This window comes from Sarcophilus harrisii, chromosome 1 (genome assembly GCF_902635505.1).
Source record: "Sarcophilus harrisii chromosome 1, mSarHar1.11, whole genome shotgun sequence".
Classification (NCBI taxonomy): Eukaryota; Metazoa; Chordata; class Mammalia; order Dasyuromorphia; family Dasyuridae; genus Sarcophilus; species Sarcophilus harrisii.
Window position 1 is genome coordinate 84829094 of NC_045426.1, and position 144179 is coordinate 84973272.

Below are 144179 nucleotides of genomic sequence, written 5' to 3' on the forward strand. Positions count from 1 at the left end.
TAACTGGCCTTAGCCACTTATTAGTCGTGCGATTCTGTTCAAGTTATTTCACTTCTGTTTGACTCAGTTTCCTTCTCTGTGAAATGGGGGCAATGACAGCATCTATCTCCCCGGGTTATTGGGAGGATCAAATGAGATTTGTACAAAGTACTCTGTAAACCTTAAAGAGCTAGTGAAGGCTAGCTACTGTTGTCTTTCCTCTCAGAGAAGGGGCAGCCCCGGTGAAAAGGAACAAAGACAAAATTCCTGAATGTAGGGAGTTAAGTGGGTCAGATCCCCAGCCCTGCCGCCGGACAAGGCCCTTCCCTCTGGGCTTCGGTTTCTAGAAAATGACCAGGATTGCCCCGGGCGGCGTGGGAAGCGCAGCCCATCCCCAGTCCCAGTCCGGACGCTCCGGCTGTCTCCCTGGCTTTCCCCGGACTCCTCCGCCCGGGTCCAGCGGGCTTCCAGCCTCCGTTGCGGGGCCCCACCCTACCCTCCATCCTTCTCCATAGCGAGGTCTTTGGCGCCACCCCCTGGTGGGTCTCACGGCTTCCTTTCCTCTCCACCCTCCCCACCGTCACCCTTCCAGGCTCCTGACCAAGCTCATCTCCTTTAATGGATATATTATTGCCTAACGGAAGGAGAGAAAGCTACAGAGGGCCCACACTCACACCCAAACCTTCCCCTCCAGAGAGAGCGGGGAGAGAAAGTCCTCGGGATTCAGAGATGAGTGTCCAGGGCAGCATCTCTCCACCAAGCGCATCCCCCGGGAGCCTGGCCTTGTCACGGCTGCGAAAACCTGATGGAGAGGATTGAATTCTTCTTGGGGGGAGGTAGGAGACAGAGTGGAGCCAAGGAAATTGTTCTGGCTTAGGAGCTGGGGTCTAGTCTAGACACGGTGTGACATTGAATAAATCCCTTTCCTCAGTAACCTCAAGACTAGATGCTAAGAATTTGCAAAACATTATGCTGATGGTTTACCTTTCTTTGGATATGGAGGTCAGGGCTGAAAAGCAATGGGGAGGGGGACCCAGAGAATCACAGGATCAAATAAACAAGCAAAAAAAACCCCCAGAATTTATCCAGTCTCGTTTGTAATGAACTAGAAGTTCCCCCTGCAAAATCCCTAACAAATAAGCATTCAGCCTTAGCTTGAATATGTCCAGTGTAGAAATGGGAACATGTGCCTTCCCAAGGCAGCTCATTCTCTGAGTGTTTAGAAGTTTTTCTATAGGTAAAGAAAAAAGCTTTTAGATTCTAGATTGGAAGATTAGAGAGAGTCCAGTGCATTTATGCCCAAGGCTTAGACGGACAGTATCAACAACAACAAAAAACTGCCAATTTCAAAACACCCTAAAAAAGGAAATGGTAACAGGCCGGGCAAGTTCCAGTGAAAGAATGTGGATGATTAAAAAGGGGGTGGGGATGAGGTGGTGTGAGGACAGGCTACAGGGAAAGAGGAGCTGGGAGGATGGCAACTCAGAAAGCAATAGGAAGTTATGCTGAACAAGATCTGTCTTCCCCTACAGCTCCACAGATTTAAAAAGTTTCTTCAAGAGGATGTTTTTTGGGTCATCCATTTTCCTCTTTGTTTAGCTCCCATAGTTCTGATCTCCAGCACTTCCCAATTTTTTTTTTTTGGGGGGGGTTTGTAAATAAATAGAATTTAGTTTAATAAAGTGACATGGCAAATAATGCATCCCACAGGAACAGAAGTGCTAACATAAGTCCTTTTACATACATTTTCCAGGAAACAGACTAACAGAGCAAACTCTTTAAACAATATCCCACCCAAATTAATGCACAAATACTTTTTTAAACCATTAAAAAAGATTAACAGTACACATTTGGAGTGTAGTCCTTATAGTCAAATATCTTTAACAATAAATTCCAATAAGAGAATTTCAGTCTTGAACAAGTGGCTGCTAAAGTACCTCCATATTATTATTCTGATAAAAGCAATTAAGGCTTAAAGTGTTTTTCTCTTCATCCCCAGACTCCAAATGGAAGAAGACACAATAAGTAGCCAATATGCTTTGAATAAAGTCCTACATCTTTACAAGTCAGGCCCCTAGGAGTATATTTTAAGGCTTAGATTTGGGATTTTTCAAAATACTAGCAGCCTCCCTGTTTGGGAGATTTTTTTTTTTTTTTTACTTTGGAAGAAGGATGGGGAAAAGGAGGGAATTGTGTCATTTTCAAGACTTTCTGGTACTGCTCTTGTGGGTATGGCCCCTTGATAAAGCCTTCCTGACTGTAGCTGTGTCAGCAACATGAAGGGACCATGTGAATCCGCCAGCAGCCTGTTGTCCCAGAGATCCTTCAACAATCAACCTGAAAATACTAAAGAATATTTCTATGGTGGTGATCACCTACTAATCCTATTAGTCCTGCACCCTGAAAAAAAGCCATAATCCAATGTCGTAAACACAATATGACCCCTAAAGCCTTTAAAATAAAGTCTTGGTTTCAGTTATGTCTTGTAGAGTCGGGATTTTGGACGGTCACTGGGCACTTGTTTCCAAGGATTTGCTGATGCTTTAGCGTGCTGAAAGAGAACCAATAGTTGGTGAGGTTCGAGAGCACCACGTAGCACACACTGAGTGTTCCAGATATGGCCAGGGACACGAAACCCAAGCCACACAGTACACAGAGCAAGGTGAGGCTGCCCACAGATATAACGAATCCTTCCACTAATATAACTCCAACACAGGGTGCCAGAGACATCAAGACCACAAGCAACAGGAAGAATCCAACAGGAATGGAAGATACCATAATGAACATCAGCAAGGTTAAGGCAACAAAGGGACGTTTATCTAGGTATTGACCAACTGGAGAGTTCATAAAGGCAATCACCTTAGAGTTGCTCTGGATGGAATTGATCAATTAAACTAGCTTCCTCTGAAGCTCCTGCAAATCTTTGGACGTACTGGAGGTCTCCATTTTCACCATCTTGCTTTCTTCTCTGTTCAAGCTTTCTCACCGAGGTGGTAAACAGAATAAACCAACTCTGTATTTCACATGTCTCTGTTTACTTCTTGTCTTGTTCCTTCTTGAATCCCAAAGTCAATACTGCCTCAGTCTATCCTTCTCCAAGGGGCCAAACTGTCACCCCAACAACATTCTAATCTAGAGCTCAAAGCTGAGGCAGCTGAACTGGGGACGGGGTGAGAATGGGAACTTTCCAAAGAAGAAGAACCAGAGCCCCCTATTATACCTCTCTCTTCTTACAGCCTCAAATACTAATGTTTCCGCTTTCCCAAACCTCAGATTTGGCTCAGGGCCTCTGGTTCCCAAAAAGCTCCGAAAGTTAGGGAGCAGGAAAACACTAGGTTTCCGATAGGGCCACAAAGAGAGAGAAGGCACTTCCCAGTGTTGCAACACTGCCATGGGGTTAGTATCTTCAGCCAAGATTACTGATAGTCTCTCCTTACCATAAAATGTTCTATAGGCTGACCCAAGTCTCCTCTCATAAAAATGATTACATCGGATCAAAGACATTTCCCCCTCTTTGGAGGAAAGGTACCAATGGCTGATATTGGCTCTGAATGTCCATTTCCAGAAAGTTAAGGGCAGTGGGGCATTATTGGGAAGCAATAGAGATTAAGTGATTTGCACAGGTCTACACAGCTGGTAATTAAGTGTGAGAAATGCTGAAAAGTTGGGTTTCCACAGTGTCGTAAGCTTTAAGAGAATGTGGGAGAGGGGATATCGCTGACTAAAAGGTTTTCAGAATATGAGAGGTTAAGGAAGGTAAAGATTCCACAGAACAATTGGTGATCAATAGAAACCTTGAGCAAACAAGGAACTGGGGGGGGCTTGGAAGGTACTGGTGGATTTAGTCAATCAGAAAAAGCTTTATGGTTTTGTGAGAAAACCACAAACTTAAGATAATAGCCAATCCAGTCCAACCTAGTTGGTATGGATGACCTGACTTGACCAAATCACTACTGCCCGGCTTAATAGCTAATTGAATATTAAACAACACATCTCACGGGAGGAATTTTCCGCCATTTTTGAACATGGGATGTACGATGAGGGAAGGGGAACATGTTTATAGAAAGACTGTAACCCAGAAGAAATGGACCAATCTGTTCTCTGAAGGGAGGGGCTGCACCACACTAGCAAATATAAAGGTTCTCCCACTTCTGAGCTCAGTGTTCCCTCTTCCCAAAGTGGAGTGGGGCCCCCACTTCTAGCCAGAAACATTAAGATGATTCCTTAAGATTCTTCTTTTTATTTTCCTCTGAGAGAATTGGGGTTAAGTGACTTGTCCAAGGTCACACAGCTAGGAAGTGTTAAGTGTCTGACATCATATTTGAACTCAGGTCCTCCTGACTTCAGGGCTGGTGCTCTATCCACTGCACCATCTAACTGCCCCTAAGGAGGACTTTTTAAGGAGGAGAGAGACATGAGCACGTTTGTAGGTGACAGAAAAGTAGTCAGGACATAGGGCAAGTTTGTAGACAAGAAAGAAAGTGTGGGTGAAAATGAGAATAATTTGCTGGAGAAGACAGGGGAGAATGGGATGTAGAAGGGTGGACCAGAAGAAGTACCATCTGTGACCAGAGAAAGAACTATGGAGACTAAACGTGGATCAAAATATAGTATTTTCACCTTTATTTTTGCTGTTGTTTGTTAATTTTCTTTTTTTCTTTGTCATATTTTTCCCATTTGATCAGATTTTTCTGGCACAGCATAACAAATATAGAAATATATTTAGAAGAATTGTGGATGTTTAACCTTTATCATATTGCTTGCTATTTTGGGAGGTGGGGAGGGAGAAAAATTTGGAACACAAGGTTTTACAAAAGGGAATGTTGAAAACTATCATTTCATGTATTTGAAAAAATAAAATACTATTTAAAAAATATGGGAGTTGAGGGGCAGCTAGGTGATGCAGTGGATAGAACACATGCCCTGAAGTCAAGAGGACCAGAGTTCAAATCTAGCCTCAGACACTTAACATTTACTAGCTGTATGACCCTGGGCAAGTCATTTAACTCCAATTACCACAGGAAAAAAAAAGGGGGGGGCAGTTGGACTCCCTTTATAGTCTCCTGTTCTGTGTTGCTGACCACAATTAGAAAAATGTTATTGTTACCAACATCCATGCCTATCTACACACAATCAATGCACTGCCTATAGGATTTCTGGCTGAAGATAAGGAAATGTCCTTAATCTGATATAATAAATCTGGTTCTGGGAGACCCAATCTTTACCAGTTCCACATGTCTTACTCCACCCATACCAATGAGACCTTACCAACGTTTTTGGGACACTCATAAAACCTTCCAGAAGATTCTTGGCAATCTTAAATATCCTGAATCTTGAAAAAGTCTATAAAGAAGAGGTCAGAGGAGAGGTGGTCAAGATCAAAAGTCTTCCAGAAAGGAAGAATCAAGGTTGTATCCTCTGGCTCCATTTTTTTTTTTCTTATTTGTCTTTTATTTGTTTATTTTCAGGTTATACCTGTACATTTACCTTTGTACATATTTCCATATGAATTATGTTGGGAGAGAAAAATCAGAACCAAAAGGAAAAACCGAGAAAGAAAAAAAAAAAAAAAAGGTGAACCATTTTCTTTTCTTTTTAGTGGTATTTTCTTTTTCCAAATATATGCGAAGATAGTTTTCAACATTCACCTTCATTTTCTTTTTCTTTAGGAAGCTGGGATTAAGTGACTTGCCCACAACCACAGTTGATTAGTGATTGAGATCGAATTTGAACTCAAGTCCTCATAATTTGAGGGCTGGTGCTCTATCCATTGTACCACCAACCTGCCTCCCCTCGCTTTATTTTCACCAATCAATAAATATTTATTATATGTCAGGGACTGTTCCAGGTATACAGACAAAAAATGAAATGGCCCTTGCTTTCAAGGACCTTACAATTTATATGGGAGAGCCACATGTGCACATATAATCATATACAAAGCAATTATAAGAATATATAAAATAAATACAAGGAAATTTTTGGAGAGAGAAACTAACAGCTAAGGATATCAGGAAAAGCCTTATGTAGAGGGAATTGTTAAGTTAATCTTTGGGGAGAATTAAGAAATAGGTGATGATGAAGACCATTTTAGCTTGTGCAAAGGGAATAGGAGCAAGAAATGGAATATTGTATATGAGGAATGGCAAGAAAGCCTGTTTGACTAGATTCCAGACTTGATGAAGTGAAGATTTAATATATGATAAGCCTAGAATTGTTGATACCTTCAAACCAGGATGAGAAACCTTCAAAATATCAAACAGAGATATTGCATTTGATCTTAGACCCAATAAGGACTCATTAGAACTTTTGTGAGGGAGTGACATGCTCAAACCTGAACTTAAAGAAAATCACTGTAGCAGTTGTGTGGAGATTGCATGGAAGAAAGGAGAGGCTTGAAATTCAAGAAACCAATTAGATGTCTAAGGCAATAGTTTAGGCTAGAAGTAATTAGTGTCTCAACTAAGGTGGTGGCTATGTGAAAGGAGACATTGGAGGGGTAGTATCACAATACTTGGCAACTGATTGGATATATGAATGAAAGAAAGAAAAGCGTCTAAGATGACTCCAAGGCTGTGAACTTGGGTGACAGAAAAAATGGCAATGATCTCATCAGGCAGAGGGACCCATTATTATCTCTCTTCTTCAGGAATTATTTCATTTGAAGGAGAAAGAGATGCCCCACCTATTTTTACAAAAATATTTATATTTATGTTTATATATACACCACAAAAATATTTGTGGTGGCTAAGAAATAGAAATCAAAGGGATGCCTATCATCAATTGGGGAATGGCTACACAAGCTGTGGTATATGATTGTAATGGAATATTATTGTGCTGTAAAGAAATGATAAGCAGGATGATTTCTGAAAAAATTGGAAAGACTAACATGAATGGATGCATAGTGAAGTGAACAGAATTAGGAGAATGTCATATACCATAACAGCAATACTATTTGATGAAGGATTGTAAATGACTTGGCCATTCTCAGCAATACAATGATCCAAGACAATCCCAAAAGACAAATGATGAAGCATATTATCCGCTTCCAAAGAAATAACTGATATGGTTTGAACAGACTGAAGAATGCTATTTTTTGCTTGCTTGCTTTCATGTACAAAATAACTAGGATGGAAATGTTTTATATAACTCCACATGTATAACCCATTTCTGATTGCTTACCATCTCAGGGAAGGGATAGAGGAGGGAGGAAGGGAGGAATAGAATTTAAAACTCAAAACTTTAAAAAAATTAAAATTGTTTAAATATGTAATTGGAGGAAAATAAAATATATTTTTAAAAAGAAAGAAAAAGAAGAAGAAGGAAGGAAGGAAGGAAGGAAGGAAGGAAGGAAGGAAGGAAGGAAGGAAGGAAGGAAGGAAGGAAAGAGAGAGAGAGGCGGGGGGAGAAGGAGGGAGGGAGAGAGAGAAACCTATGTCCTATAATAACGATATCTTGAAATCCAAAAATTCCTTCTCCCCTTCTTTGTTCTTTCTATATTCTTTGTGACCCCTCTTCCAGTGCCATCTTGTCTGGTTCATGGTCATTTGAGTCATAAGAAAAGAACATTTGCTTTTGATCTTTTCAAGTTAAATGTTGCCTTATTTCTTTCCTACCTAGCCTTGATCACTGAATGGGTGTTGCCTCAATAAAACAGATCTGTTAAAGACCTTTGCTCAGAAGGGCCAAGGTCTTCCATTACACCCATGGCCATCTCCAGTCATCCTGCTCTGTATCTTGCTATGAGACCCAGATAGCTCTGGAAGGGAAAGTGAAGCAAGTGACCTTGCACAGTCCTGCCTCACTTAAATCCATTTTGCTTGTATGTCATGGCACTGACTCCCTGATGGCATGATCATCTTAGAGAAGGAAGGACAAACAATAACAACAATAACAACAACTTGGTTCATATAAACTCACTTACCTTGAGACAGTAGGGAGCTGAAAGACCAGATTTGAAGTCAAAGGACCTGAGTTTAAATTTTGAATCTCCTACAAAGGAGACAGTGAAGAAGTCCTTTCCCCTCTCCATATGCCAATTTTTCCATTTTTTGGAGGATTAGAGTAGGTGATTCTTAAAATTTCTTCCAACTCTAAATTCTATAATCCCGGTGACATTTATATTTTAAAAGGCATCGCCCTGACTAAGGGCAATGTTCAATCCTAGGGGAAAGTAGTTTTAATGGTAGATTTTTTGGACTTGTGACGAAGAGAGCCATCTGCACCCAGAGAGAGGCTGGGACTGAGTGTAGATCACAACATAATATTTTCACTTTTTTGTTGTTTGCTTGCTTTTTGTATTCTTTCTCATTTTTTTTCTTTTTGATCTGATTTTTCTTCTGCAACATAATTATGGAAATATATATAGAAAAATTGCATATATTTAACATATATTGGATTACTTGCCATCTAAGGGAGGGGATGGGGAGAAGGGAGAGAGAAAAAAATTGGAACACAAGGTTTTGCTAAGATTAATATTGAAAACTATGCATATATTTCGAAAATAAAAAGCTTTAAATCCAAATAAAACTTTTAAAATGATGGATTCTTTTTTTCTTTATGGGGAAGAAGGAAAAAGATTTTTTTTTTTTTTTTTTTTTTGGCAGAGATCCCTTAAGTTCCTACCACACAGGGGCAGATGATCAAGGCTGGCTTGGTCTGTAACAATCAATATGAGGCAACAAGCTCTAAGCGTTAAAGGCCATGCCTAAGTGAAGGGGCAGGTCAGTTCTCTGAGATCCTCCAGATCAGAACATCGGAAGGGGTTGCAGGGCAGCCTTTGCTGACACAGGTTTTGCTTGTGGACTGGGAATGAGATAAACTGGAGGCAGAGGGAAGAGGAGAGAGGTCAGACAACGCAGCTGCTTCTCAGTCTCCTTGTATCATCGTCATCCTCTCACATGAAGAGATCTATTCTCCAGGTCTGAGTTAGACCTCCAGCAGCCACTGGCAAGTGGCTCCCATATCCCAACATCTATCTAAGAGTCCAGCTACATCTGTTGGGTTAGAAGGAGGAGGAAGAAAACTAGCAAGTTCCTCAAACTTCAAGCCAAATAAATAGAAGAGCTTGGGATAGTAACAACCCCGTGGAAAAACCACAATCTCCCTTCTCTCTCAGTTCATGGCTGGGGGCCTCCTCTTTCAGGAAGCACTACTTTTTTTTAAATAGTTAACCACAAAACCCACTAAGTAAAGTCTCTGTGCCGAGCCCAGCCCCAGGGCCAACATAGCCGGACTGAAGTGTTTGCCTCTTTAACCTCAGTCAGTTCTCCAAGCCTATCTTCCCCATTAGATTGAGGCCTTCAGGACTTAAAAGACAACTACTCTCTCCCTACACTCACTTTCTCCAGGAAAGGGAATGGGTCCTTCAGGCAACTCCTGGGACCCGGAGCTAAGAGGACATTCTCTCTCAAGTCCCCCAGGTGGCGCCAACCTGCCATATTGTTAATCATTAAACTGGGAACCCAGAGGCAGAAGGGAGAGAAAAACAGGGCCAGCTGATTTGGAAGCCCCCAATGTACCTTTCCTGGACTGGACTAGGTCTATTGCTTCCCCAGCCCTTCAGATTTCCACTGGGTCTTAATATATTATCATTGATTCTCCGGGAGGCTGAAATTCACATGAGGAAGACAAGCATGAGTGGTTTCATACGAGATACATAATAAAGGCACTGTAGCTTTGGAGGAGAAGGCACTAGCAGGTGAGGAAGGGAAGACGGGGCTAGGAAGGAGCTCTTGCGAAAGGGAGTATTTGAGATTACCCTGACAGGAGCTCAGGGATTCCAAAAGGCCATGGTGAGGAAGGGAATCAGACAGCAAAGAAATGGGGATGGATGATGAAGTTTACATGAGGTAGACCAATGTGGCTGGACCATCGAAATATGGGTAATAGTACTGTACTTGTACTAGTGAACGCATATGACAAAAACACTAAGAAGTGGGGAAAGGGATAGATTTGGGAGTAGAATATGAAGTCTAAGATAATTAAGATAGATAGCACAAAAGATAGAGCGCTAAACCTGGAATCAGAAGAGATCTGAGTTGAAATCCAGTCTCAGATACTTCCTAGCTATATGGACTTCGGCGAGTCACTGTCTGCCTCACTTTCCTCATTTTAAAATGGAGATAAAGATATTAGTAATATCTACTCCCCAGGATTGTGGTAAAGATCAAATGAGATATTTTTAAAATGTTTTGCAAATCTAAAAGTACTATAAAAAGGGTAGCTTTTTATGGTGGGGGTATTGAGGAAGGGTGTGTTAACTTTTATTATAACTCTTATTGCCACTTTTTTACCTATATATACTTGAATAACTCACTTTCCCTCTCTTGGCCTTAATTTCCGCATCTATAAGCTGAGGAAGATTGAACTATAATATTCCTTGTAGCACTTTCTGTGGTACAAAGAATTGTAAACAAAGGAGATGCCCATTAAATGGGAGAATAAGAATATAATAGAATATTACAGTACAGTAAAAGGTGAAAAATATGAGGAATATAGGAGGATTGGAATGAATTTGTGAAAAGCAAAATTAAGAAGCCCAAGAACAATATATGTAACTATTATAATAAAAATGAAAAAATAATTCTAAAAGGAGCCAGAGCTCTAAAACAACTAAGAAATTAATAATGGTTTTGCTTACTTCATTCTGCCATCTGTTCAGATGAGTTTTTCCATGTCTTTTGGAAATCATCTATTCCCTTATTTTTTTATAGCAAATAGTATTTCATCACATTCATATACCACAACTTATTTAATTATTCCTCTATTGATGGATATTCCTTTAGTTTCTACTTTCTTGCCACCACAAATAGAGTTGCTGTAAATAGTTCTGTACATAAATACAGACTTAACAATGGTATAGTTTGGTCAAAGGGCATGTACTGTTTAGTACTTTTTGCATATAATTCTAAATTACTTTCTGCAATAGTTACAAACCCATTCACAAGTTCACCAGCAGTTCATCAATGTGCCTATTTTTTCACAGCCCTTTCAACATTTGTCATTTTCTTTTTTATCTTTTCTATTCTGATGGTTATAAGATGGAATATCAGAATTACATTGTTATATTTTTTAATTGTTAGGAATTTAGAGCATTTTTTCCCAAATATTTATAGATAAACTAAGTTTCTTCCCTTGAGAAGTGCCTGTTCACATACTTAAACCATTTATCAACTGGAGAATGGCACTTTTTCTTATAAATTTAAATCAGTACTTATTAGATACAAAAATATTAGATACAAAATATTTATAAGAGAAACTTGCTACAAATATTTCCCCCAGTAAGTTGTTTCCCTTTTAATCTTAGCTTTATTATATTTGTGGAAAAAAAAATTTTAATCTTATGTAATTAAAATTAATCCTCTTTATCTACTTATTCCTTGTTTGGTCATGAACTTTACACCTGTCCATAGATCTGATAAGTAATGTTTTTCATATTTCTCTAATTTGCTTATCATGCAATCTTTTATACTTAGATTGTATTTGGAGCTTATTTTTGTATAAGGGGTGAGATATTGGTCTAACTCTAATTTCTTCCATAATGCCGTTCAATTTTCCTAGCATTTTTGTCAAATAGCAAGTCCTTACCCAATAGCTAAGATTTTTGTGTCACCAAGACACTAGTATATTCTGATACAGAACAAGAAAAGCAATTTATGCCATATACATGAACACCAACATTATAAAAATAAATAATTTTGAAACTTTTATAAACTAATGGAGAATAGAATGAACAGAAAAAAGAGAACAATTTATACAGTAACAATGACATTATAAAAACAAGCAACCTTGAAAGTCATAAAAATCGTGATTGCTACAATGTATATTGATACACTGTATTATTACTGTATTAATACAATGACCATAATTACAAAGAATACCAATAATGACACATGCTATTTTCCATTTATGTGTATATGAATACAACTATTAAGGGAATTGGTTTTGCTTGGCTATGTATTAATATAAGAAATTTGGGTTTTCTTTTCTTTATTTTTCCCATTGGGGTTAGTGATGGAAGAGTAAGAAAATAAATGTGTTAATTTTTGAAAAGAGAGGTAGGAAAGATGCTACAGATATGAAATGCCACATGCATTCATTATCTTCTTTTTTAAAAAAAATTGTGAGGCAATTTTGGTTAAGTGATTTGTCTGGAGTCACACAGCTAGTGTTAAGTGTCTGGGGCCACATTTGAACTCAGGTCCTTTGGACTTCAGCATGATGCTATATCTACTGCACCATCTAGCTCTCCCTAAATGCACTTTAGATAAAATTAGTTTGATTTTGTTACTAGAGATCTCTTATTAAGTAGGAGTAATCTGTAAATGTCTGTAATATAAAAACAAAACACATGAACAAAACTTAAAAAAAAAAAAAAAAAACACCAACAAATATTCTAGAGAACAACAGATAAGGAAATGTATCTCCCGTCAGAGAGGTAAGAACCACAAAGAAAAAATTGTTGCCCACCAGGAATAGGTCAGACCTACCGTAATTTAGAATTGGAAAGGTCATCTAGTCCAACCTCATGATTTTATATTTGAAGAAAGTTCAAAGAGTAAATGGCAAAGTCAGGAATTGAACTTGGGGCCTTTAATTCCAGAATCACCCTTTCAACCAGACTAGCTAGCTGCCTCCCAGTTACTTTTGCTTAACTCCTTTTGTTAAAAAGAGTATTCAATTGGGGGGGGGGGGTAATTATGTGCAGAAATGACTGATATAAAAATAAAAGACATCAATACTTTTTTTTTTCAGTGAAGGAATTGGAATAGATGTTCTCAAGGGTCCCATTTGGATCTATGAGATTGAATAAAATACTTAATCTCCTTCCCATTCCTATGGCTTGTCTTCACCATAATGTAAATGCACCTAAACTATAGAACTAGAAAGATAGAGAAGATCATAAAATAAGACTATGGAAGTAAAAAGAACTAATGTTCCCTTGAGGGATTCTTCATCCCATCAAAACAATCTCACTCCAACCCCCTTCATTCTGACTTCTCTAAATGGGGCTTCCGATCCTCCGGCTCCAATAAACTCCCTCCTGGGAGCTAAGAAAAGGTTGCCCTGAAGACTTCCTGCCTCTTCTTCAAAGTTCTCTCAGAGACCTCTTTTCCTGGCTTTTTTTGGGGGCAGGCTAGAGAAAGGCACAAGGAAAAGGGAGTTGGGGGGGATTATTGAACTTTTGTAAATCAGATCCATGGACTATGTAAGGACTCAGATTGCTGTGTCCCATTCCCCAGCTGCACTTCCTCCCGTCCATTGTAATACAAAAAAGAGATTGCAAAATAAAGCACAGCAGGTCACATCCTGTCCTTTCACCTGTAGATAGATTGTGCTTCTACTTGTCCGAACCAGAGTAACTCATACTAAACAAAGCCTAATAATTATTCTATCCTCTCTCATCCCATACCCCCAACTCCAAGTCTATTTCTCAGGTCTTCCTACTTTGGCCTCAGGAGCTTAGCCTTTTCGGTGGTATCCTTCTGCCACGAGGGTCCCTAAGGAATAAGTCAACTAGAGGTGGGTGCACTGGATCACAAGCTCCCATGCAGCTCAGACTGAAGGGAGACAGAAGAGTAAAATGGGCAGACTAGAGCTGAGCTCAGTCCTCAGAAATGATAAATAGGAAGGGGCTTTTTGACATTCATCAAATACTATGTGGTTCCTTCCACCCTGTTCCATGTGAAGTGCCCCACACAATGAACTCACTAGGACTAAGGCCTGAGTTTGCTTCTCCAGTGTCCCTAAACTGAGCAGCCTGAGGATAAGATCCCTATTCGGTCTTGCTCTGACATCCTTCCCTGCTCACCCCATCCAAAGATACAAATAGTCTAGATCAACTCCCTCAGACTGTTAGCTAAACTGGGAAAAGAGGTGAGAGCAACATCTGAGGGAATGGGTATATATGGGAGAAAGGGGGTGGATAAAGGAGGATGACCCTATTAGCAACAGCCTTAGATAAGAATGGAAGACTAGAGGAAGGGTCTGGACTAATGATCTACAAAAGAAGGGAGCTTTAGAGATGGGAAATATCTTTGGACATGCTCATTTTGGTTCCATTCTCCCCATTTTGAAAACTTTTTTAGAGACGTTCTTACAGTTTCTTCTCACTCAAAGGGTTCTGACCATAGCTAATAAGTCAGAGAGATGGCCTAATTCTTCAGTGAGTGAATAATCTTTTATATAGGCCTGTAACTAGGCCGGGCTCCCAGAAATGAGCTCATTATCTCCATTTACTGTGATCATGGGAGTCACTTTCAGCAGTACCCAACTGGGCTTGTCCATCTACTCTGAAACAGCAAGGCCCTTTGGCACTGTTTGGGCCCAAAGTAAGGCTAAGAGCATTGAGCATGGAATGCTTTGGAAAAGAAACCCAGGGGCATTAGGAAGGGCAGTGATTATGCAACTGGGCCAATAGATGGAAGGAAGGCAAGCTAGAGAATGAACTTGTAAAATTATATATATAAGCAAATTCCTGCTGCCTGGTGCTGATACTACATAGCATCAAACACCCTCCAGATTTGCTCTTTCCAGGATTCAGTGACCTCTACTCCTCCTCCCCAAGCCTTCCTGCCAATGATTTTCCACCTAGTTCAATGGGGTCTCTATTGTCTATAAAAGCCTTTCTTTATCCAGTTTATGGGCCTAGCAACAATAGCCTCCATGCCTCAATCCACAGGATAAGTCTTAGAATGTCAGAGCTGGAAAGGACCTAAATGGTCAAAGACCATCCAATCTAGCCCCACCACTTTACAGAAGAATAAACTAAACAGAACAAAAGTAAGTTGTCTAAGATCAGTAAATAGCAGTCAGAACTCCAGGACTCTGCCTATCAAACACACTACACTGTTTCTTCTGATTCCTAAGGTCAAACAATTCTTCCTCAAGTCTGAATTTCAGAAAGACAGAAATCTTTCTCTTCTTCCTCCATAGCATTCTTCCTTATTATTCTCCAACTCCCATCAAATGCATCCTGTACTCAATGATTAGGGGTCTCTTGCCCTGAAGTGATGATTTTATAATGGATGAAGATGGTGGTTTATGCAGTGGAAGTGCAAGTGGAAGACCCCTCCCCCAAGCCAACCCATTCCTGGGAGATCAGGGCCCCCTAAATAGCTATTTCTTTTCCAGGAAAGGACCCACAAGCATATAACCGAGCATGGAAGTAGAGGACAGTATTGAGAAAGGGTCAACAATATCCTGAATCCCTGAGCAGTCAACATCTGAACCAGACCAAACAAGGCAGCAAATGAGAGTGCTAAAAGAAAGTTACTTATAGCAGCCTGTCATTAATCTGCCACCCAGCCCAACCCTGTACAGGAGGTAAATATAGCCAATTGCCAACCAAGAATAGCCCATGGAAGAACATGGTCCAGCAGGTCCAAGGTGCTTAGTGCTTTTCTAACTCCACTGAGCAGACTGTTAACTGCATTACTCCAGCAGAACTAATGATCTTGTGGATCATAAGAGGTTTTCCCAACAGTTTCAGGTTTTGTGTTAAGCAGTCTTGGAAACTATAGAATTGGACTTAGATATTCTCCACTTTGGAAAAAAGCTCAAATAATGCCACCTTCCTATTCCTGGTGATATGAACTGACTCTCTTCTCTTGTCAGGAAGTCCAACCAGCTATTATGAGATATAATCAATTCCTAGACTATCCTATTGTGATTGTAGGAACTCTTTTTCAACCCAGATTATCTATCTCCTAACCTCTGGGTATCTTTAAACAATCTTTTTAAAATACTCATTAGTGTATCTTTAGACAAGTCTGGGACATGGTTTGCCAGCATCAAACTTCACTTTGATTCTCCCCCCTCCCCAGCACCCCCCCTTCTTGATCCCTCCCTCTGAGTTCTCACCTTTATTTCCCTGGTCTCCCTGAGAAATCCCCAAATCGTACATCCCCTATAAAAGATATGCTTATGATGAAGAGTTTCATTAAGTTCTTTTCAGGACTGAGCCCACTATGAGGTTTCTTTCTCTCCCCTTAGTGTCTTCCCTGTACAAGCATCTTTCTCTTTACTCTAGCTAACTCTGGTTAGTCCCTTAAACTCTTCTATGTATCTAATCTTCCAGTCAATGGCACACCCAGGGCTCATGGCATATTCCTTTAACAGATTCCTCCAAATTCCTTTCCTTATTAAACCTATTGCTCTCCCAACTTTATTTCATATTTGCTACTCCTGGTGCTAATTTCACTTCTTATTTTTGTTATAACTTCTCCTAATAAATCTGCCTTTCCTCAAAGAGAATGGCCACTATGCTTGTCACATTTATTTCAAACTAAGAATTGCTTTCCCAACCTCATCATTGATACCTTAGATCTCTATTCCTGACCCTAATACATACACTGTCTCTCACAGAGCCTGGGGAAAAGTGGGGGAAAAAAAGGCTTAAATTCCCTTCTTTCCAAATTTAATGTACTAAAGGCCCCCAAATTATAGGATCAATATCATATCCACATCCTAACCCCTTCTTTAGGGATGAGGACTTCATTCCTGCCCTTACTTCAAGTTTTGTTCATATTAAAAGGTCATTATCTGTAAACTCTTAAAGTCAGACCTCCTTCCCCAGTTCTTACAACTTCTAATTCACAGAATCTCCCCTATATCTCTGAGAAGTGGTCATCCAGCCTTGATTTACAGTTATAAATTCAGTACCTTCTAAAAAGGCCCATTTTAGTTTTGAACCCTCTAAATGTTAGTTTTCTTTAAACCAAGCTGAAATCACCTTTCTGCATCTTGCATTTATAACTTCTAATTCTCTTTCTCCTGTGAGGCCAAATAACTAACTCCAAGCCTTATTTCCCATTACAACAAGTTCTTGAAAGTGGCTATCCTATTTCTCTTAAGCCTTCTCTTCCCTAAACTAAACAGCCCTGGTTCCTTCAACTGACCCTTGAGGACAGGGTTCTTCACCACCCTGGTAACTCTTCCCTGAACATAATCCAATATATTTCCTAAAATATAGTCCATAGAACTGAATTCCTAGGAAATCCATTAGTAGTATCTATCTTCTTCAAGCCCCCACTTATTCCCACCAGGAGAATGGCAACCAAAGTAGGAGCAAGTAAGGTAACAGAGTAATGAATGTTGTCCCACCGAGCTTCCTCATCACAGCTGCAAGTTATCTACTGAAAACCTAAAATTGAAAAAATTTTCAAAGTGACAAAAAAAACTACCCTGGGAGTCTGTGCCCTTCCTTAGTCCTAGACTAACACACTCCCTTCCTCCTTTCCCCACCAGCTGCATGGCCAGTTTCCACCATAGGTTAGATCTACTTTGTTAATGGACTGTCAACTACTCTTAACAGACTAGATGAAGAATCTTCAGAGAACAGGAAAACTCACCCTGCACCTACATCCAGGCTTACATAGGTGGGGACAGAGTAATTTTAGATATCATGTAAATACTCAAATACAGCTCTGCTGTATTGGGGAAGGACAAAGGGAACATGGCCTCCACCTTCATGGAAAGCCATCTAGCAAGTATGGACTTGCTTCCTGGGAGCCTTCTGTGTGAGGGGACATTTCCTAAACATGCCTCTGGTGACATATTCAATAATCAACCTTTTATTACAGCCTTTAAACGCTTCCCTTTAAGGCCACCTTTGCCTTTCCTTTTTGGGTGTTGTCACAAGTCCACAGGTCCTTAACTACTTTACTTATCCTGGAACTTCACTTAGACCCCATCAGTTGAACTTGTAAAATACCTACTGAGAGGTAAATCCAGTTATATCATAAGCTTCTTGAAGGTAGATAAAATGTACATATTTCTACAGCTTATTCAAAGCTGAATAAAGAGCCTTGGGCAGATCCTTTACTGTCTGTGGAATTCAACTGGATAAAATAAACATCCACAAATTCCAAAGCAGATCTGCTTTTAGAGTGCACAATTAAAAGTGATGGGGAAAAAATGCTACTTTTCAAAGTGGCAAAAACTCACTGGTTTCATATTTTACTTTAAACACTACCAGGATGACTGAAAAATTCATCATCTCTCAGCCTCAGGTGCCCCATCTGTAAAATAATTACTCTTATTCCCCATATCCTAGATAGTTGTAATGAAAACCCTTTGCAATTTCTTAGAGGTTATCAAGTATTTGGTAAGGCCAGAGATACTCCTGAGGGACACCTGAATCAAATATTTAACATTTAACATTAAATAATGTAATATTTAACAACATAAATGGAAATACAATAAACCAGAGATCAGTCTGTGGTTTTCTAAGTCATCAAGTACTTGTAGGGATTCTTACCTACAATCCCCTATTTGTTTTGTACCCCTTCTTTAAGAACTACAGAAATGAGCTACTAACTTCACTTTTATAACCACAAAGGTCTTTCTTGTCAGTTTTACCAATTCCATGAGGCAGACTGGGTTAGAAAATTCTTATTTTACACAAAGGGAAATTGAGGCTCAAAGATGTCTTTGCCCAGCCATGTAACCAGCAGAGAGGGCAGAAGCTCTGGTTAGTTTCTACTTTCATGGTTTTCTTCTTTTAGCTCCTATGCAAAATACAGTTCCATTAAATTACCTAAGACAGATCAGTGCTAAGTCTTCCCAGTAGTGAGTGTTCAGAGTATAGTAGTATTAAATCACTACAGCACTACATCCTTCTGATTTCTCTTACTCTGAACACCAACTTTTCTTTACACAACAGGGCACCAAGGGGGCTTGAACCACGGCTTGCTTATACTCATTCTCAGTCTCCTTACTCTAGTCCATCTTCATTCCAGTGTCAAATTGACTTTCCTAATACCATCTGACCATCCTACTCAATGACCTCCAGTGGTAACTCCAGTGATACCCTATCTCCTCCAGAATTTAAAAACACGTTTTTTTCCACCTGGCATCTCCTGGTAATTTGCTCACACTCCAATGCACTGTAACCCAGTGACTGGTTTGCTTGCTGATCCTCCACCTCCTCAGTGCTCCATATCCTCCTAGGTGTCTAGGACACCTCAGTTCCTTCAAATCTCAGCTCAAGTCCCTCTTCTCAAAGCTTTCCTCTTAAACTATCTCTAATTCAACCTGTACATATTTATGTGCTTATGGTTAGTTGCATGTTTTTCTTGTGGCTGGGGCCTTTTTTTTCTTTGCAACTCCAGCACTTAATGCTTTGCACACGGTAAGTACTTGTTTGTTGGTGACTAGCACTTCCAGTCTCTTTATGTATGTGTTCATGTTCTCCCTAATGGGCTGGATCCCTTGAAGGCAGGGTTCATGTCATTCATCAAAACTAGAATCCTGTGAACAATATACATTTTAACTTGTTGAATAAAAACAGAGGACAGGTGGCAGTTTTGACACTTCCAAAACTTCTGTTGAGCTGAATATGGGAACTCTTACCAATTACAAGTGAATATTTCCAACACTCAGATAAATTTTAAACTAAGTTTAAAAAAAAAAAAAACTACCAAATGTGAAAACAGCTTTCCTGATGGGATGATTTGCAACTAAACCCCAAATCAAATTTTCTACCTGAATGATCATGGACAGATCATTTTTCCTCTCCAAGAAAGAAGCTTCCTCATTTATAAAAGGAAGTGGTTAAAGCCATTCTCCAATTGATAAATGGTCAAAGGATATGAACAATTTTCAGATGATGAAACTGAAATTATTGCCACTCATATGAAAGTGTTCCAAATCATTATTAATCAGAGAAATGCAAATTAAGGCAACTCTGAGATACCACTACACACCTGTCAGATTGGCTAAGATGACAGGAAAAAATAATGATTGTTGGAGGGGATGCGGGAAAACTGGGACACTGATACATTGTTGGTGGAGTTGTGAACGAATCCAACCATTCTGGAGAGCAATCTGACACTGATACATTGTTGGTGGAGTTGTGAACGAATCCAACCATTCTGGAAAGCAATCTGGAATTATGCCCAAAAAGTTATCAAACTATGCATACCCTTTGATCCAGCAGTGTTTCTACTGGGCTTATACCCCAAGGAGATATTAAAGAAGGGAAAGGGACCAGTATGTGACAAAATGTTTGTGGCAGCCCTGTTTATAGTGGCTAGAAGCTGGAAAATGAATGGATGCCCATCAATTGGAGAATGGTTGGGTAAATTGTGATATATGAATGTTATGGAATATTATTGCTCTGTAAGAAACAACCAGCAGGATGAATACAGAGAGGCTTGGAGAGAATTACATGAACTGATGCTAAGTGAAATAAGCAGAACCAAGAGATCATTATATACATCAATGATACTGTATGAAGATGGAATCTAATGGAAGTGGATTTCTTTGACAAAGAGACCCAATTCAGTTTCAATTGATCAATGATGGACAGAAGCAGCTACACCCAAAGAAAAAACACTGGGAAATGAATGTAAACTGTTTGCATTTTGGTTTTTCTTCCTGGGTTATTTTTATCTTCTGAATCCAATTCTCCCCTGTGCAACAAGAAAACTGTTTGGATCTGCACACATACATTGTATCTAGGATATACTAGGACATATTCAACATGTATAGGACTGCTTGCCATCTAGGGGAGGGGGTGGAGGGTGGGAGGGAAAAATCGAAACAGAAGTGAGTGCAAGGGATAATGTAAAAAAAATTACTCTGGCATTGATTCTGTCAATAAAAAGTTACTATAATAATATTTAAAAAAAAAAAAAAAAAAAAAAAAAAAAGGAAGTGGTTAGATTAGTGGTCTGGACTTACTTTCAACTCTCAATCCTAAAAACTGATTAGCTATTTATTCATCATTTATTCAAGTCTCATCTACCTCTCCAGAGAAGTTGTTTCCTTTGGACTAAAAAAGCCCTAAAACAGTATGCTACAAGAATGCTAGCAACCCAGTTGGTCCTTAGAATGGACAGAACTTCTACCTCAACTTCTCATTAAAACAATAATGAAATATCACAATTTTTTTTCCTTTGTTTGCTTTTTCTATATTTTCTTTACCAAAGACAAGGAGAGAAATCCCCAAGAGGGCTCTCTGTCTTCAAGATTGAGAATTTGGGCTGCAGAGAATTTGGGCTGATCCCAACCACAGTAATATTTTTGCATACCCAAATTAAGTGCAAGCTGCTCTGGTTCCACTTTGTGCCTGCCATAGGATGAATTCTAGAAGAAAGCAGTAACATTAAAATTAACCCCTCCCTTTCCTCAGCTCCTGAGGTGCTGTAAAACTGCATGGGTGCTGGCCCACCCCATCAAACTGATGTGACTGATTAATCTTGGCGTTGCCTGCTTCTGCTGTTGAATGGAGAAAGAAGATCTGACAAGGCAAGGTGCCCAGATGGAACAGCTCAGGCCAGTAGGATTATAGTAAAGTACACTGTTTTTATTTAGTCTGATATGTTTCTATACAGAATGCAGAAAACACATCTTCTTAAAATCATATGTAAGGAAATAAACACACATCAGTTGTTGGTGAACACTTTTTAATAAGATCTGCTCTCCACGTTACAGTGCCTGATGGCCAACAAGAGGCAGCCCTGGTGCAAACGGGAAGGAGGTTGGCTGAAACGGCATTATTATTATTATTCTGTTCACTGCCCCTTTGCCTCCAGTTTCTATGGTGATAGGTATAGAGCTAGGCCTGCCCCATCTGCGCATGGCTGGGATGGAATGGTGGGGTTGCTGGGGCAACGGGGCTATTTGGAAGGCCTTTCACTCAAACAACTTGCTCTGGGGCTTTTGAAATGTTATTTATTTTTGCAAGGAGCCACATAAAAGTCTGCTGGAGTCCACAATGAGTTACTGGACCAAATCTGGCCCCTACATGTGTGCACCTGACTTATATGCTGGGAACCTCCCCAGCCCATAGGGCTTACTCAAGATATGACCCAACACTGGACAGAATGTGCCTTGGTCTACTGGGCTCCCTTCATGAAATTCTTTTCTTATCTCCCCAGGGCCAGGTAGCTAGACAGTCCCTTTTATCTTGTGAGGGGATTAAGGAACCAACCACATAGCTCTTACTGAGTTAAGTTGGTGAGAAGCACACATTAACATAAAATTAGGAACTGCCCAGATCAAACATAGATGTAACATCACTGGCTTCTAGTCAGAAAAATCTGTTTTGTTTCAAAAAGCACAGTAGAAAATGTCCCCTTGGCAAATGAAGTGGTGAAGGCCAATGACCCGCCCAGCCATTCTTCAGGGGCAGCCCACAAACATACTTTGCAAAACAGTCAATATGGCTTAAAAGTGTCTGTTGGGTGTGCAAAGTGAGCTGGAATCTGCGCACCCCCCCCATCAAGGAAGGGAAACATTATTGCAAAGGATTTTCCTCCCTAAAATGTACCAAAAATAGCTTTCAAATGGCCAAGAAGGTCATGCTTAAACAATTTAGTCCAAAGGAGAGAGAGAAAAAAAAAAAAAAAAAAAAAAGGGAACAGGCACCTCCAGAGTGCCTCAAGTCACAGGACAGAGACAAGTTCATCCTAAAAAGGCAAGAAACCCAGACGTGGTTCTAGAATCAAAACAATGACAGAAAAAAGTCAGAATGTGAAAAGCAATCAGTCCCATGGAATCAACCCTAAGAAGCTAAGCTCATACAAACTGCTGTAAGCATTACCATTTTTAATCTTTTTTTTTATAATAAAACAATTTGAGACTGTATCAAAAATTTAGTAAAAAAATTAGATTTGAGAGTCCACCGATTTTTTACTATGAACTATATTGCTGGCACTTTTCTTCCCAATCACCAGACAGCTTTCAGCATGTTGTAGTCCAGAAATCTGGGGATGGGAGGGCCAGAACAAAGGAATGAGATGCTGTCAGAACACAACTGCCAAGAATTTGAGAGTTAAGGAAATAGCATCACACTACATAAAAATATTGCATCTTCACCAAAACATCCCCCACTGAGTGTTTCAAAAACCACATTTTTCTTTAAAATAAAAAATAAAGAAAAAAAGAAACTAAAGGAAGAAAGAAATCAATGCAGTCTAAAACTCTACCTCATCACTTTCAAAAGTTGCCCTCCTTGCTGGTGGCTCATTTTTACCACCAGGCCCTCCAGAAGCACCAGGGTCACCAGGAACTGTGCACCTCTGTTGCTTCTCATAGTTACATTTCCAACCAACAACTAATGCCCTTTAAAGCTTGTCTAGAGCACATAAGGAGGATGTCTGGCCCCATAAAGTAACCTCTGACCATCCAGCACCAGTACCAGGGGAGAGTGAGAGGGCCAGGTCAGCAGGTCTGTGAGCTCACTCACATGAAGTGCCCAGAGTTCTTCCTACAATCCACAAAGATGCCCCAAATCAGTCTCTGGCTTAACCGAGGAACAAAGTTTACATTGTGTGAAAAAATAGGATTCCTTTGATAAAAAATACTGTCCCTTGGTCTTCTCTAACTAGTTTTGAAACACCCTGGGAGCTTATTTTTAGCAAAGCAGGGCCCCCTCCCCCCCACCCCACAACCCCACCCCAAAACTATACATACAAGTTTAGGTAAACAGCAGATTAAATGTAAAAATGTAACATTAACTTCTGAAAGTCCTTTGCTTTTAATCTTTAGGCTACTTTTTCCATGTTACATCCTGCAGCTAGACACACGTGAATAGAAAAAACAAATAAAACAAAAAAAAAAAACCCCAGTACAGTTAGTGTTAAAGGCAAACAGAGTACACCAGGGATGGAACGCCCAGCCCAGTGTCATCTGTGAGTCTGTCCATCCATTCATTCATTCATCCCATGCTGTGTGCATAGGTGCTTTCAGAAGCTGGCCATCAGAAATATTCAGCGGAGAATTCTCTATGAACAAACAAAAGCTGTTAGGCAAAAAAAAAAAAGAAAGAAAAGAAAGAAAAGAAAAGAAAAAAAGAAAAAAAAAAATTAAAAGTCCCCAAAGTTCACTAGGTCACTTTAGGGTAGTGTAAAAGAACCAGAGAGGGAGGGTTTTTTCAGGCCCTGTATGTGGGTGTGTGTTTGGGGTCAAGTGTTGACTTCTGGTTGGCAATGAATTGTGGGCCATCAATCCCTATCAACAATACTGGTATGGATCTTCAGGCCCCTTCCCTCAAAGCACAAGACTTGCTGTTAAGGGGGAACATAAGGAGGGGGTGACCTGTAAGGGGTCATGTTCTTCGGGCGTGAGCCTTTTCCCTCCATAGGGGCTGTGAAGGGTGGAGGGGGCTGATAGGGAGGTGCATTAGGGTCTTCATCCCTCAAGGGGGTGTATTCCCCAATGGTATCCTGGTTCAATGGCGTGGTCTCTGGCATGTTCTGGTTTGGATATTCTGGAGGGGGGAGAGGAGCCTTTTCCTCTTGTAGGATGAGAGGCATGCTAGAGGAAGGGGGTGGCTTGGAGTCATCCAGTTCATCAGCAAAGATGATTGGCACGCCTTTTTTGATGAAAGTTGCTTGGTCTTCGATTGTGAGCTTTCCTTTCCTTTTCTTCCGATAACAGATCATAGCAATGATCCCAGCAATAAGTAGGATAGCAGCCACCACCACAGCAGGAATGACTGTGTGTAGATAGACATCATCCTCACTGCTCTTCTCAGGATCTTTCTCGGTCACGACTGTGGGGGGAGCTTCTGAAGGGATCCTTCTGTCTGCTATGACAGGAATAAACTGTATGTGTCTACAGCTGCCTGATCCCGTCACAGAAATACTCACAGCTTTGAAATCAGGCTCCAAAGTATTGGAGAAAACAGGACGAGGTTTTCCATCATCCTCTGAGATTCTCCTGCTCAATCCTCGGATCTGTTCCTTTGGACAGGGATCCAGAGGGAGAGTATTATTTGTCCACTCTACCACAATGGAGCCCTTGGTGATGTTCTGCAAGGTGATGGTACTGCTATTGCGGTCCCCAAAGGCAAGAGCCAATTTTTTCACTAATGTGATTTTTCTATGAATGTCATTGACTACCGAAGCAGGGTCACCGGTGAATTTTGCTTTAAATTTGGCTGGAGACCTATCACCCTGTGGACGCTTGTGTACATGAATTTCAAAGGCATCCACTGCTGAGAGACCCCCTTTATCTGTGGCATGCATGAAGTATTCATGCTTGCCCAGGTGACTGCTATCAGGCAGCCCATACATCAGCTGACTATTGCTATTAAATTGGACCCAGGACTTCTCCCCTACCATCTGTTGCTCCCTGAGCTTCAGAGTCAGCTTCAGCTTATCTGTAGTTGTGTCCTCCTCATCATAGAAGGTGTCTAACGGGATTTTCACTTCAAAGTAAGTGCCTACCCACGCGTCCACCCTATCAATGTGGTTTTTGAGTGCAGGGGGCTTATTGGGCTCCCCGCCCCGAGTTGTGCCACTTGTGGTGGTTCGGGTTCGAGTTGGTTGGGAAGCCGTCTCCAGTCTGGTGAGAGGTGCTTTGGTTGTGACCCTGGGCACTGGCCTTGAAGTTCGTGGCTTTTTGGTGGGCCTTCGGGTAGTTGCTGTTGAGGAGTCTGTGGTTGAAGGCGTGGCTGGTTTCAAAGTAGTTATTCTTGGTTTCTTAGTGGTGGTGGTAGGAGGAGTGATGACAGCAGTGGGTTCTATGTACCCAGGAACCGTTGTTGGCCGAATCTGGCCAGGGACCGTAGTACCTGTGTCTGACACTCTGGTAGGCTGAATTGGTCCGAGAGTCGGGGTCTGGACTATGGCACCTCGTGTTCGAATAGTAACTGCTGGTTTTCCAGGGATAGGATCTCGTACTGGAGGAGCTGCAGTTTCTGTAGGAGGGGCAATGGCTGGAGAGGTGGGTGTAGGAACAATCCTAGATGGTGGCTCTTGAAGAGCGGTTGTAGGGGGTCCAATGGCAGTAACTGGTGTGGGTGTTGCATTAATCTGTCGCCTTATCCGTTTTGGAAAATGAGGTTTCTTATTAGCGATGTGCCAGCCTACAACAGGATAGCCAAGCTGAGCAGACATTGTACCTTCTTTAGCTGGAGTTTCCACATTGCTAATATTAGGGACACTATTTTGGTTTAAAGAACAACCTAGCTTCCATGACAGTAAAGCTCCATTTTCTACTACTTTTTTTGCATTTCCTGGGCCGGCCATGAAGGCAGACATGTCAAATAGTCTGTTATTTACAACTGGAACCAGTTTCATGTTATGCAGTTCAACTTCAGAGAAACTTTTCATCCTGTTTAAGAGCTCAACCCTCTGCTTTGGTGTCATTTTTGTGAGATCAGCATCCAAAATTACAGTCAGGATAGTCACTGGCTCATCAGCACCACATACAAATGGAGCAGCTTCATTAACATCTTGGGATGCTACTCTTACTGACTGTGGTTCACTGTGATCTTCAGGATATACTTCAATGGAGAAAACATTCATAGCTTGTGGCACATAACTTCCATTAGCTGCCAGGTGCATGGCATTGACAGAAATATAATGTACACCTTTGTCTGTATCAAGGGGAAGACCTTCTAGCATACGGCTCTCTGGATCCCAGTGCAGCCATGAGGGCAAAACTTCTTTCCCAGCTTCTGACATCTAGGAAAAAAGACAAGTAAACAAAGTTAATTTTGCCATTCTACTACATTAGTAAAGATTAAAAACAATTGAAAACATTTAAACCTAAGTTTAAACTCAAATATAACAGGCCTTTACACTACAGCAAACTCCAGTTGGGAAGGGAAATTCATCTCCCATGTAATTGAAGATTTATGAAGCTTTATTGTGGCTATATTCAAAATGTTCCATTCTAAGCTAAATAATGGAAGCTTCCATCTGGGGTATGTCAGAAGCTAGAAAAGGCACAGCACCAGTAATCTGTCTTGTTTTTACTTATTTATTTGTTTATTAAGACTTTGTTTAAAAAGCATATGCATGGATAATTTTTCCAATATTGCCTTTTGTTCCAAATTTTTCCCCTTCTTCTCCTCATCCCCCCTCTCTCCCTAGCTGGCAGGTAGTCCAATACATGTTAAATATGTGGAAATACATGTTAGATCCAATATATGTATCCATATTTATACAGTTATCTTGTTGCACAAGAAAAATCATATCAAGAAGAAAGAAAAGGAAAAACTGAGAGAAAACAAAATGCAAGTAAACAACAATAGAGAGATTAAGAATGCTATTGTGGTCCACACTCATTTCCCATGGTTCTCTCTCTGGGTGTAGATGGCTCTCTTTGTCACTGAACAAGAGCCACATCCATCACAATCTGTCTTGTTTAAGTCACAAGTGTATGAGCAGAGAGTACTTTCATTTTCTAAGTACTTTTAAATACATGGTCTAAGTATGAGGACATGACTAGGCATCTACAGAGGCTAAAAGTGTGGGCCCTGGGCCTTCTTTTCATAGGGCACTTGGAAAGATAACCCAAAATCAGGTGTATATTTTTGTCAAGCTATTTCTGTTCCTATTGGTGTACTGGTTTGCTTATGCAAACTCTGATTTTTTTAAGCATACACAATGTCCAGGTACGCATCCATTTAATAACTCATAGATCTGTGGCTTTTGTCAGCAGAGGTATTTTGCCCACACTGATCATAACCTGAGACTTAATAAGCTGTCCTTGAAAGTTGCTAGGGCAGAAAATGTCATCATTCTGTAGGTAAAACTCTAGGTGGTTTAATATAAAACACATGGAATTTAAACAGAATTAACTGACGGGCCAGCTGCTAAGACTCCAAGTGAGTTTTCTCATTTGTACATACTTAAGAACATTCCTGCAAGTTACCTGATACAGAATACAAAGCAAAAGTTCAGGTTTGTCCTGAATCTTAATCAAGCAAAAGATTGTCTCCTACTAACAGTCTGAAACATGGGAGTCTCTCAGAGTTTTCTCTTTCTTTAAAGCCCTAAAACTGAAAGGGGCCTCAGAAGCCAACAAGTTCAACCTGTGCTTGTACCAGAAGCTTCTTTGACAAGTAGTTAACAAGTTCACACCAAAAGACTTTTGGTTAAGGTCACTTACATTGTATACTCACACATGCCAATTTTAATAATGCCATTCAAAGGTAGTTCACTCCATTCCATTTTTAGACAACACTACACCTGCCATATGACCTACAGACCCTCTGCTCCTGGCTCTACTCTTACTCAGTAAGCATAACTCTGATTTCTTATAGTAGCCATTCAAAGACCTAAAGGCCAACTCTTATCTTCATCAAGTTACACTATATCAGACCCTTCAAAAGATATTTCTAGGTTTAATTTCAAAGCCATTTATCATCATGGCCATTCTCTTCTCAACAGTCTGTGTTCTAAAATGTGGCTCCAAGTGAAGCCAGTACAACAATATGTCACAGACAGGGCAGAGGACAAAACTTTCCTATCTTGGCCTAACTTCTTTGTTTATTGCATCAGAATGCTGACTTTTGAGCTTGCAGTCCATTACATCAATCAACAAGCTATTTTTAAGTTCTACACCAGGCTCTGTCCTAGGAGTTAGAGAGAAAAAGACAAAAATTAAACTGACTCTTTTTTTTGTTGTTGTTCAATTGTTTAGCAAAGATACTGTAGTTATTTGTCATTTCCTTCTCCAGCTTATTTTTCAGATGTTTTTCAAACAGGGTTAAGTGACTTTTTCAGGGTCTCACAGCTTTTAAGTATCTGAAGCCAGATTGGAACTAAAGAACATGAATCTTCTTGACTTCAGATCTCACACTTTATGCACTGTGCCATTTAACTGCCTCTCTATATATAAAAATTTGGGGGATGGAGGCACTAGCAACTGGGGGGAACCAGGAAATAGATGATGAAAGTTACTATTTTGAGCTGAACTCTAAAGGGAACTCCAAGCATCTAAGACTAAAATTTCCAAATCTTTTAAAAAGAACTGCTATTTAGCCATACCAAATTGTCCCCATTTTGCCAATACTGTACTTAGAAAGTTAACTTTAAAGTCCATTTTAAGTGTATTTATTCCTACTAACTTTTATTTTACATTTAACCCTAGTTATAGCTTCATGATGTATTTTTAGGATATCTGTCACCTATCTCCCTTCTGGCTTTGTGTCATCTTGCAAATGTGATATACATTTTAAGACTTTTTCAAAATATCAGAAAACAGACCAGGACTAAATATATGCTCCTGGGGTACTCTACCAGAAATCTACTTTGGTGTTTCGATTTACCTCAATGGTTATTATTTAGATATGATCATTCAATCAACTCTCAATTCACTTAATTATATCCCATTTCTCTCTACCTTATCTATAAGGACAGCATTTGAAATTTTGCCAAATGTTTTGTTAGGTAAATTAGATTTTAGTCAGCGACCACTCTCATTCAAAGGTCTTCATTACTTTTCCCCTCAATAGCAAAAGTATTCTAATTGGTCTCAATTCCAGTTTCTTCTCTACTCTAATTCCTCCTCTATTCAGCTGCCAAAATGAAATTCCTTAAAGTTGAATCAATGAGCATTTATTCAATGCACATAACATGACAAGTACCGTGCTAAAGTGTTGGAGCATAAGTCCTACCATGTTACCTTGCCTTACCCAATCAATCCAATGGTTTCCTTACAGCCTCTATAATCAGAAAGAACCTGATTCCTTCAAATCTTTTTCCTTTTTTTAAACATATTATTCTCCTCTATGTAGTCTAGTAATACTTACCTACCTCTTGTTCCTCACAAACCCTCATCTCCACATCTGTACCTGGAATACTAATGCTTTCTCTTATCACCTCTCTGAATGCCTGTTTTCCTTCAAGACTCAATCCACCTCTTCCAAAAGGTTTTTCCATCCTCCTTAGTTGCAAGCCCAGCTCATCTATCAAGGCTACCATCCACCTACACTTTGTTTGTTCATACTAATTTTTCTGTTTTCTTTCGTAATAGAATGTAAAAAGGGCAGAGATGGATTCCATTTCTTTATTTCCAGTGATTAGTCCAGTGTCTGATATATATATAATAGTTTTATATAATGGTTTTATCTAAAACAATTTCGCAGATCTCTAAATTAAGTTTTTGTTTTGTTGAGTTATGTCACCAATGTGTAAAAATTCTCAAAGTGCAAAAAAAAAGCTTTCTGTCAACCATGGTTCATGGATTCCAAGACCTTAAAATGCCATTCCCATGAGCACTTAAACAGTACATGTCAGAAGCTGAATTTGAACCTAGGTCTTCCTTACTCTACGATTAGTTGTCTTCATCTATTATGAAATACCATCTCTTTACCCTAGGTTTTTGTTTGTATTTTGTTTTTAATTAGTCTAGTAATCCTGTCAAAAAAGAAAATAAAGATAGACCATTATAACTTATCTATAGATGAGGCCATATTGACTTTGACATTACTATCTCTCCCTTTTTAAATGTTCACAAATGCTTAATAGTATATCATAGAATGTTGCCAATAATCCAAGTCAAGCTCTCTATCCAATAACTTGTAGATTCCTTCCATATTCTTCTATTTTTTGAAAACAAACATTTGTACTGTCTACTGTCAGACATCCTCAAACCAACATATACGCTATATATAGTAAAAGATATCAGCCTGAAGTATACATAGTTTTACTTACCATAAATATAAGTGGAATATGAAACTTTAGTCCTGGAAATTATAATATAGAAAATAATACTCAAATTAAAAATCAATAAATGTGAGTTATTACTTGCCTTATTTTCTAGGAAAAATAGTTTTGAAAAGCCTCTACTTAAAAAAGATATACTATCACCATCTCCTATTTCTACACTGTCTTAAGGTTTAACAATGAAGAACTAAACAGTGCTTGCTTTCATTTCCCCTACTTTAATAAATGCAGAAGTGGAGGGTTAAATACAAAATTGCTGGTTCATGGTCACACAGCTAGCTGTTAAATGGCTGAGCTGGGACTCAAACCCAGGCCTTCTGATTTCAAATTCTTCTTGTTTTGTTTTTTTCATTCTTTCAGACAGCCTTTAAGTCTCAGGATCAATATTCTTTCCAGCCTCAAACCTTTCCTGATCTTCCAATTATTAAAGCTCTCTTCCCAAAATCAATTTGTATTTATGTGTGTACAAGTCAATATTCCAGAAGAAAAGTTCATGAAAGCAAATGATTTATTTTTATTTTTATATCTCTAGGACCTTGCATGTTATATGCATCTAATAAATGCTTGTTGAACTAAATTGTTATGCCATTCTTCATCTAAATTGGTTAAGAATATTACTTTTTTTTTAAAAAACAGAAAAAAATTGTCACGTGCTTAGCAGAATATCAAGAATTCAAAATATATTAACAAGGTATTTCCATTTCAAGAAAGCATATATAATAGAAGAGATTATATTCAAGCATGTCCATCTTATGCTTCCTTGTAGGTTATTCTTTTGTTCTGATGTACACTTTTTACTTTATTCCTTTCCCCCCCGCTTTCATCCCGTTCCATGATCCCCAAACAGGTTACAGTTAAAGCACAGATGTATATTTATACATAACTACATATGTGTGTGTGTGTATATATATAGATCCATACCCATCCACACATAAACCTATATTCACACATACCTACATACATACCCACACACACTCAGACATATATATATACACACACACACATACACACGTCACCTATATGCAATTGTGCATCTAAAACAATATTAATATGCCTGACATATAATGTAGAGTTCTCCCTTGATTGAATTTTTAAGTTTGACTTTGTCTAAGATGATTAGTAGTCCTTTTTTTTTTCCTACTGAATTCTACTCCTGATCCTTGTAGCATTTGTATATATCTCTCATTTCCTTTATCTGCTAATTTTTCTACTTTAATTTGTGCTCCTTAATTTGCCTTGCTGTTACTTATCCTTCCCCTACCCTTGGATCCTTCTCTTATCTTCTCCTCCCATCTTTCCTTTCCTCTTCATCCCATTCTCATTAATCCACACACCTAGTGCCACTGTTATAAATCTACACATCCTTATATACCACATCATATTCTATTCCCTCTCTCATTTCTTTATAGATTTTGGAGCATGCTATGCTCTTCAGGGTATATAGACAGTGTTGCCTGTTTAACCCATTCCCAATATGAATAGCTTTTTAGAATTATGAGCCTCCCCCGCCCCCAATGCCTCTTCTTCCTCTACTGTTCCTCTGCATCTCATTTGTATAAGACAATTATTTTTACCTTTTCCTAAAAAGTTTTGCTATTTTCTCAACTCTGCCCCAATTTTTCTTTTGAGCTACCCAATTACTAATATCAATCTTAAATATATAATATACATTTCCATGTTAAAAAAACAATTTGTCCATGTTAAGTTTCTTGAAATTCATCTTTGATATTGGTTGAGACAGTCCCAAAAATCTCCAAGTTCATCATATGTCCATTTTTTTTTGGTTCAATATTATGGCCTAGTTCTTGATTGTTGATACATATATGATTCCAGGATCTGTGGTCTTTTATTGTGACTACTGACAAATCCTATAAAATTTTAATTGTACTTCTAGTATATTTAAATTCTTTTTCTTATTTCTTGCAAAATTTTCTCTTTGACCTAGGGTTTTCAAAATTTGGCAGTAATATTCCTACATATTTCCCACAAAAAAAAAAAAATCTCTTTAAATGGTGATCAGTGGATTTTTTTTTCTATGTCTACTTCTATCATTCCAAGACAATTTTCTTGGATTATTTCTTATATCATTGTGCCAAGATTTGTTTTTATGGTCACAGCTTTCAGGTAGTAGTTCAATTATTATGTTTTGAGATTTCACTTTCTATTCTATTTTTTCATTCTTTATATTTTGTTTTGTTATTTCTTGGTCTCGTATAACTTCACTGGCTTCCCCTTGCCCAATTGTAATTTTCAAAGAATTATATTCTTCTATAAGACACAGTACCTCCTTTTCTAGTTGGTTAACTTTTTCTTCTTAATCTTAATTTTCTTGGATGGTTATTTCATTTTTTAAAAAAAGTTTTTCTTCAATCTCTCTCTCACTTGATTTTTAAAGTCTTTTTTGAGTTGTATAAATTCTGGGCAAGGAAATTTTAACATTATTATTTGAGGTAGAAGAGGCTTTTTTTACTTCACCATCCTTCTCTGAAGATAAACCCGGTCTTCTTTATTCCCATACTAAGTTTATATGGTTTGGTTCTTTCTTCTTTGCTGTTGTTTTTTAATGACAAGTATTAGTTTGAAGCATCTCTAATGCTGTGGGGTAAAGGAGGATGGTGCCTCTGCCTTCACTTGAGCTTTTCCCTCTGACCTAAAACCCCAAACCAAAAGCTTCATCATCTTACAAGTGCCCACAGCCAGCAGCACCCCTGTGTCTCACTGTTTCTACACTCATTGGGTGTGCTGGGTCCTTCTCACCCAGGGTTACATCTCAGTAGCACAGCTGGGCCTGGCATTCCTTATCAACCCAGGTTCTTTCAGTCTTCCTGGGCTAAGATTACTCCTTCCCCCTCATCCCACTCATCCAGGAGGTCAAAGTTTCTATGGTTCCAGCTGCTCAATCAAGGCTCCGGTCAAACTTAGCTAGAACCAAGGCTCCTTGCTGGCTATTTCTGCAAAGCTAGCTTAAAGTTGTTTGCACTTTCACACTGGTTAAACCCCAAGCCTGGGGTCTTTCTTTTTCAGGTTGTTCCAGGAAGACCCCTGTTCTTTGCATTTCACCAGGTTATGTTCCCTCAAGGTGCAAATTTGTTCTGTTTCTGGGAGAAATCTGGAGAGCTTTATGTTTTCTCACCTACTTTGCCATCTTCCTAGAATCCTCCACCAACTTTAATTTTTAAGTTTTAAATTAAGAATTCAAAACAATATAAGGTAAGGACAGATCCCTAAGATATTCCACTAGAAACAAAGTGAGGGAACTTAAGAAGTACCATTTGGACAAAAGCAGTGTGGTACAGTGGATCTTGGAGGTGACCTTGGAACAACCTGGGTTCAAGTTTCTGGCTTGAGATATATGAATCATAAGTGCACATAAAGTACACATGCACACACACACAAAAGTATCATGAGGCAGAAATAAAAATACTCTTATAAGGATGCTAAAGATGAAAGAACAAGTTGATATGTCGACATAAATATTTGTGTAGCACCACCTCTCAGATACTCCACCATGAATCTGCAGATTGAGTGCCCAGAGACAAGATGATTACACTTCAATTGTAGAGGTAATCCTATGAAGCTCTATTTCTCTTATTCTTCCTATTATTACTACTCTTAAACACAGATCAATAGCCTCCTCCAGTGAGTGTTTTCTTAATTAACAACCAGTAAACATAATTAACTCTCCAAAAAGAAAGGCCTGTAAAAGAGGACATAGGGCAAAAATTATAAAATATTCTTCTCATAAAGAGGAGTGCATTTTATCCAAATATATATTGTATCTATGAAAGGGTGATCACAAACTTAAAATATAATAGTAGGGAGGCAGATGTGTAAACTACATGGGTCAAGACAATTCAACACCTGGTATTTCAGAGCTTTAAGAAGCCTCTTCTCTTCAGGATTCTGATGCAGTTTCCCCTGCTACAGAATGTGCTTTTCAGTTTTCTTCACTGAATACTTAGGTTCTGTTCCTCTCCACTTCCTCTCTTTTCTGCTTCCAGAGTCACAGTTCTTGAAGCTGCTTCCTTCCTTCCAGTGACTATCTCTGTATCTGTCTCTCTGCTCTCCTCTAGATATTGTTTCCTAATGGTTAAGTAGCTTCTCTTCAAAGCCATATGAGCAAAGTAAATCTAACATCTGCTAAAATTCATCCTCAAGTTTAGCTATTTTAAAACCCCAGACATGGCTAATTTATTTGCTCTGTCAATGGCATTTTCCCTTCTTGACCGGAAATATTTGTTCCTCAAATAGATCAGGAGATCAGGGCTAGACACATCTTTTATAGTTAGTTTAGCATTTTGTTATCACCTTGTAATTATAGTCAAGGCCTTCAATGATTACATCAATTGAGATGAGGGAATCAAAGGATCATGGATTTAGAGTTGGAAGGGACTTTGGCTTAGAGGCCCTAGTCCAACCTCTTCATTTTACATATAGGATATTGGTGCAGAGAAATTAAGCAATTTGCCCCCCCCCCCAAAACTATCTAAGACAAAATTTGAACCTCTGGTTTTCCTGACTACAAATCTAGCCCTCTACCCAATGGGGGTAAAGTGTGTGTGTGTGGGGGGGGGAGATGGAGTGTGGTAAGGGTGTGCCCCTCCCTTATACCTGCTTTCTTGACCAAATTTTGGTGCACTCTAAAGCAAATAGCATCTCTCTCCTCCTCTTCAGGGAACTTACAGAAAAGGCAAAAAAAAAAAAAAAAATCTTTCTCAATACTGAGAAAACTTAATAATATTGCTCCTTAATACACTTTGACTTTGTAATCTTGGACTTCCTATTGCTGTAAAACTCACGTAAAGTTTCTACAGATATTGACAAGGAAGTGGGTTTCAATAATCTAATACAAGTTTTTCTCAATTAAGCTTTTCTGAATAAGAGCATACAGCTTCATTTCTCTTTAGCTCTGCAAAGCTCCTAAGAATTTCTTAAGCAAGGCATATAAAATCTTACTAGATAGTCTTATAATAAAAACTAATTTCTGATAATGGACTTTAACATTCTGGGATTCTTCATGACTTCTGAGAAAGATAAATTACTATAGTTCAGAGAGTTATAGTGACCAAACTGAAAATTAGAGCCCATAAAGTTCTTCTTTCTACTCTAGTGTTCTCCCTCAGTCCAAGTTGTCTGTTTGTACAAGAATTGAATGTACTAGAAAGAAGGCTGAATTTCTGCAGGACAGAAGGCTACCCTGCACAAGTGAAAATTTCTAGACAGTAGGCATTGTAAAACTGTAATTTAATTCCTACCTTAAACCCGAATTCTTCTCTGTAGCCAACAGTTTTATAAAGAGGTTTCAAGGAAGTTCTGATAGGTGCATATATAATAAATTTTGAAGCCCCCAATTTTGAAATTAAGACTTTTTTCAAAAAAAAAAAAAAAGACTTTTTTCAGCTTTCAAAGAACAAAAAGAAGAAAACAATTAGCATGTTACCAGATGGCACCCTGAAATTTCTGTTATAAAATAGATTGACTGCCCACTACAGTGAATAAGGAATTCACTCAAAAACCCAAAAATACAATGGCTCCAAACATCAGTTGTTCTGCATCTTTCTCAACAAATTCAAAATGCAAGGATAATTGCATCCAATCACTATCTTGTCCATGAGAGTGATTCAATAGATTTACAATTGAGATGACTAACACCAAAAGTGACAAGTGATCCTTGGCTAGGTGAACCATATATAGATAGGGTGTAATGGGTAGGATAGTTTGGTTTGCCATGGATAACACAAATCAAGCCCATTTATGTCAATCTAATCCATTAATCTCACTTGGCATTTAGTTACTACACTGGGCTCTTTAACAAATAAAAGATTCAAATACAACTGCCAAACCAAACCTTTTTTGTTCTTTATTCTTCAAAATTATTCATTTACTTCCTTTCTTTCATCTAAAGACAATTGTCTCCTTCATGTCCAAACACTATCCAAATCCTCCTTGATGAATGTCTCATCTTTCCCAATCAAATTTCTTTTACATGAGTAAAATGCACCTAGCCAATATCTAATTTTGTGGTTTATGATCTTGTGACAATAAACAATCCACTACCATACATATGAAGATGACAGATTTCAGTTCTCTACCTTGGCTCCTTGGGGACTCTGCTAAGTGATCAAATAAATGACTTTCATTGTGACTCAACTCCTAACAAAACAGAATAGATTCCCTATCTAACCAATCTGTAATCTTCTCCTCTCTACCCCCATACCCTCATCCCGACCCCCCACCCTTTGGAGGAGAGGAATGGCTAGAAGACAAGGATTGTTTCAGGTGAAGAGCCTTTCAATATAAACAGAAAAGAACAGTTAGTAAACTGAGATATTTAAAAAGTATCTGTCCTAAAGTCCCAACATCTGGAATTTCAAATCCAGGGCAGCACTTTGTAGAATGAATGGTTTGTCTTACAGAGAGAGGCCACAGGAAATGAAATAAAAACCAATTTCATTAAGAAGAAACCAGGCCAAACCACAAGTTTGAGGACAAATATCTCTAGATTTTTAAACTTTGAAGACGACCAACTGCACTTTCTTTTTCTTTTCTTTCTTTCTTTTTTTTTTTTTTTTTGCTGAGGCAATTGGGGTTAAGTGACTTACCCATGGTCACACAGCTAGGAAGTGTTAAGTGTCTGAGGCCACATTTGAACTCAAGTCCCCTGCACTACCTAGCTGCCCCACAACTGCACTTTCTAAAGTGATAGCTCCTGGCAGTCAATATACTTCACTGAAGAAATGCATTTCCCCATACCCTTTATGGGTACACAAAAAAACCAATCAAAGATTCACAAATGGTTCACTCAGAAATGAGTATTTCGTGGATCAACATCTAATGCATTGTCTATCAACCCTTCAAATTGCACCAGTACACTTCCTCCACTCACACACTTCCAAGCCCTAAAATCACTTCAAGACTTTAGAAAAACTCTTTTCTCCTATTGCACACAGGCAGATGGAAAAGGATCCCAGGTGGTAAAGCCTAAAATGCATTAATGTAATTAAGCAATTCTAACATAGGTGAATTCCAAGATGGGTGAACTGTTTTCCTACTTCACTCAAGACCCCAAAATGAATCATTATTCAAATCTGAGGAGAAAATCCAGGTGAATCTTAGACTTAAAGTTAGAAGGAGCATTAAAAGACACTTAATTCAATTCTCCCGTTAAAGGAAGATTGAGGAACAATAAAGATAAATGCCCAGTTATGCAAACAGGAAGTGGCACAATTGGATTCATACTTTGATCCTCTGACTCCAAATCTAACAACTATTCCACTACTCTAAAATCATCTAACCCAAGATCCACATTTTAACAGATGAAGACACTGAGGACCAGTTACAAAAGTGACCAATTTAATGGCCTCTGATTCCAAATGAAGATTATCCCCACCCTAATCCTGGTTAGTGTTAAAGAAGAGTCACCTCCATTTGCATTTTGACGTACCCCTTCCCTGGACAGCTAGTACTGAGATCTTCCTTTTACAAACTATAAAAAGTATAGAAGTCAAGTTGTCTTGCCCAGAAATTACACTGGAAGTTAATAAAAGAACTAGAACTAAAATTCTTTGTGAGTTTTCAGTCTAGTACTTCTCCATTCTATCTGCTTCCCACACTGGGACCTGTGATATTCTAGCAAGAGCTATAGAATTCAATGTTTGCTAGGTTTTGTAGCCCTTAAATCTAGAGAATTCCATAATATTCACCAAAAAACCACGGCAGAATAATATCCCTACCTAGCAAGGTAGGGATTTTAAAAAGTTCAATCAAAGTCTACTCCTACCAACAGTAATAAGAAAAATTTACTAGTTTTTTTATCCAAAAATATTTTTATTGAGAGCTACTGGTGAAAGATAATTAATAAAACATTTAGTAAACACCTACTGTGTGCGAGGCACTGAACATAATTGCTGCCAAAGGATGACTCCAACACTTTTTAATTCTGGCTTTGCTGATTTACAGTATCTAGTATGTGGTATATGATGAGGTAGGCACCAAATAAAGTGGAGGTAGCAATTCCTAGTTCAACTACAAGCTGCACGGTGCAAAGCACATGCAAAAACTCATAGTGGTGTTCTCTTTGCCAAATGAGGTCTTTATGAGAAGCGGTTACAGACAAAACAAAAATAAGATAGCAGGAGAGGTAAATATGAAATAGATTTGAGAGAGCATACATGTATAGCAAGGAGATAAGTTTTAACAATTAGCAAGGAGAAAGACAAATTAACCAGTTAAAAGGGAATATGCCATGAGACGGGAATATGCTATTAACTCGCAAACTAAATCCAGATAAGTTTAACTCCAAAAAAGGTTAGTAAGGGGAGGAGATTACAACTATTGATTGGCAGGCTAACACTAAAAGAGATTTAGCACCCTAAAAAAGTCAGCTATAACAAGGAGAAAAACACCATAAAGCATGGGGGAAGAGGGAAAGAGGGGAAAAGAAAGACACCATGAGCAGAGAAAGCTGAGCTGGGTTAACCCCAAAAGGGATTCAGCAAAGATGGCATTGGCCTAGATAGATTTATTGGGGGGGGGGGGGGGGGGGGGGCGAGGAGAGAATTTAACCTCGGGGTTTTCACATCATAACTTGGCTTTCTGATTGGATACAGTAAGGTGGGGTTTTCCCCAAGACCTCCCCATCGATGGGGCTGTAAGATTGTCATTGCTCGTTTGGAACTATGCTCAAAAAGTTATCAAACTGTGCATACCCTTTGAACCAGCAGTGTTTCTGCTGGGCTTATACCCAAAGAGATACTAAAGAAGGGAAAGGGACCTGTATGTGTCAAAATGTTTGTGGCAGCCCTGTTTGTAGTGGCTAGAAACTGGAAAATGAATGAATGCCCATCAATTAGAGAATGGTTGGGCAAATTGTGGTATATGAATGTTATGGTATATTACTGTTCTGTAAGAAATGACCAGCAGGATGAATACAGAGAGGCTTGGAGAGACTTACATGAAGTGATGCTAAGTGAAATGAACAGAACCAGGAGATCATTATATACCTCAACAGCGCTACTGTATGATGATGTAATCTGATGGAAGTGGATTTCTTTGACAAAGAGAAGATCTAACTCAGTTTCAATTATCAAGGATGGACAGAAGCAGCTACACCCAAAGAAAGAACACTGGGAAATGAATGTAAAGTGTTGGCATTTTTGTTTTTCTTCCCAGGTTATTTTTTACCTTCTGAATCCAATTCTTCCCGTGCAACAGAGAACGGTTTGGTTTTGCACACATATATCATATCTAGGATATACTGTGACATATTCAACAGGTATAGGACTGCTTGCCATGTGGGGGAGAGGGTAAAGGGAGGGAGGGGAAAAGTCAGAACAGAGGTGAGTGCAAGGGATAATGTAAAAAAAAATTACCCAGGCATGTGTTTTGTCAATAAAATTTATAATAATAATAATAATAATAATAGACTGTCGTTGCTCTTCTCTATAATCTATAAAATCTACACACCAAAGAACTTGAAAACAGAATTTTTTAAGTTGCTGAAAAATTTTCCAAATGAATGGTTTTGAGTGGTGGTGAACTTACTAGCTAAAAATAAGAAAAGGTAACACATTTTGATTTATTTGAAAAAATTGGGGACAGTTAGGTGGTACAGTGGATAGAGCGCCAGCCCTGAACTAAGGAGGACCTGAATTCAAATCTGATCTCAGACACTTAACACTTCCTAAGCTGTGTAACCCTGAGCAAGTCACTTAATCCCTACTGCCTCAGCAAAACAGAGGGAAAAAAAACACTAATTGAACTAATTGATGTGGGAGAAGACAGACTTCTGAAAAAGGAAAATGAAACAATGGAGGGACCATGGGGAAAAAAAGGCATGCTAGTTCAGTTGCTACCTGGTCCAACTGTTCTAGAAAGCATGCCCAGAAAGTTACCAAACTATGCTTACTTTCTGGCCCTGCTATACAACTCATTACTAGATGTATTCTTCTAAAGAGGAAAAGGATATGTATGTTCCCCAAAAAAAGGATGCATATGTACATTTACATGGCAGTTCTTTTCACAGAAGTCAAAAATGGAAATAAGGTATCTCATTGGGGAATGACTAAACAAATTGCAGCATATGAATGTAATGGGATATTACTGTTACCATAAGAAATACAGAAATGGACAATTTCAAAGGAAACAGAAAAGACTTATGAATTGATACAGAGCAAGGTAAGCAGAATAATATTATAGTAGAAAATATTTGTGAATGACTTTAGAACTCTGATCAATATAATGATAAACCATGAATAAAAACTATGAACCATGAGATAAAATGAAATTTAAAAAAAAAGTGTGGGGGGGTGTCCTGTTCCCTTCATTTTGCTCAATGGGAAAAAGAGGTAGTGAAAGGGATAGATTAATAGAGGAAAAACCACCTTGTTACTTGAAAAATAAAAATAAGAAAAAAATTTTAAAAGATAAGAATTTTTGCTGCATTAATAAAGATATCAAGATATTTCAAAAACAATTAAGAAAGTTCATTGTATTGATCTCACTAAAACATTAATAACTTTATTCAGAACAAAAGGATTTTTATCATTAAAGTTACCTTTCTATTCCACCATTACTCTAATAACTTTCTGCCTTTGGAATATCTTATTTCATCAATTACCAACCCCTCCCCCATGTTTCACCCCAAAAATCTACCAATTTTCTTTGGACTTCTTTCTTTAGCAGCACACTATATACTGCCTCTTCATTCCTGCCAAGGAGAATTTCAAGGTAAGGATGTGGTTGTATGAGTGTGAATGGGTAGGAATGATGATGAACAATGATTAAATTGAGAATTTTATATTAGATTTTCATTTATTTGGATTTGAGTAATGGCTAGGATGCTTAGTGACAAAATAATACAAAGAGTTTCAAAAATGGGTCAGTATGTCTTCTGTAGCTCATTAGAGCCAGCAAACTATAAAAACACAACACGTAGTCACTCATCGTTTTATTTAGTAAGGATTTATAATAATCTTAAAGTTAAGACTAAAAAACAGCACTTACATATAATTTGCTTGGGTAATGCTCACTTTCGCTGTTTTTCCCATCATCCACATTAGCCACACAGCACCATCTGACAGAGTATCATAGATCAAACACCAATTGGGATAACTGCTTAATTTTACAGAGGTCAAAGCTGAGGCCCAGGGAATTAAGTAACTGGTCTAGATTACAGAGCTATTAAGCAATGGTCAAACTCTGATTTCTGATCAGTTAAATACTCTTTCTCCCTCATGTTTCTCACTCTTATCTCCAGAATGTTGCAATTAATGGTGCATAGAAGGAGATCCCTTTCCTAAAATACCGACAGAGAAATTCCTGAGCATTTACCATTCATCTATTTCTAGGTCCTACTTACATAAAGATTTCTGTTTCTATTGCTGAAAACACTCAGTCCCAACTCATCCTTCCCCCTTTATAGCAACTCCTTTTTGTTTTTTTTCCCCAATGAGAATATAAGTTCCTGAGATCAAAAACTATCTTGTTTTCTTGAATTTGTATATATAACACTTAGCATAGTAAGTTTTCATAAATGTCTTGCTGATAATTGTATTGGATTTAACATGTATTTTAACAGATTTAACAAGTATTGGACTACATCTAGGGGAAGGGGTGGGGGAAAGGAGGGGAAAATTAGGAACAGAAGGTTTCGCAAGAGTCAATGTTGAAAAAATTACCCATGCATATGTTTTCTAAATAAAAAGCTATGATAAAAAAATTTAAAAGAAAAAAATTGTCTTACCTCTCTATTCTTCTCTTCTTTACTATTCTGCCTGGTTAAGGCCCTGATTTGGACATTTATGAAAGATTTAACAATATTTCTCTGAGTTTCCAAGACCCTGTGGGAATCTGCACCATCTTTTCTTATATTCTGCTCAATTATTTCAGACTGTTCATTTACTTTCCTTTGGTGCTCATAATCTAGCTATAATCCAATGGCTCAGCCAATTTCTTTTAATTGACTAGCAATAGACGTGAAACATCAGAAGAGCTTTAATCCTAGTAGAATGTTTTAACTTCTTTGCTCCATGAACTTTTCCACAAAGGAAACTGGGGCATCTGAGACTTGGAATAAACTCTCCAGTACAAAAGAAAGGGCCCAGCTGTTCAATATGGAAAACTTTCTCCTGAAAAATTGTGGCTATGGGATGCAGGACCAAGAATTGTCCTAGGGGATCTTTCAGCACCAGTCAAGGTGGCTAATAAATCAAGACAATCTCTACATTCTACTCTAGCCCAACCTTTTTGTTTGTTTGTTTGTTTGAATTATCTCCTTTTATTTTGCTTTCATTTTCCATAGCATCTTTCCTATCCAAAAACCCATCCTTTTTAATAAAATAGTACAAGTTAAACAAAAAAGAAATCAATACACTGACCAGGTCTGATAGCAGCTTCATTAAATGCCCACAGTCCATACATCAGTACTGAGTAGAGAAGTATGTTTTAGCCTTCTAGAGTCAAGATTATAATCAAATAAATTTCCCAAGTTCAGGTCTATTATCAAATTTCTATCAAGACTCACAAATGAAAAACATTTGGCTTAAATGGTCTGGAATGTATAAATCCACAGAAAACAAGGTAGAAGGAATAAGATGATGGAGCTAGTTAGATACATAAATATGAAAAATACTTTATTGATGGACTATAACATATCCCTATTGTATCTATGAACAAGAAATAAAATCAAGATAACTATGATTGTTTATGGAGATAGAAGCTTAATTACTAAGTAGTTTAAATTTCTACATAATTGGAACATTTATCAAAAATGAGTCAGTCTCTAATCACATTCTCACATTTACTCTAATAAGAATTCTTATCCAATTCTTATCCAATTTTAACTTGATTCTCACCATCAAGTTACATTCATAAAGTTTCATATTCATTAAGTGTCAAATTATAGTCTACTTCTTTTTGTGCCATAAGCAAAAAAAAAAAAAAAAAAAAAAAAAAAAGAATATGCAGGGAAAACAGCACAAAACTATTTTTCATAAGCCAAACTTTTAAGTTTTGGAACAGTTGAACCCAAGCAAATGCCTTTCTGACAAACCATCACCCACAAGGAGATGCCTTTCATTTCAAACCCTTGTTTCCAGATGTGCTTATGTTTACAAGGGATCTATTCAGAATCCAAAGGGATACCCACTCAAGGCAGGAGGAAACTACAGTTCATTTCACTTAGAGGGAAGGCACTATAAAATTCCCTGAGTAGCAAAAGAAATACTCCTTTCATTTGCTCCTGCTCCAAGACTGAAAAGGATCCTCATTGTTCTCACTAGAACAATCTGTGTGCCTGTGGAAGTGGCCAAGCTCCCAGCCCGAAAGCTGTTCTCAACCCCACCAAGGGTGCTTATTTCATGCACAGGCAAAGTTCTGACAAACAGCTTTTATGAAGAGAAATGTGTCCTGTTTCCAGACAGAAAGAACATTCTGACAAGGAAGAGAAAAATGAAAAAGCATAGACTCTCAAGCTTTACCCAAGACAGATACCTGAAGTTTTAATACTAAAAGAATGACTAAAGTTTTCTCCAAAAGGAGGTAACAAAAAAGCCAATTATTTTTCAAGAGTAAAACAAAGACCAAATCAATTTGCCTTGAGTCTTCCAAAAGCCAGACAACTAAGTTCACCAAAATCTCCAGGCCTTCAAGATTCTGAGAAACCTTTTCTAGGTAAGATAGTCCTGACCCAAATCTCCAGAAGCAAACATTTATTTTCCTCTGACAGCCACTCCTTTGGGAATTTCTCTACCAGCTAGGCAAAGCTCTCTCTTCAGAAAGACAAATTATGAGGGGCTCAAAGTGTCAGTGGTATAATGGAAAGAAATCCTAGCTTCTTTCTTCACTACCAGTATGACCTAGAACAGTAATTCCAGAAGTAAGACTAGATCAGCTCTAAAACCTCCAAGCCTTTATCTACATACTGTCAATAGGCCTTCCCCTTTTTTCTAACCTCTGGAAATTATAATCTAAAAGAAGAAATACAAAAGAAATATATGAAATGGCTATGAAATAAAATCATTAATTACAAATATAAAACAGCATATTATTAAATGCAGTTGGAACATATCAGAACATAATTTGAGTCAATATATAGGTATTAATTAAGTTAAAATCTTAAGAGTTTATGGAGGGAAAAGGGCAGCTAGATAGCACAATGGAGCTAGAGAACTGATATCAGAGTCAAGACCACCTGAGTTCAAATTCTGTCTCAGCCATTTAACACTAATTATTTGATCCTGGACAAAAGTCATTTGACCCCAAAAGTCTTAAAATAGGAGAAAAAAAAGTGTATGGGCTCCCTTTGGGTTTCAAATTCTATCTTTGCCATTTACTTGGAAAGCTGAATGACTTTGGAAACTTTTAAGATTAAGACATCTGTTTTGTGTACAGGTGTGATAATTAGTTTGTCCTACTTTTCTCACAGGTTAAAACTGCATATGCTATATATCAAAATGCTAACCATCTTAGGGAGGAAGGGAAAAAAATGTGCAAATCAGAATTTTATTAAAATTAATGCTAAAAATTATCTTTACATGTAATTGGAAAAAATACTAATAAAAAATAAAATGAGAAATGAAGATTAAAAAAACTGAAAAATTAAAAGCACTAATTAAATAAAATTTTATAAACCTCCAATATCTGCTTAATAATTCTGCTACAGTAGAGTATACAAAAGTAGTATATCACAATGACTTTGTGAAATAAACATTGTTATCAGTCTCATTTTATGGATGAGCATTGGTTCTGGTCCAATGATGACAGATTTACTTCTGGGTGAGACTTTAGAGGACATCATGTCCTTATTTTACAAATGAGGACAATAAGAACCAAGAAAGTCACATAAATTATAAGCATCAGAGTTGGAATTTGAATCCAGGTCCTGGGACTTTGGAACCAGTACTCTTTCTGCTGTACTATATCAGAAACTGAGAGAATTATACAAAGAGGCAGTAAGTGTCTAATATGATATCTGAATGAAGGTCTGCCTGACTCCAATTAAACACTGTTAGCCACTATGCCATGTCTCTTCTGTATAGTTTTTTTTACAACCTACCTGCCAAATATTCCTAAAGCATTTAGTCTCCTTTGCCTCCATTATTCTCTGCTTAATGACATGTTTATCTTCCAGGTGCTATATGCCCACTTTTCCAGAATATAAATTATTTAAAGGTAGGGACTGTGTGTCTTCTTATACTATCTTATCATCAAGTTCAGGGCTCACAAATAGTTAAGTATTTAATAATTGTTTGTTGAATTTAATTTAACTGCTGGAAACCTTTGAACACAATTTCACATCTAGGTCTTAGGATTTTGATCTAGAGGGGAATGAAAAGATCACATAATTTCATCTCTTTCCCTAAGGCAGAAAAATCCTATCATATAATTTTAGTCTGAAATAGAGCTTAACCTCTAGCAATTTTATTAAAACTTATACTTTAAAAATTCACATTAAACTCAGGGGTAGCAAACTGTATATCTTGCGATTATAATTTGAATTTAGAAGTAGAAGGGTCTGTAAGACAAGGAATCAATGCTCAACTGGATGTTTTTTCAGGTCCTCTATTTGGGGGGCCCAAAGTTCTTGTAGAAGATAGTCTCTGGTAGATCCATTTCTGTCAAAATCTCCCCATATCCCCAGCAAGATCCCAGTTATCTGCCAGTGAAAAGATTGTCCTTGCTGTGTACACAAACCTCCACTTTTACTAATTTGCCTTACTATCTAAGAAGTGTTCAGTTTTCCATAGATCAAATATCTACAAATCGTGTTTGTACAGTGAAATCTTCTTAATATCTAAATGAATAAATTTGTTAAATAAAAGTCTTTTCATACACATAGGATTTTTCAAAAGAAACCTCTTGTTTTAATGAGTAATTGCTGTCACTTTGATCTATATCAAATACCACTAACATATTGAGATTCAGCTACTTAATGACTTGGTTACTGAATGAACCCATGGCAGTCAAAATGACCCCTGTACAGCGCAAATATCTACTGCAGATGTGGAAAAAAATTATGAAATATGTGTAGGCCAGGATGCTGAAAACTATTTCCACCATCTAGATGTCAGTTCAGTTGTAACTAAGTTGTGCAGGCAATCCATTGAGCAAGGTGACAATGAAGTTTGAATTCTAGGAAGAAGAAGATAGTGCTTCTGAGGCAACTCATCTTGATTCTGCATGCTCCTTTTAGAAATACCTGTATATCTGATGATGCTTAATATTATACATTAGGTAAGAAACAATACTTCCCCTTCTCTACCTCTCCTGCTCCCTAAAAGTAGTGTCAAATACTAAAAATCTTATTTCTCTCAATGTTTTAAATGTACTTTTAGAGGGAAAAAACCCTCAAATTTTCAATGTTTCTCCATCTGTATGCATGTACACAAGCTCTCCAGGGTTTAGAAAGCACAGCCTTCTCAGGTTTGTTTCAGGAGTCGGTTCATCTGTCAGTTATATGAGGCTTTTCCTGTTCTCCTCCTTTCCATAAACCACATCTTCATTACTCTCTCCTTCAAATTATCTTGTCTTTATTCATCTGTGTTTATATTCTTTACCCCCAGAAGAATGTAAGCTCCTTGAAAGTAGGAATTCCTTCATTTATCCTTAAATCCTAAGGCCATCCCATAGTGCTTTACTCATAGGCAATACCTTTATACTTGATGAACTGAAAATCCAAGATGGGATCTCTCATGATTATACCAAGTTGAGAATTGGGAACTCAAATAGTTGAGTTTAAAAAAAAAAAATTCCAATATTTTATGTCTCCTCAAACACATTGGCACTTTCAATTTCTATGACTTGCACCTTCTTTCTACCTCAGTCACACACAAGGGGGCATGGTTAAACCTGATTTCATTCTATGATCCAAAACTATGAAATTCCTTTCACAGATCACAACCTCCTAAACTTCCATCTCCCCCATATGCATAAGTTTTTTTTAAACTTCTTTTCAGCTCCTAATATTTAAATTAATTTCTTAAGACCAAGGACTGTTTTATCTTTATAGTCCCAGAGCCTAGCATAGTGTCCTGCACATAACAGATGCTCAATCAGTGTTTGTTGACCCTAAATTAATTAAATACACTAGGAAAAGAATGCTGGTGGCCAGCAAAAGTCCCCAAGTCCACTAAATTTTGATGGTATTATTCAGGATTTTTCACAAATGATAATGCAAATGTTACAGAATCACAGAACTGAAACAAACTTTTACAATGAACATCTAGTCTAATGCCTTCATGGTATAGATGGGAAAAAAAAAAAAAATGAAGTTCAAAAAGTTCCTTGCCCTAATTTACATGATAAGTTAATGGGACAAGCTGGGATGAGAATACAGATCTCCTAACTCTAAGTCCAGTGTTCTTTCCATTAATCATGCAATGCAGCTTCTTGGTAGCAATACAATACAGATAGAGCAACAGAATTCACAAACTCTAAAGCACTTTTTCCATCATAGTCACATTCTTATCTCATTCTATCAAAGGGCTTCAATTTCCTCTCACTGCTAACTAAAATGAGCAATCATAGGTTTTTATATTTTGTATAAGTAGATTTATATTTTGTTATATGTCCAACCAATGGTTTTTTCTTATGTGTGTATATATTATATTATATTATATTATATTATATACACACACACACACACACCCCACACACATCTTTATTTCCACTAGGAATATCAAAAAAGATTCCCAAGATACAATACTCCTGAAGTCAAGAGAAAAACCTAATATAGACTGAAAAAATAACTCATAGGCTCCGAGGAGACTGGTTTGAACTTGGTATAAAAACAATACCAGAAATACCATATTAAATTAGCAAAGTCTTTTAGTTGTTTGTATTGAAACAATACTATTCCTACTCTCATCTCAGGAAGGAAATAATACTGGATTTGGGAATCAGAAGAATGATGTTAGAACCTACCTTTGCAACTGATCTGGTCTTAGACAAATCCTTTAGGCTGTCTGAAACTCAGATGTCTTGTATATAAAATGAAGAGGTTGGATTGATTAGAAGACTTAAGATGCTTTCTAGATCTACATTTAAAAATCTTATTATATTCTGGCAATTTACAATCTAACAGTAATGGCTTGTGTGTCAAAACATCCTCTATAAAAAGTAAAATGAAAGAAAAAGCTAAGGATCAACTTTTCAATCTTAAGGAGAAAAACCTTCGAGGATTTTCCTATATTCTCAGAAAAAGTTATCAATCTGAAGCAAAAGATGGTCTTAAATAAAACTCTATTCCAAAAGTTTTAGAAATTACTTTAGGAGAGTAAGGGCTTCTTTAGATATCTGAACATTTTATTCTTCATGCATCAAAGTCTCATGATCCCAAAATCAGTTTTTTTTCTGAAAGAAAAATTCCTCAGGGAAAAAAAAATCTTGCCTTTCTAAGTTTTTAAATAAATATACCTAGTCTTAACATAGAAAAATGTTCAGTCTTCCAAAGAAACACCCAAAAAAAGGAAAGGTACAAGGGTACTCCTTTACTCAAAGGATATAAAATACTCTTCTATAAAACTCTTTGTTATGAAAACTTTAGACTTCCAATTTCATGGGAAAAGAAGAAATGGATTTAAATCACTGTGAAAAAAATACTGAGGTTTGACATAAATAAAAGCTTTTCTCTCAGGGAAGGTCATTAGGTTCCTTCCACAATTTACTATTAAGAGATGCTTTAAAATATACATCTGGGTTATCCAGTTTAGAATTCCTCTACTAGATAACTATTTGACTACTTCAGGTCTTCTAGTTCCATAGATCTTTGCTTCAAAAACATTCAAGATTAGAAATCTGAGCATTCACAAGTAGATTTTGTAACTAATTCCTTACCCCTAAGAGCTTTCCCAAAACTGGAATGGGCACAAAACTGTGCTCGTACCAGTTTAGTCATTTCCCCCTTCTGAAGTTCATAAGTTTCCTTGTTTCACTACTACAAATCCTAAATCTAGGCTTCCTCTTCTCCCCACCAAAACACCTCAAGTATTGCAAATACTGATCCTGAAATACTGAGAAAATCTAAATTCAAAGTTGAAATGACAAATACTATAAAGAAGTGTTATGTTATACTTACTATATTTATAGCACATCCTGAAATTCAGGCTATGAAGAGGTAATACTTGATGAGGTACATGTAATTTTAGAGGTACATAAATCACCTTCAAAGAGTAGCCACATAGAGGAAATTTTAAGATTCTGAAAAATCCTTCTCAGAAAGAACTAATGTTGCCATGGAAAGTCCTCTTCTTTAAATTTTGATTCATTTTGATAGTCACATGTCACATTTATGACATTATGACATGTTATTGTGACTTGTCAAACTACTTTTCTGAATAACTTTGCAAATAGCCCTTCTGGTTAGTCTTTAAAGTGGGACTATGAGCTACTGTTTTAGTTTAAGTGTTCGGCCACTGTTTTTTTAGGATGTACCAGTTCTCTAAAGCCATTCTTATCTAGACTGTTTCTTTGTGAGTGATCATGACAAGTCACTTCTCTCTCTAGATCAGTTCCTTAATTGGTAAAATGAAGGGGATGGATATGGGCTGTTTCAGACTCAAATACATATGGGGGCCACTATGCAAAAGAATACCTGCAGGCCATATACCAATTTAGAAAAACACGTTACTTTCTTGTGTGTTTTATTGTATTTTTATTCATTTTGTTAAATATTTCCTAACTGCACTCAAAAGTATCGTAGGATACAAGTCTGATACCTGTGGAATAGATGATCACTCAAGGACTCTTCCAGCTCTAAATCTACAATAAGTAAATTCATGGTTCTTCATCACAGAAATGAAAAAAAAGAATACAAAAACAAAAGCCTGATAAGTGATCACTCTCTAAAACCCTGGATTCAAAGCCCAAAACATATAAAATTCTTTCCATGAGAGAAGTAGATTCAATAAAAGAGGTGTAACAAACCAGATTTTCCACATTTTGATAAGCTAAGAAAAAGATTAGTCAATGATTCATCGTTACACAAGCAAAGAATTCCCTTTCCTTAAAATGACATTAATTTATCTTTTCTGTATATTAAAGGAGCAATTTTGTAACTTTTTGGTATCAGGACTCCCTCACACTCTTACAAATTACTGAGGAATCTAAAGAGCCTTTGTTTATGTGCATTATAGCTATAAATATGTACCATAATAAAAGTTAAGACTGAAAAAATTAAATACATATTAATTCATTTAAAAATAATAATAAACCCATTACATGCTAATATATTTTTAAAACAAAAATAATTTAGTGAGAAGGCATTGTTTTACATAATTTTGAATATACCTGGCTTAATAAAAAAAAAAAAAAAAAACAGCTGAATTATCTGCTTCTGCATTCAATCTGTTGAGTTGGGGTTTTTTTTGGATAAAAAAATAATAAAGAAAATCCGGCCTTAAATAGATATGTAGTTAGAAAAGGAAGGAATATTTTAATAGGAAAATAACATCTTACTATTATTGCGAAAATAGTTTTGACCTTATACAACTTCTATAAGAATCTTGAGGATATACAGGAGTCCCCTTATCACACTTTGAGAACTGTTGGCTTAGAGAAACTTAGAAGCTTTGTTGTAATCAGAAGGACAGTAAAAGCTGCTAGATCAAAGACAAAAATGAAACCAAAAAACGAAAAGGGGTGTTAGAAAATCTTGCTCATTTTACCACATAAATTCAATCTCACCTTAATTATTTCTCCATTGGAAGCGATTAAATCTGTTGGAATGGCGACTCGAAATGAGCGACCTACTACAGCTATGCCATCTGGAATGCCCACAACAGCTGGGATAGTCTCTCGAAGATCAGAAAGCACTGAATGCATTGATGCTTCTAACTGGTTTTCCCAGTCCCTTACTACTTCAGAGGGTTCACTGGGCCAGTGGGACTGAGCCGAAGCAATCATTAGAAGAATAAAAAAGGTCCTCCCCCAAAGAGGGGACAGTAGTACAAATCCAACAGTCATACTCATTACAATTTCCAATTATATTAAAGCCAAAAATTGTAGGACACTGGCAAACAGTGTGGAGCAAATTCTATTATCTCAGCTTTGGCACACCTGTTCCATCCCAGCAGGTCTTCAAAAACTGAAAGAAAAAAAAAAAAGGAAATTTTGATCAACATCAGAATACAGATTTTGTCTCACATAACCAAGAAAGCTGCCAGTAACTCATGACTACATAAGCATTAATTACTCCAACTCATTGAGCTTGCGCTTACAAACTCAATTTAATTTCCAAATATCAGTGATTTCACCAGTAAGAGTATTACTATTAACTAAAGCAAATAGTAATCCCACCATGCCATAAAATAGAGCTGATAACCCTCTCTGAATTTAGCTTGATTAGTTATCTGAAGACAATCCCATATTCCGAGTCTTTGCAATTTGGTAAAACTTGCCTGAACTTGGGCTTCCACTGATTTAAAAAAAAAAAAACTAAAAAAAAAAAAAAAACTTTAAGAATTCATCTAGTAGGGGCAGCTAGGTAGCACAGTGGTAGAGTACCAGCCTTGAAGTCAGGAGGACCCGAGTTCAAATCTGATTTCAGACACTTAATACTTCCTAGCTGTGTGACCATAGGCAAAACACAATCCCAATTGCCTCAGCAATTGAATCCATCTATATCAAGAGGAGAGATCAAAAAGGGGATTACAAGAAGAGAATTTTCAACTTTACAAGAAAATAAAAATTTTATTTCTGCTCTGAAAACAAAGAGAATGAGTCCTCTAATTGATTTTCTCAGGCCCTTACTACTTTCAAAGGCTTTACTGGACCAATGGAAATTGAGCCAAAAGCAATCATCAATAGAAAAAATTTTAAAATCCTCTCTAAAGAGGGGATATTAGCACAAATCTAATAGTTATTGTAGTAAACAGGTAACTAGCTACCAATGAAAAACTTTTCTAGGTTAAGATCTTTGTAGCAGAATTAAGAATAAGTTCTAGGAATTGATCAGTTAGCAGAATCTTTGACTTAACAACAGTGTTACTAACTTGTCCTTGTATTCTCCATAGCTGTGTAACCTAAATGTATAAGCTATTAAACTCTGAGGACAGAGACTTTGCCTTTGTATTCTTCAGAGTAATGTGAATGAAACATGTAAATTGTAATATTGTGGTTATATAAATTATTCTCCAGGTTCACTTCACTCTGCATCAGTTCTTACAAGTCTTCCCAGGTTTCTCTGAAACTATCCCCACCATCTATTTTTTTACAGCACAATAGTATTCCATCACATATATTATACCATAACTTATCAGTCATTACCCAATTGATGGGCACCTCCTTCAGTTTCTTTGCCACAACAAAAAAGAGCTGCTAGAAATATTTTTGTGCATGAGCCCTTTCTTCTTTCTTTGATTTCTTTATGGAAGAGACCTATATACTATCTAGACACCCAGATAATATCACTGGGTATGCACAGCTTGTGCTTTGGGCATAATTCCAAACTGCTTTCCAGAATAGCTGGACCAATTCACAACACAACACATTAATATACCTATTTTCCACAGACCCTTCCAGCATTTGTCATATTCTCTGTGTGTGTGTGTGTGTGTGTGTGCGAGCTTGTTCAATATTAATGGATATGAGATGAAACATCTTGAGTACTATCATTAAAAGTCAAGAAATAATATCTAGAGCCACAGAAAGTATCTGCGCAAGGCAATTCTAACAAAGGTATATCTTTAGGCTAAAGCAGGGAAACAATGCTAACTTTACAGAATAGTGTACTACAAAAGAAACTGAGTAGGATCACTCACCAAATGATGAATGATCAAAGGATTTGAACAAGTAGTTTTCAAAAGAAGAAATGAAACTATCAATAACTTTTGTAAATTTTTTTGGGGGGGAGGGAGAGGCAATTGGGGTTAAGGTTAAGTGACTTGCCCAAGGTCACATGGCTAGGAAATGCTAAGTGTCTGAGACCAGATTGGAACTCAATAACCAAATGAAAGACTGCTCCAAATAACTAAGAAAAACATTTCCCTTCATATCATATGGGCAAAGATAACAAAAAATGAAAAATTACAGAAGCTGGAGGGAATATAGGAAGACAAACACATACTAATGAGTGCAATGTCTCAGAAATTATGACTGGGCCAATTGTTCTGAAAAATAATTTGGAATACACTGGAAATTTCAAATTGTGGCAGGGTAAATTGTAACAACACAATGAACAATAAATAATTAAAAAAAAAAACACCTAGAAATATGGTCCCACTGAAAAATAGCTAAACTGCGAGACACACACACACACACACACACACACACATATATACACACACACAGATGGATATAGCAAAAGATTATTTTGCATGATGACAAATAAGAATTCCAATCTTGGGAAGATTTAGGTGGCCTGATATAGAGAAAAATAAGGAAAAGCAAGAACACAATTTACATAATAACCATAGTAGTGTAAATATTTACATTTAAAAATATCTCTGTTATGATGAATCTTTAAAGATAGTTGAACATAATATTAATGAATTTTAGATTTCAAAGAGTTCAGAAGAAAAATAAGGAATAACCCAATGATTAAAATCCTACAGAAACCAGTCAAAGACAACTAGAAAACTCAAGAATGAATTTCTAGAGGCACAAATGGAAACAATTCTGATGAGGGGGAAAAAAAGTTATAAAAAGAACAGTGTAGATGGTCAAGGAACGAGCCAAACAAATTAAATTTTAAAAGGACATAACAGAAGATGGAAGAACAAGAAACAAGATTCTTTAAATGACAATGCTATTACTGCTAAATCTTAAAAACAAGCAGTGTTGCCAAGGAAAGCTAGAGAAAAAAGAAACTAGTTTTTTAGTTAAGAAAGATAATCAAATAAGGGCTGAACTACTGTTTTCAAAGGAAAAGGCAATGAAAACTGACAAAGAAAAAAGCAGAGGGGCTAATTTCTTATTAGGCTAGTTTTTTATGCCAAGAAAAAGGATTTTCATTGGAAAAGCAAAATGGCTTACCAGTTGATTCAAGAGATAAATAAAAAGATCCATACTTAATGATTACCTGGCCCAGATGAACTATATTCTCAGACAATGAAAGAACTAGCAGATGTGATTGCTTAAACTACTCTGATGGCTGAAAGATCATGGAGAATGGGATGTATATCAAAGGATTTGGAGAAAGGTAAATATTATCTTGATTTTTTTTTTTTTTTTTTTAAAGAATAGAGTCTACAAACTATAGGCCAGTGAGCTTGACTTTGATTACTAGGAAGGAGTTAGAGCATATCATTAAAAAGATGGTTTGTAACCATGGAGAAAAGGAAAACAGTGATTACCAAGAGACAGCATAGTTTCATTTAGCCTAATTTCCTTTTTTTTTTTTTGGACAAGTTCAGGGGAATAATGTAGCTATAGCTTACCTAAATTTTAACAAAGACTGACACTATTCTTATGGAAAAGATGAAGAGATGGGAAATATATGGTAGAAGAGTTAGAATAGTTAGAAGGATTCAGATCTGTTTGAATGGACAGATTCAAAGAGCAGCCAATGATAGCTCTGTATCAACTTGGCAGAACTCTGTTTTGTGTGCTTGAGCCTGTGCTGTTTAACATGAATAATGTGGATAAAGCATGGCCTGCTCATAAAATCTACAGCTGACACAAGACTGAAAGAGAGAGAGAGATAACACACTGGATGACAACAAGGATCTAAAGCTAAATGTAATAAGATTAAATTTAGTAAGATTAAACAGCAACTCTTACAATTTACATTTGGGCTCAAGAAAAATCAACTTCACAAAAAAGAGGAAGTAGACTTGTTTCTTGAGTCCCAGAGGACAAACCAGGAACAGTGGGCAATAGCCACAAAGTGCTATGCCAAAGTAATGTGTACCATCTTAGGAGATGATGAATACTCCCACACTGATGTTCTTTAAACAGAGGTGTGTGTGTGTGTGTGTGTGTGTGTGTGTGTGTGTGTGTGTATGTGTGTGTGTAGATAGATAGATAGATATTCTAGGTACACTTCATGGCAATTACTTTCCAACTGGATGACTGCTGAAGTCATCTTCAAAATCTAAAATTTCATTATTCTGATTCCAGATGATGGCTGTGGTGGGGCATATTCTCAACATAATCAACATGCTGGTTTATTCAATCAGGCCTTTATTAACCATATTACAACATGCCAAATATTTTATGTAGCAAACGATAGTTTGAAAGAGTTTTGCAGGACATAGCAATTAAATTTACTCACTCTCTCTCCTAAAATCTCCTAAATCCAGTTTATATAGTTCATTTGCAGTATCTGCTCAATTTATATGTATCAATAGAACAACTTTTCAGGATATATATGCAAATATACATGGCCAAAAGCCATTCTTCATCAACTTTCTTGTGTGAATATTTAGCCTACGTGCTTCACTGACTCTTATAGTGGAGAGATTAATAGGAAGGTCCCTAATACATTAGGAAGATTTCTGAACAAGAATCACACAGAATGGAAAGGCGTATATGGATTGTACTCAGCATCAGGGAAAGGATTATCTACTTGTTCATTATTTATGCCATTATTCCCTTCCATTAGTACAAATAATTAAGAAATGACTACATGACATTATTGACCTATGTTATCTTAGAAAAAGTCAACCTGTCTGAGCTTCAGTTTCTTCAACTATAAAACAAAGAGATTAGATTAAGTCAGAGGTATCATACTCGAAGCAGTATGCAGCCTTAGTCATTAAAATCTAACTGGGAAATATTTAACAAAATAAATAACAACACAATAACACCGGGTTGTCCTCCTAAGTGGCTGGCCCTCATTTCTATCTCATTTAACAGCACTGGACTAGATTATTTCAAAGGTCTTCTTCATGTCTAAACTGCAAGTAGCATGATGGTAAACTATAAAGTTTATACAACCCAAAATTAGCCTCTGTTTTATTTTACTCTTCCAATCCCAAACATCATCAATATAATATCTGTTCAGCACCTAAGATTGAATATCCACCAAATAGTAACAAGATTATTCTGAAGACTCTTCCTTCACTAAACAACACTCACAAGACACACCCTGACCTATAAGAAATAGTACTTCAGCCTGCTGCCTGGAAAATCACCAATTCAGTATCTATTTCATACAAGTGACTAAGTACTCTGAATTTAGCAAGCAAAGAAGGGAGGGGCAGAACTTAGCTAACTCCACAGTCCTCTGAAGAGATAAACTTTCTGCACACTTGGCAAAAATGAGTCCTCCTGCATCTGCCTTGTCTTGTAAGCAAAGGCAGAATCTTCCTATAGTAAGTATATACAATGTAGTCTATCAACACACCACCATTACTGCTGTCCCAGCCTACACTCACTAGAAATATTTCCATGAGGATTTTGTGGATATACATAATAACATCCATTTATTTGTAGGGCACTTGAGGAGGAAGGTGAAATTTAGGGCTATTTAACCTAACAATTCATGTTTCAGGTAGGCAGCCAATTGCCATCTAAAATCCAAATGCAAATTGCCAAAAAGCAAACATCTTTATGTATTTCCTAGTCTAGTATCTCATATGCAAAAAGACACTAAATTAAATACAGGCAATATTCCCAATTCAAATAGAGTACTCATTTGCCCAGGGAATTCTTTCTCTTTGATACCATGCATTACAGATGTGACTGTGTTCCTTTCAGACTCAATAACTACTGAGTGAAAGTAATAGACTATCCCATCATTCAGGAACCTCTCTCATAAAGAGCAAAGAGCTACCAAAAGTTGTAATCCCATAGATCAGGCATAGTTCAAAACATTATGCAACCACATTCACAAAATATTTTCCAATGTAACCTAAAAATGTTATATTTCAAAGAAGAGTTAAAGATATTGAAAGGTGTTAAAAAAAAAAAAAAAAAAACTAAACAAAAAAACTTCCAGGACAGGAAAGTTTGAATAAAATATGCAATGCAGCAAACTTCCAGATAAAAGGAGATGCCAAGAAAATCCTTAGATAAGATGTAAATTTTAAAGGAAATATAAGAAAACTACTACTGGAGATGTTTAAAAAAAAAAAAAAAAAGTAGCAACAAAAGATTTTTCTGAGATTGACTGGTACAAAGTCAAAGGAATAAACTTTGTTTTTTGTTTTACTTTGTTGTTGTTTTTACCATTACTCTCTCCTCCCCGACAAACTGTCAAAAGTCAAAGAAAATAAGTAAACAGGAGCTATGATACATATAGGCCAACAGGCCTTAAGCCAGTAAGAAATCAACTCCAACTAGCACAGAGAAGGACTTTGTAACATGAAGACTATAGCACGAGTAGAATAATAAAAAGTAAAAGTACACTAACTACTGAAGACTAGACTTCTCAACACTGAAATATAAAAAGGAAATTGTAATTCAAAGATACAGAGCATAATATAGTGAAGGACCTGAACATAGGTTAAAATCATTCCTCTAGCACTTACTGTTACCAGGAAAAAACATTATAAAAATATCAAATTACCTTAAATATTCCAATTGATTTTTCTAAAAAAAAAAAAAAATCACAAAAAATTATGAGAACTATAAATATCTATAATCACTAAACTAAAACATATTTCTGTTTCTAGCAGTATGAACAAAACAAAACAAGTCGTAATTAAGCATTAAATAACAACTGGGCATGTTCCAAAGCAAGGTTCTTATTCTTTTTGTGTTAGGAAGCTTTTTCATTAAATCCATGGACACCTTCTCAACATTCTTCTCGTCAATTAATAATTGAAGAAAATTCCAAATTTCATTGAGAAATTAGTGAAAATAATACAGCTCTCAAAATCGGCTAAATGACAGAAAAAGATAATGGCAAATTTGGAGAGGTGAGAAAACTGGGACACCAGTGCATTGTGTGGTGGAGTTGTGAACTGATCCAACCATTCTGGAGAGCAACTTGGAATGATGCCCAAAGGGTTTTGATCCATCTCCTTTGATCCTTTGGGTCTGTATCCCAAAGAGATCATTAAAAAAAAAAAAAGGGGGGGGGGGGGAAGAAAAAAAAAAAAAAAGGGGGGGGGGGGGGAAGGACACGTACAAAAATGTTTATAGCAGCCCTTTTTGAAAACTTAGTGGATGCCTATAAGTTGGGAAATGGCTGAATAAGTTATGGTATATGAATGTTATGGAATATATATTGTTATATATAGCAGGATGATTTCAGAGAGGCCTGGAGAGACCTACATGAATTGATACTGAGTGAAGTGAGCAGAACCACGAGATCATTGTACACAATAAAAACAAGACTATGTGATGATCAACTCTGATGGACTTGGTACTGTTCAACAATGAGGTGATTCAGGACAATTCAATAGACTTGTGATGGAGAGAATCATTTGGATCCAGAAAGAGGATATGTGGGGACTGAATGTAGATCACAATATATAGTATTTTCACCTTTTTGTTACTTTTTGCTTTCTCATTTTTTCCCCTTTTTGATCTAATTTTTCTGATGCAGCATGATATATGTATGTATGTGTGTGTGTGTGTGTGTGTATACAGATGTATAGAATTGCTCATGTTTAACATATATTGAGATTACTTTCTGTCTAGGGGAGGGAGTGGGAAGAAGAAAAATTTGAAATACAAGATTTTACAAGGGTGAATGTTGAAAACTATCTTCACATATATTTTGGAAACAAAAAGCTATTATTTAAAAAAAAGAAGTTAGTGTAAATAAAGATGTAATTTTTTTCCCCATCAAAGTTCAAGACACCCTGCATTCGATTCATGGAGTCCATGGACTTCAGAGATTAAGAATCTTTTGTTCACTATAGAAAACTAATAGCTAACAGTTAAATGGAAAAGCCCAGACATACACACAGCAGAGAACAATTAAGTGACAAATTGTGAGGTTTGGGTAGTAATGATAAAGTGTAACAGGCTTCACTGTGGGCTAGAGCCTAAGGCATATAGTTCACTTGGGAGTCAATCCTAGGGAGTAGGAACAAAAAGGCAATATAAAGCATTACAATATTTTCTATAAATCCCCCAAAATTCCACCCTCTATGGCTTGGAGGTATTTGCTTTTTCATTGGTCTCTGTTCATTATAACCTCCAATGAACTACAAAATGATACAGATAGCCTTGTGAAGCTTTTAGGAAGAATAATTAAGAAAAGGTTAAAGAAAGGTCAGCAGATGGGAGACCTCAAAGTCAAGAATTTATTAGGTACCTATTATATTCCAACCCTATTATTATTAGGTGCCTATATGTGTCAAGAGAGAAAGTTGACAGATCAATTGAGAGCTTAGGGAGAGACAAAGACATGTTTCTAGGCAGTAGGGAAGTGCCAGTAGAAAAGGAAGAAACTAAAGAGAAGTCAGAAAATGGGGATAAATGGGGGAATAATCTACTGGAGAAGATGGGATGGCATGGGATTATTTGTGTATCATAAAGGTGTTTACCTTGGAAAGAAGAGCCACTTATTCACATGAGAGGGAGTTGCAAAAAGGTATCTGAGTGATATGAGATGAGGAAAGGGGAAAAGAAGCAGCTCAGTGAATAGCCCAAATTTTCAGTGAAATATGCAACCAAGTTCTGCCTAAGAGGATGGGGCACAGAGAGCCATGAAATGTTGATCAGGGGCAGAAAAATATCTGTAGTAAATAAAATAGTGAAACAGGAAGATACAGAAGGATTGCCTTGATGCAGTGAGGGCCTAGATGAAATCAAATAAATAAAACTGGTAATAGACACATTGGATCCAGGAAGAAAATAATTAAAGGACTATTACAATTGATCATGACAGCCTAAACCAGAGTATTATCCATTTGAATGGAGAGAAAAGGGCAGAAATACAATGGAAATAAAACAGACAAGATTTGGTAACTAACTATAGTTGCTTTAAATAAATTTTTTTTGGGGGGAAGGGGTGATAGGGGAAAGGAAACCAGCACTGAAGCCTTGTTAGGTGACTACATAGTGCACCACTTTTACCTTAGGGGAGAGAAAGGGTGTCAAATCCCTTAGAACTGAAGTAGTAATGTAGGAAAGAAAGTCTTTTGTACCAACTTCATAAGCCTTTCTAGGCCAAGGGATAATATGCCTTCTCCCTTTTCCTATCCCAAAATTCATGGCAAAAGATCTATACATTACATTACCATCAGCTTACATTTATTTATGTAGCATGCTCCAACCATATGAGATGTCCAAGGAAGGCTCAATCAATCAACATATTAAACACCTAATATGTGCCAGGGCCTATGCCAAGTTTTGGAAATACAAAAAGTGACAAAAGACAATTCTGGCCTTGAGAGAGTGGGGAGAAGAAAATATATAAATAAATGGGTACAAAAAAAGCTATATATAGGATAAACCAAAAAATAAAAAAAATTGAGAAAAAACACCAGAATTAAGTGGGGTTAGGGAAAACTTACTACAGAAGATGAGATTTTATTTGAGACTTAAGCCAGGGAAGTCAAGTCAGTAGAGCTGAGGAGGAAGAACATTTCAGGCTTGGAATAGTAAGAGGAAAATGCCCAGAGTCAAGAGACAGAATATCTTTTTTGTAGAGTAACCAGGAGATCAGTGTCCCTGGTCAGTGTCATATGATCAAAACAGTACAGAATAGATAATTAAGAGTAAGAAGAATGGAAATGTAGGAGAGGGCTAAATCATGAAGTGTTTTGGATGCCAGAGAATTTTTATATTTGAACCTAGAAGCAACAGGGAGTCATTGGAATTTATTAAGGGAGTGATATAGTTGGACTTACACTTTAAGAAAATCATTTCAGCAACTGAAAGGAGTTTGTTGAATATGGGAATGACATGGCTGGACCTGTGTTTTAGGAAAATCACTTTGATATTTTTGGTATCCTAAATGAAGAATGGATTGGATTTGCGGGGAAAGTCAAAGAAGGCAAAACCATCAATAGGCTATGAAAATAGTCTAGGTGTGAGATAATGAGGGCTCGTGCTAGAGAAAAAGGGATGTATTTGAAAGATACTGCACAGGTGAAATCAACAGATCTTGGCTATAGCTCGACTATGAAAGAGAGTGAGGAATCCAGACTGTTGGGAGCTAAGAAGAGAGGGAAGGGCAAAGCAGGCAAACAAAGGAACAGAAAGATGAAGGATAGTCTGTTGTCAACAAAACAGGTGTTGTTGAGGGCCCAGGAGAAGGGTTTTGAGGTTAGTGTGTGAAAGAGGATAAGGAACTCTGAGCTAAAGGATGGGAAATGAAATATACAGCCAGACATGCACATCACTGAGTGCAGGAGACAAGGCTAGAGGGGCACTGTTTGCTGGTAACATGGGAGGGTCTTGCTTTTCTTCTCTACCTTCCAAAGAGGGTAAGTAGGTAGGAAAAGAATAACAAAGGAAACAAAAGCCAAACCTGCAGGAAAAAGAAAGTGGGAGAATAAAGTCCCATCCAACCCCCCCTTCTTTTTTCCTCTTCTATCAAAGGACAGGAAGGCCAATAGTCAAAGGGGAGGCTGAGGCTGCTCTTCTGCCCCTGAGGTTCTCCACAGCTGGGAGAGAAGACTAACAGAAGGAGTCAAAGTTACCTTGTGCTGGCACAGATGGCACAGAAGGAAGGTGGCAAGCCATACCCCCGGTCACCTTCTTCATAGAGATATATCATACCCAGCAGGAAGACACAGGGTATATCCTCTTGTTGGATATCTTCAAGAATATCTTCGGCTATCTTAAAAAATATTTGGCAATGGCCTAGCTGTACCTGATCGAAAACTATATTATAAAGCAGCAGTCACCAAAACAATTTGGTATTGGCTAAGAAATAGATTAGTTGATCAGTGGAATAGGTTAGGTTCACAGGACAAAATAGTCAATAACTATAGCAATCTAGTATTTAACAAATCCAAATTTACCGACTTTTGAGATAAGAATTTATTATCTGACAAAAACTGCTGGGGAGACTAGAAATTAGTATGGCAGAAATTAGGCATGGACCCACACTTAACACTGTACACCAAGATAAGATCAAAATGGGTCCATGATTTAAGCATTAAAGAACGAGATTATAAATAAATTAGAGGAACACAGGATAGTTTACTTCTCAGACTTGTGGAGGAGGAAGGAATTTGTGACCAAAGAAGAACTAGAGATCATTATTGATCACAAAATAGAAAATTTTTATTATATCATATTAAAAAGCCTTTGTACAAACAAAACTAATGCAAACAAGATTAGAAGGTAAGCAACAAACTGGGAAAACATTTTTACAGTTAAAGATTCTGATAAAGGCCTCATTTACAAAATATATAGAGAATTGACTCTATAAGAAATCAAGCCATTCTCCAATTGATAAATGGTCAAAGGATATGAACAGATAATTTTCATTTGATGAAATGAAATTCATTTGATGAAATGATGAAACTATTTCCACTCATGAGTGTTCCAAATCACTATTCATCGGAGAAATGCAAATTAAGACAACTCTGAGATACCACTACACACCTGTCAGATTGGCTAAGATGACAGGAAAAAATAATGATGAATGTTGAAGGGGATTCGGGAAAACTGGGACACTGATACATTGTTGGTGGAGTTGTGAACGAATCCAATCATTCTGGAGAGCAATCTGGAATTATGCCCAAAAAGTTATCAAACTGTGCATATCCTTTGATCCAGCAGTGTTACCTGGGCTTATATCCCAAAGAGATACTAAAAAAGGGAAAGGAAACCACATGTGCCAAAATGTTTGTGGCAGTCCTCTTTGTAGTGACTAGAAACTGGAAAATGAATGCATGCCCATCAATTGGAGAATGGTTGGGTAAATTGCAGTATATGAATGTTATGGAATATTAATGTTCTGTAAGAAATGACCAGCAGGATGAATACAGAGAAGCTTGGAGATACTTGCATGAGCTGATGCTAAATGAAATGAGCAGAACAAGAGATCATTACATACTATAACAACGATACTGTATGAGGGTGTATTCTGATGGAAGTGGATTTCTTCAACAAAGAGAAGATCTAACTCAGTTCCAATTGATCAATGATGGACAGAAGCAGCTACACACAGAGAAGGGACACTGGGAAATGAGTGTAAACTGTTTGCATTCTTGTTTTTCTTCCCAAGTTATTTGTACCTTCTGAATCCAATTCTCCCTGTGCAACAAGAAAACTGTTCGGTTCTGCACACATATATTGTATCTAGGATATACTATAACGTATTTAACATGTACAAGACTGCCTGCATCTAGAGGAGGGGGTGAAGGGAGGGAAGGGAACAGTCGGAACAGAAGTGAGTGCAAGGGATTGCAAAAAATTACCCATACATATGTACTGTCAATAAAAAGTTATAATAATGCTGAGTGAAATGAGCAGGACCAGGAGATCATTATATACTTCAACAACAATACTATATGATGACCAGTTCTGATGGACCAGGCCATCCTCAGCAACAAGATCAACCAAATCATTTCCAATGGAGCAGTAATGAACTGAACCAGCTATGCCCAGAAAAAGAACTCTGGGAGATGACTAAAAACCATTACATTGAATTCCCAATCCCTATATTTATGCACACCTGCATTTTTTATTTCCTTCACAAGCTAATTGTACAATATTTCAGAGTCTGATTCTTTTTGTACAGCAAAATAACATTTTGGTCATGTATACTTATTGTGTATCTAATTTATATTTTAATATATTTAACATCTACTGGTCATCCTGCCATCTAGGGGAGGGGGTGGAGGGGTAAGAGGTGAAAAATTGGAACAAGAGGTTTGGCAATTGTTAATGCTGTAAAGTTACCCATGTATATATCCTGTAAATAAAAGGCTATTTAAAAAAGGGTTATAATAAAAAAAATAAAAATATATATTTGGCAAATGAGGAAACTGAGATTCAAGGAAGTTAAGTGGCTTTTCCCAAGGTCATACCACTAGTAAATGGCAAAATTTGGATAAGTACCTAAAACTTCTGTCACTATTTAATCCAGAGTTCTTTCTACTCTATGGAGATATTTGTATCTAAACTCTTCTGAAATCTGGTGATTTTCTCAATGATGAGGAAGAAAAAAAGAAAAAACTCAATTCAAGTCAGTAGACATTTAAATAATTCAATATCTAAATGCTTAGATGAGAGGTTCTTAGCCTAGGGCTTTTAAATTTGTTTTTTAAATATTTTGTTAACTATATTTCAATATGAATAGTTGCTTTTATGCTTATGTATTTTATACATATTTTAAAACTCTGAGAAGATCTATAGGCTTTACCACACTGCCAAAGGAGTCCATGACACAAAAAAGATTAAGAACCTCCAGTTTAGATGAAAGAGAAAAATAAATAGCATCTGATCTCAAGAGAGTCGGATGTAAATCGTCCTGGACTTATGAAAACACAAGTCTACTAGACAAACTGATACATCTCTGACAGAGATTCTGTTTCCTCATCAGAAAGTCAGTGAACAAACATTTAATAAGTGCTACACACAAGAACTGAAGTAAGCACTAGTCATACAAAGAATGCTCCCCCCCCCATCCCCTCCAAAAGCACCATTGTCCTTGCCCCAAGAAGCTGAAAGTCTAATAGAAGGGGTACAAAATGAAAATAACTAGATACATGGAGGGAGGAAGGGAGGGGGAGAGAGAGAGAGAAAGGGGGGAAAGAGAGAGAGAGAGAAAGGGAGAGAGAGAAAGAGAAAGGAGGGGGAGGGAGGGGGAAGGAGAGGGAGGGAGAGAGAGAGAGGGAAAGGGGGGGGGGAGAGAGAGAGAGAGAGAGAGAGAGAATATGAAGGAATAAGAATCTCAGGAAGGAAGACACTATTAGTGGGGGAGTCTTAGGCTTTCTGTAGAAAATAGAATTTGATTTAAATCTTGAAGATAAAGAAAAGGAAGGTTAGAACTGGAAACAGGAAAGAATAGGAACTAGGTAGCATTTAACTAACATTTATATAGCAAGTCCTTAAAAAGTATGCATGTTACCTCATTGGATCTTTAAAAAGCAGGAATGAAGAGATCATTATAAATGGAGAAGATGAAGAGTGAAAAGGGAGAACAGGAGTAATAGGGAGTATCCTCCCCAAGACTAAGAGAAGGGGAGAACAGGAATGAATGTGAGGAGAGCAGGAAAGAAAGAAAGGTTGTACTGATCAACACAGTTTGAGGAGGGCCTAAATGATCTAAAGCCAAGAAGGTACATACCTACCTAATTCTTATTGTTCTACTTGTCAGTTCCAAAACTTATTTCCTTAGGCAGCAATTGTCAAAAGCAGTAAGACAGAAATAGACAACCCATTCTACCCCCCAACTCCAATCATACACAATACAAACTCCATAAAAATAGATAGGGTACCTCTAATGTAAACAGCCATGAGAGAGAGAGAGAAAATATCTCAACTAGGGAACAGAACTGGATTTCAGAAATCTAATCCAATAATCTAATATTCACATAATTAGGAATTAATTTGGTATTCATTTATTCAATATTCTAGAAAACAGGACATCTTACTAAAAAATAATTGGGTGAATTTAAAATAATAGTCTGAATAACGTAATATCAAAATCTTTACAACTTTGCTATTCTTCCATCATTTTTAAATGAAATCTAGTAAAAGGGATTAAATGATCCTTAAGATCTATTTCTAGTCTCTAAACATCTATGAATCAGAGACTTAAATTTTTAACCAAATAAAATGGAACTATGGTGGGATCACTCCACCAGCCCAATAATGTAATATTGATATTTAGCTAATATTAGAAGTAAAGGGATCAGGATTTGTGATGTTCATTGGTATGGGGAACATTAAAGTAATGAAGTTCCCTCTACTAATACAGTTTGGCAATTTCTCTAAGAATTTAAAAGTGGTAGTACATTAGGGTACTAAAAGATTAGGCAATTTGTACAGGTTCACATAGCCAATATTTATATGAAAAGAGAGGAACACATCTTCTTAGCTATGAGACTGACCATCTACTGCTACCTCTTAAGAAGTAAGTTTGATTTTATTCCAAATTATGCAACTATAAAACTTTTTAAAATTAAATTTGTGAAAGTAAAAAAGCTACAAAGAATTTTTAAGTAATTAAGGTTAATTTTGATTATTCAATCGTTCATACTTACTAGCACCTTTTTACTATCCAAACATTTATTTTTGTATGTCAGACACTTTTGGAAACATATCATCTGCTTTGAAGAATTGAACCCTTACCTTTATCAAAAAGGAAAAAAAAAACCAGCTAAACTAAAATACCAGTTACAGTGAATTCCTCTGACAACATATATACATTCTGTCCTATTAGTTCTCTGTCCCCCCACTGGTATCTGTTATCTATGATTTTTCCTGATTTTTCAGTTTTACTTAAGTTTGGCTTCTTTATAGTCAAACAGTGCTAAAATGTGCTAATTTAAAATTGTTTAATATGATGTTAAATAAAGAATAGACAAATTAATAGAATGGGGAAAAAAGCAGCTGACAGTTATATAGATATATATATAGGCTTCCAAATTCTAAGAAGCTACAACTCCATCGATTCTGATGGACATGGCTCTCCTCAACAATGAGATGATTCAAACCAATTCCAAATCTTCAGAGATGAAGAGAGCTATCTACACCCAGAGAGAGAACTGTGGGAATTGAGTGTGGACTACAACATAGCATTCACATTCTGGTGTTGTTTGCTTACATTTTGTTTTCTTTTTCAGTTTTTTTTCTTGTGCAACAAGATAACTGTATAAATATGTATACATATATTGGATATAACATATATTTTAACATTAAAAAAGCTACACCACCATCTTCTTTTGGTTTAAATCTGAACTCTAACAATTCCTTTATCAAAACCAGGAATACTTAAAATATCAACAGCAAAGATAGGCAAAATCGCTTGGACTACAACTACAAATGTCATCTCAAATGCACACAAGGAAAGCAACTGTACCATCTGGTAGATTCCTGCCAGACCAGTTTAGCTCCCTATGTTTTACAGGTGTGTATAACAACTTTCTTTATTAACCAGACTGTACTTGTATTGAAAGCCAACAGTTTCACCTGTTCCTCAAAATCACCATTTCCTAAAGAATTTAAAAACTAATTCCTTTTCTTCACCAACAAAATTTTAAATATAATACAAATCCAAAAAATGAAATAGTACTTTCTCTGAACACCTATGTTAAAGATACTGTAAAAATTCATTTATCCTCTCAATATTCCATAACTGACTGGTAAAATCTTAGGGGAAGGAGAATAGTAGAAAGAGTATATGGTGGTCTTAGTGAAAGTTAGCAAAGATCACAAATTAGAGGTATTTACAAAAAAAGAAAAGAAAAATATTGATTCATGTATATATAATAAAAACTAAGGTCCAACCATAGAAAAATAGATTTGAAACTATAAGAAAAATAAATACTAAAACTCTAAATACCAAGAATACTGACAAAGATAATAAAAAGACAGAGTGGAAGAAGCTGCAGGAAAGGAAGAAAGGTACAATAATACTCCAAAGAGAACAAAGATAAAGAAAGGATCTTATAAAGCAAAGGAGTCATAGCAAAAAACTAGAAACAAAACAGGTGGCCAAAGGAGTCATAGAAAAGAATTAGAAACAAAACAGGTGAATATGAAAAAAGCTAAGATTCATGGGAGAATTATTTGAAATGACAGAGTGACAAGAGTAAACCAGTAAAATATACATAACAGTATAAATGGAAAGAAAAAAACCAAACAAAATAAAACTAACACTGAATAATTATGTCCAAGTGGGGTAGAAGAAGAGAACTCAAAACTATTTACCCCTCTCCTTTCACTATTGAGATGAAGGACTATACGTGTAGAATAATCACTGTACTTAATGTCATACAAACAAAAAGTGCTGGTTACTTTTGCTAAACTGCTTTTTCTTTCTTTTTAAAATCTTTATAAAGGATGGCTTAGGCAAGATAGGAGGGTTTTGTTCAGAAATAAAGATGATGGTGACCCTGGGCAAGTCACTTAACCCAAATGCCTCAGCAAAAAAATAAAAAAAAATTTAAAATAAGGAAATCATTAATAAGGTAGTTTAAAAAAAAAAAAAAGATAAGAACAGGTACCAAGGAGAACTATGGTTTGAAAAAAACTATTATGTAATATACATATAATATATAACATATTATACATAATATAGTAAATACAAGAGCCCCAAATGATGCCAATGATTTAAAGGTGAGTTTTGTTAGGGAGGGAGAGAGAAGGAAAGTAGGGAGAGAGAGGAAGGAAGGGGGGGAGAGAGAAAAGGAGAGGGAGGAGGAAGGAGGGAGAGGAGGAGGGAGGAAAGGAAGAAGGAAGGGAAGAAAGAGGAAAGGAAAGGAGGGAGAGAAAAGAGTGAAGGAAAGAAAGGAGGGAGGAAGGAAGGAAAAGAAGGATGAAGGAAGGAAGGAAGGAAAGCAACTTTTCTCATACTTTCAGAAGTGGGGAAATAGACAGGGTTGTCCTGGAATTTTTACAGTATTCTTCTAAGAAAATTTTAGAGCCATCTCAGTTATTATTCCACTAGTAAGCATGCTGTGAAGCAGAAAAGCAAGGCCCCAGAGCATACAACTGAAACAGCTGGGTCTGTTATGGGAAACAATTACATTGTTGCTGAGATTGGAGACTGGTGCAACTTTTTAGGGCACCAAAATAAGTCACAAAATTCATTATTCACTTTGCCGTATCAATTCTATCACTAAAATTTTATTCCAAAGATAACATGAAAAGGAAAAGGGATTTATCTGTAAAAGAACAAGAGCAGTAGTTATAATAGCAAAAAACTGGGAATATACCCAAATGACTCATATTAATGGAGTCAAATAATATAGTACTGTAAAAAGTGAGATAAAATATGTAAAGATATACACAAATTAAAGAATTTTTTTTTAAACTGCTATATTTTTATTTGTTAATTTACTTGATTCTTTGTTTAATGTATAGTAAAGGTTTGAGGGTTTCTTTGTTTAATGTATAGTAAAGGTATGTATGAGGGTTTTTAAATGACCATTCTTTGTTCCATACCTCTTTTTTTGTACATTACAGGTGCTTAATGTTTGGTGAAACAAACTTTTTTCCATGTTGGTTTTTGTTAATGTTTATTCAACTTTATAATTCAAGCTTTGCCTAGAACTCAAGTTTCCTGCTTTTCCATCTAGTGCTCAGTCCACTAGACCGTGGATTTCAATCGAGGTCAATTTTAAACATCTTGTGTCTTGGGATCTGCTGAAAAAGCACAATTTCTTCAACACTTCATTGAACTCAATATTCTCATGTTTAAACATTACTCTTGGCCACTTTGCCTGAAATCTGACTACAGACACAAGCAAACCAAATTGACTTTGCAAATACAATTTTGAAGGTTTTAAAAGTTATATTTAAGATACAATAAACACAGAGGTGAAGATTGAAAATTTTCACAAGGCAAAGACAAAACCTTTTTCTGCATTTGTTCTTTCTTATACACTCTCAATGTTTAATAAATAATCCAAATGAGAAATTAACCACACCTTGAGGGACGGACATTTACTTCCTTTTCACACTTTTTTTTTTTTTTGAATGGGCATTCACAGGAATCCAAGTTGAACTAAATTACTATATAAAAGCACTCTAGATACAGACAAGAACCAAACTTAAATGGTGATGAAAATTTCCAATTATTGCAGCTAGCATTCACTTAACATATATTAAGCACTTACTATGAGCAAACACTTGTTGTAAATACTATGCATATCTTGGAATATTACCATATCATTTCTTTTCTTCCCTCCCCCCCCTTTTTAATTTTTAAAGCTTTTTATTTTCAAAACATATGCAAAAAGAAACTGGAAACTGAGTGGCTGCCCATCAACTGGAGAGTGGCTGAATAAATTAAGGTATATGAATGCTGTGGAATATTATTGTTCTGTAAGAAATGACTAGCAAAGGCCTGGAGAGACTTACACAAACTGATGCTGAGTGAAACAAGCAGGGACAAGAGATCATTATACACTTCAACAACAATATTATATAATGACCAATTCTTATGGACCTAGCCATCCTCAGCAATGAGATCAACCAAATCATTTCCAATGGAGCAGTAATGAACTGAACCAGCTACGCCCAGGAAAGAACTCTGGGAGATGACTAAAAACCATTACATTGAATCCCTATATTTTTGCCCACCTGCATTTTTGATTTCCTTCACAGGCTAATTGTACAACATTTCAGAGTCTGATTCTTTTTGTACAGCAAAATAATGGTTTAGTCATGTATACTTATTGTGTATCTAATTTATATTTTAATATATTTAACATCTACTGGTCATCCTGCCATCTGGGGGAGGAGGTGGGGGGAAAGAGGGGAAAAATTGGAACAAGAGGTTTGGCAATTGTCAATGTTGTAAAGTTACCCATATATATAACCTGTAAATAAAAGGCTATTAAATTAAAAAAAAAAAAAAATGACTAGCAGAATGATTTCAGAGAGACTTGGAGAGATCTGCATGAACTGATGTTAAGTGAAAAAGCAACAAGACTATATACCACAATCAATTCTGATAAACATGGCTCTGTTCAACAATGAGATGATTCAAATCAGTTCCACTTGTTCAGTGATGAAGAGAGCCATCTACACCCAGAGAGAGGCCTGTGGGAACAGAGTATAGAACATAACATAGCATTCTCACTCTCTCTGTTGTCATTTGCTTTCATTTTGTTTTCTTTCTCAGTTTTTTTTCCTTCCTTTCTGATCTGATTTTTCTTGTGCAGCAAGATAACTGTATAAATAGGTATATATATGTATATATATTGGATTTGACTTTTTTTTTTAACTTATTTAACATGTATTGGATTACCTACCAGCTAGGGGAAAGAATGGGGGGAAAGGAGGGAAAAAAAGATTTTTCAAGGGTCAATGTTGGAAAAATGCGTGTTTTGTAAATAAAAAGCTTTAAAAAAAAAAAAAAACACATATGCACAGATAATTTGACAACACTGACCCTTGCCTAGCCTTGTGTTTCAGATTTTCTCCGCCTCCTCACCCTTTCCCCTAGATGGCAAGCAATCCAATATATGTTAAAAATGTTAAAATATATGTTAAATCCAATATGTATAAACATTATTTACACAATTTTCTTGCTGCACAAGAAAAATCAGATCAAAAAAATAAAGTAAATGAGTAAGAAAACAAAATGCAAGTGAACAACAACAAAAAGAGTGAGAATAGTATGTTGTGATCCACATTCACTTCCCACAGTCCTCTCTGAGTATAGAGATCATCACAAGATCATTGGAACTGGCCTGAATCATCCCATTGTTGGGAAAAAGTCATATTCATCAGAATTGGATGTCATATGATATTGATGTTGCTGTGTACAATGATCTCCTGGTTCTGCTCATTTCACTTAACATCAGTTCATAGCACATCGTTTCTAAACTATATAAATAGTATCTGAACGGACTCTACAGGATCATTGATGTAACAGAAAAGCACGAAGTTATTGGAAAAAAGCACATAAACCTAAGGTTCAATAAATTTCCTTTGGACCTAAAGTCCCTTACATTTAGGAGCCAAAGTTTTTAGCTTTCAAGGAAAGAAAAGCAAAAGGGGAAAAAATTATGCTCTTGTAGATCACACTTCAAATCTGAAGAGACCCTAATTAGTCAGTCAGTCTGTTGAGTTGTTGAAGTTTGTGTTGAATGTTGAAGTAATGTTGAAGATTGTGATGAATGACCGAAAAAGAAGCTAAACACATACAATGAGAATATTTTCAAGCTACATACACTGGATGAATGGAAGGCCTGTTGGTCAGGAGCATCACCTGTGACCAGGGCATTCCCCCCTACTCCTATTCTTCCTTAAGAAAGGCTAACTCGAGATGTGATGCCACAATTCTCTTTTATTGTCCTGATTCAGTTTCCCCAATTATCCTGACCCAGTCCTGCCTCGGTTTCCTGTTTCTCAGTTCTGCAAAACCTCCCCTCCCTCTTTATCAGAATACTTGATAGAATATCAGAATGCCTCTCCTCATCCCAAAGTATTAGAATATCAGATACTGTCTTATCAAGATGTCTCTCCCCATGTCCGGGGTGCCTTCCCCTGATTATGTCACCCCCTCTCCCTAGGCTCACCATACCTTGTCAGTTCTGTTCCTGCTCTCAGCACCCTGACTCCGCCACTGCCTCAGTCTACCCTCTGCATCTGAGCCACATGTATATATGTCATTGAGAACTCTGATTGTTTGCTGGATTCTTGGAGACCATCTTCTCATTCAGTCTTGGGACCAAACATGGATCTATTGGTCCCAGTATATCTCTCCATTTAATAAATTATTAAATACTCTCTAATCTCTATCTTGCTCAGTTTCTCTGCCATTACAGAGAAAGAGAAGCAATAGATGACTAAGTATTGAAGAGAGACCTCTATTCTTCATGGATTTCAATGATTCAACAAACATTAAATTATTACTTAGTAGGAACTGTACAAGAGGATAGGGATACCAAAGGAAAAAAAAAAAAAAAAGCCTGATTCCTAGGAAATCTAATCTCAAAGAATAATACTTTTCTGAAGCAAAGGGGAATTATTTAATAGCATCATAGATTTAGAGTTGGATTAGACATTAAAGATCATATGAAGTCCAATCCCCTCATTTAAGAAATGAGGAAACAAACCAAAAGACATCAAGCAACTTGAACATGGGTCAGGCAGGTTAAATGGCCCATCCAAAATCTGAATCTACATCTGCTAACTCCTGATCCAATCCTGATCCAATACTCTTTTATAGACAACTATAAAAGTATGTTACAGAAGTTAAGAGGGACAGGAAAAGGCAAAATGAACAAAAGCCAAAACTGGGACCAACAAATAAAACACAGATAAGAGATAAAACATTTGCTAAGTATTTACTATGTACTAAGCAGTTTTGTCTGGCAGGGAGTTGAACAGGAATAGAGAGGGTTGATAAAGAGAGGAGAAAATGAGGGCAAGGATTAGAGGAGTAAATAGAAAGTTTAATAAACCAACTAAAAGTTGCTAGGAGAGAAAAAAAATTAAGGACCAATGGTAGGCTAAATTTGATGTTTTTTTCCTTTATAGCTCAAGAGATTATGTAACAGATGCCACATATCATGATAACAGTTCAAAACCATCTGGTTTCATTGAATTAAGACTGAGAACTGGCAAAGTCAATTAGAATAAAACATTTCCTATTCACTCCTTCCCTGTAACCCCACTAACCTCAAATCTACCAATCAAATTATTTTAATCAAAAAACCAGAAGTGGAATTTTCTAGGTCTGATTCCATTTCCCATGACTCAGGCCTGAGTATCAAGTCCTGAGCCCCACCCAAGCCCCATTTACTTCTCTTAAACTAACTCAGTGGATATCTTTATTCCTTCCTTCCTATTGTTTCTGATAACAATAACTGATTCACAAGCTTTCTCCCTAAAAACTTTTTTCCCTTCTACCTTACTTATTACTGCAGAGGACACCACCATTCTCCCAATTAAATAGACTTACAAACAGGTATCATGCTATCTTTTTACTCCTCAAGATCCTCTCCTCCCTATATCCAATCTGTTGCCAATGCCTGTTGATTTTATTTTTGCAAAAACTCTCTAATATCTAGGACAAGGCCTAATCACCTCACCACACTTGGCCTCCTGGTGGATTGGCCTGCCTCAAGTCTCTATCCATTCTAATACATCCTTCATTCAGCTACTAAAATGATTTTCTTAAAAATTCAGGTCCAACCATATCATTCACTTAACTAGATGAACTCCAGTGCCCTTATCACCTCCAAGTTCAAATATAAGAATCCTTTGGCATGCAAAGTCCCTCACTCCCTCCTATCATTCCAGTCTTCTTACATCTTATTCCCCCGACCTATACTCTTTGATCTAAATGACACCAGCCACCAATGGCTATTCCATGAACAAGACACTTCATCTCTTAATTCCAAGTATTTTCTCTGGTTCCATTCCCACTTCTGGAATGTTCCCCCTTCCACCACTTTGCCTCCTGGTTTCCTTGAAGTCCCAAATAAACTCCCATTTTCTATAAGATGCCTTTCTCAACCCTTCTTCTTAATTCTAGCACCTCCCGTCTCTTATTTCTTTTTAATCCTGTATATAGTTTATACATATTTGTTTGCTTGTTGTCTTCCCTGTTAAGACTGGAAGCTACTTGAGGGTAGGGACTACCTTTTTTCTCTTTGTAGCCCAACATCTTAGCCCAGTGTTTATTGACTTGATAGCAGACTTTATTTTTATGCTATTTGAGTGTTGCTTGTGGTTTAAATGAATTATATTATACTATAACAACTTTAAACAAGTATTGTTCCAATAACAATTTCCAACTTTTTATATTTAAGAATTGTCATAATTTGTGCAGAGATTATATTAGTTAGGCAACAATGAAGTTTTCTCAACTCAAATATTCATATCTTTAAAATATGAAGTTATTCTGATTGGTATTCCTTCGATATGAACAAACCTTGAAAACAAGAATATTCTAACAATGATGTGTGCGAATTAGAAAAACAGATCTGAGTTTCTTGTGAGAGAAGCCTACAGAAAAGACTTTGAAACAAACTGCTTCTTAGCCTTACTTTCTCTCCAGCCTTAGAGCTGGAAGGGTATCAGGAATCACTTTTTATTTGCTAGCTAAAGAAGCTGAAGCAGAGAATAGTAGTGACTTGCCCAAGTTCATACAGTGAGTTAGTGACAAGGCCAGAATTAGTATCTAAATCTTTAGGTCCTTTGCCATTTCCACTATATCATACAATAGGTATTTTCTCCCCCAATTTAAAATCTAAGCCCTTTCTAATTCATTTGCCAAATTAATCTTCCAAAAAGATTTATCATTCAGCCACCAAACCCTCTGGGGCCAATTCCCGAGGTAAAGAATCAATAAAAAGTCACCAAGGCATGCTTATACAGTCAGCTCTCAAACCCCACAAAGTATGGCTTCAGTGCTGCCAGGATTAAAGATTAGACAATAGTAGTCACTTAAGAGAGAAGCCAAAACTCCTGCCAGTATCTATCTACCTTCCCTAAAGCTGCCCTAGTACTTCTAGCATGTAACTTCCATGAACTCCTAAACATAGACATTTCTGATCGATTACACAGCTGATTTTTATACATAGCATTGAGGTCTACTAACTGGTTTCTTCACAATAATAACCTTTAAAGTAGAATACATTTTATCCTCATTTTACAGTAGAAAATCAGATGTGCCTATGATCAGCTACTAAATATCAGCCAAGATGTGAATCCAGATTTTTTTTTCCCTAAACCTTACTACACAACCTCTCCTGCACATAGAGCAACTAATCCTAAAATTCAATTCAACATTTTGCCCCCTACAATGTTCCACTAGATATGAATAGGAAATAATATAAACTGTACTTTCAAAAAGCTCACACTTTAAACCAGGGGTTCTAAACCCTTTTTGTTTCATGGAGCCCTTTGCCAGATGGGTAGAGTCTAGGGAACTTTTCTCAAAATAATATTTTTAAGTATATAAAATAAATAAAATTACAAAAGAAATATGTTAAAATATAGTTCTCCCCCCCCCCCCCAAAAAAGAACCGAATCAGAGTTGCCAAGTTTTCCTGTAACAATCTTCTTCATTCCAATGACTTTCTCTCTACCATGATTTGGAACCTTTACTATCTTCTCACCTGGATTATTACAACGTATCCTTTTAATGTTTTCTATATCCATTTTTCCCCACACCCAAAACACCTTCCACACCACTGCCAGATAATTAAAATAGAGATCTGATCATATCGATTCCCTCATTCAAAAATCTTCAACTCCTCCCTATAAAACATAAAGCATACCCTTCTGCTGGGTATTTAAGGCCTTCCACAATCAAGCTGACCTTTCCAGTTTTGTTTCACTATTCCCCTTCATTCACACTCCCTTTTAATCAAACTGGAGTGCTAACAATTCCCAACACAAAATGTTTCACCTCCCATTTGAATGCTTTTGTTCTAGTGGTTACTCCCCATATCTGGAATACATTCTTCACATAGGTCCTTTTAAGCAAGGTCTTTACTGATTCCCTCCCTTACTCTAAGTTATTAACACTCTTAGTCTCCTAAAATTACTTTATATTTACAATTAAACATGTTATATAGCTACAGAGATCTTCAGAGACAGACACACAAACACCCCCCCATCCCCCACTACCCCTCCAAGAATGTAAGATGCTTTGTATATAGCAGATGATTTCATTTATTCTTTATATCCCAAAACCCTAACAATATAGCACAAATGTCTTGCAAATAGGAGTTTTTATAAATGTTGGTATGAATTTTTAAAAACCTAATATACAAATAGTTATATCAATATAGAATGACGTTTAGAGATTAGAAAAAGAAGAGATCACATAGTTGAAAAGAACAAGGAGGGATTTATGGAGGAAAAGACAATTCTTGAAGAAAAGTGTTTCAATAGACAGATCAGCAGGAAAATCCTATTAAAATGGTGAATATGAGTAAAAGTGGAATAGCAACCAATACTCCACTGCACTATGAACTAATTCGACTAACCCCCCACCCCCAAAAATAAACACCTGTTAGTAGACAATTACTGCAGTCAATATTTGTTAACTTTTCTTGAAATATTCAACATACTATTATCGCAAAGGGGATTCTGGGTTATAATAACACTATTCAATTGTTACAGCTCCAGTGAGGGACTATATAACAACAAAGCATTTCCCATATTATTGCCCTACAAGGTACCATCAGTGTTAACAACTGACTATTCCAATTCTACTACAGAGGATCTCTGAAATTACTAACCATTCCACAGAAACCATGTTGTCTGAATTAATTTAAATATTTTGTTGTTGTCATCCTATAGTATAGATACCAATATTCTTTTTCAAACTTCTGTAGTTATGATTTTAGTTACTCCATTTGGACAAAACATGATGCTGACCTGATAGCACCTGGTTTGACTCATTAGTTTAGAGTAGTTACTATGGTTATGTGCCCTAACTCCCTGACTATACAGATTAAACCCTTAATTTTAGTTTGTTGTCATGCAAATAAGCATTTGCCAGTACTTACAACAAAGTTTGGGTAAAAGTATGTGGACATGTCAAAGTTACCCTTTATACTTTATGGAAAAAGCAACAACTCAAAGTAAATATCACTGATCTTCATAAATGGTAGACAAGAAATTTTTTTTTTTTTTAAAAGAAAAGAAATATTTAACACACAATTTGTTTTTAAAAGCAAATCACTGATATCTTAAAATTGATGGGGGGGAACTGCTAGATCAACACACCCTGTTTATACAAAGAAAAGACAAAAAAATAAAAGAAAAAAGAGAAAAGACACTATTACAGACTAAAGGATTTTTCAGTGATCTGCTTCTCAGCAGATTTTTAGCTTCCCACGAAAGAGCTTGGAAAAGTTAGCCCTTCCCACATTCCTCTGACCTAACAAGAATGAATAGTCATAAACACTTCTCCAGCAGATCTCAAAAGGTTGTAGTCACAGGCTAAGCTGAACCAAAGAAGAAAGAGGTAATCCACAAAGGTCTCTAACAACCACACATCATTCTGAAGTAAAATACAAACAATCTAATACGGGAAGTACTCAACTACGAAAAAGAGAAAGCTGTGCTGCCTTTCATGAGGCCATTTCCCCCCAAAAGGGGGTTTGCCTGGGTCTTCGTAAACTTACCTATAAACAATAGGCACTCAGAGAAATAAAGCACACAGTAAATTCATCCTTTCATTATTGCTAACCACATCTGCCAGTCCCCACCTGCTGTCCACATTCCTAGAATTTTTTAGGAGCAATTCTCTCTAGTAGAAATTGCTTATCAAGGAATAGTAGAGATTTAAAGAAGTATGTCCAGTTTCTATAGAATAAAGGAATTCTATATTCAATTAGAAGAAAGTTTTACAAAATACTGTGCTGCTTTTGCAAAGCTTCTTTTCCCTCAAGAAGAACTTTTTCAAAGTTCTTAACATTTGTCCACTTAACCCAACAAAGAATCTTGGTCCTTGCCTCCTTCTGTTGCACTTCATACCTCATTCCACGATGTCTTTCCCAGCTCAAATGGATTTTTTAATATATAGCAATTCATTTGGAATTTAAATGGCTACTTTTTAAACTGCCTCTTATAATTCAATTCTTCAAGGTTCTTCAGTTTTTTGAATATGGGTACTCCCTCCAGCTCACCTCTATGTCTCATTAGCAAAGACTGACTTCAAGACTTGCTCTAGTTAAAAAAAAAAAAAAAAAAAATTTAAATAAATAAAAAGTCCTCACCTGACAGAGAGACAATCTTCTAGTGACAAGTTCCTCAGAATTCACAGAGGTTAGCACTCCTAAAAGAGACAAGCCACTGCTGGGGTCTTCCTAAGGTTTTCTCAGCCTACTAGGCCTTGCCAAAGCTTGTGTTCCACTAACAGCCTTTAATAATCAAAGACTGTGTCCACATCATTAATGAGCAACATGAAAACTTTAAACAAGGCTTTTCTGGACTCTGAAGATTAAAGAATGAAGAAAAAAAATTCAGATTACAAGAATTTATTCAAAGTATTCAGAAAGCTTTATTCTTTGTCTTTATATCTTCTGGTGTTAATAAGATGTATCACAAAATATTAATAAATGTTGTATATAGAGTGGAGCCAAGATGGCAAAGTACAAGGCAAGACCTAGCTGAACTCTCCCAACATATTCCTCAATTTTAAAATAACACCTCAAATAAAATTTTGGATCAGCAGAGACAACAAAGGGCCAGAATAAAACATATTTTTTTCAGCTTAAGGCAATTTAGGAGGTCAACAGGAAAGGTTATTGACACTGGGGTGGGCACCAGTCCTGAACACCCACCAAGTGCACCTGTGGTAGGTCTGGGAGGCAATAGTGCATGAACAGCCCTGAGATGTTCTGGGGCACCATTCCAGAGCAAAGTAGAACACGTGTGATTGGGAACAAGGGACCAAATCACAGTTCCAAAGCAAGGAGAAGCACTTGTGCATGCAGCTGCAGAAGATCAGGGGCCTTTCCATAGTGAAGACTAGAGCAGGACAAAAAAGCCTGAAGTTTGGCCCTGTGGCCTCCCACTCCTAACTCAAGGTGAACAGAGCTGAACTTTAATAAAGTTAAAGTTAGAAAACAGGCTACAAACATCTCTGTAAAAGAGGCACAAAAAATACTGAAGAAAATAATACCTTAAGAAATAAAATTGGCCTAATGGTAAAAAAAAAAAAAAAAAAACCCACAAAATTTTACAGAAAAAAGTCTTTAAATATTTAAAAATAATAACTGGCCAATTTACATAAAGTCAATTATGCTGGGATGACCTCCAAAAACCCAATCAACCACCATCACCACTACTAGGGATGGAAAAAGGAGTATGTACTGGAATAAGAGAAAATAAAAGTTAAAATGGGTAACATAATAGAAATACACAAGCAAGAACTTTTATATCAGAGGGAGAAATTGGGAGTGGCAGGAGTATTTACATACTCAGCTGGATATAGAAATCTATCTTACACAGTAGGAGAATAGAAGAAAAGGGGGTTAAGAAATATTGGGGAGAAAAGTTACAATAATAAAAGGGAAGGCATATTAAAGGAGGTAATGCTCAGAAGCAAGATAAACTTGTGTGAAAGGACAGAATAAAAAGAGACTAGAGGATAAACAGAAGAAAATAAGATGAAGAGAAATACACAGTAATCATAACGGTGAATACAAGTGGGATGAGCTAACCTATAAAATAAAAGTGAACAGAAAAATTAGAAACCAGAATCCAACAGTATGCTGTTTACAAAAGACACGTCTGAAACAGAAAGAGATACACTTTTAAAATAATGGGCTGCAGTATGCTGAAGGAAAAAAAATAAAAGAGCAGAGGTAGCAATCATTATCTCAAATAAAGCAAAAACAAACCTATTTTAAAAGACTCAAGGAAACAACATTTTGCTAAAAGCTATCATGGGAGAATAGCCAAAACTTTTACACCAAATTTCTCTGATAAAGACCATTTCTTAAATATAAAGAGAACTGAGTAAAATTTATAAAAATAAAAGGTACTTCCCAATTGATAAGAGTCAAAGGATATAAAAGGCAGTTTTAAGAATAAGAAATCAAAACTAGTCACATGAAAAAAATGCTCTAAATCACTATCAGTTACAAAAATGCAAATTAAAACAACACAGGTACCACCTCATGCCTATCAGAAAAGACAAATGCTAAAAAGAATGAAGGAAAATAGGTATACCTAATAGTTATCTTTTCAATATCATGAGGCTAAAGGTCCAGAAATCCCCCACTCTGGAAAATTCAGGTAAAATTATTTGGCCCTTTCTTCATACCAGAGTATTTGGCCCTTTCTTCATACCAGAGAAGTGTAAATTATTATGGTACTAAAAGAGAAAACATGTTGATATACTATGTATATCCTACTATATCTATACTATATGTGTATGTATAAAATGTATTTTTACTGTCCATACCCTTTGATCCAGCAGTGTTTCTACTGGGTTTATACCCCAAAGAGATCAAAAAGAAGGGAAAGGGACCTGTATGTGCACGAATGTTAGTGGCAGCCCTGTTTGTAGTGGCTAGAAGCTGGAAACTGAGTGGATGCCCATCAATTGGAGAATGGTTGGGTAAATTGTGGTATATGAATGTTATGGAATATTATTGTTCTAAGAAATGACCAGCAAGATGAATACAGAGAAGCTTGGAGAGAATTACATGAACTGATGCTAAGTGAAATGAGCAGAACCAAGAGATCATTATATACGTCAACAACGATACTGTATGAAGATGTAATCTGATGGAAGTGGATTTCTTTGACAAAGAGACCTAATTCAGTTTCAATTGATCAATGATGGACAGAAGCAGCTACACCCAAAGAAAAAAAACACTGGGAAATGAATGTAAACTGTTTGCATTTTTGTTTTTCTTCCTGGGCTATTTTTATCTTCTGAATCCAATTCTCCCTGTGCAACAAGAAAACTGTTTGGATCTGCACACATACATTGTATCTAGGATATACTAGGACATATTCAACATATATAGTACTGCTTGCCATCTAGGGGAGGGGGTGGAGGGTGGGAGGGAAAAATCGGAACAGAAGTGAGTGCAAGGGATAATGTGGTAAAAAAAATTATCCTGGCATGGATTCTGTCAATAAAAAGTTACTATAATTAAAAAAACAAAACAAAACAATACCACTATTGGGAAAATAAATAAATAAATAAAAATAAAATGCATTTTTGAGTTTCTAAACTTTTTCCATCATCTGCAGATCTTCACAAGTCATCTTCAGCTATCACAAAATTCCCCCCAAAATTCCCATTTAATTAATTATGCAAGCCACAATATAAGGAAACCATGATGGGAAAGAGTCCTAATGGGGAAGGGAAAAATATAAAATGTTGGTAGAGTTGCGAATTAGTCCATCCAAATAATTCTGGAGAACAATTTGGAACTATGTCCAAAGGACTATAAAGCTGTATATACCCTCTGATGAAACAATATTGCAGTAGATCTGCATCTCAAAGAGATTAAAAAAAAACAAAGCCTGTATACACAAAAATATTAACAGCACCTCTTTTTTGTGATGGCAGAGAACTGAATATGAAGGGTATGACCATCAACTGGGGAATGGCTGATGGAATATTATTTCTACTGGCAATTTCAGGCTTCAATTATGTTTTAATAAATGTTCAATATTGGATTAAAAATTTTACATATAAATTTGTATGGATAACTAAAGAAAGTTAAATTATTTTTCCCCTTTAAAAGTATGTGTCTGATAATTTTAAAAGACGAGTTAATATTACAAGACAGATCGTTATAAAAAAAATTTTTTACAACTTACATAAGGTACAAGATTTAGTTAAAATAAATATAAGTGGCATATAAAAACTAAGATTAAATTAAGAGAATTTAAGTCTCTAGTGAATTATGGGTTCCTAGAGTTTGATGATCTTATAGCATAATAGGATTAACTCCAAAAGACTTGAATTGGTTTTCGTCAAATGAACTAGTTATTAGAAAACCAAACTTAAGAAATTATACTAAATTGTATTAAGATTTGTACTTGTAGATTTTAACAAAATTACCTAGGGATCTTTAACAAGTGAATTAGAACCAGAGAAGCAGATTCCCCTTCACAGCTGCCCTGAGAATGATGTTTATTCCATAACATCCAAAAGAACATATTTCTAAGGGTTAAATGACTATATGGGACATGTGGGGCTCAAGAGAAAACGTGATGATTAAAGAGACATTGGGAATAAGTTATTAAAATACAAGGAGGGTTGATATTATTTAATGTTGATGACACCACTATATTGCTTTGGCCTTTTGTTTCATGGTATTTGCTGAATTTTCTTGGTTACTCTGGTGACATAAATCTCTTCCCTCAAAATTAGTCCATTGTGAGCCCTGATGGACATGCTGGCTCCTAACACTTGAGCTTTGAGTGGCATTTAACTTCTTTGCACATAAATCAGTCATTATTTGATAGATCTTAAATGCATAGTGGATGTCATAAGTTTTGGAATTCTGAGATTTGATCTTAAGAAGAATCAGAAATCTTTTTATATTTAATACATGTGACATAAGGATGGCCAAAGGATTAAATTATATCACTTCAATTTTATGGTTCTTTTAAACTTGGTAGAGGAAATAGATGCAATTCCATCAAATATTTTTTTTTTCAGAGCTACCCTATTATAATCACATAAATACATATTCCCCTAAGTACTTAGGGTACTTAATTATGTTTGTGGAGATAGTAAGAATTTTCATTAAATCTCTTTTACTGTCAATGTCCTTGTCTGGAACAAAAGATTTTTTTTTAAAAAATAGTGAGCACATAAACTCTAGAATCTAAAATTGGACTGTTTATAGAGATGATCAAGTCTCACCCAGAACTCCAAAGACACAGTGGCTATGTTTACCATACCACTTAGAAATATATTCCAACCAACACAGAAGAAGAGTCAAAAGGGGAGAAAGAATAGAAGCAATGATAACTAAATAGAATATCATTCCCTGATTTCCTTAATTTCCAATCCTGAATCCACAATGAGCTCATGTACCTCTCTAATACTATTTATATTGTAATTATTAATATAAAATTGTGCCTGTTTAGTAGTTATTCCTCTTCTAAAGGGTAAGCTACAAAATAATATTACCCATTCTATTTAAAATTTTTTATCTCCAAGGGTTTAACAATGTTCTGTATCCAAAAGGTATTTCGTAAAGGTTTGCATAAGTGAAATAGCATTGGTCTGGGATAGGAAAGTAATGGAATATTATTGTTCTATAAAAAATAATGAACAAGCTGATTTTAGAAAGGCCTGGAAAGATTTACATGAACTGATGCTGAGTGAAACAAGAAGAACCAGGAACACAATGTACACAACAACAGAAAGAATGTGAGATGGTCAACTATGAAAGACTTGGTTCTTCTCAGTGATTCAGTGATTCAAGTAATCCCAATAGAATTTGGACAGAAAATGCCATCTACATCCAGAAAAAGAACTAAGGAGACTAAAGGTAAATCAACACATGTTATATTCACTTCTTTTTTTCTGTTTTTTTTTTTAATCTTTCCCATGGTTTTTCTCTTTATTCTGATTTTTCTCTCCCAACATGATTCATAAAGCAATGTGTTAAAAATAAATTTAAAAAAAAAAAATCTCATTGGTCTCTTCAATTGATCTGCAAATAAAAAAGCATCTGAAGGTAGAAAATTTTAGTGGAAAGGCTGAACAAAGTCAGAAATAGCACCATGTTGTAACACACAATTTTGTAACTCAAAATTATGCATCAGTTTAAGGTTTGCAAAACACTTTCTTCCCCAACTATCCTGTGAAGCAGATCATCCTAATATCATATTCACTTAACACATGAAGAAACATAAACTCTGGGAATTTAATTGACATTATACTCTCTCCTCATACTACTAGGGCTTCACCCCCCGCCAAAAAATCGTTATTTTGTATACACTTTTATAGTACATGTCTTCTCTAATATGCTTTGGGAGAGCAGAAACCGTTTTTTTATCTTTATACCTCCAGAACGTAGCCAGTGTTTGGCATACATCACAATGGGTCCTTAATGAATGTTCACTAACATGGCCAAATGCACACAATAATTAGAAATGGAACCAGATCTCTCACCCAAGTCCAAGACTCTTTCCATTCTCTTGTGTCTGCCTCTGTAATATTTCAACTTCTTGATTAAAAAATAATAACAGTCTATGTATCTTAAATCTAATCTATTTCAGAGAAGGTAAGGTCAGAAGAGGAAAGAGAGACAGTGCACATTAAAAAAAAAAAAAAAAAAAAAACCCACACAGGTCAATGTTCTGAAAAAGTGACCGTCTCAAAATAATTCACTTATATGCTTTAAATCACTATTAATCAGAGAAATGCACATTAAGACAACTCTGAGGTACCTCTCAGATTGGCTAGGATGACAGGAAAAGATGATGAATATTGGCGCAGAAGTGGGAAAACTGGGACACTAACACATTGTTGGTAGAACTGTGAAAATATATCCAGCCATTCTGGAGAGCAATTTGGAACCATGCTCAAAAAATTATCAAATTGTGTATACCCTTTGATCCAACAATAGTTCTACTGGGCTTATATCCCAAAGAGATCTTAAAGAAGGGAAAGGGACCCACATGAGCAAAAATGTTTGTGGCATCACTTTTTATAGTGGCAAGAAACTGGAAACTGAGTGGATGCTCACCATCTGGAGAATCGCTGAATAAGTTATGGTATATGAATGCTATGGAATAGTATTTTTCCTATAAGAAATGATCAGCAGGATGATTTTAGTGAAGCTTGGAGAGAGTTACATGAATTGAAGTTAAGAGAAATGAGCAGAACCAGGATTTTTACATGGTAAAATTATATGATAATCAATTCTGATGGATATGGCTCTTCTCAACAATGAGATGATTCAGACCAGTGCCAATGATCTTGTGATGATAAGAACCATCTACACCTAGAGAGAGGACTGTGGAAACTGAGTGTGGATCACAACATAGCACACTTTCACTTCTTTTGTTGTTCTTGCCATCTAGGAGAGGGGGCAGGAAGAAAATTGAAACACAAGGTTTTACAAGGTCAATGGTGAAAAATTATCTTCGCATGTTTTGAAAATAAAAAGTTCCAATTTAAAAAATAAATAAATGATAATTCATCTCTAACTTAAACATTTAAGCCTGTCTTTTAAAAAGGAGAAGCAAAATAATTACTTTTTATCCCACTTCTTGGAGAAAGGATCCCACAAAAGAAAGGTTCTCATAGTTCATTAGTTACAACTTAGTAGAATCTAACTAGGCAACCCTCTCTGGTAGATATCCTAAAGAAAAAAGTCATCTACATCTTTTCCTATTACCCATCAAAAAAAGTCATTGATCTGTCTGAATACACCAAAAGGCCAGTAGAGCTCAACCTACACTTCAAAAGTTCTTTGAAGACAGAAAGTTATCAATTCTTTGCATTATGATTTACTGTTTCTTCTAACAACGGTTTGCCATCCATCTCCTCAAACTCAAAAGATTTGTGCACATCCTCTAGTAGCAGCTTCCTGTAGATTCTGACTACCAGGAGGCTTTTCAGTGTCTTACCATAGTTCCCTGTGTTCCTTCATAGCTGCATGAGCACAAAACCCTTTGGCCTTCCAATGCCCTGACACCCAGCTTTATGTACATCTTTCCACTAAAACAGCATGATCATTTCCCACTAAGAAATTCTGTCTACAACTTGCAATTTTTACCCCTACTTCTGGGGATAAAGGAAGAGACTGACTCTCTATAAACATTTATACTTTAATGAAAAGTAATCCATTTTCTAAACCTCTCAAAAGTATCCAAATTAAGAAGTTTTTCTAAAAATGTTTTGAAAAAGTAAAAGTTTTCACCAAACTTTATAAGGGACCTGACAGAAAATCATCATGGCGTAGAATGAGTAGAAAGCCGAGTTCAAATTCTAACTTTGCTACTCGATATTTGTATATCATGAGCAAGTCATTCATTACTCTTCTTCATACAAGGAGAGATATGCGTCCAGATCTCAATGATCTCTTCATTAAGACTTACTATGAGAAAGGGACCCACAGAAGCAGCCATTCACAAACCAAAGTGGCCTTTAAAAAAATCTTCTAACAAGGGATCAATTCAACTGTCCAGTAATCTGACTGATTCAACTGATACATTAGTTAGATTCAATTGATAGATTCATTTAGATGACTTAAAAAAAAAAAATTACAAAGGATGGGAGGGTAGTATTCTGAAATTAATGTGATAGAAAACCAAGAGCTATAAATAAAAGAAAGGAAAGAAGATCAATTCAAAGAGTAAAAGCAGACCATTGCCAGGGATGGCAGAGAGGGAGGATGGAGCAAGTGTCCAGGTTACTTTCCTGGACTTTGAGCCCCGAGTCCTTTAAGTCTTGAGTTGCTCTAAGTGGGGAGTTAATCAGCCCAACCAAGATCATGGAAGAGAAAGAGCAATAGATTAACAATGTAACTCAAACTATCCAGAATCCAGAAAAGCCCAATACTTTAGAAGAACTGAAAGTGGTAACAGAAAGTTGTATGGAAGGAGATACATGAAGATTATCTGGTTATTATCAGGTTCATACCCAGAGTACTTCATTGATTTCCAGCCACTCTAATTGGGTAAAACTTCAGAGGTATTTACCTTTCAAACTTAAGTTGGAAATACACATTTTGCAACAAGGAGAGAATAGCAGCTGCCATGGAGAATCCCAACTTACAGAAAATTGTCAAATAGTCCCATTGAGCTCAATAGCAGCTTTTCGGAAAGTCAGTAAAAAATTACAATCATTTGATACATTTATTTAACTCTCTGTTAAATTGAATGCCTTTTTGTTTATTAGACAATTTGTACCACCAAGCACATCTTTAAAAGACTATTTCCCAAACAAGATTTAATTATAAGATAGCAACTATTATGTTAATGTATGCAACATTCTCAGGTTTTATCACATTTTGTGACTAGACAGAATATTTTTTAGATATTGTGGATAACACACGACTATTTTTCAGATGTCCATTCTGACACCACACTATTCTTTTACAGATCAACTATCCCTATTGTACACAGACAAATCAGGTTTCAATTATTACTCTGTAAACATGGAAGTTATGTAAAAAAAAAAAAAGTTAAACTAAATGCACACAAAGGAAGTGCATTTTTAACCCTTTATAAAGTTTCTTGAGTTGCTAAAGAAAGCTACCTAGTAAGTATAAAGTAGTAATTTTTCAGTGTCACTCATTTTTATAAATGATTTTATAAATCGAGACTTTTCAATACTCTACTTTTTAGATAAATTCTCAATGAAATAACACTAGTTCCAATAAAAGCAACAAGAAGAACACAGATTACTCAGGCAAAAAGGCTGATTGATTAAACAATGACTCTTTGTGTTTACATGAAAAGCACTAGATCAATACTATGAAACACCTATTGTTTCTCCAATTTATTTTTGCTATGTCAACTATTATTTTTCCTTAAATCTTGGTATCTAATACAACAAATATCCATTGAGACTTCTTGTCAAACATTTTCTCAACTATTTTCCACCACTGTTAAAAATGTAAGCCATGACTATATCACTCTTTGGTGACTCCTCTGTAAATGATAATGAAATGTTATTGTTAATGCAGGAATCTGACAATTATATACTACCTTATTACTAAGGATGGAGAAGCAAAAGTAATGCTTATCTTAGTTATAGAAAACAGTCCTGGAACTATAGCCTCCTCCCCTTTAGACTTCTACTTTTTAGGTTGCTGAAAAGCAAGGTTCTGATATGAGAATATATTATTTAGAGATGGAGGGGTTCTTTAAGATCACCTGATCCTTCATTTTACAGATGAGGAAACTGAGAGACCAAGTAACCCTGGATAAAACTCCATTAAGGTAGCAAATATCAGAACCAGAAAGTCTGTTTAATCTGAATTTTACTAGGAAGGAAAAAGAATAAAGATTAACAGTAGCTAATTTAGGCAAATGGCTTCAGTTTCCTCATTAGTACAATTAAAGGATTGGCTGAAGTAGATCATCTCTAATATTCCTTCCAGCTAGAAATCCAGTAAAACCATAAGGATTCCACTTAAATGCAAAGGCAGGTTAAAGATAAGTAAATATCTATAACTTCTTAGCTAATGAAACAGGGAAAAGCAATCTGATCTATTCCTTTCCCATCGTCCTTATCACTTCAGGCTAGAACAACTGAAATGGCCTCCTAGCTACCTCAAACTATACAAGAATGAAATTAAACTTATCATAATATTTAAAGTTGCTAAGAGGTCTTAAGAGGTCAACTCCCTCTTTTACAGAGGAAGAGAAAAGTTTGTTTTCCACTTGTATCTTGAAAAAGATACTCTTTAAAAAGATTTTTTTTTTTAAATGTGGACCATACAGTTAAAATACAAGAATAACAGTACTTGTTCAGAAATGGAGTGTAACAAACCAAGGGATAAGGTGATATTTGACTGGAATCCTGCAAATCTAATTTTAAAAAAAACTTTAAAACTGAAAAACAATAAGAGAATTGCCTAAGAAAATCTACCAAGCTAGATACCTTAAGCCAAGACTTTTTTTGTGTCACGGACTTTTGGCATTCTTGAACTTTATGGACCTCTTCACAAATAATGCTTTTAGATACATTAAACAAAATACTTAGAATTATAAAACTTAACAATACGCTGAAATATAGACCCCAAAACATATTTTAAAACTAGTTCATAGGCCCCAAGCATTTATTTGAAATATAGGATTTAGAACTGGAATGGATTAGAAATCATTTAGTCTTTAACCCTTTTCAAATCTATTTATCCAGCACTAACCTTTTCTCCTGACCTTCAGAATTGTTACCTCCAATTGCCTAATGGACATCTCAAACTGGATGTTCTATCAAACTGTACATATCCAAAGCTCAATTCTTATCCTAATAAAAAAGGGGGGGGGGGGAGGAAGGACACATTAAAACTGAAAACTGAAAAATACTATGCTAAGTGCTGAGGATGTAATATAAAAAGACAACAGTTTCTGTTCTTAATCTTACATTATATTGAGAGGGGAAAGGAATTAAAGATTTAGAACTATATTGAGATCATATAGTCCAATCCCCTCATTTTTACTAATGAGGAAACTGAGGATCAGATAATTTGCCCAAAGCCAAATGTCAATTTAAACCCAGGTTCTCAGAATCCAGTGTTCTTTTCCTTCCAACTGCAGAAATGATTACAAAAAAGTTAATATACAGGTATAACCAGAAATTTTTTTTTAAAAAGCAATTAAAGAAGAATCATCAACCCTGCTACTGCCTGCCTCTCCCAACCAGAAACAGATACAACAGGGCCTAGCCAGTACAGGTATCTAGGCATCTTGCCATGCCCTGATACCACCACCCTTCAAATCCCTACTTTTCACTTATTGCTCAGAAAACATTAAATCAACATTTCCATTGATACCGGGAAATGTAAAACAATATACCATCAGATGGTTCCACTGCCAATCTCTGAGACTGCTTAGATGAAAACTCTCTTCTAGAACCATTCACTCTACAAAATGTAAGTCCCTAGTAGAATGTAAGCTCCTGAAAGTAAGGAATCATCTTTGCTCTCTGAGAGTTCACGTTATTCTGATAGGGGAGACAACACATAGATAAGATTTTTAACTGCAGGTCAGATATAAGTCCCATGGTCCTTAGGAAGCAGCTGCAAAAGTAGATGTTAAAGCTTCATTACCTATTTAGTAGGCACTTAATACTTGTTAATTGATTGAGCTAAAGGCCCAGAATAAATTCAGAGCGTTAACAAGCCATGAATAAGGACTAAAAGGCAATAGGGTCCCATTTTCCACCTTCCATGTATCTAGAAAACACCTCTGAAGGTCGCCCTCAACAACGAAAATATTCAAACATTTTTCTCAAAAAATAACTAAAAACAAAACTGACAGAAGAATATATTTTTTAGACATGTACTGTATTCACAAAGCAGTTGTGACAGCAGAAACCCACAAAATTTTGGAATCTAAATTATTTGCCTAAAGTAAAAATAGTCACTACTTCCTTTCCCATAACCTTCCCTCTATAACCAAAATGTAGTCAAATTTACCATTAATGCCTTAGAAACTGCATTAAGAAACAAATGATTTCAAAGTCATCAATTTGGGAAGATTAATGGACCTGGAGTCAGGAATCAAATACAGCCTCAGACACTTAGCTCTAAGATACTGAGCTTGGCACTTAACCCTATTTGCCTCAATTTTCTCATCTGTAAAAAAATGGAGAAAGAAATGGCAAACACTCCACTATCTTTGGCAAGAAAACATCAAATGGGGTCATTAATAATTGGACGTAACTGAAACAATTTAATAACAAAAACTATTGTGCAAAATGGCATATCCTAATTAAAGTTACTATTCATATTTTAGCACCTATGTTCAAACAAGTCTTATGGAAATATTCTTCTGCAGAAGCCTTTCAACTGTACTCCAATAACAAGTTCTTTTCAAGGTTCATCTAGATGTAGAAGAGAATAGATTCACAAAGAATGCTTGTGGACTGCAAGCTCTAGCAAGACCTATTCCAAAATGTAAAGTACTTTAAGTACCCCCTTGGAGAAAAACTCTTGGGGAACACTCTCAACCCTCACATTCTCTCACCTCAACTCTTACCTTAACTCATAAAGGATATATTATATATACATTTGCAACCCATTTAAAAAGGGTAATCTGTGATCACAGCCAAACTTAGCTCATCTTCTACCCCAGGACTTTTCAATCAGAAATTCCACTAATCCTGAGCAGCACAAAGCAAAGAAAGCATAGATGGATCTCTCATCAGGACACTTACTTTTCTATTACACAGTTCTATCAGTACATGAGCTTCTTGAAAGCAGGCACCAATGTCTCAAACTCTGTATCTCTTCTAGTCCCCAGCATATAATATTTGAAGTCAAAGTCCCCTAATGGTAAAGGCAGGATAGAAAGGCAGAAAATAAGGGGATGGATCTATGTGGGACTTCTTTTGACATTAAGGCCACTTTGGCAGTTAGCAAAGAGTTATGCATTTTTTTGGTCTGGGTTTTTTTATTTTGGATTTTTTTTTGGGGGGGGGGGACTAGATCCCCCCTATACACTATACACATTCTATACACATGGCCATCATCACATCCTAATTCCAAACTTACCAATGTCTCTCTGGACATACAAGTATGTCCATACTCTTAGGGGTCCAGATTCCCATTAAATGAATTTCAACCCTAAACAAACATTACACTTCACCCTCAATTTTCTTAGAAATGTAGACAACACATGCTACTTACAATATATACAAAGGAGTAGAAGACATTAAATTAGTGGTAAAACTAATAAAGTTCTGCAAATATAGTCTCAATTATTATTGTTTAAGTAGAAGGTAGCATAATTGGACAGGATACTTTCGAAAAAATATCCATGGATTCATGTTGACTTTTCCAATAAAATCAAACACGATTTGGTAATAGTACTACAGCCTTACATTGACATGGCACTTTGCAGTTTGGAGGGATTTTTTCCTGCAACTAAATTTAGCACTAGTCAGAATTTACTTTATACTTTGGGAAGGATTTTTCCCTGCTACTAAATTTAGCAGGTCAGAATTTGCCCAGAGGCTAAGTAAAGGGGTTCTCATTTTAGAATAGGTACGAAAATGCTAAATTCCCAAAGCCAAGCCACAAAAAACAAAGAATTGTAAGGAAAGGTTTTTTTTTTTAATTTCTCCAGACAAGTTCTTAGTTCTTTCCTTGGGAAACTAGGGAGAAGCAAACTCGGGTCACTTCCATGAACTCAGCTTGATAACAGAATTGTAAGGACATTTCTTTTTCTAGTATACAAAGGTAATGATCACTCCTTCATCTATGCTCCCTGACAAAAATAGATTTGAATTGCTGAGAGATTTAATTTAGATATATGAACAAATAATTCAATTAATAAAATATTAGTTACTGTAAAGATCCTATGGAAAATCCCTCCCTGACCGAGTGCAGATCACAACAGTGTCTTCACCTTTTTTGTTGTTGGCTTGCTTCATTTTCCTTCTCATTTTTTCCCCTTTTGATCTGATTTTTCTTACGCAGCATGGTAATTATGGGAATATATATTGAAGAACTACGCTTGTTTAACACGTTTTGAATTATTTGCTGTCTAAGGGAGGGATAGAGGAAAAGGAAGGAGAAAAAAAATGTGGAACACAAATTTTGCAAGGGTGAATGTTGACAACTATGCATGTATTTTGAATATAAAAAGCAAAAAAAAGAAAGAAAGAAAATCCTTCTTTGAAAATTTTTAACAACAGCAGACTACTGTGTGGGATTAACTCTGTGAAGACCCTCTCATGGGAATATGACCTAATTATGATTTAAGACTTTATAACAAGTTGAGCTATAGCTAAAGAGCTGCAGGTGTTGGATTGTTTCGAATGAATATTTCTCTCCAGTTTCCCACCACCTCTTAATTAGGATGCAAGTACTTTTTAAAAAGGTAATGATTTCTTTGATTTCTCTCATCTCAGTATATCTGTTTGTATAACAGTTCTCTAAGGAAATTTAAATTAAGAGTTCATTATTATTGATTTGTATTCTTTTGTTTCTGGGATAAATTTCCCAGTTAAGGGTGTAAGCCTGGACTCCCCTAAAATAGGAGAAAAAGTCAAGGGGGTGCTTCGGTTCTATTTTATCTTGTGTTTTGCAGTTTATATGTTGCACTCCTTTTACCGACACTTTGTCAGACAGGAGAGGCCTTTTCTAGTGAGATCGTAATAAACCCCTTTTTGCTTTTTCTTACTTTGAGAGTCTGTTTTTTTGTGATAGCTACTATCTCACACACTATCTAACCACTGTGTAGGATGACACAGGCTGATCTTACTACAGTGATAAGGTTCAAACACCTCTTCAACTCTTCATACCCCACAATTATGAATTCCTAATCCAAAGGTCTATTCACAACATACATACATATATGTGTATGTATACACACACACATATATGTATATACATATATAACAAAACATAAACATGCTATATATAATGTAAACACTAGGACAAAATCTGTTAACAGCAATCTCATTTTAAAAGTTTACACACTTTTGTGGACTTACTGAGCAGTAGCCAGCAGTGTTCTCCCAACATATTTTATCTGGAAAGGTCAAAAGTCTCCCTGACTTGGGAATTTTTTACATTCCCCTCCCTAAAGTTCACCACAAACTTAGGTTCCAATAAGAAAAAACTGAGAAGGAAAAAACTCAAGCATATTACTTTTTAGCTATGTAAAGAGCTCCCAATGAGAAATCCTACTCATGCAGAAAAACATCTGTTCTGTGACATGTGTAGGGTCAACTGGCTTGCCTGGAAAACAAAATCATCTTGGGTGAAGGAAACAGAACTTAAACCTAGGTCTTTTGGTTCTACTGCATAACACATACGTATCTCTGATATTCCCACAGATTTGGGCAATGATAATGAAAAAGTAAAAATGTGAACAAATGATTTGGCTTAGCTCATAAACTCCTAACAGTGAGCTTTACCATTTCTAGTCATATGAAAAAATGCTCTAACACTACCGATTAAAGAAATGCAAGTTAAAACAGCTTGGAGGTTTTATTTTACACTACTCTCAGACTGGCTAAAATGACAGTCAAAGATGATAAATGGTGGAGGGGATGTGGGAAAATTGGGTCACTAATGCATTGTTGATGAAGTTGTGGAGTGATTCAACCTTTCTGAAGAGCAATTGGGAACTATATTATAAAGGACTATAAAACTGTGCACAGCCTTTGACCCAGTAGTATCTTTACTGGGTCTATATCCCAAAGAGATCATAAAAGAGGGGAAAGGACCTACATGTGCAAAAATTTTTGTAGCAGCCCTTTTTGTAATGACAAGAGACTGGAAACTAAGTAGATGCCCCTCAGTTGGGAAATCACTCAATAAGTTATGATATATGAATATAATGGAATCTTATTGTTTTATAAGAAATCATGAGCAAGCCAATTTCAGAAAAGCCTGGAAAAACTTACATGAAGTGATGCTGAGTAAAGTAAGCAGAACCAAGACAACATTGAACACAGAAACAAGATTATTATGTGATGATCAACAATGATGGACTTGGTGCTTTTCAATGTGGTGATTCAAGGCAATTCCAATAGACTTCTGATAGAAAATGTCATCTGCATCCAGAGAGAGAACTATGGAGACTGAATGTAGATCAAACCATAGTATTCTCACCTTTTTGTTATTTTTCTCTCTCATTTTTTTCCCCTTTTGATCTTATTTTTCTTACCCATTACAACACGGAATATGAATGAAGAAATATGTTTAGAAAAAAATGTGTTTAACCAATATCAGATTGCTTGCTTTCTTGAGGAGGAGAAAAAGGGAGAAAAATTTGGAACATGGGGTTCTGCAAACAAGAATGCTGAAAACTATCTTTGCATGCATTTGGAAAAATAAAATACTATTAAAAATAAAAAATAAATAACGGTGAGCTCTAAATATACTTGTTTATATTTACAGTGGAATCGAGAGACTGTGCCATGCAACAATTCTGTCTTAAACATGAGCAACAAGGTCTTGCACCTGATCCAGTTTACCACAGAGCATCATGGAAGTCTAGTGCCAATCTCACAGTGGTATGCTGTCTGGGAATAATGATCTACTGTGAGGCTTAGAGAACTGAGCATGTTATGTAGCATGTGCTACATAAGAGAACAGCACAACATCTTCAACTTCAACAAGTCAATGTAATAAACTAAGAGGGAATGCTGAAATGTTGCTAATTAATTTAGAGAGGTGAAAGTCAATGCCAGTAGTATGTATATACACACAATAGATCTAGGTCAGTTTGTGCCTCTATGGATTGAAAGGAGTTAAAGTAAGATCCTTCCAAGCTCAGATTCTGACTTTAAGAGACAATATGAGAATTCAGGATGTCTCTTTGAAAAGAAACCACCATTTTCTTCTTATTACTTTCAATTCAAATATCATAAAACAGAAAACCTTTCTCCTCAGGCCACTTTGTCCAAGTCAAATGGAAGCTATTAACACTTTTCAAAAACAGAGAAGGTGCAAGTCCAGCTAAAGTCCCATCTCATTTCCCCTTCCTGCTTTTGGACAATTCAATCAGTGACCCAAAGAGAAAAGCAGCAATGGCTTCTCACAAAGCTGGTGGAGAAAATGAGGCAAGAAAACAATCATCATAATCACAGACTCTTACAGCTGAAGAGAGCTTTAGAGAGATTCCTGAAATACAATTCTCATTGTACTGAATGAAAATGAAAAATTGTTAGTAGTATTTTCATAGTTAATATTTATGTAGTTTCTACTATGTTTATAAAACTTTGTAAATTATATCTCATTTTATCCTCACAACAACCCTGAGAGATTATTATTCCCATTTCACAGATAAAGAAACTAAGATCTTAAATGACTTGCCCAAGGTCACACAGTTAATTAAGTGTCTGAGACCACATTTGAACTCCTCTTTCTGAAACCTAGAAAAGTGATTTTTTTCAAGATAACAGTTACTGAATATAAAGCCATGAATAAAACCCAGGTATTTGGACTTTCTGTTCATGTTCTGTCCATTTGTCCTACAATGCTATTAATAAAAAGAAAGTTAGAAAAACAAAGAAAAGGAAAATGTCCTTTAACTCTAAATTTTACTATACTATAACGGAAAGGAGAAAGATAAGAAATCAGAGAGAATAGAAGAAAAAATTTGGGGATAAAAAGAGGGAAATCAGGCAAAAGAAATGAACAGAATAAAAGAATTAAGTTGCAAAGAAAGAAGGAATGGAAGACAGGTGTCAAGGAAAACCACATTACCAAAGTTAGGCCAACTGCCTAATGTTGAGCTGGATACTGCCTTCAATGAAAATTTTCATTTCTTTTTTATTCAAGCCTGCCCCAAGCAGCCATCTCCCAAGTCTACAATTTTCTTAAAATCAAAAATTAAACATGTTACAACTTAGGTTTCTTGGAGGACTGGTTTGACCAGAACAGAATATCCATTTTGCTCCAGAGAACTGGGAGTTGAAGAGTCTGTTTGAGAAGCAGTGTACTGTACAGAAAGGGTCATTAAATAAAAAGTCTTTTACATGACCAAAGGATTAAACTCCAAACCAGGCTATCCAGGTTCTTTAACTGGCAATGCCACTAATTCCCTAACAAGTCACTTTACAATAATGAGTCTCAGTTTCTTCATCCAAAAAATGGAGAGAATATTTATAGTATCCTCATCTCAAAGAATTGCTGGATTTTCTAAAGAATACAAAAATTAGATAGTATAGTGCATCTTGTAAACTTTAAATCCCTATATGAATGCCAATAGTTTTTTTTTTTTTTTCCTTTCCTCTTCAGGGAGTTAGATGTAGGCTGAAGTCAGGAAATCCTGAGTTCAACTTCCGTTTAGATCCTTAGCTATGTGACCCTGGGCAAGTCATTTAAGCCTCATTTCCTTAAATGTAAAATTGGGAGATAGCACGTACCTTGTTATTGTGAAAATCAAATGAGAAACGAATTTTTAAAGCACCTGGCACAATGTCTGACACATAGCAGATGTTTCACAGATGTTTGTTACCTTCCTTCCTTTCTTCCCAAATCAAACTAACTTGTGTGACCAGGCAACATGCTAATACTGGTCGGCTATATTTCAGGATTCCCTTATAAAAAAAAGAAGATAATAAAATCATTTGACCCACATGTCAGCTTTAGGCATTAGAAAAAGAATCATTACAATATAGAAGCTTAAGTTGTAATTGCTTCCCAACATTTTTACCATAAAAGACATTTTATTGGGCAAGAGGTGAAAAAATAATAACCAGATTTGGTGGACTCTAAGCCTATAAGATCCCTCGAAAAATGACTAGTCACTGACAGTCCTCCCGACCCAAGGGCTATTGCTATCACCTAACTGGAACTCTCCAAGTAAAGATTTCTGAAAGTAGTTCTCTAAAAAAATACGATTAAGCAATGGTAGAAAATAAGCCAAAATACAAGCAACCAAGAAGTCTCTATGAAAAGCTACACTTCAAATTCAAGTGATTAAAAATACTTATTGATCCTGATAGTTCCACACCTTTAAAATATCTTTTAAAGGAAAAGGATATATATACTGAAAAATAACACCAGAATAGGTTGCACTTGATTTTTATTCAACCCAAATCTCAAGTAAATGTACTGCTTATATTCAGATCAATATGGTATTTCAATGGATCACAATCAATTTGTACATAATTTTAAACAATTCCTTAAGTAGTCTTCCTTCATTTCTATCTCATTTTTTTCTTTTTCTCATTCATCTAGTAAAACTGACTTAAATCCCCTTATTTCAAAGCTAGATCAGCAGAGTATATATAGGGTTAGTCTAGAGCCAGTTAAAAGTCAGAGTGAGTTCACCTTTGCCAAATTACAATGGAGAGAATCAAATAAATATTTATTGAACTACTACGAGCAAGCAAGAAAGTTTTAGGGTATATTCTTAAAATACCTAATTAGTACCTACCCTACATAATAATAAAGTCATAGTGCAGCTGAGCCCAAACTTCAATTATGTTCTTTGCTTAGCAAAAATAGTCTTCACTTTTAAAAACACAGAAATTTCTTCCAAAGTGTATTCTCATAAAATATTGGTGATTGAATAACTGTTCCCTTTCCTTAGAGGCTTGCTTTCTAGATTTAGCCTATGCTGACAAGTGTTTTCCAAATAAAACATTTAGTTCAGCAAGCAACTATATTCAAAAATCCATTCAAATCATATAAACATTTCCCCTGAAGTGGGGTATTTTCATTAGCAAATACAGTAAAAATGGCAATGATATTGAGCAGTTAGTATAGCTAACTAATCCTGCAAGTATTTCTACATGCTCTCTATCATCTCCTAGCTCAAAAGGGACCAAAATTGATTTGATTCCCCTTTTTGCAAAGTATCTTGGGGGATTTTCAAAAGATGTATAGTTAAAAATCTAAAACCATTTCCATATTTAATGATTTTCAAAAATAGTTCCAAACTAACCAGCAAGCAGGACTAGCATACACAGTGAGTCTATATTGGCCACTTTGGCGACACTACATATCACTAGCAAAGGAAGTGCTATAAATATACGGCAAAGCAGAGGGGAAAGAGGATTTAAGTCAACCTCCAGCTGTTTCTTCCTTGGTTATGTGACCTGGCTACTCTCCAAGCAAATTAGATGTATTTCAAAATCAGAATACTATCAGATTATGACTTTTCCCCTTCTGTGGTTTCCAGATTCCCCTTTCATCCCATCCTTTGCCTCCCCTTCTTTTAAAATAGCTTGTATTGTGTATTTGCACATATTGTATATTCACTTGTATGTGTATCCTATTAGGGTACAAGATCAAAGGCATGATTGCTTTATTTTTATGTCTAGTGTTTAGTACATAGTAAGTGGTTAATTAATTTAAATTGACTGATTAGGTTTAGATTGAAAGGATGTAGATTCAAACACCACCTCTTTCACTTACTTGTTATGACCTTGGAAAGATCCCTTCCTAAATCTGGGCCTCAGTTTCCTCATCTGCAAAATGACAGGGTTAAATTTGATCAAAATGACCCTTTCTAGCTCTAGATTCTTTTTTTTTTTTGAAGGGGGGAGGAAAGCAGATGAGGTTAAATGACCTGCCCAGGGTCAGAGTTAATAATATTAAGTGTCTGAAGCCATATTTGAACTCAGGTCCTCCTAACTCCACAGCCAGAGCTCTATCTGCTGCACCATCTAACTGCCCTTCTAGCTCTGGATTCTATGAAACATTTCTGGAACCAGGACAACTATAGCTGTTAATGATGCTGCAATTACATAAACCAAATATTTTCTCCCTTCCAGCTTTTGCCCCCAAATGATGGTTGTCACCTAAAAAGCTGAAATCAATGTTTCTATCTCAAGACTGCCCTGTTCAAAAAAAAAAAAAAAAAAAAAAAAAAAAAAAAAAAAAAAAAAGCAATTGTTGGACAAACTGAGAAAGAGAGCACTTTAAAATATTGTTGGTGGAGCTGCAAATTAGTACAGCTATTCTGGAGAGCAATTTGAAACTATATCCAAATCACTATATTCTGCATGCCCTATGACCCAGCAATAAACCCCAAAAACATCACAAAGAGGGAAAGGGCCCATATGTACAAAAATATTTTTAGTACCTCTTTCTTGTAGTGGCAAAGAACTAGAAACTAATGAATACCCATCAAGTGGGGAACTGAACAAATTATGTTATATGACTGTAATGGAAAATTATTGAGCCTTAAAAGTAATAAATGAGATTTTTCAGAGAAAGAAACCTGGAAAGATTTGTGTGAAATGATGATTAACACAACTCTAATCCTACCAGCACTTGTAAAGACAAACTCTGAAAGACTTAAGAACTCTGATCAATGCAATGACTAATCAAAACTCCAGAGGGAAAATGACATAGCTTGTTACTTACCTTTTGATAGAGTAAAGATAAACTCAAAGTATAGAGTGATATTCATTTTTGAACATAGCTAATTTGGGGATTTGTTTTACCTCACAATTGTATACCTTATATGATTATGATTATATATTATCATATAATAATGTAATTTTACATATGATTTATTTTTCTTTCTTTCAATTTGGGGGAAGGTAGAGGCTAAGGACTAGTAATGAAGTCACCAAAATGATGGGGAGAAATTTTTTTAAATCTGGCTATTTTAAGTTTTTTAAATGATGGGGGTGAGCTCAATAATCAGTTCTCATTTCAAATCTATGATTCTATGACAATGTTGCTTTATCTGATATTCCTTAGCCTTACACCACATGACCAAGCCACCACTTCCTCCTAACAAATTCTCTCCTCTCCCCAATTTGATAACCATTCAATGAAAAATCTCCTTCTAGCTAATGTTGTTAAATATGAATCTTATGAACCTGATATTTTTCCTGCACTCAGGAATCCAGTAGTTTCTTAGGTTTCATTTCAAAATTAGAAAAGTTTTTCAGACAAAAATCCAAAATGTAAACCACCACCACTGACTATACCTTCTTCTCATATCCTTTAAGCAGTCCTACACAGCTTTTGTTGATCCTTCATTCTACAAGAGGACCAAAGAAACCAGGAGGGTGATATCTTGACTTGCAAGTGAAATGGATTTAAGTGAGGCAGATCCGTGCAAAGATATCAATTCTCATTCCATCCTCACTTCCAGACTTTCCTTTTACCTCCATTACTCAGCAATCTCCTCTCCTTTGAAATCCATTCAACAAAAATATTCTACCCAACCCAAATTACAAGGTTTCCTCCCAAAAGTATTCTCCTTTCTCAAGGAGTACAGTACCTAACTCACCATTTTCCTGTCCTCCGCAACTCTATCTTTATACTGGGAGACTAATTTCTACAGATAGTCTCTCAAATTCTCTAATATCCCAAGTTCTACTTCTTTACTCCATCTTAGTAACACACAGGGATAATCACATATTAAATCTCACCATTAGCTACAAGAAACACTTTCAAATAAATGAAACATTGATGAATAAGACATTATTCTATCTAACTACAATTTCCTATCATTCCATCTCCTTCCCTATCTAGCCTCACCTCTTCAAACTCTCAATCACTCTCAAGAAGACCTACAATCACTCCACCCCTAATATGTCATAATCATCATTTCCTCTAGCCATCTCAAAGTGTTTTTTTCCAAGATAAACATCTTCATTCTTTTTAAGTTCTTTATCAACATGGTATTGTCAATTTCCGGGATATGCTTCAGCTTTTTAATATGTTTCCAGAACTGGTTACAGTTGAGGTCTGCTCATTAGAGTATTATTACTTTTCTTGCTCTGTACACATTTCTATTAAGATACTCTAAGATCATGTTAACTCTTTAAGCTGCTGTCATCAAATTGACTCATCCAATAGAATTCCCATTAGCCACACTTGTAATTAATTAATTTCCTTGGGAAATGTGAAAGTTTGTTGGTTTTATAATACTGTATTATACTATCAGTACTAGTGTAATTCTTCCATATATACTGTTCCCCAAAAGTCTCCAACAGATCCTATGAAAGGGGGAGGAGGAATGATTTGCATATTCACACAGGTGGCTCCTTTCAAACTTCCTAATGTCCCATTTTCTCAGCCAAAAATCCCAAGAGTTCCTGTCTCTACTTCAACTATAAAGATGGATAACTAGATCTCACGCTCCATTACATGCAAGTATTTCATTTCCTTAAAAAAAATAAATAAATAAAAGAAAAGAAAAATAAGAAAAAAACGAGGCAGCTAGGTGGCACAGTGAATAGACCATCAGCCCTGAAAGTCAGGAGGACCGGAGTTCAAATTTGAGCTCAGACACTTAACACTTCCTAACTGTGTGACTCTGGGAAAGTCACTTAACCCCAATTGCCTCACCAAAAAAAATAAAAACAAAACCTTTTACAGTCTTTTTGACCATATTCTACCTTTCCCCTTATGCTTCATGTGGCCTAAACTTTTCTCATGAAGATCTCCAATCTTTCCATCTCTCAGCACTTTATTTCTTAGATTATCTTTCATCTGACTTCACTATCCTACTCTCCAAACAGCTATTCCAATTCTACACTTTGTTCTGCTCTCAAATCCCTTGGTCCCTTGTTTTGTCACTAACCTCTACCCCAGATTACTCTTACCACATTCCTCCATCCCTAATAAACCTCTGAATGCAGCTGAACAAAATCTCACAACTTAAATTCATATTAGTCAATAACTGGGCCCTCACTATAGCAAGGCAGTATTTTTATTCCTCCCCAAATCTGCCTCAGGGACTTCCCAAACTCCCAATCTAAGAACAACTATCTGTCTGATTCTGAACAGAACACTCCTCACATTGCTGACTGATAATCTGGTCAGTGAAAACCAAATTCCAGAGACTATTCCTAGGCCCTACCTAAGCGGCCATTGAATTAGCATGTCAATGACAGAAAGCAGGATAATTTTATCTCCTTGCTCCAGTTTCTTTGCTAATTTCTTTTGGAATTTAGCCCATTTTTAAGGGCGTTAAATTAAAATAACCCTAAATTAAAATAAAACTTTGCCCCCTCATTAGGAAATGGATTCAAGTCTGAAAATTCTTGAGATGAGGTACCTGGTGACACAGATCTGACTCCAAACTTTTGGAGTCCCCTTCCCAACTTCAACAAAAACTCCTTGACTTCATCTCTCATTCTTTTCCCTTAATTTCTAACCAAAAGGAAGTCATTCTCTTCATCAAGGTAATTTTTCTTTTCTTTTCTTTTTTTGCTGAGGCAATTGGAGTTAAGAGACTTGCCCAGGGTCACACAGCTAGGAAGTGTTAAGTGTCTGAGGTCAAATTTGAAGTCAGGTCCTCCTGACTTCAGGACTGGTGCTCTATACTGTGCCACCTACAAGGCATTTGATCCCAATCCCCTTCCATTTCTTTCAACAGCTATATCTTCAGCCATCCTCCCTCTCTCTAATCATCAACAATTATCTACTGGTTCTTCCCTACCTTCAAACATGACCAGACCTCCTCATCTTGAAAAAAAATCTTAACAAAATCCTACTATCCCCTGAAGCCCTATCTTTTATCCCCGTTTCTCAGAGAAAAGTCCCTAAACATTTTCCACCTAAACTTCCCCTTTTCTCACTTCTCCATCCTCTATAATATAACTTCTGACTTCCCTTCTCAACTGAAAAAATACTCTGTCCAAAATTACCTATAATTTTTTTGCCTAGGTCTCTCTCAATTGCCCAGATTGAAACAATCTTACTGCTGGATCAGCATGGAAGCTTTGGCTTTTTCTCTATTTCAGATTTGGGTTGGTTGGCCCTTATTTAAATAGCTTGGTAGTCCAACTCTCAGGGACTCCCACATATTGGTGCCAAAGTTACTATTTCAGATCAACTTTAGCCCTAACGCAGCTCAGAATTCCCAAGCTCAAATGATTGACTACTCTTAATAGCAGGGACTAAAAGCTGTAGCAATGCACCTGACATAAGCAATCTTTTAATTAAGAATCTTTTCATTTTTTTCTCACTTTTTAGGCTTCTCAATTTATCAGTGGTATTTGACACTTGTGACCACCTTCTTTATTCCTACAAACTCTGACCTTTTGTGTCACAATTCTCTCCTGATTTTCCTTTTACCAGTTTGACCACTCCTATCTTTACCTAAGCCATGCCATCTTTATCTAAACGATATTTCTTACATCATATCCTTTCTCTTTACTCATATACTTACTATCTATGGAGAGGCCCCCATTATCAAAATAATCATCTAATTGGCCTCCATGACTGATCTCTCCTTCCTCTAGTCCATCCTACGCACTGTTATCAAAATTAATTTTCCTTATGTTCTACTTGACCATGTGACTTCCCCTACTCAACTCCAACTGGTCTCTAGGAAAAAAAAAAATTCTTTTTAGCTTCAAATATGACTTATACTATCTATCCTCATTTTTATCTTTCCAGCCCCTTCTTCTCAAATAGTGACTATGACCCAGTCAAATTGTTTTTCTCTATTCCTTACATATCCTACATTCCATTTCCTATCATTATGCCTCTAAACTGACCATCACCCACTTGCCTGGAATGAACTCCTTCATTACCTCCTGGCCTCGTAAAATAGCCCTCTTCCATCAAGAGAAAAATCAAGCATCTTCTGCATTGTCTTTCTTAATCACCCCCAATACTAGTGCTTTCTTTCCTAAACTACTTTTTTAAAAACAATTTTCTATATATTTTCATTTATCCATATTTGTTTACTACTATATATATGTATATTTGTCTCCCCTCAATAGAATGCAAACTATTTTTGGACAGAGATTGTTAATTTTTTTGTACTCATACCTCAGTGCCTAATCAACAATAAGCCTAGGTACTTGCTAATTGACTGATTTGTTACGAAGACTATATCTTCTTTTTTTTTTTTTTCTCATTTTATCAGAAAAATAAAGTTATAATGCCCTCCCCAAAAAAAGATGTTCAATAAATCATTTTTTTTTTAAATGCACACAAAAAGGACATAAGTTTGGAGAAACACTGAAAACATCTTTGAAAGTAATATACTGAATTTATCCTTTTTTTTTTTTTATAAAGCAAGTTGTTCATAACAGAAATTTGTTAATTTCACATAAAATCTTTCTCTTCTACTTTCACATATGGGAAAATATATGGTTTTCGGCATTCTTTTAGACTTTAAAAATCCCTTCCTCTTTGTGATCCTCCTGACAAAATATTTGTATTGTTTTTTAAGTAAGAAAAGTAACAGCTGTATAAATTCACTGGAAAAGTTACAGAGATCAACAACCTAAATTCTGTGTCTAAGTTTAGTGAATTCTATTTTTAGCTCTTTAATCCGAAACTTTCTCCTAGGCACCTCCCAGAAAATTTCTCCTCAGGCAATTAAACTGTCTCACTACTGCTTTAAGTCTGTATAAGCAGAAAAGACCTTTCTTCACTTGTGCCATAATAACAAAGATCATTTTCCAAATTTCCTCTGTCCAATGGACAGCTATCATTTTCCTAAGATCACCTAGCTAGTTGTAAGCTATGTAAATGAGAGGTGCCTGAAGCTCAAGGTTTATTAAGTGTCAGAGAAGAGATTCAAACTTGAACATCCCCTAAATTCAGGATTCTATTAATTACCTATGGCCTACTAACAATTTTTTTTTTAACAGGAGGGTCAAGATATCTATTAAAAGAGTAAAAAAACCTAGTGAGGTTTAATAACTAATCAAAAACTCAAACGCAAAGGAAGTTACTTAGCCCTCAGAGGATTTGATGTAGGCACACCATAGTTGGTAAAAGATTAACTTTTACACTTTTCACTTAAACATCATTTAATAACTAGTGCCATGGAAAAATTTCTAGATTTGAAATCGGAGGATCTCATATTAAATACCAGCTGTCATCAATAATGGAGTTGAACTAGGTAATTTCTAAGGTCTATTCCAGCTCCAAGGCGGGAATCGTATTTTATATGATTATGTCAGCATATGATATTATTAGATTATTATTCTTGGCAAAAAATGATAAATAGTAATGGTATTATTTTTATCTTATACTATCTTGGGTAAAAGTTTCTTTTTTACACAATAAAATTAATCTACATATAATTAGATATTTGCCTATTTATTACATATTTATGTATGATTACATATATTCTATTTATCAATAGATGGCTGGTTACAAATTCATACCTTATCTAGAGTTATGAAAAATAACCAACCTCCATTCTTCAACTTTTTAATGATGCAATAATTTATATTTAACTCACTTATCCATTTGGAATGTCCTAAGTGGTGTCAGATATGGGTCCAAACCTATTTTGTGCCAAACTGCTAACCACTTTTTCAAAAGTTCTTGTTAAATAAAAGAGTTCTTTTCCTAGATCTCATTGTTTAACAATCGTACTTGGGAAAATTAGTGAGTAGTTTTGCAGAAAAAGGATCTATATCACCTCACAGCACAGACCTCTGTGAATTCCATCAGAATGACATAAAAACACAATTTTAAATGGAACAAAACAAAATCATGTATTTTTATACATGTGTTTAAACATATTAAAATTAATTTCTAAACAAAAATTATAATTTAAAAGAAAATAAGACTAAGAAAAATATAGTAAATATGATAAATTAAAACTTGACATTTAATATATGTGATACTGTTAAAAGCTTACAAAGTTAATTTCAAGTACATAAAAAACTAAAGATAGAGCCAATGTTCATAAGAAGAAATATAAATTGTTCATAAGAAAAAATATAAATTGTTAATAGTCACTTGAACCAGATTTGATTTCATTTCTCTTCAGAGAAATTAAATTTAAAACAACTTGGAGTTATCACACCCACCAAATTGGCAAAAAGAACTAAAAGCAGTAAAACTTAAGGTTGCTATAGGGTTGTAGAAAAATAAATTCTGATTAATTTAATAGAACATTATTGTGAGAAGAGATGATTTCAGAGAAACCTTGTATGTACTAGGAAGACTTATATGAATTGATGCAGAGTAAAGTGAACAGAACCAAGGAAGTAATTTTCAATAATATCAACACTGAATAAAATAATTTTAAAAGTTTTAATAACTTTGATCAATTCAAATGATCAACCATGATTCTATGAACTGTTACTAGTGTTCAGTCATTTTCAGTCATGACAATATCTTTTCTTGGCAAAAATAATGAAGTAGTCTGCCATTTCCTTCTCCTGTTCATTTTACAGATGAAGAAAATGAGGTAAGTGACTTACCAAGCTACTAAGTATTGAAGGCCAGATTTTTAAATCAAGAGGAAGATGAGCCTTCCTGACTCCAGACTTCAAGTTCTATCTGCTGCACCAAGTTGCCCCCGATTCTAGGGCACTGATTGTGATAATAAGAAAGCTACTCATTCTGACACATATAATAATGGAGAACAAGACACAATTTTTGAAAAAGGTCAGTATAGGGATCTGTTTTACTTTACATTTATTTATTATTAGGGAAAAGATTCTTTTTTTTTTCCTTGAAGGGAGAAGCAGAGAAGAGGGAAGGAGAAAAAATGATAGAACTACAAACTTATTTTAAAAAAAAAAGGATACAGTATTAGCTGTATAGTGCTACAAAAAAACTAAAAACAAATTCAATGTCTAACAACTGAAGAATGATCTTTACATATCTGACTCCAAACCTACAAATTTAAATTCTTATCTCTCTTGAGCATCAAGTCTCCATCATCAAATGCCTACTGAATGTCATTATTTAAATATCCCATACACATGCCAAACTCAGCATGTCCAAAATGGAACTTCTCTGTCTGTCTCTGTCTCTTGCGCGCGCTATTTCTCTCTCTCTCTCTCTCTCTCTCTCACACACACACACACGTGTACACACATCCTAACTTCATTATTTTTATTGATGCCACAATCCTTTCCAGATATGTCATTCTAAATTCTTACTCTTGCCACTCTTACCCCTCAATATTCTATTAATTGTCCAAATCTTTTTGAGTCAGCTTCCCTATTTCATCCATCCATTCCCTTCTCTTAGGAAATATGCCCATTGAAAGGGACCTGTATGTGCACGAATGTTTGTGGCAGGTCTCTTTGTAGTGGCTAGAAACTGGAAACTGAGTGGATGCCCATCAGTTGGAGAATGGCTGAATAAATTGTGGTATATGAATATTATGGAATATTATTGCTCAGTAAGAAATGACCAACAGGATGATTTCAGAAAAGCCTGGAGAGACTTATATGAACTGATGCTGAGTGAAATGAGCAGGACTAGGAGATCCTTATATACTTCAACAACAATACTATATGATGACCAGTTCTGATGGACCTGGCCATCCTCAGCAATGAGATCAATCAAATCATCTCCAATGGAGCAGTAATGAACTGAACCAGCTACACACAGAGAAAGAACTCTGGGTGATGACTAAAAACCATTACATTGAATTCCCAATCCCTATATTTATGCCCACCTGCATTTTTTATTTCCTTCACAAGCTAATTGTACAATATTTCAGAGTCTGATTCTTTTTGTACAGCAAAATAACGGTTTGGTCATGTATACTTATTGTGTATCTAATTTATATTTTAATATACTTAACATCTACTGGTCATCCTGCCATATGGGGGAGGGGGTGGGAGGTAAGAGGTGAAAAATTGGAACAAGAGGTTTGGCAATTGTTAATGCTGTAAAGTTACCCATACATATAACCTGTAAATAAAAGGTTATTAAATTAAAAAAAGAAAAAAAGAAAAAAAAGGAAATATGCCTATTAACTTAGCTCTGGTCATTACTTCCTACCCGGACTCTTGCACTAGCCTCCCTGCTTCCATTATTTTCTCTTTCTGATCTGTCCTCTAATATCTGCCAATGTGATTTTAAAATTTTGATTACTTTGTATTTGTCATCTTGTTTTTTTTAATGTCTTTCTCTTACTAAATATTCCTCCTTCCCTCAATTCTCCCAGAGAACCATCTTTTATAAGATAAATTTTAAAAGGGCAAAAAGCAGTTCAAAATAAAAAGCTAATCCATCCATCAAGTTCTATAATATATGCAATGTTCTACATACATATTCCCTTACTGCTGCAAAAAAAAGGGTTAAGGAGTTACATGCTTCATCTCTCTTCTTTGTAGGTGAAGTTAATCATTTTAATTACATGGCATTTACTTTCAAATTGTTATTTGTTCTTTCTATTTATATTGCTGAGGTCATTGTGTACAGTGATTTCCTGGTTAAGCTTACTTTGTTATCAATTCATATAAATCATCATCAATTCATTTAAGTCTTTCCCATCTCTCTACATTCTTCATATTCATCATTTATTTACTGCAGGGCAATACACTCAAAGTAAAATTTCTAAATCTAAATAGGTGTGATCCTATCCCACTTCTGGGATTCTGGCTTCAACAGCTTCTTATCTCTAGGATAAAATGCAAATTCTGGTTGCATGTAACAGTATCTTTACAGATCTCATAGTACTTATCTTTATGATCTCATAGTACTTCTTTTGGAGAACTCTAGGGTTCAAACTGGAAATTTGCTGTTTTTTCAAAATGACCATCTCTCTCCCACCTTTGTACAAATTGTCCCACACCTGGAATGCCTCTCCTCATGTCCACTTTTCTTTGAGGCTCAGCTCAAGAGCCCCCTTCTACAAGAAGCCCTCCCTTATTTGTTTCTTTCTCTTTCCCTTCCTCCCTCCATCCCTCCCTCCCCCCCCCTCTCTCTCCTCCACCCTCCAACACACATAGCTTAATAACTGTTTCACCATTCCCAAAATTACTTTGTAAGATACTTACTTCTATCAATAATAATATATTAAGTGCCAGGGAAAACTAAATGCAAAGGATACAAGGAAAGTTGGGGGGAAAAAATCCATATTCTGTTATATCACTACCACCAATCATATCACCTAGCATAGTTATTAGTTAAAATGAATTGGTTAGGTAAATTGTGGTACCATAATGTAGTTAAGAGCAAGTGTGAAGAATAAAAAGCAACATGGAAAGACCTTTATGAAAGAAACAATACCAAAATCACAACAAGATACTTTCCACTATTTCATTTAATCTCAAATAGTACAGAAATGTTATTGCTTCATAATATAATTTGAAATCTGCTCATATCAAATCTCCTTTATTTCTATTTCATACACTTATTTCCCCAGTCTTGATATGTTGTTTTTCTACACGAATTTTTTTTATTTTTAATTCTACAGAGTATCTTATTACCTAATTTGATTTAGAATTAAAATATTGTTAACGTGATTTTTTTTTAGATTATTTTTTACTGTATTGCATGACTTATTAGTGAACATTGACTAGGTCTTCCCTATTTAGGTCTTTTATTCCTGATTATAGTAACTGCATTTATTAAGGAATGTTTGTGTCTATCTATGTTGATTTTCTAGGATTTTCCAAGGAGCCATATCATAAGTAGAAAAATAATTCTGCCTTCTTTCTGATAATGCATTGTCCTTTAATTTTTATCTTACTAATATTGCTATAGTTAGCATTTTTAATGTTTTATTGAACAATAATAGTAAGAGCTTTCCTTGCTTCTAATTTTTTTTTTTTTTTACAAACTGAAAAAACTATTTAAATGTAGAGTTGCAAACACTGTCATAATAACTCAACTCTTTTGCTTATCTATTTTCAGAGATTATACCCTATGAGATATTTAATCAAGGAGTAGACTGGGGTTTTGGTAAGATATAATGAAACAAAATTTATCAACATTCAATATATCTTAAGAATAAATGAACCAATTAAAGAAAAACACCAAACAAATGTAGAAAATAGAATGTTTTCTACTAGGTTGTTACTTTCGAAAATACAGCCAAATGTCTGTAGAGAATTAAATATTACTATCCTTACACTGGTAGAAAAATCAACTCTGCATATCATATAGCAAAATTAGATGAATCAGATCCCTTGCAGAAATAAAATGCTTAAGAACAGCTTTCTCAACTTTGAACAATTACTTAGATTTCTAATAAACATTTTTACACCAATTATTAGAAGGAGGCAATTTTAAAAGAGATTATTGCTCTCAGTTTTTTATACTCAAAGAAGGAAGAAATTCCAACACCTACAGAATCTAAGAGCAAATTCCAATTCATTGTACTAAGTACAATTACTAACACAAGCTAAGCATTGGCTGATTATTTCTCTGAATAATATGCAGCATTCCAAATGCTTCTACTTACTACTGGGCTGTTTCCCAACTGGCACACTACCCTATATTTAGGATGCAATAGTGCAATGACTAGCAGCAACAAAAATGAATCAGTGGTTTCATATGTGCGGAATGGCAGGGGACTGTGAGATGTATTGAAATATAAAGTAAGAATCTAAATATCATTAAAGAGAGAAAAAGTGGGATGCCTATGGAAGGAAACTTGTTTAAAAATAATACATGTATGGCTCATTTTATAATAGATGTCAGCCATTACACTTTTCCCTGAAAAACTGTAAATCGTGTTTGAAACTGCAGATATACTGGAGCAAGTTTGATATTCAAAGAAATCTCACAATAAATGTTTTTGTGTGTGTGTGAAATAAACATATATGCCCCAATTTTATTTTGCATAAATCCATTTTCATAATTCTAAACTTCTGAAATCAGATAATTGTACTCTATACAAAGCAGAGAATTTTTTTAAAGGTGTAATTTGTATTTTCTATTACAGTCCTATTTCAAAAACACTTAGCTAAAATGAAAACTAGAATCCACTGGGAAGGGTGAAGAATAATGATAAATGCCTATTACCAGGATAGAATTCTTCCATGCCCTTGCCAGAAAGACATTAAAAAAATGCCACTTAGCCCACATGAGTGAGTCAAACTAGTCCATCAAATTATCAAAGGTCACTCTACTGAGAAAAAAAGATATGTTTTATATTGAACATTTGACAAACCAAGACCAAGAATTAGGGGAAATCATTCAAAAGTAATTCAAAATGTAAATATTCAACCTACTAGTATTAAAAAAAAATTTTTTTTAATTTCTAGTTCAGAATGGTGCAACTTCAAAACAAAACCTGAACACCTGCCTTTTGTTGTTAATCCCTCAGAAAGATATACTCTTACCAACTTCTTCCCAGGAAGGACTAATATACTCAAGCAAAATCTTAATCTTTGGAAAATTAATTTATATTTAACATTCAGGCATCTAGTAGGAATGAAGTCACACAAATTTCATTCAATAAGAAACGGGGGACACAAATCTGGCTTTACAAATTCAATATACAGGGAGTTTATTTCCATACTTCAATTATAATCTCTCAAAAGTTTAAAAGTTTGATTCACTATATGTATCTTACAAAAAAGGTTTAAACTGTCAATATGACCAAAGAGTATCCAAAACTGAAAAACACATATTGGATCCTAACTATTAAGGCTAGCTTCAGAGTTTTAGGCATTGTAAGAGTAAACAATAAAAAAATAGTAGATTGCAAAATGTTACCTAAACAATACTGAGTTTAGAAAAAAAAATTTTAGATGAGTAAATCTGAAGAAAAACATAACACTGGTCTAAAATTTGTCTCCAAAACTCCAATTTATCTTCAAACTTATCTGCTATTACTCTCCTACAGGAACCCTCCACTCCAGTCAAACTGGTTTCCTAGACATACCTCGAATATCCTCTCTCTTCACCTTTGTTCAAATTCTCCCCAGGAATGCCATCTCTTTCTCCCTCTCCTCCAGTTTTCTAAATTTTACCCAATGAAGATATAATTAAGGCCCTACTTCTTTTCTCCATAGACACCAAAAAAGATCATTCTAAACCATTTATGTTCCCATTCTCTCTCCACAACTGGAAAACAAACTACTTGAGGGAAGGATCAATGTCGTATAATACTTTGTATCCGACAGCACACCTAGTACACGGTAGGCACCCAATTTTAGCTGTGGATTTTTATTTTGGAGGAAATACAGACTCATGTCAGAAGGCAGTTTCTTAAAAGAAGTGTCCCCTACCTTCAGGAGACGAAAAACTACATTATTTCTCCCCAAAGCATGGATATCACAGAAGGGGCGAGTGGTTGCTGGGAAAGCAAAACTTTAATTCTATGATAAAAATCCTGAACTATTACTGGTTGGGCACATATAAACTTAAAATAATCCCAAATTCTACTTCCTCTTTCCACCTTTCAACATCCACGACTCAACAGGTTCTTAGGGAACTAATCACAACCATAAGGTATTGTAAATGCAAAAACAAAGAGCCCCAGGCCTCAAGGAATTTACATTCTATTAGTGAATAAGAGCATGCAGAGAGGAGTTGAATGTCTATCATCTCCCCATTTTCCTCTCTATATCCCTTTTCCACCACTAGAAAAAACTCCCCACTACTTCCTCCAGAAAAATTTAACATTAATAAGATATCATCTCACTGGGTGAAAGTTAAGGGCAAAAGTGAGAACTCAAATTTCAGAGCACAACTATAAAACAAAAAAAGCAGAGGTAATATGTTTAATTTTGCCTTAACAAGGATAAAAATGGTGATTTACACTAACATTAAGAAAAATGTCCATAAAAACCATTACATTGAATTCCCAATCCCTATATTTATGCACACCTGCATTTTTGATTTCCTTCACAAGCTAATTGTACAATATTTCAGAGTCTGATTCTTTTTCTACAGCAAAATAACGTTTTGGTCATGTATACTTATTGTGTATCTAATTTATATTTTAATATATTTAACATCTACTGGTCATCCTGCCATCTAGGGGAGGGGATGGGGGGGTAAGAGGTGAAAAATTGGAACAAGAGGTTTGGCAATTGTTAATGCTGTAAAGTTACCCATGCATATATCCTGTAAATAAAAGGCTATTAAATAAAAAAAAAAAAAAATTAAAAAAATGTCCAAAAGAAAAAAGTAGAAGAAATTATATGAGGCATTTCAAAGCAGAAATAACTCACCTGGAAAAAAAATTGAAGAGAGGTAATTTAAGAACCATTAAACTACCTGAAAGCTATGACCAAGAAAATTGTTCAGGATTGTCCACAATTGTCCAAGCCTGCAGAATAGAATCCAATGGGCTGAAGGTTTTAGGTTAGACATAAGATTCTTCACTATTAGTGCAACTGAGTTGCCAAGGGAAACTAAGGAATTTCTTTTTCTTGGGAATGTATTCTAATACTACCTGAAGTAATTTAGAATAATCCCAAGATAGAAAGAAAGTACTTTAGATGACCTGATAAGGTGCCCTTTCCCCCCCTCTTACTCTTATTCCTAAACCCAATAATTCTTAATGTAGCCAATAACCTCAGTCCAGACATTAAAATTCCTTAAATCAAAAGAGGTGCTTGGACACTGTATTAAGTTTTGGCTCCACTATCAGCAAGCTGTTGATTTTTTTCAGGATAGTGTAGACCTGCAAGTTCTTGACAGAGAGCCTACCAAAAGGAGTGTTTTACAATTTCTATTAAATGTTTATTGTGTAAATATTACTTCCTACTCCTACCTATATTCATCTACATGCCTGATATATATTCCCCAACTTCCATTTGATAAAATACTGCCCTCCCTTTTAATTTCCTAGCAGAAAAGAAGTCTCTCCCTTGTTTGTTTTGGCCCCAAATCATGAGTATCTAGCATTATGAGTCCACTTTCTCATTCCTAAACCAAATTAATTTGGCCTCATTCAAGTTCTCAAAAAATCTAATAATGCATATTTAACATTATCAAAATATCTGTCCTTTTAATCACAACACTATTCTGAAAGAGTTTAGAGCACTACTAAAATCATAATATACCTATCCCAGACACACAACAGACCTGGAGAAATATGTACTACTTTTGTCTCAAAGGGAAAGGAAGAGAGAAAATGAAAGAATGAGACTAGGAGAGAGTAAAGGGGAACTGAGGGAGAAAGATCGAGGGGAAGAGGGAGAAAATAAAGGGGAAGACAGAGAGGCAAACAGACTAGGACCTTTGCCAATAATATTTCTACTCAGTTATTCAGAGAAAGAGCAAGAGCAGGCTGTGTTTCGGAGACAGAACTCTTAATATTAACTCAAATCCTTGCAAAAAAACAAGCAAAAAAAATTCAACTTTAAAAACTATATATACAACTAAGTGATCACAAACATCCAAAACTTCTCCATTATTGGGCGACTTTCTGAAAATAAAATCGTACTAATAAAAGATCTGCTAAATTCTTAAACTGACAAAAAACAAGAAACTTCTTTGCAGCCTTAAAATCCATCCTAAACCTTTAAGAATCTAGAGGTTACCTACCTGTCAAAATGTATATATTAGCCTCACTCTTTAAATCGCCAGCTCTGCCATGAATTTGAAGAGGAGTCGTTAGGAATTAAGGGAGGTTTCCCTGACAGGGAAGCAGGCTGCCCCCTGGGGAAGCCTCCCAAATACACCCAACTTTGGAGCTGCTCTCTCTAACTCCACGACAAGGATGAGCAGGTCCTGGAGCTCCCAAAGAAGCCTCCTACACGGGATGGGGGGTCGTGAGGACCCTTCCTCCTGCCCAGGAGAAGGGCTTAACGAGCGACTCAACCTGCCTGCTCTGCGAGCAGTTTCTCAGAGTGAGGCTCAGCATCCACAAAAATCTCATGCAGCTTTTCCCCGCTCCCTCTCCCTCCCAGCTGCAAACTCGCCCCCCAAATCGGGCTGGGAGGGTCACCCAGGCAGGCTCCGAGATCCCCTACCCTTTGGGGCCCACCGGCGGCGTGCAGCCCGCCCAGAAGCCCCGGCGGCTCCCGGGTTAGAAAGGCCCCAGTCGCGCACCCGGGCCGACCTCGGCCCCGCGGCCTGCTTCGCTGCCGCCTCCGTGCCAGCCCGGGGCCCGGCAACAAAAGGAGCTCTCAGCAGCCGCCGGGCCCGGGCCCCCCTCGGCAGCCCCCTCTGCCCCGCATGCCCATACCCGCCGCCGCCGCTCCCCCCTCCCCCCAGGCCTCGACCCTCAGGCCGGGAGGAGAAGCAGGCGGCGGCGTGAGGGAAAAGCAGCCGCCCGAGAACCACCTCCCCCCACAGCCGCCGGTCCGGGCCCGCCCGCTCGCCTGCCGGTGCAAGGCAAGGACACAGACGGGTTCGAGCCGGCGGGCGCAGGCCTCGCTCGCACCCCGGACCGAGGGCCCCGAGCGGGCGCAGCAGCAGGTGTTAGGCGGAGAGAAAAGAGGAGGGGGCTGGGGCGGCTGAGGGAGGGGGAGGGGCGCGGGCCGGGCGGACCCTGGGCCCGGGAGCCTCAGAGCGGCCGTAGCGGGAGGGCGTGACTCACCCCTGAGCGCAGCCGGGCAGCGGCAGGTGCCGACACTCCCCGCTCCGCCAGGACGCCGGGCCGCAGGACGCCGCCGCTCCCCGGGGCCCCGGCGCTATGCCGCCGCCGCCGCCGCGCGCGCTGCCCGAGCCCGAGAAGCGCGAGAGCCGCGCCGCAGCCTCCGCGCGAGCACGTACCGGGGGAAGGCGGGGGCGGGGCGGCCCGGAGCCTAGCAACCCCGGGTGACACGCGAGCACCGCAGCCAATCCCCGCGGCCGAGTGGTACCCGCGGCGGCGCCCGCACGATCCCTCCGCGGAACCCCGACGCTTCTGCCTGCATCTTTCAGCCCGCAGCCGGCCCGAACCCTCCCTGCAAGCCCCCCCCCCCGCCCCGCGCCGCCTCGCTCATTGGCCCGGCACGCCCACCCTGTCCTTGGGCGGTCCCGCCCAGCCAATATGAGCTCCTCCCCCTCCTAAGCCCTACCCGTCAGAGACACGCCCCCTTTTGCACATGGATCCCGGACACGCCCTGTCTCAGATTTGGCTACACCTCCGACACGCCCTGCTCTGCACGTGCCCTCTGGGACCCCTGAGTACATCTAGGCGGTGGGCTGGGCACGTGCTGATCGTACCCACCAGCCTGCTTCAAATCCCAACAGGTCATCCTGAATCTTGGTTTAGGTCTCCAGCTGTAAAGCCTGCCAGGTAAAATGCTACCTTCTCCAGGAAGCCTTCCTTGAAATCCATTAACAATGACCTTAATCCTCCAATATCACATGGTATAGACCTGCATATCCTGTCATTAAAATGTTTGTGACGTCCCATATTAGGATGTGGATGTGGATTTCCCCAGTACTTAACCATAGAAAATCAATCGACAAGAATTTATGAACACCTACTATGTGACAAGTATTGTGATGGGAGATGGGGATGAAAAATTGAGAGTCGATATTTACCCTTATGAATAAATACAAAACATGAAATAAAAGAATATAGGGGAAGGCAAAGCACTGGCAGCTGGGAGGATTAGGAAAGCCTCATTCACCAAGTCAGTCTTGAACTGAGCTGGGAGCCAAGGCTTAAAACCCTAACGAACCATGGCACAATGAACATTCAGTGCAAGGAGAAGATGGAATGTCCTGTGGATCAGCAAGAAGCCAGTTTGGATCAGCCTGCATGAGGGGTTGGGAAGGAGGATACAATGTATAATAAATATGGAAGGATAAAATAGGACAGGAGTAGGGAGAAAGGAGATGGAAGAAGACTTGCTGGAAAAGTTGGTGTTTGACATGCTTCATAAGGGATAGGTAATACAAAGGAGGGCCATTTTAGGCATAAGGAACAGTGTCAGCAAAGGAAGAGAAAAACAGTTGGCTAGATTGGCTGTAGCGTAGAGCACTTAGAAATGAAGCTAGAAAAGTTGGCTGGTGCCAGATTATAGAGAAACCAGAAGGCCAATCATTTAACTATTAAAACTTTCCTTAAGTAGGCAATAAGAAATCTTGGGGATGTCTGAGCAGAGTAGATCTGTGGCTAAGGAGATTTTAGAGGAAGGAGAAGAGAGGAGGGAAAACCTGTAAAGAGGTTATAATAGTAGTCTAGGTGGGTGATGAGACCCTGGATCAGGATAATAGTAATAGAAATAAAGGAAGACCAGAGAGATGTGGTAGAGGTAGACTGCATAGAGACTTAGTGCCTCACCTGCATTTTTGATTTCCTTCACAAGCTAATTGTACAATATTTCAGTGTCTGATTCTTTTTGTACAGCAAAATAACGTTTTGGTCATGTATACTTATTGTGTATCTAATTTATATTTTAATATATTTAACATCTACTGGTCATCCTGCCATCTGGGGGATGGGGTGGGGGGGTAAGAGGTAAAAAATTGGAACAAGAGGTTTGGCAATTGTTAATGTTGTAAAGTTACCTCTGCATATATCCTGTAAATAAAAGGCTATTAAATAAAAAAAATAAAAAAAAGAGAGAGAGACTTAGTGCCTTAGTTCAGTGAAACTGAACACTTGTTTGGTCTTCATGATCCCATTTGGGTTTGTTTGGTTTGGGTTTTTTTGTTTTTTGCAAAGATACTGGAGTGGTTTGCCATTTCCTTCTCCAATTCATTTTATAGATGAGAAAACTGAGGTAAACAGAGTTAAGTGCCTTGCCCAAGGTCCCACAATTAATCAGTGTCAGAGATAAAATTTGAACTCAGTTTTTTTCTGACTCCGGGGCCTGTATTCTATTTCAATACCTAGCTGTCCATGTATACTCGATTCAATTTAAAAAGCATTAAGTGCCAACTGGGAATGCAACAACAAAACAGTTCTTGCCCTCAATGAGGTTGCACTCTATTGGGGGGTGGGGGAGGAAAAGAGTAATACAACAAGTACACTGGTAACTACAAGATTTTTACAAAATAAATATCAATGAATTGGGGTAGGGGGAAGAATAACAATAACAACTTGAGGAATCAGGAAAGGCCCCTTATTGAAGGTAGTCCTTGAAGTGAATTTTTTAAGCACCTAAGGACTGCAAAAGGTAGAGGTAAAATTCGAGGCACAGAGAAATATGCTGTGCAAAGACAAAGACACAGGAAATGGAATGTAGTTTATAAAGAACAACAAGCAGACCCGTTTAGCTGGAACACAGAGAATTTGAGGGGGAGTAATGTGTAACCAGCCTGGAAAGATTGGCTGGAGCCAGATTGTAAAGGGCTCTAAATGCCAAACAGAGGAATGTGTGTTTTATCCTTAGGGCAATAGGGAGCCATTAAAACTTCTTAATCAGGGGAATAACAGGGTGAGACTCTTGCTTTTTAAAGTTTCTGTTTGACAGCTGTGAAGAAGATGAATTGGAAAGTAGAAGCTGGATTCAAAGAGATTGATTAGTAAATTGTTACAGTTGTCTAGGTTACAGATGATGAAAACTGAACTGAGGTGGGGGTAGTATAGGAGTGGAAAGAAGAGGGTGGATGATGGGGATGTTGTGGAGAGAGAATCAACCAGACTTGGCAAATAATTGGAGACCAGGGTTGGGATTGGAAGGGATATAAGTGAGAGTGAAGAACTAAGGATGTCCAGTAACTGAAAGAATAGTGATATCCTTAGGAGAACTAAGGATATTAGGTAAAAAGGTGAGTTTAGAAGGACAGATAAAGAGTTGTTTTGATTGCTTAGTTTGACATGCCATGGGACTTCTAGGCAAAGAATCTCAGCAGGCAATTGGAGATAGCCAAATGGAACTCTAAAGAGAGATTAGTGTTAGATATGTAGATTTGGGAGTCAACTGCATCTATTGAACCCATGGGAATTGATGAGATCAGAGAAAGGAAAAATGTAGGAAAAAAAAAAAGAAGAAAGGCAGGGACCCTCCCCATCTTTTGTAAACTTTTTATCTCTCCTCAGGAAAACATTTTTCTGTACATAGACATTGAAGTGGTCTGGGGAGATTCCCCTTTCTGCTTCCCAACCATCCAATAAAATAAGCTCCAAAGACTGGGAAATCAGGAAATGTCCACTTTGTTTTGTTCCATACAAATATCTAAAACATTTACTGGAAGGGAAACATTTATTTTATTGAACTAAGAATAATGTATTACGCTTTGGTGATTCAAGAGGAATACTAGCAATGAAAGATTTTCTTAGAAAATATCTTGATAACATCCCCCACACTCAGAATGCACTGTCTCATGTAGACACAGAGATATATTTGCCTATTGAAATACCTCTCTTCGATGACTAAAAACCATTACATTGAATTCCCAATCCCTATATTTATGCACACCTGCATTTTTGATTTCCTTCACAAGCTAATTGTACAATATTTCAGAGTCTGATTCTTTCTACAGCAAAATAACGTTTTGGTCAGGTATACTTATTGTGTATCTAATTTATATTTTAATATATTTAACATCTACTGGTCATCCTGCCATCTAGGGGAGGGGGGGGGGGGGTAAGAGGTGAAAAATTGGAACAAGAGGTTTGGCAATTGTTAATGCTGTAAAGTTACCCATGTATATATCCTGTAAATAAAAGGCTATTAAATAAAAAAAATAAAATTAAAAAAAAAAAAAAAGAAATACCTCTCTTCAAAGCCCAATCCAGGTACCACTTTGTGGGAAAAGGTGAAGATTCTAAAGTAGATCAAGCCTATAGGCCTCAGTTTTGGCTTCTCCAGAGTCACGTGATTTTAGAGAAGTCCTGGTCTACATTCTATTGTCCTATCAAGTGAGTGGCCGGAGAAGCTGTATATCACCATGTCTATTACATTCCATTGACCAACTAGAGGAACAGTAGACTTAAGTGACCAATCACAACATATAGAGGGTGGGATTTTGGAAGTTCTTTGTCTGAAATGTATAAAAGCTACAATCATTTTCAAGGCTCTGGCCCTATCCTGCTGTGGAATTTTGCTTGCAGACCAGGGTGAGGTCTGCTTCTCGAGATTCTAATAAATAATTCTGCTTTCTATGAGTAATCTCTAAGTAGTCAATTTGGGTAGGTCTTTTTGTCCCAAACATCACCTATTTACTCCATGAAGTCAGTTAGTCAATAATCATTTATTTAAGCACCATATGCCAGGCACTGTGCCTGGGAACTTGGGTCCTGCTTCTAGGATCTCATTTTCTAATAGGAGAAACCAACATGCAAATGTCTAGATCATTTAGATAAATACAGTTGCAGTGGGAAGTAATCTCAGAGGAAAAGGGTGTAAGATCTAGAAGAAGTCAAGGTGAGGTAGATTTCACATTCCAGCATGGAAGGGCAGACAGTACAAAAGTCTTTTAAGGTCCCTTTTTGTAATATTCTTCTCTAAATTATAATCTTCTCTGGGAGCAGGTTTCTTGGGGGACTTCTGGAGGCAGCCTTAGTTTCAGTTCAGTAATCACAAGTGCAGTCAGGGATTAAAGTCCAAATCCTTTATTGTCTCCTTCAAAGTCTTGTCTCCTTCACTTGGGCCTAGGCTAGTTTTTTCTAGAGGCCATTCATGGTCTTGGTTCCGAAAGCGTAAGCTGCCTTCTCTGGCTTCTGAATCTCCTTGACTGAATCCTGGCTGAGGTTCCGAGAGCTTCTAGTGGGCTTGTCTCTCTAGCCCTCAGAGTTTCTCCTTATATGTCCCACACTGAGTATATACCAATCATTATATCACTAGGAAACCATTATTTGTTGTAGGATTAAATCAATGCTAAACTAGATTAAAGCAGTGTCTCCTCAATTCCACTTACTTAGCACCTTGTTTCAAGTTCTGGTCCATAACATCTCCCGCTTTCTTTTGTTTTTAAAACATAAGTGGTCATGACCTCCCTGACTTTTCAAGGAGGTGAGAACCCCAAAAATGAGGTGATCACATTCTTCCTGATTTCTCAAAAAAGGGGTGAAAACACCATAAAAAGAGGTGATCATGCCCTCCCTGACTACTCAGGAAGGGAGATGAAAATACCAAAGGAAATGGGAAATCAAATCAGATAGGTGGCTTTCTGGAGGGATTCACATGAAACATCAATATGGGAGGTATTACACATAATTACATAAATTACATAAGCACATAGCAATATAACAGGCTAGTAGTGATATAACAAATAACATGAATCAACATGAGGATTTATACATGTCCATAAGTCTTAGAAATAGTCTAGAAGGAACCTATTGTCCATTAGTTCATGTGCCAGGAATCCAATGATTCCTGCAAGTTTTGAAGTCCTGCAATAGTTTTATCTTGTTTTAGAGAATCCAATAATTCCTTATGGTTTTCAAGTCCTGCAACAGTCTTTATCAACAATTTTTCATCTCAGAGAATCCAATGATTCCTGCTCATTTTAAAGTTCTTTAACAGTCTCATTATCAGCCATGTTCTTTCAGTGTCAGATGTTGCTTAGGTCTTCTCCTTCGTTTTGAGGTTTTTCTCTTTTTTCTGTCTCTCTCCAGGTGCTATTGGCACCCATCTGATTCCTTCTCCGTCTGTAGAAATACAAGCACATGCTTTCTTCCAAGCAGTTAATCTATCTAGTCCCTTCTATTGATCACATTCTAAATCTCTCTTCATCATCTGTAATTACATTGGAGCTGCTCGCACTGGATACTGCCTTTCTGTTGGGTTAAAAAAGCCTGGATTCTCCCCAATTATAATCCCTTTCTGCTATTTGATTGCTTTTCTGCTGATCCATCACATCAGAGTCCTGACCTGATGATACTCTCTGGGTATAAAACTCAGCTGCCATCATGCCCCACCTGTCTTTTGTATGATATCTTGGACCTGGGCCCTGACTCTCATTTCCCTGGGTCAATTTACATTCTGAAGCCCAGTGGAAGCCCTTGTGTCATTTTGGGCATAAGGTTTTAGGTCTTCTCTCACCTTGTCTTCTCACTTTCTCTATACCTATATTGAGCTCTCATATGTCCTATTTTTCCATACTGAAAACATTGACAATTTTCTCTAGAAGTCCCTTGCCAAGAGGGACCGTGTGTTCCCATGTTCATCATAGTCTGGGTATAATAAGCACTTGTGCCTATTGTGGCACAGTGTCTTATGATCTCCTCTAAAGGAGTATCTTTGTGTAGTCCCTATATAATTCTTCTGCATACCTTATTAGCATTTTCCTTAGCCAGTTGTCTGATCATTATTTCTGTAGCTGCATTTTCTCCAATAGTTCTTGTGACAGCTGTTTGCAAACATCCCACAAAATCAGCAAAGGATTCATTGGGACCTAGTTCTATTTTTGTGAAGGCTTTACCTCCATCTTTCCCTGGGAGGGAACCCCAAGCTTTTATAGCAGCAGTAGCAATTTGTTCATAAGCTGTGCTGAATTCTCTGCATGCATACTGACATTCACCTACTAGTTGGTCAAAGGTGATTGGAGTATTAACTCCAGTTTGCTTATTGCATTGGGCTTGAATCCTACATAATTCATGATACTCCAAAAACCACAATAAATTTTGTCCAGGTTCTAAATATGTCCTTGCTATGGATTTCCAATCACAAGGGGGTTAAGATTTCATAACCCAAATTATCTAGTAACATCTTAACATAAGATGATGTAGCCCCATAAAGAGTGCAACCCTTTTCCAAATCTTTAATTTTTTCCAAATCAAAAGGAGTGCATCTTCTCCTTTTTTAACCTGAAGAGTCAAGCTCTTCAATCACAGAGAATCTGAAACTCAATTTTAAACTGATTAAGTTAACAGATTGTAAGTACAATCTGTTAACAACTGTACATAAGTAGTACTGATTGTGTCACTGCCTCTCCCCCTCCTCCTTTTCCATCCATCCATGAAGGGTTAATTGAGGGAAGTAGGTCAGGGGATAGGAAACGCTCTTGCTGTGAAGTGCAACACTTAGAACTGTACTTAACTCTTAACAGAGAATCTGTTGTACTTAACTCCATTCTTATCTGATTCTTCAGAGAATCTTATTCTTATCTGATTCTTCATCCTTTTCATCTAGTTTAGTTGGACCCTCCCCCTCCTGCTCTTTCTTCTTTTTTTTTATTCTAACACTTATTTTTAAAGCAAGTTGTATTAAATTATATGTATTAAGTGTGTCTTTGGAAATTGAATCAGGTCCATTTTCATTGTAGAATTGACATAGTTGCTCTCCTATAAATTTCCACTCCTCTAGATCCAATTCTTTTTCCATAGAGAATCAAGGAGATGTGTACTGTACAGTCTCTAAAAGTTCAGTGATCTGCTCCCAATTATAATCAAACCTTGGCTTTTCATAAGTCTGACAATGTTCTCTACACATTTTCCTTGAATTGGAAAAGAAGGCTGTTTTCTAAACATCTGTCCTATTTTAGCTGAAGTATTAGTTTTGCCTTTTAACAAAGTTTCCTTACTCACCCTAATTTCTGGGTAGAGGAGACTTTTCCACTGAAACCAGGATTGGTTCTACCCTATGTTGGGTGCCAAAATGTAATATTCTTCTCTAAATTATAATCTTCTCTGGGAGCAGGTTTCTTGGGGGGCTTCTGGAGGCAGCCTTAGTTTCAATTCAGTAATCACAAGTGTAGCCAGACATTAAAGTCCAAATCTTTTATTGTCTCTTTCAAAGTCTTGTCTCCTTCACTTGGGGATAGGTTAGTTTTTCCTAGAGATCTTCCATAGTTTTGGTTCCAAGAGCTTAAGCTGCCTTCTCTGGCTTTTGAATCTCCTCGACTGAATTCTGGCTGAGACTCTGAGAGCTTCTGGTGGGCTTGTCCCTCTGGCCCTGAGAGCTTCTCCTTATATGTCCCTACTGAGTATGCACCAATCATTATATCACTAGGAAACCATTATTTGTTGTAGGATTAAATCAATGCTAAACTAAATGTAACTACTGTCTCCTCAATTCCATTTACTTAGCACCTTGTTTCAAGTTCTGGCCCATAACACCTTTTATATCCAAGATTGTGGGACTGAGATTCTATAGCACATCCTGCTTGGCCTAAATAGGTTCCCTCTGAAAGCTTCTGCTTTCCCTCTGTTTCCTCTACCTGCTACAGGCACAGAGTTCAATATAGTTTTTTGGCTATTCTAATCTGTCCAAAAAAGTCTGCCTTAGATGGGTAAGCAAGCTGGGCTCTCAGGGGAGAACTAAGACAGCAGAGCTAGTACCAAGCATATTCTCTGGGGCCCCCAGTCCTCTTCCTCCCTTGCCTGTTTGGGAATAAAGGAACTTGATACTTCTCTAAAGCTACCCCAGAGTAGTATTCCCCTGTTTGAATCCCAGGTCATAGTATAAACTCTTTAGCAGTTCAGTGCCTATGGATGAAAGCTATTGGAATTCTGGGAAGAAGAAAGGGAGGAAGAAAAGAATTGGAGTTGTACTTGTTTATATGGTGTTTTTAGTACTGAAATATGTTTCTGAAACTTTCTCTAATGAAATAATATTCATTTCCATTCCTCTAATTATAGTTTTTACAGGATCCTAAAGTTTATAGCTACTGCAGTTAAATTATTCTGCCATTAACAGTGCTGAGTTTTCTGTCACTCATTTTAAAAGTTAAATATGGTAGGACTGATTTATCCATCCATGACTTCAGCATTCCCAGACTGAGAAGGGGTATCTGATTTCATCCCCTTCCAAAGGTAGTCCCCCACCTTGACCACATTCTTGACCTTTTATCTCAGTCATGTAGCTTGCAGCACATTCTGAATGTATAACAGAAGATACTACCTAAGATGTTTTGCCTAAATAACTTGTAATGGCCCATTCTTTCCTTTTCCGCATAATGTTCTATGATTCCATTAGATTATAAGCTCCTTGAAGTGGCTATCTTCAACAATGAGAGTCCAAATCAGTTCCAGTTGATCAGTAATGAAGAGCACCAGTTACACCCAATGAAAGAACACTAGGAAATGAGTGTGGACCACAACATAGCATATTTCTGTTATTGTTTGCTTGAATTTTTGTTTTTCTTCCCAGGTTATTTTTACCTTCTTTCTAGATCCGATTTTTCTTGTGCAGCAAGAGAACTGTATAAATATGTATACATATACTATATTTAACATATACTTTAACATATTTAACATTGTATGGGACTACCTGTCATCTAGGGGAGGGGATGGAGGGAAGGAGGGAAAAAGTTGGAGCAGAAGTTTTTGCAAAGGTCAATGTTGAAAAATTACCCATGCATATGTTTTGTCAATAAAAAGCTATAATTAAAAAGAAAAAAAAGATTATAAGCTCCTTGAGAGCAGTGGCTGTCTTTTGCCTCTTTGTATACCCAACACTTAGCTCAACCCCTGATACATAGTAGAAGCTTAATAAATATTATTGATTTATTCCATGAGAGAGAGGGAAACCTACAGTATCACATCTCAAACTATATTACAAAGCAGTCAACCATCAAAACAAACTGGTACCGGCTAAGAAATAGAGTGAGTGGTCAAGTGGAACAGATTAGGTATATAGAATAATAAATAACCATAGTAATCTAGTATTTAATAAACCTAAAGATCCAAACTTTTGGAACAGGAAATCACTATTTGATAAAAACTGCTGGGAAAACTAGAAAGCTATTAGGCAAAAACTAGGTGTAGACCTATTTCTCACATCATATACCAAGATAAAGTCAAAAGGGGTATATGATTTAGACATAAAGATGATACCATAAGCAAATTAGGGGAACATGGAAAATTTTATTTGTCAGATCTATGGACAGGGAAGGAATTTATGACCAAAGGAGACAGAAAGCATTAAGGAATATGACATTGAATTATTTTGATTACATTAAACTAAAAAGGTTTTGTATAAACAAACCAATAGTGCCAAGATCAGAAGGAAAATCAAGTAGGGAGGAGGATTTTACATCAAGTTTCTCTAATAATATATATATATATATATATATATATTATTATTTTTATAGATATATAGAGAATATATAGAGAGAGATTTGAGTCAAATTGATAAGAATATGAGTCATTCCCTAAATAATAAATGACCAAAGAATTTGAACAAGCAACTTTCAAAAGAAGAAATCAAAGGTATCTGTAGTCATAAAAAATGCTCTAATCATTATTTGATTAGAGAAATACAAGTTATAAAACAACTCTGAGGAACTACCTCATACTTATCACATTGGCTAATATGACAGAAAAAGAAAGTGATAGATATTGAAGGAAATATGAGAAATTGGGAATGCACTATTGGTGGAATTGTGAACTGATCCAATCATTCTAGAGAGCAATTTGGAACTATACCCAAAGGGCAATCAAACAGTGCAATACAAATTTTAGGTTGGTGTCCCAAAGTGAACAAAGAAAAAGAATCTCTATGTACAAAAACATTTATTGCTATGGGCCAGAACTCTGAACTTGAAACAAAGGATTCTTACAAGGTACTAAATCAGGGGAATTGATAGAGAATTTAGCATGGTTCAGTATGATTGATTTAATCCTACAAGGAGATGTTATGGGCCAGAACTTGAAACAAGGTACTAAGTGGATTTGAGGAGACAATGGTTAAATCTAGTTCAGCATTGATTTAATCCTACAACAAATAATGGTTTCCTAGTGATATAATGATTGGTTTGTACTCAGTGTAGTGCATATAAGCTAGAAGCCTCAGCCAGGGAGATTCAGAAACAAGCTGGCAGAAGGCTGGAGGCTGAAGGCTGGAGCACAAACCCTTGGACTCAGACAGATTCATCCCATCTCACACCACGTTGGTGGCAGGCTCTCCTCCTTCGCTTTTCCAATGAAACCAAGACTCTGGAAGGCCTCCAGAAAACTAGCCAAGCCCCAAGTGAAGGAGATAGGACTTTGAAAGAGATGATAAAGGATTTGGACTTTAACACTTGGCTGTACTTGTGGTGAATACTGAACTGAAATGAAGGCTGCTCCCAGAGACCCCAAGAAAACCTCAACATTTTAGAGAGAACATTACAATTTATAATTTTTATGGGGCCAAAGAATTAGATTGAAGAATGACTAAATAAGATGTGGCATTTGATTGAAATGGAATACTATTGTACTATTAAAAAAATGATAAGTCAGATGATTATAGAAAAACCTGAGAAAATTTATATGAAGCTGATGCAAAATAAAGTGAGCAGAACCAGCAGTAACAGCAATATTATAAAGATGATCAGCTGTAAAAGATTTGGCTATTCTCAGCAACATAATATTCAAAAATAATATAATGAAAAATACTATCCAGTTCTGGGAAAAGAACTGATAGAATCTGAATGTAAATTGAAGCATACTTTTAAATTTTTCTTTATTTTTCATGGACTTGAGTTGTTTTTGTTTTTGGCTTGTGTTTTCTTTTACAATATGGCTAAAATAAAAATATGTTTTATATGATTTCACATGTATAATCTATCTCAAAATGCTTGCCTTTTCAAGGAAGAGGGAAGGAAACAGAGAATCTGAAACTCAATTTTAAAAAAGAAAGTAATTTTTTCAATGTAATTAGAAATATTTAAAGAAATAAAAATATATTGAGAGAAGGGGCTGGGAAGAAGGAAAAGAAGTAGAAAACTGTATCTAGAGTTAGAAAAGGTAGATTTGAATATTAGTTCTGCCACCTACTTCCTTTGAGACCCCAAACAAATCACTTTTTATCTCTTTGGAACTGAACCAGACAACCTTTAAGATATCTCCCAACTCTAAAATCCCATGAATTATAAGACATCAAAGATGTTCTTAGAGATCAATCCTCCGATCCAGCCTCCTTATTTGAGTTTGTATACCTACATACATACATATATATATATATATAAGCATTTATAAATTCCTATGCATAAATCAATATTTACGCAATTTATGAGTTCATCAAAATGATCCCTGTACTCATCCAGTTCGAACCCTACCATGCATCAATAGATTGTTTGATAATTTGCTGAATAGCAATAAAATCACCCAATGGATAGTTTTCTGATAATGGAATTACTAGTACAAACTTGAGAATTTATTGGGGTAGTAAACACTAATAAGGAAAAACTAAAACAGATTTTATAGCTACTATGAGACAGTTTTAAGGAGAGGGCTAGTGCATTGAGTGCTTTAGTGACTGGGAGAAAACAGGGGCACTGAGAGCTTAAGTGATTTCTCCCAGCATCACTGGGACAATATATATTACTTGATATATAGAAGTACATCTTCAAGTAGAACTTGAACTTGGCTTTTCTGAACTCTAAGAGGCTGACTATCTACCATACCAGGCAGCCAATCGTCAGGTAAAATATGTGTTGTCTGTCCCTCAGCCTTCAGGATCATAGAATTAGAGCTAAAAAGAATTTAGGGATGATCCTTTAAGCCCTTATTCCAATTCAATCCAATTAGCATTTATTAAGTTCCTACTATGTTCAAAGCATTCTGCTGGTTACTGGGAATACAAAACAAATGATCTCTGCTCACATTCTATATTTCCACCTTCCAAGGACCAGCCAAAACTGGTACTCCAATGGAATCACTACAGAAACCCAAAGCCTCGGCCATGCCATAAACAAAGGAGAACCTTATGTATGTGGGTATAGGTATGTATATATGTATGTGTAAGTGTATACATAGAATGTTTATGTGTGAATAAATCTTTAGATCTTTAGAGTGTGAACCAAAAGAAGATCAACAAAGATCAGGTAAAAGGAAGCATGAATATTGGGTTAGTTATTAGAGAACGGGGTCTATATCTTGGTTTTTTGTTTTTTTTTTAACCTATGTGATCTCAGGCATTTAATTTCCAAGATCCATGTTAACTATAAATCTATGAACCATGACTCTCTTTTTCTCTATAAATAAAATAATACCATAGCACCTCAGAGTTAGAAGGGACCTTCAAAGTGATTTAGTCTAATCCTTTTACTTTACAGATGAAGAATCTAAGATCCAGAGAAGTGAAGTCATTAAGGATTAAGTGCTGGAACCAGTCAGAGGGAATACTTGGGGGAAAAAAAAAAACCTGTGGTTTTTTTTTTGTTTTGTTTTGTTTTGTTTTTTGTGAGGGAGTAGGAGAGGGGAAAGGAACTGGAGAAAGAGAATGATGAGTAGATAGGTGGTACAAGAGAAAGCACCCATGTAATCAAAAAAACCTGAGTTTCAATTTATCCAGAAACATTTGACATTTAATAGCTGTGTGATCTTGGGCAAGTCAATGAAATCTGATTGCTGGGGGATGGGGGGAGGGAGGGGGGGAGGGAGAAACAGAGGGAGGGAGGAAAAGAGGGAGAGAGGAAAGGAAGGAGGAAAGGAGGGAGAAAGGAAGGGAAGGAGGAATAGAAGGAAGGAAGGAAGGAAGGAACAAAGGAACAAAGAAAGAGAATGTCCAGTCCAACTCCTTCATTTTATACATGAAGAGATCTAGAATAACTAAGGTCAAATAACTATCCAAGATCCTTAAGGAAATGAATTGAAGAAAAAAACCTCTTCCTCCAAATCTAGTGCTTTTCCACAATAATGAACTAGCTGTTATGATCCTCCACATTTTCCTCTCTCAGTTTCATTTTCTATAAAATGGAAGAGGAGAGGGAAGAGGTATGTGTACCCAAGGAGTGAGCTAATTCCCTGATAATTGTCCTCTGGATAAAGGGTGATACTAATCTCATTTGACTATGATTAATTATAGTTGGAAGGGATTTTAGAGATCATAAATTAAACCAATCCGAACTCAACAGATTCTACCCTTCATCCCTTATTCTCTCCTGCATCTTGGGGGCCATAATTACCTCAAGATTGGAATTAATGTTGAGCCAAATTTGGCTTGACTGGGCTTGGAGTGCCTCAAATAATCCTCACCACTCCATAGGGTGAGGACTCTACAGACACAAACATTGACCATTAGGAAGAACCAGAGATTTTCAGCATCAGCATCTTCTTAGTCACTTTACAAGTAACTCCCTCCCATACCTCTACTTTCTACCCCTTGCTGAAGGATTACTACTTGGAATCAATTGTTTGTAGGAAGAACATTACATTAGGCATATCCACTTTCTCTTTTTTGCATATTTATTTTGTAATGTATATACTACATTATCTATATTTCTCCTTAGAATAATTACCCCTTGAGAGTAGTTTCATCATTTGTCCTTTTCCCCCAACCCTTATCAGAGTGCCCAGCACATAATAGGTGCTTAATAAATGCTTATTGGTCAACAGAGTAATTCTTAGGCTACCTTTCCCTGCTCCTTTATAGCTTATCCATGTCAGCCCTATGTCCCATGTCCTATCTCATGCTGTCCTTTTTCTCCATTCTGTGCTGTGAAATTCTGTTCTATTTTAAACAAACTGTCCTTCATACTAAATTTATGACCTTCCCTTTGAAATTATATTTTGCATTTAATTTTCTATGTACGTGTTGTTCCCCTTCTTCACGTTCTTTCCTGCTCCACCAATATAAACTCTTTGAAGTAAAGGACTATTTTCTGTCTTTGAATTTTCAGGGTCTAGAACAATGCCTAGAACATGCTACTATGGGTACTTAATAAATGCCTTTTCAATTGAACTGAATCCTCTTATTTTGCAGATGAAGAAACCAAGATTCAGAAAGAGAAAGTGATTTGCCCAAAATCATAAATGGCAAAAAGTAGAACTTGAATCCAGATCTTATGCTTTCCACTATTTCACCTGGCTCTCCACCCAGCTTCATTCTTCCTTTTCAAAAACAAATATTTATTAAGTACCTACAACATACAGTGCTTCCTCTCCACTCAACACAGCCTATCCAGTTCTAGTGACCAGCAGGAGCCTGATAATTCAATACTCAGGCATTTTCACTGGCTGTCCCACATGCCTAGAACTCTCCCCCTTCTCATCTTCATCTCCACCTCCGGCTTTCCTTGTCTTCCTTCAAGTCTCAGCTTGTGCCTTTCCTCCTGTGAGAAGCCTTAACTGATCCGATGTGATGCCAGAGTCTTGCCTCTCAGATTATATCCAATTTATCTTGTTTATGTATACGTATGTAGATGGCTAAATGGTCAGACACACAGATAGATAGACTAGTAGCTAGATGGACAATCAGATAGACAGACTGATAGATAGAAAACTGTCATATAAACAGATAGGCAGCCAGATAGATCTTTTTTTGTACATAGTTGTCTACATCTCATCCATCCCATTACACTGCGAATTCCTTGTGAAAAGAGACTGTTTTTTGCTTTTCTTTGCATTTCCAGAAGTAAATATAGCATCTAGCATATAGTAAACACTTAATAAATGCTTGCTGACTTGCTAATAATAGAGATTGGGAGCTAGATTTGGAACCAAGAGGACCTAGATCTAAATCCCACTTTTAGCTCAAACTGGTCTTGGTAAGAGTGACCTCCCCACTATGGGCTCAGTTGTTGCTACCCAGAGAGAACACCTTCACATCTTTTAACCTTCTTTTCTACTCCCTCCTTCTACTCACTACCACAAATACTCCACACAGAAAGAAATCCTGACAGAGTCAAATTAATATAAATATAGTTTAAAAAGAGAAAAAGAAAATATATACTCCAGTGAACAGTTAGTCACATTTTGCATTATAAATGACCCCTCTTTGTAGTGGGAGCTACTGATTCTGTTGTCACTGGGTTGCAATTCATCTAAGGTCTCAGGGGGCGATAGCCACTTTTCAGTGTTCTAAATAACTCTTTAGGATAGTTAAGATGCAGAGAAGTTGCTGGACTGCTTGATAAGGCAAGAGATTTCTATATATCAACGAAATCACAGCTCCAGACCTTGTTCCCCTAAGGTACAATGTAATGTTTGAGCTTACAAAGACAAAACTGAAAAGTTACCCCTGCCCTGGAGACACTTATTCTTTGGAGGAATACTTGTAATTGTGTGAGTCAGTTCAAGATTCTTTGAGGAGAGAGAGGGAGGCACTAAAAACTAAAGGAATCGAGACAAACTCTAGGTGGGAGGCAGCCTCTGAGTAGCCTTGAAGAAAGCCAAAGATTCTGGAGGCCAGGGTGAGAAAGGAGTGTGTTCCACGCCCCGGGGGGAGGGGGAGGAGGAATAGGCTAGGCAGTACAACTGAAAAGTGGATTTTCCGATAAAAGGAATAGGTACCTGGCCAATTTGGCTAAACATAAAGAGTGTGAAAGGGGATGATGTGAAATCAGTCTGGAAAGGTAGAGCCAGATTATCACCTGCGTTAAAAGTCAAACACAGGATTCTGTAAGAGATAGGAGGGAGCCACTGAAAATTTTTTTAAGCAGAGGAATAGTTTGCTTAAGCCCGTATTTGGAGAATATTAATCTGACAGCTCCATGGAGAGAGGAGGCTGGAAGCAGGGCAAGCCAATCAGATGTAGCAGTAGTGTAGGCAAGAGGTAAAAGGACAGGGCTTGTAGGGTCTGTGTGAATGGCACAGATGGGAGAGATCTTGTGCAAATAAGATTAGATAAAACTTGGCCATGAATTAGATTTAGGGATGACAGTGGGCCAAGAGTGGTGAATGCCCCAGGGTTGAGAATTCAGAAGGCTTAAGCAATCCACCAACCTGAAAGCTAAGGATTGTCCTGGGGTTAAGGATTTATACTTCCCTTCCAAAACTTCCTTTATCTCTTCTCTGTTCCCTTTCCAATCCAGTCATTTTCTATTGTGTCCCACTCTTCCTGACCTCTTTGGGGATTTTCTTCTCAAAGATACTGGAGTGGTTTGCCATTTCCTTCTCCAGGTCATTTTACCCATGAGGAAACTGAGGCAAACAAGGTGAATGAAGTGCCTTGCCCAGCTAGGAAGTATCTGAAGTCGAACTTGGACTCAGGAAGATGAGTGTTCCTGACTCCAGGACTTAGCATTCTAAACCAGTGAACTACCTATCTTCTTGGCTTGCTCCCTGTTAGCTCCTATCCTAGAAAGATTTGTTCAGCCTACAATTCTCTGCATTTTCTTAGGTTACGCAGGGTTATATGGAGAAGTCTGGCCTTTTAAATTCTCAGCCAGCCTGGAATCTATCTGCTTAATGATGACTCTCTCAGGAGTGACCCCCTGCTATGAGCCCCGGGGGGTGAGGGGGTTGGGAGAAGGAAGAGGGGGGAGGGGGAGCCCCCCCCCAGCTCTCCCCTAGCTGGAGGCTCTTCACCTGTTCTGCCCTTCTTTTTACTCCCTCTCTCCACTCACTGCCACAAAGACCACACACACTGAGATTCAGTCTGAGACAGATTAACATAAATATATTTATATTTATTATAAATATAGTAAAAGGGGGAAAAGGGCATTTACCCCAAGGACCCCAGAGCCACATTTTGCATTATAAATGGCCCCTCTTTGTAGTGGGAGCCACTGACTCAGTTGTCTCTGGGTAACAATTCATCCAATTTAACTCACAAAATCACAGGATCTCTGAGCTAGAAGGAACTTTAGAGCACATCTTGTCAGACCTATATTTTCCAAAAGGAATTTCCCCACATCAAAAACAAAACAAAACAAACAAAAAAACTAATTCAGTTATTGTTACTAGTTATTGTTTTATTTTTGAGAAATTTAAAAATATATGCTTCAAAATCTATTTAAAATTCATCAGTTCTCTCTCGCTCTCTCTCTCTCTCTCTCTCTCTCTCTGGAGATAGATAACATCTTTCACCCTAAATTCTTGCTACTACAGGCAATTCACTCACCACTCACCGCGATGGAGGTCTTCCTCTTTTTCTTTGACATTGAGGGAATAATAGTGAACTATGAACCTGTCATTTCTCTCCCTCAACATGTGACCAGCCAATCTCTTCCTATACATTTCCCTGATAACCCACAAGAGCCACATCTTTTGCCCTTGTTCTACTGAACTCCTCATTGGTTATATGGTCTATACTAAGTCTGCTCACATTCAATGTGAATTGTCCATTGCTCTACATCAGTGGTTCTCAAAGTATGGTCTAGAGAATCCTGGGGATCTCTGAAACCCTTTTAGAGGGTCTACAAATTCAAAAATAGATAAATAAAAACGCTTTGGAGAGATCCTCAAGAATTTTTAATAGGATAAAGATACTGAAAACAAAAGTTTGAGAATCACTGTTCTACATAAAGCTCAAGAATAGGGAAAGGAATTGGGTCCTTTGATTTAATGATGAAGGGTATTTCCTGGTGAGAAAATTGCTTCTACCAAAGCATGTTGGCATCTTCTCTACAACTTATATCGTCTTAGTGACTGACTTAATTAAGTATTGAGAGGTTGTCAGTTAGTTAATAATCATTTATCTGGTGCTTACTGTGTGCCAGGCACATGTTGAGAACTGAGGATTAAAAGAAAAGCAAAACTCATCCCTGTCTATACATACGTTCCATTTTAATGAGGGAAATAACAAGTAAATAATTACAAGCTAGAGACAAAATATATACAAAAGAGCTGAAAAGTAATCTCAGAGGCAAAAACACTCTTTTTGGGTGGGAGATTAGGAAAGATTTCCTACCAAAGGTAGGATTTGAACTATTTTTTTTGTCAAAATCAAATTTATTTTTGGTTCCAAATTCTCTCTTTCCCTCTTCTTACCCCTCCCACCTATTGAAAAACAAAATAAATAAGTAAATAAACATCACAAATATGTATAGACATGCAAAACAAATTTCCACATCAACCATGTCAAAGAAAGAAAGAGAAGAGGAAAGAAGGAAAGAAAAAGAAAATAGACTTCAATGTGGGTCTATCTTCTCCTTCTGGAGGTGGATAGCAGATTTCTTCATGAATCCTCTGAAATTATAATTGATCATTATATATAGAGAGAGAGTTTATACTCTTCCCAAAGAGGAGTGAGCCTCCCACTTCTAGCCAGAAACATTAAGATGATTCCTTAAGATTCTTCTTTTTTTTTTCTCTGAGACAATTGGGGTTAAGTGACTTGCCCAGGGTCACACAGCTAAGAAGTGTCTGAAATCAAATTTGAACTCTGGTCCTCAAATTGGTCATTATATTGATAGGAATGTCTAAGTCTTCCAAAGTTGTATTTCTTTACAATTTTGTTGTTACTGTTTAAATTGTTTTCCTAGTTCTGCTCATTTTATTGTTTTAATTCATACAAATCTCTTCAACTTTCTCTGAACTCATACCCTTCTTCATTTTTTGCATTACATATTTAACATCTACTGGTCATCCTGCCATTTAGGGGAGGGGGTGGGGGGGGTAAGAGGTGAAAAATTGGAACAAGAGGTTTGGCAATTGTTAATGCTGTAAAGTTACCCATGTATATATCCTGTAAATAAAAGGCTATTAAATAAAAAAAAAAAATTTTTTTTTGCATTACAATACAATAAAATTCTATATTCATATATTATAAATTGTTCAATTATTCCCCAGCTGATAGATACTCCCTCAGTTTCCAATTCTTTGCCACCACACAAAGAGTTATATGGGCTGTCTTTCTCTTTCTTTGATGTTTTTGGATTATAGACCTAATAATGGCATAGGCCAAAGGGTATGCACAATTTAATAGCTTTTTGGTCATAGTTCCAAATTGCTTTCCAAAATGGTGTGATTAGTTCACAGTTCCACCAATAATACATTAATGTGATTATTTTCCTACAGCCTCTCCAATATTTGTCACTTTCCATTTCTGTCAAACTTGCCAGTCTGTGGGTATAAAATGGAACCTCAGAGAGTTTTAATTTGCTTTTCTATAATTATTAGTAATAAGTAATAAAAATGAATAATTGTTAATATTAATTATTGATTTGCTAATTAGTACTACTTAGTAATAGTTTTATATGGCTATTGATTTTTCTTGGTTTTTTTCCTCTAAATTTTTTCTTCCTCTAAAAACTGCCTAATCATATCTTTTGACTATTTATCTATCACTTTGCCCCAGAAAATTCCCAGGACCAGTCCAGCCTGGCTGGAGCCATCACTAGACCCACTGCTTGCCCCAGGGAACAGAGAAGATAATGTGCCTGGGAGGAAACCTGTTTCTGAGATTTTTTTTTTTTTTTTTGAGGGGAATACGAGAGAGAAAGTGGAATATTCTATCTGTCTCTATATATATATATATACTATATATAGTCTGTCTCTATTTTTTTAGGTCTAATGGAGTTAGGGAGAGGCCCTTGAGGAATGGAAGCTGGGTGGGAGATTTAAAAAAAAAAAAAAAAAAAAAAAGCAGTTCTAGAATGGACATAATGGGCATACAACCCAGCCCAGCCCGGAGCTTCTGAAAGCAATCTGAAGGTCAACTCCCTAATTCTGTGGAATGGGCTCATTGTTTCTAATGACTCACCAAGGACCCGTTTGTGGTGCCTTCCAATTTGCCTAACACTCCCCGGAAAGGGTCCCTCCCTTCAGGCTCCTGGAACACAGACAGAGATTCATAACTCCCTCCATGGGTTGCAAAATCAATGAATGCTACCCCAAAGGAACAGTTGCTCTAAACTCAAAAGACTTAAATACATGCCTGCTCATTCATACAGGTATCCTGCAGCCTCTGTGCCTCTTGAGTTCCCCTAAATCCCTTCAGGTTTCTCCTCCTTACCTCCTCTTGAGTCCCTTAAAGAGCCTCCTCCAAACCCCTGAGTCCCTTTAGTTTAGAAGCCATTACACCAAAAAAATCCCAGGGGAAGAAGAATGAGCAAGGGAGGGAAGCTGTGCTCATCCATCTTGAGGAGCCACCGCCCCCCAACAGCAGGACCAGGAAGAGGGTTGCTAAGCTTGGAAGACCCTCCGAAAGGGTTCCCAGATCTTATTCCAAGTAGGCAGCTCCATAAGGTGGGCGCGGAGGCTCCTACCCAGGACCACTTTGGCTGAAGGAGGAGTAAGAAGGGGGGAGGTGAGAGAGAGCCTCTTCTCTAGCCCAAAAGCTGCTCCTGGAATAAACCCCAAGCAATGCTGGGCATTGGCCCTGGCCCTGCCAGCAAGTGAGACAGAATAGCCTTGAGTTCCGGTCCTTTTGTCTGGCTTTAACAGAAGGTGAATTGTCAGACTGACACAGGAGCAAAGTAGCTGATAAGTTCATCCGGGAGAAAATGCCAAAGGGAGTGATTGTTTATTAAATATCAGTCACAGTCCAGCCTTCTCAGGACCTGCTTCCTTAGATCTTGGAGTGAGAGAAGGCCTGACCTGCAAGGATTTTTAGAACACAGAATGTCACACAGGTGGAGGGGCCCTCACACCATGGAACCAAAGAAAAGAGAACAGAGCATCGAAGGGGCTGGTAAGACTTACAGCTGCAAGGGAACCGCAGAGGTCATAGAGTCTAATTTTACTGTCGAAGACAGAGGCTTAGAAAAGCAAGTGGGTTCCCTACATTAAGAGTAGAAATGAAAGTAGAAATCCCATTCCTCCAACCACAAAATCTCTTTTCACTGAGCCACTATTGGATTTGAAAAGGACCTCAGAGACTGTATAATCCACTTCTTCATTTGAAAGGGCCTTCTTAAGACCGGCTCCCTTAGATTCTTAGACTCATACAACTTGTTCAAACAGTCAGGTTAGTGGTAGAGCAATATTTCTGTCTCCCAGGGCCCGTCCCATTTCTCTGAGCTGCCGCCCTCCTGACACCCCAGCCAGCCAGCTTCCGTCTCTTTCCTTTCTCTCTGGCACTTGGGTCAAATGCCTGCCACATTCCTTGGTCCACTCACTCCTGAACAGCTTCCATTCTCACCCTCTTTGTGTTGCCCACTCTTATCTAAGGCCTGTGGTGAATGTGATTAGCAGTGGGTTGATCTAGCATACAGAGAGTTTTCAAAATAGGGATGATGATTGCTCCTGAGCCCTCAGTAGCCCTACTGAAAATATCCCTGGCCCCTGGGGACTAGAGCTGAGTAACTGGAATCTGGGAGTAAAGGGAGGTTAGTCTTGCCTTAAGGCTCCCAGGTTCACTCTGATTATTAGCTTTAAAAAAAAAAAAAAAGAAAGAAAAGAAAAGAAAAAGAAAAGAAGAAAGAAATCTTTTGCAGCAGGACAGATTTAGGTCAGATATAAATAAGGCCTTCCTGACTGTGCAGTTTGTGTGTGTGTGTATGAGAGAGACACAGAGACACAGAGACAGAGAAAAAGGGAGGGAGGGAGAGAATGAAAGAGAGAGGGAGAGAGGAAAGGAAAGAAAGGGAGGAAGGGAGAGAGAGAGAGAGAGAGAGAGAAAGAAGGAGGGAAGGAAGGGAAGAGAAGGAAAGAGGGAGAATTTCCTGCTAAGGATATTAGAAGCACAAAATCAATCTCTGATCATCAGCAGCCAGGGCCCAACCACGTTGTTTTTTCCTTTCAGTAGAATGTAAGCTTTTTGAGACCAAGGGACTATTTCTTTTTCCCTTTGACACCTCCAAGCTTAGTAAAGTACCTAACAGATAATGGGCATATAAGCCCTGGAACCTAACAAGCTCCTCCCCATCACTAGAAAACTTCAGGTGGAAACTAGATGACCACTTTTTGGGGGATATGGTAGAGAAGAATCTCTACTCAGCACCGACTAAATTGTCTTTTCCAACTCTGATATTCTGTTGTTGCGGGGTCCAAGAAACCAAAATATGTGCAGAAATTTTTTGGGGAGGTCTCTGCACTGAGATCCATCCTCCCCCTCCCTTGACCCCATTCATTCTATACTTAAATGGCGATCTGTCTGCCCATTCTCTTAATCAGTGTCGACGCCCAGAGCCAGAGCTCCTGTCTGCCTTCCTTTTGCATAGCCACATGCCAGAGGGGTGATTCACTCCCAGCTCCAGCCAAGGCCCCACCCAGGCAAGGACTCCCTTTGGCTCCCAGACTCATGTTCTCTCTGCCTCAAATAGCAGACCACATGCCCTTCTACTTGTACCCTGGGGATGTTTTGGAGTGGGGGGGAGGAGCAGGAGGGGCCTCCCTCCTACAGGGACAGTGACCTGCCTACAGTTACACAGCTTTTAAATCTGTAGCAGAGACTAACCTTGTGCTTCCGACACTAATTATAACACTTTCTCCAGTTAAATTGCATTACTTTTCTAGTCTTTTCCTTCTTAAAACTAATCTGAACAGGGTAAAAATTGTTGTCTCTGATCACCAAGAAAACCCCCTACTGCAGGTTCAGGCCTCCAGAGGATCCCCAACTGCTGAGGGATAAAGGAATTGAATAAAGGTGGGTATCTGACCAGAGAGTTTGCCCTGGATTCTGGGGGAGGAAGGGGAGGAGTAGGCTCTGATGTTGGGAAGCCAAACTCTTGCCAAGTGTTGATGGGCTCCAGCCCAGCTGCTGCTATCTTCCCTGGGTGACTTGCCCTTTCCCAGCACCCAGCAGGGGCCCCAGGAACACAGGGACATCAAGGTCATTTTCACAGAATCACAACATTTCAGATCTGGAAAGGGGTCTCAGGACATCATCATCCCATCCAAACAAGAACCCCCCTGCTTCCCAACACACCTGACAAGTGACCTAGTACCGTGTCTGTCTGACACATAGTAAAGGCAGCATGAAAAACTGACTAGTGAATCAGCCCTTGTATGAAAGCCCCCAAAGAAAGGGATCCCACGGCTTCCCTCCATTTTGGGACAACTCTCTTTGTTAGGAAGTTTTTTTCTGACACCAATTCCGCACTTATCTCTTCACAATTTCCACTATCTGCCTTTCTTGCTGATAAGATATTCTCCCCCAAGGATTGTCTTAGTGACTGTTCCCAAAACATCCCTTCTGCAGCCTTGAGTCCTCATGCAAACAGAGTGATTAGGGCCCTGGTTCTAGCAGCTGCTTCTGCCCACACCAGGCCAGGTGACCTGTGAGGTCTCCTTTGAGTCCTTTGCCCCTGCTTCCCAGAATAATTAACCCTCCTAGCCTGACAGAATGCCTCCCCCTATCAGGAACTCAGCCCTGAGATCTTTACAGAGGGACTCCAGGAACCTCGTCAGCATTATAAACAATGATAATGTAATGGCTGACGGTTTTCTATAATCCTTCACAAAGATTTTGCCTTACAATAGTACCACAGGGTGACACACTATCATCTTCAGTCTTCGGAGGCAGGTAAATTAGTTATATTACATTTTGTGTCTCAGAGATGAAATAAGTTGTTCAAAGTCACACAGCTAGTGTCTGGAACAAGAGCTTTAACACACATCTTATGACTTTTAAGTCCATTTCTCTTTCCACTTCTGTCTCTTTCTCAAAATATATATATTATATATATATGCATAATACATAGGTATATACTATGTGTATATATAGCATATAGTATATGTACATATAATAGTATATATAATAATATAAATATAATATATTGTACATATAAAATATAAGTTCTTATCCTATATATATATATACCATATATATCACATATAGAGTATATATGTAATATATATTATATAATATAATAGCAGTTATTCAGAAAATCTTAGTGTTACCTTAAATGTTAATAGCTTAAATATACAGGAAACAACCTGAATATATGTATGCATGTATGTACATAAAAGTATATATGTACATATGTATTTATACTTATATTTTAATATATACTCATATATTTCTAATGTATATGCATGTCTATATGTTTATGTATGTCTCAATAGGTATATATATACAAAAATTTGTAAAACAGAAATATACAAATATGTATATCTATATGTGCACATATATGTGTATGCATAAATATAGATATATAGATATTATGTATGACTATCTTAACATGTATAAAGCAAGGCATATGTCATGTGATAAAAGCCATTAGAAAGGTAAAAGCCACTGAAGTGTGGAAACACAGCAAGATTCTTTCTAGCTGGGGAGCCTGAAGGTTTCAGTGGTAGCAGGAAAGCTGCACATTGAATAAATGAAGCCCATGACTTTGTCCATATTGATCAGAATAAATGTGTTGAAGCAACAGGTAGGTAGAAATAAGAGTAATGTACCCTGGGAGGGAAGAAGACACAATAAATCCTGGGGCTCTGATCACTCCATCAGTCTTAGTAACTCAGGTTTTCCTAATAATATTAATAGTAGCTTATATTTATCTAATACTTACTATGTCCCTGGAACTGTGCAAAGTGCTTTATAAATATTATTTTATCAATCCTTACAACAGCTCTAAGAGATAGGGGGCTATTATTATTCCCACTTTACAGAAGAAGAAACTGAAGTAAACAGAAATAAAATTACTTTTCACAGTTAAGTGTTTGAGGCTAGTTTCGAACTTAGGTCTTCCTGACTCCAAGCCTGGTGCTTTGTCCACTGTGCTACCTCACAGAAATATTTTTATTCCTTAGTACATAACATAATGCAAAAGAAAACCTTCTATTTCTAGACTATCTGAAAGAAAATCCATTTCCCACTTTTGGCACATACTGGCTATGAAAACTTGGTAGGAAAGGAAGGCAGGGAAGCCACTTAATCTATACTTGCTTTAGACAAATCTGAGACTTATATGAACTGATGCTGAGTGAAATGAACAGAACTAGGAGGTCATTGTACACGGCAACATGAAGATTATAGGATGATTAATCCTGATGGACATGGCTCTTTTCAACAATGAGATGATTTGGGCCAGTTTCAATGATCTTCTGATAAAGAGAGCCATCTGCACCCAGAGAGAGAACTGTGGGAACTAAATGTGGGATCACAACATAGTATTTTCATTCTTTTTGTGGTTGTTTGCTTGCATTTTGTTTTCTTTATCATTTTTTCCCTTTTTGATATAACTTTTCTTGTGCAGCAAGGTAATTGTATAAATATGTATACATATATTGATTTTAACATATTTTTAACATGTTTAACATATATTGGATTACTTGCCATCTAAGAGAAGGGGTGGGGGGAACAAGTAGGAAATTTGGAATACAAGGGCCAATGAAATACAAGGAATTTGCAAGGGTCAATGTTGAAAAAGTATTCATGCATATGTTTTGACAATAAAAAGCTTTAACAAAAAAAGACAATTCTCTGAGACTATAACACATTTTCAGTGAAAGTATCAACCTATATTGGTAGGGGTACCTGGGAGTGCCTTATACCAATGAAGTCAAAGGTTCAGGTCCAGCCCCTAACCCCCCTCTATGTGTGTGCATTCTGTCTTCCTAGAGACCATGCCCTTTCTCTTAGATGTCCTTCCACCATTAACCAAGATCTCCCTGAAGTCATAGCTCTCTGTTCTATCTTCCTTCCCTTTCCCTCATAGACAGGCCATTGTACACGTAGAAACTGACCAAGTGCCTGGATCTCTCTGGCTCCAATCTTAATTTCATATCAGACAAATGTGACCTTGGAAAGTGTGAAAAGTGTCTGGAACAAAGTAAATTGGAATCAGAGTCAGACACTCAGTCTTCTCATGTAGAAAAGGGTAACGGATTATATCCCAAGGACTGAGCTAGGCTGGATGTGCCAGTATAACTCCATATTATTGCCCCTTTCCCTATTGGCCAATGATAATGTAGAGCCTTTATCCTGGATTTTATTCTTTGTTGTTGTTGTTGTTTAATCTGTTAGTTTTCAACATTTACTTTTTGCTATACAATTCTTTTTTATAATAATAGCTTTCAATTTTTCAAAATACATATAAAGATGATTTTCAGCATTCACTTTTGCAAAACCTTGTGTTCCAAATTTTTCTCTCTCCCTCTCCCCCTCCTTCTACCTCTAGACAGCAAGTAATCCAATATAGGTTTAAAATGTTCAATTCTTCTAAACATATTTCCACATTTATCATACTGCACAAGAAAAATCAGACCAAAAGGGGGAAAATGAGAAAGAAAGAACAAGCAAACAAACAACAACAAAACTGGTGAAAATGCTATGTGGTGATCCACATTCAGTTTCCATAGTCCTCTTTCTGGATGCGGATGACTCTCTCCATCACAAGTCTATTGGAATTGACCTAAATCACTTCAACATTTACTTTTACACTATTTTTATTTCCAATTTTTCCTCTATCCCTCCTGCTCTTGTCCCCTCCCCAAAAGAGTAATCAATCTGATATAGATTATACATGTATTTCCACATGAGTCATGTTGTGAAAGAAAAATCAGAAAAAAAGGGAAAACCATGAGAAGGAAGAAACAACAAAAAAATGAAAATAATATGCTTCAGTCTGCATTCAGACTCCATAAATCTTTATCTGGAGGTAGATAGAATTTTATACCATGAGTCTTAGAATCATCTTAGATAATTGTATTGCTGAAAAGAATTAATTTGATCAAAGTTGATCATCCATACAATGTTGCTTACTGTTGCTAACTATATTTGGATCCTTGAAACCTGCTGAAGCTTATCTTCCCTTCCTTATGTAGTCTGGTTGTAGGGGAACTACTAATGGCTGAAATGTTTTTTTAACAATTATAAAAAACCCACCAGGAAGAGAGTACAACCTACCATTTGCTACATTCAACAGGTAGGTAAAATAATATGGTATCAAATATTGTTAGTTGGTTTTGCTAAATTGCTCTTTTGTCCTTGTTTTTAAACTTTTCTCATAAAGAATGGCTTGCTGGATAGAGAAGTAGGGAACTGATTGTGGCAACACAAATGTTGTTGCCACAAAAATTTCAATAAAAATTTTGAAAATAAAATGAATCAGGGAGCTAGATGGTGCAGTGGATAGAGCACCAGCCCTGAAATCAGGAAGACCTGAATTCAAATTTGACCTCAGATACTTAACACTTCCTAGCTGTTTGTGACCCTGGGTAAGTCACTTAACTCCAATTGTCTCAGCAAAAAAAGAAAAAAAAAAAAAAGAAAAGAAAAAATATCATTACTCAAATGCCTAGATATGTTAGTTTCAACCAGATGACCCAATCTACTTCAAGTTCTTCCATTAACTTCTGGTGCTCTCTGTAACATCCAGAGAGAAAAATATGGAAACTGAATATGGATTGAAAGATAGTGTTTTCACCTTTTTGTGGGTGTTTGATTTTTTTTTTCTTTCTCATGATTTTTTCTCTTTTTCTCTTATTTTTCTTGTAAAATATGACAAGGGCAGCTAGGTGGTGCAGTGGATAGACCACTAGCTCTGAAGTCAAGAGGACCTGAGTCCTCTGAAATCAGAAGCTGATTTCAAATCTGATCTCAGACACTTAACACTTCCTAGCTATATGACCATAGGCAAGACACTTAATACCAATTGTCTCAGGGGAAAAAAAAGTTTTTAATTGATGTCTTTTGGAGTTTTTCAACATTCTAATTTTTCCCAGCACCCCTTCCTTCCTTTTCCCAAAAAGCCATTCCATATAAAATATTATTTTTAATGTTAATAGTATTTTTCCAATTACATATAAAAATAGTTATCAATATAATTTTAGTTAAGGGAAGAAACCTCCCCTAAATAGCAAGTTATCCAATATGTGCACAAACATGTGCAATTCTTCTAAACATAT

At 36.9% G+C, this 144179-nt stretch overlaps 2 protein-coding genes across 4 annotated transcripts; both read right to left on the bottom strand.

Moving 5' to 3' along the window:
• Positions 1-2116: 2116 nt before the first annotated feature.
• Positions 2117-3076, bottom strand: LOC100928104 (promethin). Its single transcript, XM_012544129.3, is given in 1 exon segment — positions 2117-3076. A coding segment is annotated over 1 exon segment (483 nt). The 5' UTR covers positions 2935-3076; the 3' UTR covers positions 2117-2451.
• Positions 3077-21268: 18192 nt separating this feature from the next.
• DAG1 (dystroglycan 1) lies at positions 21269-115917 on the bottom strand. 3 transcript variants are annotated; one of them, XM_031959189.1, is made up of 3 exons: positions 115739-115917; positions 51075-51474; positions 21269-26399 (listed from the first exon to the last, which is right to left on the bottom strand). In XM_031959189.1, the coding sequence occupies exons 2-3, from the start codon at positions 51357-51359 to the stop codon at positions 23997-23999; spliced, it is 2688 nt and encodes an 895-aa protein (XP_031815049.1). In that variant the 5' UTR covers positions 51360-51474; positions 115739-115917; the 3' UTR covers positions 21269-23996. The 3 variants fall into 3 exon arrangements, with proteins under 3 accessions (XP_031815049.1, XP_031815044.1, XP_031815058.1); XM_031959184.1 differs by having other exon boundaries at positions 115563-115917; XM_031959198.1 differs by lacking the exon at positions 115739-115917 and adding an exon at positions 114566-115472.
• Between the last annotated feature and the right edge of the window lie 28262 nt (positions 115918-144179).

What these genes read in the sequence shown, in the direction of transcription:
- DAG1 (XM_031959189.1), bottom strand. Translation starts at nt 51,359, where the DNA reads ATGAGTATGACTGTTGGATTTGTACTACTGTCCCCTCTTTGGGGGAGG. An exon ending in CCAATGGAGAAATAATTAAG is followed by an intron (nt 26,400 to 51,074) that starts GTGAGATTGAAT and finishes CTTTTTTCCTAG; the next exon opens with ATGTCAGAAGCTGGGAAAGA.